Genomic DNA, 121,207 nt, shown 5'->3' with positions numbered 1-121,207 from the left:
TAGTACTCTCGCTTTCAATCTACGTGCGATACAAAAAAATTTGGATAATGATAATGATGAATTTTGATTTGATGTTAACCTAAACTAAATAGTTTAATATTGCAAGAATAATCATGCTTTAGGATAAATTATTTCTAGTATTGACTGCTACGTATACTATTGATTAATGAGATAAGGAAGAGAATTTTTTTTTTTTGATTTTTACTATTTATTTTTAACTACAAAAATAAAATTTAACAACTTTTAGAGTCTAAGACCCATACCAACAATATATTGAGAATAAGACTATGGAGGAAAATGCATCATGTACAGTGTAGATTTGTTTAGGGACGAATTGCCAGTTAGATTTCGGTTCATAGACTCCATACGCCAAGTTACATAGATGAATATAGATAATATTTGTCAAAATGTTAGATTTGTAAGAATAACTAACATATAGCAACATAAAAAAATTATCCAGCAAATAAGTCTTTCTTTTATAAACTGTTAGATTTAAATCGAGTTAATACTTGGTCTGATCAAGTTTGATTCTAATTCGAATTAAATCAAGTCGAGACAAAAATTAGATTAAGTTAATATGATAGAGTCTGAATTAGTTATACTGGGAGTTCATGCATATTGATTTTAGGTTGGTCATTTTGGATTTGCATTGACTTTAGGTTGAGTTATATTGTTATATCAATTTAAGTCTCGGGTCAAATATTAAGTGACATTCAATTAGATTTGATTTGATCTATGTCAAATGAGGGTTATTTTTTCAATTGATGTTGGGAGCAAATTGATTGTTTTTGGATTAGATGTATGCCAATTAGACAATCACAAACCTGAAGTGGTCAAGTATAGATCGTTTCACGAATCAACATCTATTTGAGCTTGGTTTGATTACATTTGTCGAATAGCATAGACATATTTCAATACGATCTAGCTCCTTGTAGGTTATTTCAAGTTCAACTTTGGGCCATTTCAGATTTGTGTTGATTGAAGAGCTAAGATCATGTCATATTGAGTTTGAGTTAAGTCCGAACTGTATAATGTCGAGTTTAAGTTATGTTCTTGTCGAGCCAATTTCATGTTGAAACGATTTAAAATCGAGTGAATGAAGCAAATCTATTTAAAAATCTGCTATCTTATTATTTCACACAAATACAAGGAGGGCAGAACCCAACGGACGAATGTAGACAAGTCTCCGGTTGCAAGCATTTGTACATCAGGAAAGCCGACTGAGATACGTTTCAGCCAAGATGGCGTGTAATCCAGCTCCGACAGGAAGAACACCTTCATCGACGAAGAAATGAGGAGAATGCGGGGAGTATACTGCACCAAGCGTCTCATTTCTTATACCTATGCCAATCATGATGCCTGGGATCCTTTCTTGGTAGAAGGCAAAGTCTTCGCTTGCCATCACCGTCTTCCCTGGAAGTACGTTCTTAGGTCCGAGTTGAACTTTGCCTGTAGCAACAACATGATGATGCAATGTTTCGTCGTTGAAAACTGCTGGAAGAAGAGGGTTGTTTTCTTCATCGAAGTCGATGTATGCTCGACTTCTGTGTAAGGCTGCTCCTTGCTCGACCACCTTCAGATGCATCAAACATTATTCTTAGAAGAGCCCACTTATTTGGATAAATTGCAATGTTATATATGTATTTGGACAAAAGGAAGGTCTTCTCTATTTTCTTAGAGAGAATAGATTTCAAAACTTTATATTAGAACTGTGGAATTTGCTCTGATAAAGACAAGAATCGATTCTCGATCAAAAACGAATGAAAAAGGCATGCTCATCAGAAATTTTCGTCAAAAAGTATAGCTAGCATTGAACCTAAAACTCTCTGTTCCATTTCCCTAACACAATAAACTGGCTCCCACGTGCATTCTCTAACTCTTACTCTATATTTTCACAATTCAATTAGAAATAGTATCTCAAAAAAACCGTCTCTCACAAGAATTTGTGTACCCTTGTTTGTGATAACAAAGAGGTCGTTTTCGATTGAGCATTGTATGCAAACATCATCTGCAACTTCACATAAATAAATAGTGCAATGATATGATAACTGATTTTAATATCATCCATTATAATCAAAAACCAAAGAACTATAAATCTGAAGGTGAACAAAATCGTTGGAAGAGAACGTGCTACGATAATCATCTTTAGAATAATCTTAAAAGAGTGGAAAGCGATAAAAGAGTTGTTAATATATGAAGATTACCTCTTTCAACCTGCGTTGAAGCCAGTGCAGTCCATCAGTGGTAAGACTCCGAAGTGTCCCTCCAAACTCAACAGACGGAGGAATTATGTTCAAAGCTGTACCACCTTTGACATATGTAACTGACATTACCTTCAGCGAAACCAAATGTTAGTTTTGATTTATACCGAACATCGCAATAAAAGAACGATATGCCAATGAATAAGAAGCAAACGGATAATCCCTTTCGAATTAAGTAAGAATGATTTATGAAGAAGAATTTATACATGGGCATCAAAGGGATCTGCTTCTCGGAAAATGATCGTCTGTAGAGCCAAAATAATGAATGATGCTGATACAATTGGATCTATGGTCTTGTGCGGATTCGCAGCGTGGCCGCCTCCTCCTTTAATTTTTACTCTAAACATGCACATTGCTGCGCAAGCTGGTCCCGAAAGAGAAGCTATGCTTCCTGTGGGTATTGTGAAATCAACATGCATCCCGAAAATTGCTTCAGCTTCTCCAAGGGCACCTTCCTTTATCATGTGTGATGCACCTGCACCTCCCTCTTCAGCTGGTTGGAAAAGCAGTCTCACGGTTCCCTTCATGACACAAATGTTAAATTAGGCTGGGCTTATTGTGCATGTCAGCATATTATCGGGAAAACATGAGGTGCACACACTTCATAAGCCAAGGATATATACCATCCCAAAACCAAAACCATATGGCAATGGGAACAAGGGCTCCAGTAACTTATAAAATGTGCACACTATCTTTAATTTGTCGATGTGGAATAAACCCATCCCAACAAGATGCAAATGTATTGAAATGAAACTTTGAAAAAGCAGCCAAACGAACATAAATATTTGGATTCCTACATACGGGAACTTCAAATAACATTTTGCAAAAATTTTCTTCGTTTATTCAAAATTAATTAAGAACGAACCTTGAGGTAGTCCTTCCTTTGATTCAACAATTTAGCAGCACCGAGGAGCATTGTAGTATGAACATCATGTCCACAACCGTGCATTCTACCATCAATTTTGCTCTTATGTTCCCAATCTACAAGTTCCTATATTCGTGCAAATATGATCAATGATGAGAATAACAAACTAATAATGCCCCAAAATGATGCACACGAAACACTCGTCTCCCAAGCATCACTTCATTTAGCAATGAAACATTGGGAAACCTAGTCTAAGCCATAACTATTATGCAAAAGGTGATTTCTTTTGCTAGAGATCAATCCTAAGCTGGAGTATATATATGGCTATTAATACCAGAACCAAGTAAATTAAGACTCAATTTGTATAGGAGCCATAATGTAAAAATGTGGCAACAGTCGCGATCGCGGTAATGGTAACGGAACGCTGATGCTGTAAGGGGAGTGATGTGGTTATCATAACACCTAAATATCGGTCGAAACCAAAAGAGATCCCTTGATATGGCCCAAAACGCGGTTTTTTTACACCTTTACAACGCGAAAAATATTGATTCGTTTATTTTGAAAACCTTTACAACGCGGCGAATGAGATGCGATGCGGCCTTGTTTTTACTCTAGTCACTATGATATAAGGTCTTCTCGAAACGAAAATTCAGACTTCAAACATGAGATATGCAGGTATCAAGTTTATTATTTCTGATAAAAACTTTTTATATTATCAAATGCCATCTGGCAAGTGCCAATCAATTCAAACAGGACCAGCTGAAAAGTAGACCTCAAGAACATGTATACATCTCTAAGTATCAAAACTATGATAAAAAGAGCACCACAATCCACATCCATACAAAAAGATAGAACATATACTAATACTCTAAATCTCTAATACTACTACAAAAGTATTCCAGGATTCATTATACTCCATTGAAACCCACCAATCAGAACCCTTGGTTAGTAGAGCCAGAAAATATCAAAATTTGAGAAACTTTTGTATCTTACATCAAAATAAAGTTTTCTACCCAAAAATTGAACAAATTCTTAAAAATTTAAATCATTGGATGCAATCGAGAGAATCAAGGGTCTCGTCAGCCAAGGCCATGATTTGGGTCATTTGATTAAAAATCCTTTCGTTGTGTAACATTCAAAATTACAAGAACAATAGCCGAGCTAGTTCAACATACATACACAACTGAGTGTTCAGCCCACTCTAAACTAGTATTATTCGGGTCATTTGATTAAAAATCCTATTAAAAATGAAAAATCTTATTAATGTTTTATTGTGTAACATTCAAAATTAATAGAACAACCGAGTTAGTTCAGCATACATACACAACTGATTGTTCAGCTTACTCTAAACTACTTATTTTAATATTTTGGATTTGGCCCTGCTTAAAATAGTACAATCATCAACTCAAAATTGAGAATTTCAATGACAAATTAATAGAAATAAATCCAAATTAGAGGTTTTTATCAAGCACAATCATAAAAATCAAATTAACAAAAAAAACACTATTAAATTATTACAAAGAAATTCCAAAGTTAGAAAACTAAATACCTGCAGAGGGAGGGCATCCATATCTGCCCTAAGAGCCACAACAGGAGAAGAACCAGACCCAATGATTGCAACAATACCAGTTTGAGCAAAAGGGTATTCATAAGAAATGCCGAGTTTGTCAAGTTCTGATCTAATAAGAGCACTTGTATTGTATTCTTGAAATTTGAGTTCTGGGTATTCATGGAGTCTTCTTCTTATGGATACCAGCCAATCTTTCTCTTTCTTTGCACTTTTTAATACTTGTTTTGCATGGCTTTCTTCCAATTTGAAGCTACTACTACCAGAACTAGAAATGGCTTCAATGGTTGTAAGCCAGAATATGAAGATAACCCAAATCGGAAACATAATTAGTGAAGATTAATTGTTAATTTAAATCCTAGATTACTTTATATGGTGTTTTTTAGGTTTATTAGTAGTCAAGAAGAAACGATTACTTTATAGTGAATTTCTTGTCTCATTAATTATTATCATCGATTAAATGGACACATAGCTATTAGCTATTACCTAACCACTTTAAATATGGATAGAGATAAATTTAGAGTTTAATGTATTTTTTTATTTTTTCAATTCAAATTTAAATTAAACTATTAGTCCGATCAAACAAAGTCAAATCAAACACAAAGTTATTATTGTAGTTTGTAAGAGGCTATGTCACAATGAAATAATCTTAAAGTAAAATTTCAATTGTTATTAATTTGTATTATTAAGCTATTTAATCGAGGCGTGTTTTACAATAAGAGCGTCTCATACAAGAATTTGTAATGTTTGTATGAGACGTGTTTTATAGCTCATATATGGCTTACATAATTTAATACTCCCTCCTATTCAGCTTAGGTGTCCCATTTCCTTTTATGGTCAAGTCACCTTAATTGTCCTATTTCTATTTTTGGTATGCATTTTTGACTATTATGCCCTTCGTAGTTCATCATATTTTCAATTATACCCTCCATTACCCATATTAATTTTCCCTCCCTTTTAATTAATCAACATACTTAAATCCTAATTAACATACCCACCCATTTAAACACTCCCTCCCTTTTAAAACCTGAAATCCTACCCATCCCCATTCCTCTTGCCGTTTTCGTATTGTGCTCATTTAAAAATCCTAATTCTGGGTTGAAGCTTCACCTTTTTCCTTAAGTTCTTTCGTGTTGTTATCTGATAACCCTAATTCTGGGTTGAAGCTTCACCTTCTTCCTTAATTTCTTTGGTGTTGTTCACTGATAACCCTAATTCTGGATTGAAGCTTCACCATCTTCTATAATTTCTTTCGTGTTGTTCTATGAAAACCCTAAATCTGGGTTGAAGCTTCACCGTCTTCCTTAATTTCTTTTGTGTTGTTCTCTAATAACCCTAGATCTGGGTTTAAGCTTCACCTTATTCCTTAATTTCTTTCGTGTTGTTCTCATGGCAAACTCTAGTTCGCCTTTTAAATCCCCCCTGAAGAACCCTAACTCGACAATCAACTCACCCATGAAAAACCCTAACTCGCGTACTTCTTTACTTCTGAGAATCCCCAAATCTCCTTACAAATCGTCTTCTAAGATAGAGTTTAAGGGGTTCGATGATGGAAACCCTAGATCTGGACTGAAATCGTTTGAGGAAGAGTCTTTTGATTACTATGATGACTCAACTTGTGTTGAGACTGATCTTAAGTGGGGAAGAGAACTTGAATCTGAAGGTTAACCCATTTACACACCTGAGCCTGATATGTATCCTGATCGTGAATATTCTTCCATTGATGCTGTTTTTTCGAATACTGATTGTGAAGAAGAAGATTGGCTTGATAAGCTAGGTCCTTTCTCAAGTGAGTTTCTGTTCCTGCTGGTGCATGTTCATTTTGACTGATGATGATTTTTAATTTAAACGTTTTTGTACGCATTTTATTTCATTGCTCTGTGATCTGTAAGTGAGTGCATTTTTTTAACCACCATAAAATCGAACAAAGGGGGTTTGGATTGTTTTCCAACGTTTAATGCACAAAGATGTTCGATTTTCTACTCAATGATTTCAAAAAAAAATAAGTTTACCTGAGTACTAAAACAACCAATCTTTTCATTAATGTATATTTGAATACAAATGTTTCATTGAAAACAACATAAAATTTTTGTTGTTTGCATCTGAAACATCCCATGTTAAAGATCCCAAAAATATGTCCAAAGTCAAAAAGAATTACATTTGAAACATGTTGCTGTGTTGGTTAAGGTTGTGTTGGCTGTTGTTCTGTGCTGTTGTTGCTTTATTGTGTGTCTCAAAAAACTTTGTTGGTTGTTGTTCAGTTGTTCATATGCTAATTTCTGTTTCTCCTGCTGAAATTCGTTGAGATTGGTTGTTGCTGTTTTCAGATAATTCTACATTCAAATCCCCTTGATCAATCCCCCTGCATAGCCAATCAGTTCCACAAGCTGATTCATTTTTTCTGTACTTAGCTTTGTGAATAAATGTTGAAGTGAATCAACAACCAGTTGTTTATCAATACTCAGGTAATCTGGTAAAGTCCCTTTCCTTGTTGCCTTTGTTTTGTTCATGTGAGGAATGTGATAGTCAAACCCCCCTTGTCTTTTCATGACCTCTATCATATAAGCTTGTAAAGTGATGAATACAAACCTTAAACATTATGGACTTAGATTCTGAAATGCATTATTCACAGCCCTAAGTAATTTTGTTACATTGTAAGCAGCTTTTTGATATTGCAAAGCTTGAATTGATCTAAAAAAATCTAGATCTAGCATGTTCATGTCAGGGAAATTTGGAGGTTGTTGCACTAATTGTATATTAAATCCATCTTTCATTGCCTCTTCTAAAAATTCTCTGTCATTGTGTGCTATATGTGGTTTGGCATTGTCTTGTTGAATATAAATTTGCTTTGACAATCCTGCAGGCCATTTTGCTCTTATGGTTGGCAGCACATTAGTGATAAGCATTGCTCTAATGTGCTCTTTTGTGATTGATTGTATTGGTTTTGTTTCCAACTCCCCCCTTTTCCTGTTCTTTGAGCTTCTTTTTGCTGGCTCCTGTGTAATAAATGGTCAAATGCCTATCTTACCATCAAAAAAAAACATCACCTTTAGTTGTAAATATTGGCTTTGTAACACCACACATAAACATGATTTTTGGAATGAACCTTTTTGATTGACACTCTCTATGTGGTTCTACTTCACCCGGAGCTAGATAATAACTCTGTGTCTCTCGGGTTAGATAGAAGTGTTTTTCATCTATGTGAACAACGTTATTATATGGCTTAAACTTGAATGCATCATTTTGTTCATCATATTCACATTTAGATAATGCAAAGCTTAATCTGTGTAACTTGTTGTTTTCATTCAAAGTCGGTTTGATTGCGTTTGTGTGCCTTCTTATGACTTTGTTCTTCTTCCACCTACACACCGTTGTTTGTGACACGTCCATCTGCTTTGCTACTGAATGCTGAGTACCCTTGAGTTCATATTTAATGGCCTTAAATTTTTCTTCATCGAATTTGATTTTGTTTGCTGCTTCTCTGCCCCTCCTCTTACTGTTGAGGTTAATCACTGTGGTGTTGTTTGTCATCTGCTTCTTCACATCATTCCACAAACATGTGATTGTTTTCCTACACACTTGAAACTCAATTGCAAGTGCATTGATTGTGCCTAGCACTGGTTTGCCCTTCTTATTTAATGCAGACAACAACTTCTGCATTATATGTTCTCTTTGTTGTGTACTTAAGTTTTTTGAAGGAGCCATTTTTTTAGATGAATGTGTAATAGATGACCATTGTCATTGTCTATTTATTGTTTCTGTTTTTTCATGTAATGATTGAATTTTTTTGCTGTTTGACAATTCATTTTTAGTGCCTAATACCCATTAATCTCAATTTATGCCCCTCCTAGTTTGATTGCTGTATGCTTTGAAATTTTGGTTGAATTAATGGCGCCCGACACCAATTTTCGTTTCTTACACTGGCGGCAGTTTCTGATTTCCTTACTTTTGGACATTTTAATTTGGGGTTTCAAATAAATTTGGGTAATGTGATGAATTTTTTCATTTTGAAAATTTGGTTGTTTATAATTTGGTGGCTATTTAAGAAATTATTAATGCGTCATTTTTAGTAATTTTGAAAATCTGAAGTCAATGATCGCAAAAAAATTCGCACTCACATGATCAGTAACGACTGCAACTACACCGAAGCTGTTGAAGAATTGAGAAGGCTATCTGAGATACCGTAACTGATGTATTTAATTTTCTTAGTACTCTTGAGAAATTTATGTAATTTCCAAAAATTATTGTAAACGTAGGACTTAATTATGTAATTCCGGACTTAATTAGATGATCGATGTAATTTTGGCGTTGTACTAAAAAAAATTTCAAACTTTTGGTGCCAAAAAAACCAGCTTTTAAATTGGGCTAGAAAGTGCTTGAAATTGGTGGGAATCATTAATTCCTTAATCCTTACAATTAAAAACACATAATACTACTCTCTCTTCTACCATTAGGGTCCCATTTTGACTTTTCTTAAAATCCGTGAAAAGTCAAATGGGACTCCTATGCTGAATAGGAGGGAGTAATATAAAGCATATTATTAATATGTGCACTTTTTATTTTGAGATTCTCAACGACCATAATTCATATTCGCAAGTTATTGCTGGTACAACAGTAAGGGGTGGTGGCGCAGTTGGCTAGCGCGTAGGTCTCATAGCTAAAGTTGAGTTATCCTGAGGTCGAGAGTTCGAGCCTCTCTCACCCCAATTTTTTTCTTCTTGCCGCTCTCAGCTGTCATGCTCATGCCTGAAGAAAACTGGGGACAATAGGTAGAAATCACCCAATGCTTTAACTTTGAATCCTAAGGTTCATCCTTCAGATTAATGTCCCAGACACAAGAAATCTAGTTTACGAATAAATATGGCACGGTTCGGGACCAATTCTCCATGTTACATAAGGTGGTTTGAAAACAATTAGTTGCTTACAAGTTACAACCAATTAATATAATTATCGGGGGCAGAGCAAAAAATATAGGAACCCTATTTAATTTTTGACGTTTAGTAAGTTAAGGCCCATTGTCAACCATAAATGATAAAATAAGGACTAATACTTTTATAAAAATTTAATTTTGGTAGGTTTAGAACCCCTAACCAACAATATCCATGTCACCAATTGAGCCCTGTTTTCTGGCGGCCCTAGACGATCGGGGACCATGAATAGGCTTAAAACCGCCCCTGACAATTGCTATGTCCAAGGGCCGCAAAATAGTAAACTAGTTTATACCAAATAATATTTTCCAGAGCCAATGATGAACTTTAAATAGAAAGTTGAAGTGAACAACGTTTGATCACGAGTCGAGTCAAGACTCGAGAGACCTTTCACAAGGCCCTCTTATAATCGTATGTAAGTAATTAGAAATTCACACTACTTCTATGACATTTACAAACTTTCAAACCAAAGTACGAACCACATTGGAGAAAGTACATCAAAGACTAAAGAAAATTTAAGCGGTTTTCTTATCTAACAATGGATCGGAGACGATCTGAGGCTGAAAATCTGGTGTGACATAACGTGCGAGCATCTCTGCATAGAGTTCATACCTTGCCGTCATTCTGAATCCCCACTTATCTTTGAGCTGTCTACAGAGGTTCAAATCCATGTCTGCAACCATTAAACCATCTCTGTAACGAGAGAGGGACGGAGTACAAGAAGCATCTGGTGCAGAAAAATGACTGGAACCATAGAAGTGACCAAAATCATTATGCTGTGGCTTTCCATCTCCAGAGGTGAATGCATTAGGGAAGCTTTCGGTTCCAACACGATTTATTGAGCCAACATAATAGCTATTTGCTATTGCAGCATTACGTGCCTGCCACACAGTTCATTAAAATTTAATACATCTCAAAAGATACAAGGGAAAAATATGCTGTATAGCTACTATTGGCAAGCCGAAACATGGTCATACAATATGTTCTAGGATAAGAGAAATCAAAGATTGTTTCTCCTTTCGTTTCATAAGATAGTTGTGTGGACGTGTCAGACTCATGTGTCTATGTGTTCACGTGATGAGAAGTTCCCATGATTTTACTTCAAAACAAAGTTTAAGTGCTCATAACCAGTAACCATGTTTAGAGGTGTACGTTCGGGTGATCGGGTGAGTTTCAGATATGATATCTTGGGTTTGGTTAGTATTGGTTTTTAAGTGTTTGTAAATATCTTGACGATTAGATTTTTTTTTATATGCGGGTTATTTCGGGTTGTATCATACTCAATTTCGATTAACTGGATCAATTTTGGACATCTCTAACCTAGTTGAAACGTCTGGGATCCAAAATGGGTAGTTGAAGGATGAGCTGAAATGAATAGTTTGAGGCATATTACTCATATAGTAGTGGATTTGAGATTCGAATACTTATCTAATTATTAGCCTAAGTCATGATAACAAGCAGTATCAAAGACAACAAATCTCAACCAGAAAGTAACCATAGGGCAAGAGAAAGGAGGTACAGTGTAACAGGCTCAATTTCTTGATCTTAATCTTCCGATTAATTATTCCAAAATTTCTTTTCGAATTCCTAATCCTTTGGTTATCTAATTCAAATCACCTTTAATTCCTAAACCTTATTCCGATTTTTGTAATTTCTTCCAAATATTAAACTTAAATATATATATATTCTTAAATTTCTTTATAAGCACTAAAATAATATTTTATTATTTTATACTACGAAAAGTAAAATTTTAATATTATATTTACGGTTTTATTAAAACGTTACGTGTAAATTTCGTTTTCTTAAACTAACTTTACTACTTATCATTTTAACTTTACAACTTTAATTTAATTATTTTATACCTAAAAATTAACTATATTTTTCTTATTAACTTTAAGTATAGTTTTAACTAAAATTTTCTAAGTAAACTATCATAATCAAACCTTAATCATACTTTCCCATTAATCTAAAACATTTCACTAGTATAAACTAGAAAAAAAAATTTGATGAACCAAAATCCTTTTTATATCAATCCATAATGTTCATCACTTACACAAGCTATCATCATTTCCTTACACAAGTTAACCTTCTTCTACACTCCAAACTCTTACACATCCACTTACACACTCCAACTCTTACACATCCACTTACACACTCCAACTCTTACACATTCACTTACACACTCTAAATCACTTACACAAGTTAACCTTCTTTTTCATACAATCTTATGAACTAAAACGTTGCCCAAAACCCATTATAAATACCCCTCCTTAGCCATGAGATCACTTGCACCCCCATCATCAAATCTTTCTACCATTCTTTCTTATATCTTCACTTCATTAACATCTTACTAACTTTATACCCTTTTTATTTGTTGAAGAATCAAATGAAGATGGAGCTTGATCTTATCACTTCTTAAGCCAATAATCATCAACTTTTGAAAAGTCAAGTATTATCTTTTGGAGCTTGGATATCATTTTCTTTTGGGTAATTGAAGATCTACTTCTTTGAAGCTTGGAACCTTGAAGACTTTCTCTTTTGGAGCTTATTTCCTTAAGTTCTTATTTTCCTATTATTATTCTCTTATTTGGTTTAGCACCACCTTCGGAGGAAAATGGTACACATTTTCTTAACTCTCTCGTTATGTGATATTTATTTATGGTTACTCGATAATATAAAAGCATGATCAACATGATTTTATTTTAGTCATTTAAACTTTATATGGTAATATTAAAGTCATATCCAGTTTAGTGATATTTTCGTCAAAACAATAATACTTTTAGGACACTCGAAAAAAAAAAGTCATATATATGGAAATTTTTGATTAATATGATAATATATATATATATATATATATATATATATATATATGAATTTTATTAGTTAAATAAACTTATGTGTTTAAAATGATTCCATATCATCTTGGTATTTTGATAAATTTTTAATCGGTTTATTGGTAAAATAGTCAAACAAATTTGTTAAAATGCTTAGCATTGTTTTTCTTGAAAACTCATTTCATATAGATTTTGGACCCTTAATAACTTGTCGGATTATGTTATTTTTATAGTGATGATAGATCTGTTTTACTATTTTACTGGTTATTTGATAAAATATGTTATTAAGTACTTAGAAATATTACCCTTGACTGTTATGATTATTTATGACACAATAATGACTTAGTTTAGCCTCAGGAATCTTAGTATAGCTACGAAAATTTGTTATTTAATTAATATTAATTTATTAGATACTAGTAATTTGTTTCTATTAAAAGGGTAGAATTGTCAAAAATTTGACTAGTGGAAGTTTGACTTATAAGAATGTAAACTATTTCGGTTTAGAGTCTTGTTTGATATTGCATGATATTGATTGTATGACTCTGATAGTAAGGTAACGTCGAACCATGGACCGGCATGTAAAATCCCGGCGTCCGTGTTAGCCGGCACGTAAAATGCGGTGTCAGACAGGGGGTCCGAGAAAAACTCATCCTGTGAAGTCTCGAGCATAACAGTATTGAGAGGAGTGACGACTCCCACTACAGTTAGGGTTTAGGACTATGGTCCTCACCTAACCAGACCCTTACATATATCAGTTGTCATTATTGTTGTGATCTTGTGATGTGTTATGATGGTAAAGCTATGAGGCTTAATTGAACTTGATTAAATAAGCATTAAGGTTACCAAGTATTTAGTAGCAGTAATGAACTTCTGCAAGTATTGAGAATGTAACTTAATGGCTTAGTAAAGGTCAATAATGAGTAATAACCTTCTATATTGTGCTTGATGATTATTTTGTAAGCATGATTTAACTATCGCATCATAAGCTTGTTGAGGAAATTGTACTCGGCTTTATCGCTGACCGATTTAATCGGCTGTCATCCGTATTATGGATGGCAGTATTTTGCAGGAAAAAAAATTAGCTCAGGTTTCGATCCAGGCCGCAACTTTAATTATTCTATCGAGGACTTAGCTTCAATGATTTTACTTGATGACTATATTGTACTTATGTTTTTTTTTATCGTATTTAAGTAAACCTTATTTTATATTTTCTCAGTTGTAAGATTTTTTTTTTTACTTATGTTTTGAACGATTTTTAGTTCAAATGGTTTTTAGCAGTTCGGCGTTTTACACTTCCGCATTATTTATCTTAAGTATAATTATTAATGTTAATTATGTATCGAGAGTGCCGCTCCTGCTACACGTGGTATCAGAGCTAAAGTTACTCGAATCTTGGAATTTTAGTTCCATGTGAAAGGCTCGATAGCCGACTAAAAAAAAATGAAAAAAAAAATTCAAATGAATTTATTTTCAAAACAAGTCTTCCTAAAATTTCTATTTATTTTCTATGTGCTTATGTGATTATGTGTAAAATTACGTGCCAGATTAATTAAGTTAATGTGAAAGTTAGTCACATGTTTAAAATTTTTTTTAAGAAATGGCGTAACTTCATCCGATCACGAAGCTAGAGTTCGAGAGCTAGAAGCACAACTAGCTCGGATGGAAAGGACAAATGAGCGACTGATCACCCTCATGGAGAATCAGGCTCAAGAGGCCAATGACGACGGGAAATACTTTAAGAATATGGCATATATTCGACCGCCGCAATACGACGGAGAAGCTGATCCGGTTCGCTTCGAGAATTGGCTCGCAGAGATGGAGAAACTTTTAGAGGTCATTAATTGTCCAGCGCACCTAAAAGTAAAGCTGGCTTCCTTCTACCTATCTGGTCCAGCAGAGTTATGGTGGCGTTCTGTCAAGGCCACTATGACTGATACCTTTTGGGATGACTTTCTTATGACTCTTCGTCAACAATTCTATCCGCCATCACTCCAACGGAAAAAGAAGAATGAGTTCTTACATCTTCGTTATGGTCTTATGACCGTGATTGAATACAGTTGTAAGTTCAATGAGCTGTCTCGATTTGCTTCTGACATTGTAAGCAAAGAAAGTGTTCGTGCATCCCGCTTCTTCGAGGGTCTTAATCTTAAGATCCAAAAGGGGATTGGGAAGTATTCTGACTTTCGAGATCTCTACGACCAAGTGCTTGAGTATGAAAGGATCCTTGACAAGGAGGACAACACCAACAAAAGAAAATTTGGTGGAGGCAACAACAACACAGGAACAAGAGGCCAACCAATTGGGATCGCAAGCCGTTCCAAACAACAACTTCAACAAGAGTCACAGTTTGGAAGTGTCGCTTATGTGGTAAGGATCACCGAGGTCGTTCATGCACTGGGAAGATCATCTGCTTCAAATGCAAAAAAGAGGGTCATGTTTCCACTAACTGCCGAGAAGGGATCCAGTTGGGAGCTAGTAGTACTGGTAATTATGGAGCTCCTAGTTCTTCAGGAAATGTTCAGAGTATTGCAGCTAGGAGGACTGCCGGTTTGCACGCTATTAGCAACCATGTAGACAATCTTCATCAGGCATTTGAGGGTAAGGTCATTTCTGGTCACTTTGTCGTAGGAGACTCTTTGGCTCATATTCTTTTTGATTCAGAAGCTGATCGATCTTTTATCTCTTCTTCTTTCCTTCATAAATCCTCTATCTCTCTTGAACCTCAAAAATTTAATTTCCAAATTCTATTACCTGACGGTTCACCATTCCTATGTGACCGTATCTTTCCTAATTTCCCTTTTAAGATTTCGGACAACCATCTACCTGCCGATTTAATAGTGTTTGAGTTAGGTACATATGATATTATTTTGGGGATGGACTGGTTGGGACGTCATCATGCGGAGATTTTGTGTAAAGAGAAGATCGTTCGGGTTAAGGCTCCAAGTGGAGAATGTTTGATTAGGAAGAATTCTGTGTTTCCCATTCAGACCATTTCTATAATTCAAGCCATTGAGATGATTAAACATGGAGATAAGGGATATTTGTGTTTTATTGCTAGTAGTGAGGAGAAAATCAAGTTAAGTCTTGAGGAAACCCCAATTGTTTGTGATTACCCTGATGTTTTCCGTGAGGATCTACCTGGTTTACCTCCAAGGAGAGAGGTTGACTTTCATATAAATCTAATTCCTGATGCTACCCCTATCTCTAGGACTCCGTACCGTTTTGCTCCAGCTGAGTTAGCCGAATTGAAAAAGCAATTAGATGAGTTATTGGAGAAAGGTTTTATCCGAGCTAGTGTGTCACCCTGGAGAGCCCCTGTTCTGTTTGTGAAGAAGAAGGATGGAACGATGAGATTGTGTATTGATTATAGGGAGATTAATAAGATCACCATTAAGAACTGTTACCCTTTGCCCAGGATAGATGATTTGTTTGATCAGATAAGAGGCGCTCAGGTGTTCTCGAAGATTGATTTAAGGTCTGGATATCATCAATTGAGGATAGCCAAGGAGGATGTTTCTAAAACAGCATTTCGGACCCGATATGGACATTATGAGTTTTTAGTGATGCCATTTGGGTTAACAAATGCACTTGCAGCATTTATGGATTTGATGCAGAGGTATCTTCGTCCTTATTTGGATAAATTCGTGGTTGTTTTTATCGATGATATTTTGGTATATTCAAGGAGTAGGGAAGAACATGAAGAACACTTGAGAATGATTCTAGAGCTTTTGAGAAAAGAGAAATTGTATGGGAAGTTTAGTAAGTGTGAGTTTTGGCTTGAGGAAATTTCTTTTCTAGGTCATATGGTGTCTAAGGGTGGAATTTCTGTAGATCCTGAGAAGATTAAAGCAATAACGGACTGGCCGATCCCTAGAAATGTGACTGAAGTTCGGAGCTTTTTAGGATTAGCTGGGTACTATAAAAAATATGTTGAAAACTTTTCTAAGGTTGCTCGTCCCATGTTTAAGCTGTTGAAGAAAGGGATACGATTTCAGTGGAATGAGAGGCACACAATTGCTTTCGAGGAATTAAAGAAAAGACTTACTACCGCCCCTGTTTTAGCAATGCCTGATTGTAGCAAGCCATTCGAGGTCTATTGTGATGCTTCATTCGAAGGTTTAGGTTGTGTACTTATGCAAGAAGGAAAGGTCATAGCTTATGCATCGAGGCAGTTAAGGCCACATGAGGTGAATTACCCCATGCATGACATTGAACTTGCTGCAGTGATCTTTGCTTTGAAGTTGTGGAGACATTATTTGTATGGGTTACCGTGTAAGATCTACACTGATCATCAAAATTTGAGGTATGTCTTCAACCAAAAAGAATTGAACATGCGCCAAAGACGGTGGCTTGAGGTTATTTAGGATTATGATCTTGAAATTGTGTACCACCCTGAAAAAGCGAATAAGGTAGCTGATGCCTTGAGTAGGAGACCGAGAGTGTCTGTGAATGCCATAATGTCTGTACCATGGGAGTTGTATCGTGAGATGCAGAGTTTGGGATTAGAGATTTGTAGTCGACACGAGGTTGGTCAGTATTTGGGAGCAATGACTATACAACCCACTTTGTTTGATCGTATAATTGAGGCACAACTTGAGGATCCAGAGATTGTTGAGTTGATCCATAGAGTTGAGAAAAATGAGACTGATGCTTTTGAGTTAGGAGAAAGAGGAGAGTTGAGGATGAACGGTAGATTGTGTGTTCCAAATCAATTTGAATTGAAGAATGAGATTCTGAAGGAAGGTCATCAAAGTTTATTTCATTTGCATCCAGGTCGAGATAAGATGATTGAGGAGATAAGAGAGATATTTTGGTGGAAAGGTCTAAGGAAAGATGTCTCTGATTTTGTGTCTAAGTGCCTAGTCTGCCAGAGGGTAAAGTTTGAGAGACAAAAGAGTTCAGGGTTGCTTCAACCGTTGCCTGTCCCAGATTGAAAATGGGACTCGATTTCTATGGACTTTGTGGTAGGGCTGCCAAGGACCCAGCGAGGGAATGATGTTATTTGGGTCATTGTTGATAGATTGACCAAGGTCGCTAGATTTGTGCCAATGAAGAATACTTGGGGGGCCAAGCAATTAGCATATGCCTATGTCCGAGAGATTGTCAGACTTCATGGTGTTCCGAGGACTATTGTTTCGGATAGGGATCCGAAGTTTTTATCGAGGTTTTGGGAAAAGTTGCAGGAAGCTTTTGGGAGTAAGTTGTGCTTGAGTACTGCTTTTCATCCTGCGACTGATGGTCAAACTGAGAGAACTATTCAGACTTTAGAGGATCTTTTGAGATGTTGTGTGTTGGACTTTGAGGGTTCTTGGGAAGATAAATTACCGATGGTGGAGTTCGCCTACAACAACAGTTTCCAATCTAGTATTAGGATGGCACCGTATGAAGCTCTTTATGGAAGGAAGTGTCGAGTACCTTTGTGTTGGGATTTGATGGATAGGACCATTCCCGAAGGTCCAGATGTGATTCAGGAATCCATTGATGCTTTGAAGATTGTTCAACAGAACATGAGAGCAGCACAGAGCCGACAAAAGAGTTATCCTGATAATCGTCGAAAGATGTTGCAATTTAAGGTTGGCGACAAGGTTTTCCTAAAGGTTTCACCTACAAGGGGTGTCCAGCGTTTTGGAGTTCGAGGAAAGTTGAGTCCAAAATTTATTGGACCTTTTGAGATCCTAAGGAGAGTCGGGGAAGTTTCTTATGAGTTGGCTTTACCTCCAAGTTTAGCAAAAGTTCATAATGTGTTCCATGTTTCACAGTTGAGGAAGTATGTTCATGATCCGTCTCATGTTCTAGCTCACGAGCCGCTTTTGATTGAGGAGTCTCTGGTGTATGAGGAACGACCAATCAGGATCTTAGATACCCGAGTAAAAGAGTTGAGAAATTCGAGGATTCCATTGGTCAAGGTTTTGTGGTCAAACCACGGGGTTGAAGAGGCAACTTGGGAAAAAGAGGTCGACATGAGAGAGCGTTATCCTAACCTTTTTGGTAAGTCCTAGTTTCGGGACGAAACTATCTAAAGGGGGAAAGAGTTGTAACAGGCTCAATTTCTTGATCTTAATCTTCCGATTAATTATTCCAAAATTTCTTTTCGAATTCCTAATCCTTTGGTTATCTAATTCAAATCACCTTTAATTCCTAAACCTTATTCCGATTTTTGTAATTTCTTCCAAATATTAAACTTAAATATATATATATTCTTAAATTTCTTTATAAGCACTAAAATAATATTTTATTATTTTATACTACGAAAAGTAAAATTTTAATATTATATTTACGGTTTTATTAAAACGTTACGTTTAAATTTCGTTTTCTTAAACTAACTTTACTACTTATCATTTTAACTTTACAACTTTAATTTAATTATTTTATACCTAAAAATTAACTATATTTTTCTTATTAACTTTAAGTATAGTTTTAACTAAAATTTTCTAAGTAAACTATCATAATCAAACCTTAATCATACTTTCCCATTAATCTAAAACATTTCACTAGTATAAACTAGAAAAAAAAATTTGATGAACCAAAATCCTTTTTATATCAATCCATAATGTTCATCACTTACACAAGCTATCATCATTTCCTTACACAAGTTAACCTTCTTCTACACTCCAAACTCTTACACATCCACTTACACACTCCAACTCTTACACATCCACTTACACACTCCAACTCTTACACATTCACTTACACACTCTAAATCACTTACACAAGTTAACCTTCTTTTTCATACAATCTTATGAACTAAAACGTTGCCCAAAACCCATTATAAATACCCCTCCTTAGCCATGAGATCACTTGCACCCCCATCATCAAATCTTTCTACCATTCTTTCTTATATCTTCACTTCATTAACATCTTACTAACTTTATACCCTTTTTATTTGTTGAAGAATCAAATGAAGATGGAGCTTGATCTTATCACTTCTTAAGCCAATAATCATCAACTTTTGAAAAGTCAAGTATTATCTTTTGGAGCTTGGATATCATTTTCTTTTGGGTAATTGAAGATCTACTTCTTTGAAGCTTGGAACCTTGAAGACTTTCTCTTTTGGAGCTTATTTCCTTAAGTTCTTATTTTCCTATTATTATTCTCTTATTTGGTTTAGCACCACCTTCGGAGGAAAATGGTACACATTTTCTTAACTCTCTCGTTATGTGATATTTATTTATGGTTACTCGATAATATAAAAGCATGATCAACATGATTTTATTTTAGTCATTTAAACTTTATATGGTAATATTAAAGTCATATCCAGTTTAGTGATATTTTCGTCAAAACAATAATACTTTTAGGACACTCGAAAAAAAAAAGTCATATATATGGAAATTTTTGATTAATATGATAATATATATATATATATATATATATATATATATATATATGAATTTTATTAGTTAAATAAACTTATGTGTTTAAAATGATTCCATATCATCTTGGTATTTTGATAAATTTTTAATCGGTTTATTGGTAAAATAGTCAAACAAATTTGTTAAAATGCTTAGCATTGTTTTTCTTGAAAACTCATTTCATATAGATTTTGGACCCTTAATAACTTGTCGGATTATGTTATTTTTATAGTGATGATAGATCTGTTTTACTATTTTACTGGTTATTTGATAAAATATGTTATTAAGTACTTAGAAATATTACCCTTGACTGTTATGATTATTTATGACACAATAATGACTTAGTTTAGCCTCAGGAATCTTAGTATAGCTACGAAAATTTGTTATTTAATTAATATTAATTTATTAGATACTAGTAATTTGTTTCTATTAAAAGGGTAGAATTGTCAAAAATTTGACTAGTGGAAGTTTGACTTATAAGAATGTAAACTATTTCGGTTTAGAGTCTTGTTTGATATTGCATGATATTGATTGTATGACTCTGATAGTAAGGTAACGTCGAACCATGGACCGGCATGTAAAATCCCGGCGTCCGTGTTAGCCGGCACGTAAAATGCGGTGTCAGACAGGGGGTCCGAGAAAAACTCATCCTGTGAAGTCTCGAGCATAACAGTATTGAGAGGAGTGACGACTCCCACTACAGTTAGGGTTTAGGACTATGGTCCTCACCTAACCAGACCCTTACATATATCAGTTGTCATTATTGTTGTGATCTTGTGATGTGTTATGATGGTAAAGCTATGAGGCTTAATTGAACTTGATTAAATAAGCATTAAGGTTACCAAGTATTTAGTAGCAGTAATGAACTTCTGCAAGTATTGAGAATGTAACTTAATGGCTTAGTAAAGGTCAATAATGAGTAATAACCTTCTATATTGTGCTTGATGATTATTTTGTAAGCATGATTTAACTATCGCATCATAAGCTTGTTGAGGAAATTGTACTCGGCTTTATCGCTGACCGATTTAATCGGCTGTCATCCGTATTATGGATGGCAGTATTTTGCAGGAAAAAAAATTAGCTCAGGTTTCGATCCAGGCCGCAACTTTAATTATTCTATCGAGGACTTAGCTTCAATGATTTTACTTGATGACTATATTGTACTTATGTTTTTTTTTATCGTATTTAAGTAAACCTTATTTTATATTTTCTCAGTTGTAAGATTTTTTTTTTTACTTATGTTTTGAACGATTTTTAGTTCAAATGGTTTTTAGCAGTTCGGCGTTTTACACTTCCGCATTATTTATCTTAAGTATAATTATTAATGTTAATTATGTATCGAGAGTGCCGCTCCTGCTACATACAGTAACCAGAAAAGACTTACGAAAATTTACCTCGATTGGCCACATAGGTTCACTGAGTTCACCGACGGTAGCGGAGGGGTTAAATACAATCTCAGCTCCATTCAAGCCAAAAGCCATCCAATTCAAAGGATGATGCCTTCCATAACAAATATTAACAGCAATTTTTCCAAATGCCGTTTCGAAAACAGGGTGTCCAGTGTTCCCTTCCATATAATACGTGCTCTCATTGAAGTCTCCGACTCTAGGAATATGGTTCTGCCCAACATAAACATGATCATGAATAATCATGCAGGGAGATTTCGGTAACCGGAACTGATAAAACATACAAGTGACTGAATTACCTTTCTGTGCTTTCCAATAATGTTGCCCCGATTTCCAATTATAACAGCGGTGTTCCATATGGTCTCTCCATGTACAACATCCCTCTCTAGTATGGGACTTACAATGACCATGTTATATTTCCTTGCAAGATCTTGCAGAAAATGTGTTGACTCTCCATCGACAGGCTCTGCAAATTCACACCAACTCTTCTCTCTGGTACAAAATGCAAATGGCATAGTCCATGCTTCCTGTATAACATACTTAAGTTACGTACTTTTAATATGTATTATAACAGCCCGTGAAGCTGATGCTGTGCAAAACCCATATAATTTTACCCACCTGTCATCCCTAATCCTATAACTTCAATACCAACTACCATACCAACTCGCACGTTATAAGTATATATACCTGAAGGCATAAAATATTGACTCCTGAAGCACCTGCAGCCTCTATGATGGGCTTCAATTTCCGAAAGATGGCCCTTCTTTGTTCAATAAAAGGTTCTGTTGTGGGGAGGGCGATAGAATTCTGAATAAGACCCACTCGCACAATCCGAGGCTCTCTTAAGGACTCCTTTTGAGCTTGAAAGCAGTATGCCTGTGAAATCATGAATAAGACCCTTGAGACTGCCATTATAGTTTAAAATCTTAAAAATGTTATTGTCCATAAAACTCTTTTATACAAGTATCTTTGTAGAAAGATAACTGATATTTAAGAAAAGGAATAATATATGGTTGACCCTTGAGACTGTCGATAGTCAAACACGTAATTGATTTTGGGATGAAGAGAATACATAGAGAGCCTAGCGGCGCATGAAAGGAGACTTGACGATGTACTAACATTACTATGACTCCAGACCCAATAACACATAGGATACTTTACCAGTTGTAGGCTTAAGTTAACTAGTTGAACCAACCTGGAAAATGACTAGAACTATCTAGAGTCACATAGGAGTTTGAGTAGTATCGTGCTAATAATATGAAGGTTAACAATACCATATAAAGTACCACTTCATGAAAAATAATTGAATTCCGCTCATCTTAATGGTTTCTCTACCCATAATACTCCGACAAGTCGAAAGTCCCAAATAAGCATATACTACCAGTTTTTGTGATCACTCAAATTATCCTTACAAACCAAACCCTTCCCCGGTAGGGGCTCAACTAGTGGTTACAACTCTTATAGGCACAAAATCGCTACTTATTTTAAACCATAACAAAGCTAAAAAAATTCAATTTTTCGGGAAAATAGCATAGGACTTCAATGTCATGCAAGTATGAGTACGAAATATTCTCTAATTAATAGAGCCTATATTTTCTTGACCAAAGAATTCCTAGGGTTTTCATGCTCAGGAGAATCTAGGCCCGAGTAAGCCATGACCCGGATTATTTAATTAAAAATACTATTAACATGGAATTGTATAAGATAGTATATAGCAATGTTTTTTTTTTTTTTTTTGAATACCAATGCTACAAATTCAACAATTTGATTACAAAACACGGGTGACAAAATACACCAGCCATAGGCCCAGAAAGTCAAACCTGAAGATCAAAATCATGATCAGAGGACAAACTGGTAGCAACTGTAGGAAGTGCTAATGCATCAAGTGATCTTTCACAATTCATCCCCAGAAGCATTCTGCTGACTTCCTGTAAATCCGTGACACTTGAACATTAAAGCTGCTTGTGATTCCTTTCATTAAGAGCCTCGGATATTAATTTACATTAGTTATTATTAATTTTAAGTTCTTGATCAATTTAGGTTATCAGTAGCGAGGCACACTGAGGCGCAAAGCACGGGGTGAAGGTGCAAGCTTTTTGTAGGCGAGACACACTTTTACGCTAAAAAGCTTAAAAATCAATCTTAAAACATATACTTCTATAATACATAAAACAACATGACATTTATATTGTAATAGCAACAAGCTTGAAAACATTCATTATCATTGCGTTATATACTACTTTAGCACAAAATCATTGAATACCCATCCCAATGAGGTGGCGTACAGATCGCACAAGGAGCGAAACGCATTGAGGCGCATCAAGGCGCACACCTCTTGTACTTGACTTTGCCTCACCTAGCTGAGGCATTTTCATTCGAGCCCGATCAAGATGAAACCAAGATGCAAAAGCGAGGCGTGCTTTTTAAACTAAACTTGCTCTTTGCCCCGTCTTGCTATTTGTTTATCATTCATGAACCAAGTGTCTCACAGACAACAACCTTTATCTCTTTTGATACGGATATGGCCTATCATGTGACCCTCTTTCAAACCTTCATCACAGCTTCTATAAGCAACATATATCGGGTATGATGATAAATATTACTTTTAAGTGAGTTTAATTGGAGTACTTGGCCTCAAAAGTGAGTTTACAATAGCAATTGAACACAAAACACTATGAATGAATCAATAATATTCAATGAAACCCAATTGTATGTATCAATAGCAAATCAACAACTAATGTCTAATGATCTAATTTCTTCATCTTCTTAAAGCTTTTGTTCAATACACAAATTCATGATTTTCTCTTCACTAATGCTACAAAATTTAGTAACAATCACCCCACCACTAAAGGTGAAATTGTTTTCGGAATCATAAATTCAACAGCAATATAAATTAATTAATACCAAGAATTCAACAAGCATATAAATAGAGAGCAGAAAAATAACCTGGAAAACATTGGGAGAAAGAGAGGATTGAAGTAGGCTATGAAGTGATTCAAACCCACAAATCGAACCATTAGAAGTGGAAGAAACATCCTTTGTTGAGTTTTCTTGTTTGTCTTCTATCTTTCCATTCTCAGTTTTACCCATCTCCGCCATTTTCTTCTTTTTTTCCCTCTTTTTGTGATCCTTGAATGGGAAGGGAGATTAAGATGAGAGTGACATGAGATGATTAGATGAATTATGACGCTTTTTAGGAGTATTTTATTGAATCATTATTGGAATCTTTTAGTTGTTGAGATTGTTTTTCATGACTTTTTGGCATTTTTTCATGTTTGAGGTTGTTTTCTTTGCTAAGGTATTGTTTTGGTTCATCAATTGGTTGCTTATGAAAGTTATGAATTTGATTTTTCCCTAAATCTCATCTTTTTTTTTTTTTTTTTTAGAATGTAAGTTATTTTTTTACTAGCTAATAAAAATACTACTCTTTAATTATTTTCGTTTATATCTCTAATCTACAACATTTAAAAAATTTATTATTATTTTTTTTTATTTTCATTTACATATTTTTCTCCATTGATTTAATTTTTTTATCTCTATCACGTTTTAAATTTTTATATTATTCATAGATATTGCAATCTAATAAATACTGAAAAATAATTGCAAGAAAAAAATTGCTTCAGAAATGTTTTTTATGTTGCAATGTTAGTTGGTAATTTGAGGGTGGAATTGAACATTTAAGGGTTATACACTTACAACAATGGTGTTTTATAACCATCAAAAGCACAAATCTATACTTTGAACAAAAAAAAACCATCCATCTCATTCATGGCTAAACAAAATCATGGAATGGACTTTTATGACAAAGAATCATCTTTATCAACAAACTATAGTGAGTAATAATTGCAAATATACAGTGGTTATCTCCCTGAGATAAATAAATAATGTTAAACATAATTAAATACTCTCTACATATCTTTAATTTTCCAACAATATCAGGAATCTTTGAAGGTATGCAAGATGATAGACTGTATAAAGCCCCCTCTTTCTTCCATATATAAAAAAGTTAATCAAAAAAAATATATTAAATTTATTAATAAAATAAATATATTTATTATAAATAAGATACAAAATAAAAGTTTTACACGGGGCCTTAATTTTTTCAAGACGGCTTTGAACAATAATGCAATGTTTTATTAGTTAGTAGGTCAGTGGGAGAATAATACTTCATAAAAAGAACAAAAATAAGAAGAAATAAGTAGAAGAAAAAAAATTTAAGTTTTGAATGAGATCTAAAGTAATTGCTCCTAAAAATAAAAATGTATAAAGAGAACTGATGAACACAACCTCCATCAAGGGTTGAAAGTTAAAAGACTAACCAAATGAAAAAGTTACTACTAATTCAACTTATGAATGATAGAGTTAGTTGCACTCAACTTTATGATGAACTCTACTTTGACAAAGGAAGACTATTCATGGCGACTGCAATCTCTGCAACAAATGGATCTCTCGTTTGAGACAAAATTCGATTCAAAATATTTTTCTTCGAACCAAATATGATGTAATGGGAATTTGCTTTACCGGCAAAACTAGCGCCTAAATAACTTCAAATGTACTCCCTTTGTTTCAAAAGTATGGGCAAGAACATATAGATGATAACACTAGTAGACATTCTAGCTATAGAAACAAAGTAGTTTTCGATGAGTTTCAACTCAAAGATCGGAAATCGTCTTGATGTGAAGACCAAAGATAGGAGAACAATCAAAATGTGAACGATCAAGAAAATCCTAATTCATAGGCTTTGAGAGAGCACATGAGAGGTTGAGGTAGAGCACATCATTTCTGATTTTTCTTTAATTTTGTCGATTTCTCGGTTCGCAACTTCACTCTAGCAGCCCCGGTTGCTTTCACAGCTTGAGAATCTTTAGGTGTGCACAGTAGAAACTTCTTGTTTGAACCAACCTGCTGGCAGACCTGCGTCAGCATCCTCTTACCTCTCATCCATTTCAGCATTATCTTAAGGTGTGTTTTGCTGTTTAATCCACTGATGCCTGCCTCCTACAACAACATAGTGTTGCCATAAAAATTCAGACAGTTAAGTTACCAAGCAGCAAGTTGAATACATTGATTGAAAATGCAGGATGGGAAATCTGTAGCCAAAGCACCATAGAGCACTGCGGTGTTGGGTTATTCCCTCCCACTTGGAGGAAGAGCCCAATTAGTATTTTTAAGTATGGGCTTTTAATATTACTTATGGGCTAATATATTAATTAAAATAAAAAAGGAAAAAACTATATAAACAAAAAAAAAGGGCAGTTATTTTTGCGTTTTACATATGACATGCAAAACATAAGAAAAAGTAAGATACAGTGAGTGAGGCGGCAGAGAAAGAGAAACGTGCGCGGGAAGTTTTCGTCGACGAAGGCTATTCGTGGTCCGTTTTTTGTCAAATTTTGACACGGTGTTCCTGCCTACCCAACCTACATATTCAACGGTTGGATTGTCGATTTGTGTATTATATAAGTGGGTAATTTGTATTTTGCACTAATTTATCCTAATTGTTATTGTACCACTTTTGAGTGATGTTTTAGGGTTGTTTGGTGTTTGTATTGCCTCTAATATTGTCTAGAGTGGATTTAGGTTGTATCCATTAATTTTATTGGTGATTTAGTGAAAGAGTTTGGTACCACTTACGGTCCCGTGGTTTTTTCCCGCATTGGGTTTCCACGTAAAATATCGTGTGTGTACTTTACTTTTCGCATTTTTACTTTATTGTGCTTGATTGTGGGATTATTATTGTTTGTTTGATTAGATTGGTCATTGTTATTCATCTAACAACACAGAGGGAAAAAGTGTGTTATATATTGTCACTTTTCTCAACATGCGGTACAATACATCCTAAGCCAACATTAATCTTAAGTCAACAATTAAAATTCCTAATTCAAAAAATTTAAATAAAAAAAATATTCCTAATTCGGTACAAGAATTTAACTGAGACTGATCAATAGGAGTGCTCGGATCACCAGTTGCTCGGATCACCAGTACAAGAAACCTTAGTTTCCAAGTATTGCATGTAAGCGGTTAACATCCCATCTTTTGTCTTTTTGGGAACTAACCTTATTCAAAAATGCTTTCATGGATGATGAAATATATCCACATGGGTGATGATTTAACTAAAAAGTGAGTATCTTTGACTCCCTACCATTTTTTTTGTCAATCTTCAACCTTCAAAAAAGTAAATAACCTAAATCTTTGAGGGCAAGGCACATTGTAGAGGGAGAGCTTTGGTAAGACGATGATGAAATTCAAGAAGACACGGAAAGCAAATACGAAGCTAAGAAAATCCACTAGACATAACAGGAAGCCAAATATTTTTCATGTTTCCGTCAAGCCTTGAAAACAAGATAACACAGCCTAAATTCTCTATAGATCTATTATGACTCTTCAATAACTAAAAACTTTTAGGTTTCGGAGTCACAAGCTTAAGACCACACTAAGTAAGATCAACTGAAAATGAATCTTCAAAAAGGTTTTGTTAAATACTGTACTGTTCTAGAAGTTTAAAAAGTCACTGGCAAAGAATCACACCCGTTATAAGTGGATATTCAAAAAGCTAGGGTAGATAACTTAATTAGTTTTCCTAGTGATGATTGATAGGCAGCCCCTGTGAAAGCTAAAAAGTTTCATGAGACATGCACAATGAGGAATCTAATTTTTTGAGCTAAACTACCCATTTTGATTCGTGTTAATCTGACTTCTGACTGAAGAATAAATACACAACAACAATGTCAGTCTTAGTTACAAAAGACAAGATCCAATACACCAACCAAAGTTAGATGCCTGAGATTGTTGACAACAATCCTCATTTTTTCAATCCTGTCCAGTACTATAATGCTAATTGCTATATGGTCATAGACCCATTTCGAGTTTTTTAATTTAAAAAGAAAACAATCACAAAAAAACAAAACTGTCCAAGTTGACAATCTCAAGGAATACATGAGAATTGTAATGGTTCCCCCTTCAACAATAATCACATCTAAAAGAAAACTTCGAAATTCATTCATGATCCAAAATCAGCAAAGTGAAATTTTCAATAAAAAATGTCCAGAAAGTAAAACAATATAACTTCGAAGATATATTTCGTAGTGATCACACAACCTGTTTCCAGGGGATTGTTCTAAATTTGGAAAATTGGGCAGAACTAAACTACAATGCAGAAATATCTCCAGGAACTCTTTGAGTGAAAAGTAAATAAACACAGGCTTAGCTTATAATTAACAGATACGCATAGTAAACATGAAGAGAAGACCAATATAAGTTTTTTAAAGGACAAGAAGACTTGTCTAGCTCTAAAATAGCCCTAAGGCCTATGGATGTCACTGTTACAGTTAAATTGATGGCCCTTCAGCAGTTAAATTATGTTCAAACTACATTTGGAAGATTCACAACAGTCCAACACTAGAAATATTTGATGTATGTCCCTTTTTCGCAATCAGCATATATCCATTTACCAGCTCAAGGTTTTATTATACTGCTTATGGACCTTCCAAATGATCACAAACCTAACAAATCCTTCCAAGTACTACTCTTGGGGATAGAGCCAATGAGTGGCGAATAAGAGGTAGTTCATGAGTTATATAGTATTTTCAGTCCTAAACCAATAATATGTGAACACATTTGTCATAATTTACTTTCTTTCATTTCATGGTTCCTCTGTCTACTCCACTTTGGCAACAAACCCCACAATCCACACCGGTTAAAGACAATTTTTTAGGATTATTAAGTACTAACAACTAAATTGCAATGAAACAAGTAGTGGAAAAGGTAGAATTACATTGATTAGTTGTTTGCGAGAACAAGCCCTAAATGTCATTAATTTCTTCCTCAACCTCAATCTGAATAGTGCCACACTCCATAATCCATACTCCATGCCACTCCATATGTCTTGGTTTGTTGGTTTCTTCCTCAACTCCATACTAAAACTCAATGTAAAGGGTATTCCTGCTTCCATTGCTGAATTTCCTCTTACAAATAAAATCATGTTTATACAGTAATTGGAATCTACCTCTAACAGACCAAGTTCAAAGGAACATTACTCTCAAAATGCTTATTGCTCTTCAATTTGTCATAAGCTTTATCAAAAGTACAAAACAACCAAGAAGTCTAGAAAAGGAAGTACTTATGTTCATAAAAGCCTTCTTATGGTAAACTAATATAGAAGTAGGTCAAAGGCCATTACTAATGCTGAACTTCTTTCCAGGTCAACAATTCGGAAAGTTTGCGATCTCAACAATGACATAGCATGTGGTTTGCTACATGAGCAAGGAATTCATCTCACGTGCCATGAATCACACAAATTCAGCTCAAATTACAATCATAGACTATTCGAGAGGCCATATTCCTGCCTAAAAATTTTCATATACCCTATCAAGAATCAAAAGGTTCTTTATGCATTTAATTTTCATTCGTCCCTTCAAGTTCTCAACATTTTCACTAAATTCCTATTTATTATAAATGTTTCCTCCACTGTCTACGTCTGAAGTGTTTATTACACTCTTTCACTGGTGAGTAGAGCTAGCAATTTAAGTAAATAAATTGCCTTTGTGTCAACTGTCAAGTATGAGGTATTGGTTTCTCTCAATAACTTCATGTTTGTGTCATCTCATGTCATGTCTCTATTGTGTTACTGGTTCAAGTCATACATTATCAGCTGCACTGTTGAGTATTTTTCCCCAGGTCTCACTTCAGTCTTCACACAATTTTTGTATATTCATTCACATTCCACTACCACTAATAAACTAAAACGAAGGGAGAAATAAACAAATATTCATTTGTCTTTTTAAATTTTCTACTTATGCAGATGAAGCGAGAGTTTTTGGATATAGAGAAGCATATTCAATTGCGCCGACGGTATCGTTATATTATTACCCGTTTCTATTATGCAAACTTGAAACTTAACAAGTTTAACAAGATAATCAAATGCATAATGTCTTTCAAAAAATAGGAATTGATCAATAAAAAGACTTAAGAGATTAAACCTGAACGTTAGTCCAAGCAGTACCAATGGTTTGAGGACCGCGATTTTGAATAAGATTGAATAGATCTTGAGCAATGATGGTAGCGTGAGAATACGGAACTTTAGGGCTTATTTTCCGTAAATTCTCAGCTCGTTTTCTGGACATATATCTCACCCAATTCATCATCATTGCACCTCCTTCTCCCCCAATTTTTCCTAACACTCCATTGTTGTTGCTCCATAATCTACTCCACATTTTTCTCTCGCCTAAATTTTCACGATAAAATTAAGATCGATCTGATTCAATTCATCCAATTAGCAAAATAGACGGATTGCGTAGTGTCGGGAACGCTGGTTTCAAATTTATGCAGGTGGTGTTAGAAGCACAATCCGGAGAAAATTAGAGCGAATAAAAGCTAGGGTTTATGACTAACTCATGAGTGTTTTAATTAATCTAATTCATTCTCATTTTAATAATTCATTTTAATAATATTTTTAGTCTATATATTTTTCACTAATTTATTTTAATATATTTATATTAATTATAATTTCACATATTTCGCACTAATTTTATTAAAATATATTTAAATAGTTGTAGCTTTGTATTTTTTCACTCACCTCATTCTAATGTGTTCGAATGTGTATGATCTCCACTTTTGTACCATTAGATTTATTATCAATAAAACAATTTATTTATCAACTCAAATTTTTATTTTCTTAATTTTTGTGAACATTACTTGTGAGAACAAGTTTAAGAAACTAATAGAGTATTTTATAGTGCATGCATCGAAATGATAATATTAGGACCCCAAATTAGGGGTGAAAGTTCGGTCTACGGTTTGGACTTTCATCTAAACCAAATCGAACCATATTTTATTCGGTCTCCATATTTTCAGACCAACACCAAACCAAATTAATTTCTAGACCGAACCGAACCGAACCGCATTTTATATGTGTAGACCGAACCGAATCGCCAGACCGAATTTTTTTGAACCGAATAACTATTATATGATAATTTGCTTTGCGTTTTCAGGAATTTGCTTTGCTGTGCCTGTGTTGGTATTATATGATAATTGTTGGTATTTGGTAATAATCATATATTATTACACGGCCTGTGTTGGTAACTTGGTATTTGGTAATAAGGGTTTTTGTTTTAGGTTTTAAAATTACGGTCTTACCCTTAATATTTCGGTGTTCGGTCTAGTAATGCGGTTTTCGGTTTTTAAAAATTCCAAACCTAATTATTTCGGTTTTTAAATTTACAAACCTAATCCAAACCATATTTGTTATTCGGTTTGGTCTGATTTGGATTGCGGTTTTAATCCGAATAAGTTTCACCTCTACCCCAAATGTTAATAGGGGGATTAGAGATCACATCTACCACACAAATGCCTGAAAGTAATTAAAATGGTTTAAAGATGTGTAAATAAAAATTGTTAGTGTAATTGTGAGTCTATGGGTAAGGTCGAAAATATCATGACTAATGGAGATAGAGATTGTAATGGGTATAAGAAATCATAAAATGAGAAAATTAGAAAAGATATCAGTAAGCTAAAAATTCATTAACAAGTTTAGAAAAGGTTTGGAGTTTGAAGTTGCATCTACCACTGCAAAGATGCATAAAATTAATTAAAATGATTTAATATATGTAAATAAATATTGCCATTATATCTGTGAGAAGGTGAATAGAAAAGTCTTAATAAACATATATAAAAAAAAAAAAAAAACTAAAATGAGCAATTTAGAAATAATATAATTGAGTAGCATCCCTCTAAAGACCTAACTACGAATAAATAATTTTTTATTTAGTGCAAATAATTTAATATTTGTTGAGATATAATGTGAAAGGTAATTAATGAATATAGTGTGAAAGGTAATTAATGTATTTACCCTAATGTGAATGCATTCAATGTAATTGTGGATGAACTTGCCTATAAATATGGAAGTTCACCATTGTAAAAACTACACCAATGAGTAAAAACATCTCTATCTTCTAACTTTTACTCATTCTACTTCCTCCTTATCTCTCTAATTAATATATTTATCTCTCTAAGTTTTAACACGTTATCAGCACCAGCTCTACCCTTAATAATCAAGAAGGTAGTATTTTTAAAAACCTAATTAAGCATTTTTTCTTCTTCGGTACCCACAAATGGACCAACAATCAAATGGTGTCAACATCATCATCCAAGGTGTTTCTAACACATTTTTATATTTTATAATTGAGCATAATTCCATGCCTTTCACAACAAACCCAGCAAGGACTGATTTAAATCAGCTCCGACATAATAATCCCAATAATACTAATGGTCCACCAGTACCACCAACTCGTAATTCACATGTACGACCAACTAATAATCCACTAGTTCCACCGACTAATATTCCACCGGTACGACCAACAAATAATTCATCAACGCAACCAACTAATAATGCCCCAACAACAACAACTGAAAATAAACCCTCACCAAGTAATAAAAGAACCAAAGATGATGAGGGAGAAACAAGTACTAAACGTTGCAAGATAAATTTAAATGACCCATAAAATAATTTATTGGATAATACGTCACCTTTACGGATGACAAGGACACTTTATTGCTTTTGTTATTGTTTTATTTTATACCGCCTATATGGCTGGTTAACTTTTTTCTTTTTTACCGCCTAAATGGACGGTTAGTACTATTTATTTCTTTTGTTATTCTTTAAACCGCCTATATGGCTGGCTAATTGTTTTTCTTTTACCGCCTAAATGGACGGTTAGTATTATTTTTATTCTCGTATATTTATATGTGCATTTTTTTTATTTGCAGTATTTGCATTTATATCCATGTGCATTTTTTATTTACCTTTTACTTTACGTATTTCTTTTAAGTATACATAAATAATACGGTATATTGTACAATTTGGGATAACCCTCTATAAAATCGGATTACCCCAATTTTTTTTACCACATACCCCTTATCCTTTCAACTTTACTCTTTACATCAAAAACCCTCCTTCTTCTTCTTCCTTCCACCGACAATGTACCACCATCACAAAAACAATCCATCTTCTTCCTCTTCCCATAATTTTAGATTTGAAGAAAATTTTGCCAAACTCAAATTATATATCTCCTTAATTATGGGTTTGGTGGTCCTTCTTGTAGCATTAGGAATTATAATAATTATAAAGAAATAATTTATTTTGAAGAAGAAGAAACAAAATGCACATGATTTTCTTTGTCATAAATTATACTAATATATTATGTAAATGCTATTTTTTTACCCTCTTTAGAATTTATTGTCTTTAATTTTTTTTTTTTTCGTTCTTCTCCTTGTTATTATTATTATCATTATTATTCCTCTTGTTCTTGATTTATTGCTTAATTTATTATCTACAACAAATTCATAACAATAAACCAAGGGGGAGAAGATTATGAAATTAAAACATCATAATTTTTCTAATGGTTTATTATTATGAAAATATAAGAATTATTGCATCGTCATATACTTACAAAATAATTATATATTATGTAGCAAGTATGGCAGAAATTACCAAAAGGCTATTCAACATATTAGACTTAACTGGACAAAAATTCTTAGAATGGAAAGAAGATGCCATCATGAACTTAGAAGCTCAAGGGCTTGAACATACTGTATTGGAAGTAAATGAAAAGGATCCAATAGATGGAACTCAAGCTACCAAAATAAAGGTAGCTACAAATCAAGAAAAGGCCAAAGCCTTAGTCCTCTTGAGGCATCATATTCATGATAGCCTTAAATCTGAATATTTATTTATAAAAGATCCCAAAACATTGTGGGACTCTCTTGTTGAGAGATTTGATCACCACAAAAGGGTGCTTCTTCCACAAGCTAGCCATGAGTGGAAGAATTTAAGATTTTCTGATTTTAAGACTCTTAGTGAGTACAATTCAACATTATACCGAATTGCATCAATGTTGAAATATTGTGAGCACCCGGTGACTGATGCAGAAATGATTGAACTCACATTATCTACTTTTCATCCATCAAACATTATTCTGCAACAACAATATAGAGAAAGAAATTTTAAAAGATATTCAGATTTGAGTGTAGTACTCTCATTGGCTGAACAGCACAATGATCTCGTCTGGAAAAATCATAATATGAGACCTATTGGATCTCAAGCTATCCGTGAGGCACACTCTACTAAAACACATGTGCCTGAAGCACATGCCGTTGAAAATAAAGGCCGTAGAAATTACTATAACCGTGGTAGAGGACGCGGAAATTTCCGAGGAAGAGGACGAGGACGAGGTCGTGGAAATTTTTATGGACATGGTAGAAAGTTTCAAGGATCCGGTAGAGGCCATTTTCCCCAAAATTATCAAAATGATCATTACAATAATAATTCTCGAAGGGGAAAACAAGTTGGCTATCACAATAGAAATAGCCATCAAGAAGGAAAAGAAAGCATTTGTTACAGATGTGGCATGACAGGGCATTGGTCACGTACATGTCGTACTGCCAAACATTTGGTTGAGCTGTATCTAGGCTCCCAAAAGAAAAAAGGAAAAGGTGTGGAAGCAAACTGTAATGAAGCAAGCACCTCAATGCCCAATGTCGATCCTTATAATAAAGCAACCACGTCGATGCCTAATCTTGACCTTTCAGACTTCTATTTAGATGGCGATGAAAATGATAAAGAATACGAAGAAGATATTTGAATTTTTTTTCTTAATAATGTTGTGGCACTTATTTAGTTATATATCTTTTTATATGCAATCTCCTTTTTTTTTTTTTATGTATTGATATCACCTTATATTAATGAAATTTTATTTTAACTATCTATTTATTTAACATGAAGATATGGATCAGTTTGAAAATGGAGTCAAATATCAATGCCTCCTAGATAGTGGAACAACTCACACTATCCTAAAGCACAAAGAATATTTTTCTGAGTTGAAAATGGTGAAAGCAGATGTCACCACAATCTCTGGAACCACTACACTAATAGAGGGATATGGAAAAGCTCAAATAATACTTCCTAATGGAACAAAGCTAGTAATTAATGATGCTTTATATTCGAGTAAATCTCGACGAAATCTCATAAGTTTCAAAGATGTACGCCAAAATGGTTATCATTTAGAAACAATGACCGAAAATCATATTGAATATTTATGTATCACATCTGAAAAATGCGGCAAGAAAAGCATTCATGAAAAATTACCAGCATACTCATCGGGATTATATCGCATTAACATAAAACCGGTTGAGATAAACATGGTGTCTAACCAGAAGTTAGATAATAAAGAAATGATAAATTTATGGCATGACCGATTGGGTCATCCTGGTGTGGGAATGATGCGAAAAATTATTGAAAATTCAATTGGGCATCCAATGAAGAAAATGAGAATTCCCCAACCAAATGAGTTATCATGTTCTGCATGCTCACAAGGAAAATTGATAATCAGACCATCTTTAAATAAAATTGCTACTGAAACTCCTAAATTTCTAGAAAGAATTCATGGAGATATATGTGGGCCAATTAATCCTGCTTCTGGGCCATTTAGATATTTTATGGTGTTGATTGATGCCTCAACACGATGGTCACATGTAAGTCTCCTACAAACTAGAAATGTGGCATTTGCGAAATTACTTGCTCAAATCATTCGATTGAGAAATCAATTTCCAGATTATACAATTAAGCGAATAAGGCTTGACAATGCCGGAGAATTTACTTCTCAAACTTTTAATGATTATTGCACATCAATTGGAATTGACGTAGAACATCCAGTAGCTCATGTTCATACTCAAAATGGTCTGGCTGAATCATTGATTAAAAGACTCCAATTAATAGCAAGACCATTATTAATGAGGTCGAAATTGCCATCATCTGCGTGGGGACATGCAATAATACATGCATCGTCATTAATAAGATTGAGACCAAGTGCTTATCATAAATATTCACCACAGCAATTAGTGCATGGTCGAGAACCAAATATATCACACTTGAAAATATTTGGATGTGCAGTATATGTCCCTATTGCACCACCCCAACGTACAAAAATGGGTCCACAAAGAAGGATGGGAATTTATGTTGGATTTGAATGCCCATCAATTATCAAATATTTAGAACCAATGACCGGTGACTTATTTAATGCTAGATTTGCAGATTGTCATTTTAATGAGACAATATTCCCATCCTTAGGGGGAGAGAAAGTGGACCCAAATAAGAAGGAAATAGATCTCACATGGAATGCAATGCATTTGAAAATATATGATCCAAAAACGAATGCTTCTGAACAAGAAGTTAGAAAAATTGTCCATAATCAATATATTGCAAACAGATTACCTGATGCATTTGTAGAAACAAAGCAAGTGACAAAATCATACATTCCTGCCGCAAATATTCCGGCACGAATTGAAATTCCCACTGATGACAAAGCCACTGAAAATGAATCTATTGCACGCCGGAAGCGTGGAAGACCACTTGGTTCAAAGGATTTGAAACAAAGAAAATCCAAAAGGTTGAATGAAATGGCAAATGTTATCAATATTACTTCTTCAATGAATTGTAAAGAAACAAGTCTTGGAGATGAGGATGAAAATCTCAGAGAAGAAGAAAATAATAATATCAAAGATAACAATGAAATTTCGATTAATTACATTTCAACTAAAAGGCAAATAAATCGAAAGAATGTTATTGTTAATGATGCACTTGCTCATTCAATCGCAAACGAAATAACACTTGATGAAAATGATATAGAACCAAGAACGATACAAGAATGTCGACGTAGGAATGATTGGCCGAAATGGAAAGATGCTATTCAAGCGGAATTAAAGTCACTTGAAAAACGAGAAGTTTTTGGACAAATTACACAAACACCAAACGGTATAAAACCGGTCGGCTATAAATGGGTGTTTGTAAGAAAAAGAAATGAAAAAGATGAAGTGGTCAGATATAAGGCACGACTTGTAGCACAAGGTTTTTCCCAAAGACCAGGGATTGATTATGAAGAAACGTATTCTCCAGTAGTAGATGCGACTACACTAAGATTCTTGATAAGTCTAACTGTCTCAAACAGTTTGCAAATGCGACTTATGGATGTTGTGACCGCATATTTATATGGTTCACTTGATACAGACATTTATATGAAAGTCCCTGAAGGACTTAAGTTGCCAGAAAACCACCAATCACGAGAAATGTTTTCCATAAAGCTGAAAAGGTCACTTTATGGACTAAAACAATCTGGAAGAATGTGGTATAATCGTCTTAGTGAATATCTCCTGAAAGAAGGATTCAAAAATGATCAAATCAGTCCTTGTGTATTTATTAAACGGACTCAATCAGGATTTTCTATAATTGCAGTTTATGTTGATGATTTAAATATCATAGGAACTCCCAAAGAGCTTGAACAAACTGCAAAATATTTGATGAAAGAATTTGAAATGAAAGATCTTGGGAAAACAAAGTTTTGCCTTGGATTACAAATGGAGCACCTAAGGGGTGGAATCTTTGTGCACCAATCCAACTATACAGAAAAAGTGCTAAAAAGATTTCATATGGACAAAGCTCATCCGCTGAGCTCTCCAATGATAGTACGATCATTAAAACCAAAAGATGATCCATTTCGACCTTGTGAAGAAGACGAGGAGATTCTTGGCCCTGAAGTGCCATATTTAAGCGCAATTGGAGCTCTGATGTATCTAGCTAATAATACAAGACCTGATATTGCTTTCGCTGTTAATTTATTAGCTAGATATAGTAATTCACCAACACAGAGACATTGGAGCGGAATAAAACATTTGTTACGCTACCTTCGAGGAACTAAAGATCTTGGACTATTTTATAGATCAAAGCAAGATGCTACACTTGTTGGATATGCGGATGCTGGATACTTATCAGATCCCCACAAGGCTAAATCACAAAATGGATATGTATTCACATATGGAGGCAACGCAATATCTTGGAGATCCACGAAACAGACACTGACAGCTACATCATCAAACCACGCAAAATTGATCGCCCTTCATGAAACAAGTAGAGAATGCGTTTGGTTAAGGTCAGTAATTGGTCACATTCAAGAAGAATGTGGGATAAACTCGATAATAAATTCTCCAACTGTAATCTTTGAAGATAATACCGGGTGTATTGAACAAGTTAGTGGAGGCTTCATAAAAGGGGATAGAACCAAACACATAGCACCAAAACTCTTCTTTGCACATGACCTCCAGAAGTACAAAATAGTAAAAGTCAAACAAATTCAATCAAGTGAAAATCTTGCAGATCTATTCACAAAGTCCCTTCCATCAAAGAGATTCGAGCAACTTGTATATAAAATTGGAATGTGTCATCTACGAGATATACGTTGAACTCAGGGGGAGAATCATATTTACTGCACTCTTTTTCCCTTCTTTCAGGTTTTTATCCCATTGGGTTTTTCCTGACAAGGTTTTTAACGAGGCAGTATTAAATAGAAATATTGTAATAATATTTTACTCTTTTTACATAATTAGAATGCATTCAAGGGGGAGTGTTGAGATATAATGTGAAAGGTAATTAATGAATATAGTGTGAAAGGTAATTAATGTATTTACCCTAATGTGAATGCATTCAATGTAATTGTGGATGAACTTGCCTATAAATATGGAAGTTCACCATTGTAAAAACTACACCAATGAGTAAAAACATCTCTATCTTCTAACTTTTACTCATTCTACTTCCTCCTTATCTCTCTAATTAATATATTTATCTCTCTAAGTTTTAACAATATTTATAATATCGCATATGTATGTCGAGTATAATTGCGCCTCTCAAATTCAGTTCAATGTTTATGTATGAAAAAGAAAAAAAAATGTGAAAAAAGAAAAAAAAAAAAAAAGCGGTTTTCTCCCTCTACAATTTCCCACCTTTTTTCTGTTGAATAACAGAAACGACAAGAAAAGGATCTTCACAAACCTCAAATCAATAATCGCCATTAACACTCAAATTCAAGCTTTGCCCGGCCACAACCATGGCGAGAAACCAAGAAATACAATCCGAAACCTTGCAGCCGCAGCCGCAGCTGGGCCGCACGACATCGTCGAACACAAACACGCCTGTGCGACGCAAGAACGCGCCTTTTTTGGTAGTTTGTAGATGTTTCAGCCTTATCACTGCGCTGTCCGCTGTTTTTTGTATCGCCGTCAATGTCCTCGCCGCTGTTCGATCTTTCAAGAACGGTTCTGATGTTCGTAATATTTGTTCTATTAGTTTGTACTATAATTTTAGGGTTTTATTCATGTTTAGGTGTTCAATTTTTTATGTTATTTCTATAAATGTAATATTGTTTTTTGTGAAATTTAGGTATTTGACGGGATTTTCCGATGCTATGCTGTGGTGTTAGCCATTTTTGTGGTTTTGGCCGAGACGGAATGGAACGTGATTTTCAAATTCTGGAAGGTAAAATTTCCGTCGTGTAATTGGCTAAAGTATTTTTTTTTAATGAAATTATTGATTTTGTAGGTTTAATTTTATGATATTAATTCAATGGAACAAATTACCATGGTTATATGATAGTTATTTTGTAATCATTTGATTAGTGAATAACAGACATTATGAAACGCATTAATAAAATACAAGGATGAAATAGATTACATTTTTAACTCCCTATTGCTTTACTCATAATCCTCATAATTGATGCACAAATTGAAATTTGGGTTTTGCAATAATGAATCAATGTTTAATGCAGCCGTTTTTTAAATCCTAACTCACACCTGTGTATAAACGGTCAACCTATTTTTTTCGTGAGTAAAAAAACCTCAAAGCCATCTGCTGTTTCCTTGTACAAATCAATGCTACCTGTATTTACCTTTGTCACATTGATATAGTTTTTCCTTTTATACTGCCATGTCGACTGTCATAGGTGACCCCGCCTTCTAAAAACTCCCCAAGTCACCCTGAAGTGTCTTGCAAGCTGTTGGTGTAGAAAAGCTTAATGCCAAATTCTATTATAATCATTATTAATTATAATGACTTCTCCAACCTGCTACTCTATTGTTGAGTGGTGTCTGATGCAGACCGTGGCATTGTGCTCAATTGATTGATTACTAGTTCTATGCATAATACATGGAATTATGTTTTGTTCATCTTCTGTTGTTGATGGTCTCTGTGTTTTACTGTAAGACCTGAAATAAAATTCTAGTGTTATGCTGCAGGTGTTGGAGTATTGGCCTGGCAGAAGCATGCTACAGATCTTGTATGTATGCTAACACCCTAGAAGGCTAGAACTGCTGAATATAACGTATTAGACCTGTATCAGTTCTTGCATTTTATCTTCATATTTTTTTTATCCTTTTTGCTTAAATATTTATCCTCCTTGTTGCTTAAATTCTGTATCGTGTATGGAAATATATTAAGACTTAACAAATCATTAGCGTTTATGTCTATTCTTATATGTATAAAAAAATTGAAGTCATGAAACGGAAGGTAAATCAGTTGAATCTGAGCACGTGTTTATTCTAACTTTCAATTGATTTGCCTTCCTAGGTCTCGCTCGAAGAATACAAAAGTAGGCTTGTGACTTTTACATGATATTCTCCGTAGACAGGCATCTTTTGATTGGTTTTATGGTGTGCAATTTGATTTACTTACAACTGTTTTAATTCCCTCTGAAAAAGCTGTTTTTTGGGCAATTGGTACTGGTAGGAAGGTTTTAGGAGCTGGGTAATTAATGAAAGAACTTGCGGCAAATAAGTCACACTGAGAAGTTAGTCTCTAGGGAATCTGAATGGTACCGTACTTAAATGGTGATCAATGTAAAAAAGAATTTCTCTGTATCCTTAGTTTAAATATGCTTAAACAAAGTAATAATGACTAAAAGGTGGATGGAAAAAAAAAAGTTTTCTATTTAATGATTGTAGTGTAAGTTACTTCTGGAGATGTCCACGAAGGATTTTTGAACTTGGAATGAGCCCAATGCCGAAGAAATGTATTTTTAATGGTTTTCCGGTGTTATAAAATAGTGCATATTAGGTAGTTTAAGATGATCTCATTCTTTAAAGAAGTTCTTCCAGGGTTTTATACTTCCAAGTTCCCAAATACACACCATAGTACACTAAATGTATCTAATAAGAAGTACACCATGGATTAGGTGGGGGTTTACTTTTTGGCAACCCTGCCACTATTTTCTATAGGTTATTTCCAGTTACTATGGTTTTCTAGGATTAATGTGGGATGAATCCAGAAGACTGAGGGTGGAATTGCTTTGTTTTTTAGAGATTATGTTATGACTTGAAGTTAAACATGGTAAATTCACATAGGAATTGTTTCTACAAGGAAACTGGTCAATTTGATTTAAGGGGGAAGGGGCTGCTTGTAAAAAGGATCCTGCTGTTGGAAAGTCCAAATATTTGAATCGGGTTCTGCTATTGACCTGCACAACGAACAGAGAATCAGTTGTCCAGGGGCTGTTTCTCGGAAAGCCCCTCCGATGCTCAAGTCAGTGGTCAGAAATGTGAAACAAGAAATAAATGTGAGTAGTTGAGAGGATTTTTGGTAGAGTAAGCTTACCTTAAATGGTAATAAATGAGGGTATTTATAGGGTAATAAATGATCTGAGATGGTTGTTCAAGGGTCATTTTAGTAATTTCACTCCTAGGAGTGGGCCTTTTGAGGCTCTGGTCAGCCTTTATGGATTTTGGGCTCGTTGACTTAGCCCATTTGGTTGGGGGCCCTTTAACCCCGTAACAGGGATATTTACTGTCAGTAAAGCCACTACTGTCTGTGTCTGGCACTTGATTGCAGATGTAGTCTCACAAGAACTTCATGTAATGTACTGTCGACAACTTTTCATTACTAACTAACATTTGTGGTCTTATGGATTGCTTTGCAGTGTTGCTGTTATGACCAGGGCTTTCTCTGACTTCATTGGAAAACAGCGTGATCTGGTTCTTCTTCAGAGCATAGCGGCTTATATGCTGCTTTCATGTGGTGTTGTGTATCTTGTATCGGTAAGAAGAGAAGAACTTTTTTCCTCCCCTGTTTGAATTGATCAGAAGTCATAAATTTTATGGCAACTAATTTGCCGACCAAACTTCGTTAGTTTATTAAAATCATAGCTTTCATATCAACAATTTTCCAATGTAATGTTGTTTATTGAATAATTGGTGTTGTTTTTAAGTCTCAGAACGTATAATTACTAATGAGTAATGACATGCCTCCTAATGTTGGTTTAACTCATTATTATTTTAGGGGATCCTTTGCATTGGCTTTCTCAAACGCTCTCTCGAACAGAAAGAAATTACGAAGGACCAAGCAGTTAAGGATCTAGAGGTATGTTATGAGATTTTAATCACTTGAGATGAAGTCCTTGTGATTGAATTAGTTTCTTCAGGAGAAGGAGGTTTTGTATTAATTGGTGTTTTGCAATGCTATATTATATGGCTCCCACTTATGAAGACCATCTTTACATGAGAATCAGATATAGGGTTTTGCTTTAGATTGTACATGTCTGATGAGTGATTTCTCTTAGAAGATAGTGATCAACTCGGTGATTGACACTCTAATGTACTCGCTGTGCTAGTTGATTTGCTCTGTTTTTCATTTTTAGATCGTTTCTTTTAATTCGTTACATTTTTATGTTTGGTTGTTGTCTGTACTAATCTCATCCACAGCCTCATTTTCTCTTTTCATCCCATCTACAAATTCACTTTCTCTCTTCAACTCGTCCTACTATTTATTTCATCCACTAATTATTTTGTCTTCTTCTCACAACAAATTAATAAAGGAATTTATAACTGTTGTAGCAAAATCAAAGGGATGGAGAGTGTAATATGTAAACTGGATTGTATAGTGATTAATACTTTCTGAAAATTGCTTTCAACCTTTGTAGCAAAATCAAAGGAATTTAGACGTACTGGTGTGTGACTGTGTATAGTCCCTGGATTCTGTCTATCTTTTCCGAAAATTGCTAGACTGGAATGTGCATATAGTATCACTGTAATGTAGGCTTATGTAGGTAAATGGCACGGTAATTTATTTGAAAACCACTGATTCTTCAGGTTATGGAAAATTACTAGAATTGAGTATGCATAGTTCCAGGAAAAATGTTGAATGGAAATCATGACACTGATTCTGTAAACTTTTGGGCCATTGCAGGAATTGGAGAGAAGGCGACATGAGCTTGAAGCTATGTTACTCGAAGAAAACGTTTGAAAGGGAATTCATAATCCCACTGATTCTAAACCCCTTTTGTACAGGTTGTAGTCATTCTTGTGATGGTTATAATTTGATGCAGTTGTATTCATTTTGATTATTCTTGACTTATGTGAATAAAGAGTGTTGCTAGAAGAAACCATCTGTAGCAGATGAATTTGCAAAACTTATAGTCATTCTATTCTTTTTTCGATTTTGTAAATCGAACTTCTTGATGGTATTTTGACGAAATTAGTGTCTTAGAAATTTGTGTGAGAAAATAATTTAGGAGCTTAGAAACATGGTACCTCGTCTCTTGACTATTAGCATGTGTTATGATATTTTTCGAGTTTTAGCTTGTTGGTCAGTCAAATAACAAAACAATATATTTGACAATGATTTTCAAGTTAGCTTTGAAGTTAACTCAAAAAGCCAAAGTGAAAATGGTAGCTTTTTCATTGTTTTTTTTGGCCTATTGTTACTCTAATTAATAATTAGTTGTCAATTAATTAATTTTATCAAACATTTTTACAAACATCTGACCTTATAACATAAAATTCAATATTACGAATTTATCAAACAAGTGAACTGAACCACAACAATAATCAATCCGATCCATCGCCCGGGTTGAACTTTGGGTCATAAGGCCCATCTGCCTTCACCCATGACAACCTTAACTCTCCCTCCCCAAAGGCATTACAACCAGTCTTCTAAGAAACCTTTCACTAAAAGACGTTTTTTAGGCTCACTTCATTAAAGCTTATTGTCTTCTTTTATTCTATAAATGGGTCGACCCAATCAGAGATGATCTCTCACAAGAATTTGTGTGAGATCGTCTAACCATGAGACGGGTCCATATAATAGCCCATTTCTTCAATTATTTTAAGATCATAAGTAATCGTTTAAAAGTTATAAGTAATTAACTTAAGATTATATAAAGTAAATATAAAAAAGTATAAGTGATCACTTTAATGTTATAAGTGATCATTTTATGACAAAAAATATATATTGAACCAGCCTAATAGGAAATTGTTTCACCATTAGACCGTCTTATTTAAAAATTACTGAAAGTAAAATGCCTTGCTTAAATTTCAAACCAAAAGCTCCCTCTCTCTCTCTCTCTTTCTTCACAACGGATTCATATTCATTGTTTCTCCAGGTAATCTTTCTTTCCCTAATTGATTAAGTTAATTAATCTTCATTGTCCCCTTCATAATTCTAACTACTGCAATTATTAGTTCGTTGTTCCCACCTTTTTTCTGGGTTCCATTTGATATTTACAGAGTTTTCATTGATTTATTCATCCTATACAATACTTCTAGCTTTGAATTATTTGATAAAATCCCTAATTTTACTGTGTTCTTTCTCCAAAAATTTTCATTCATTTTACTGAATTGTGGAATGGTTTTTTTGTATCCAGTTTGTTGTGTGGTTCTCTCAAGTAAGAGAGTGTCATTAGCCGCAACCTCCCTGATCGCCGTGTATAATGATATTGATGATGAATTTTTTGTGTGTGATATTTTAAGGTTTAACATGCTGTACTCACTTTTTTTTTTCTGGGTAAGTAAGGGTTTTTAAGATTGGGGGTGTGAAAAACGAAAAGAATTTTTTTTATTCACAAATGTTGAATACAATTATATTTTTTCCTGAAAATGGGGAGAAATTATAATTTTTGATGAATAAAACTCTAATTTTGGACAAGCTAGGGTTTTTGAGAATTTGATTTTTGGGGATAGAAATAGTGAGATTTGTTTTTTTTTTTCTCAAATAGAAAGACAATTATTTTCTGAAAATTGGGGAAATAATAATCGATAAAACTCTCATTAAGTATTAACATCTTACTTGCAACAAAAATAACATTTCCCAAATTTTCGATCTTCCACTCTCTTTTTTTCTGAAAGTTTATGCTTTTTATCATTTTTCTCAGTTTGCTAATACTCATCTTTACATATACCGAAATCATTTTAAATACTTTTCTTTATTTTGCATCTTAATATTAATGAAAACCAAATAAAAGTGCTAAAACAATAAAACGTGAATTCATGAGAATACTATGTAAGCTCCTGGAGAGAGAAAATCATTAAACAAAAAAGAGTAAAATAACTATTTATCAAGAAATTGTGAATTCATTGATAGAAAATCATTAAAAATGGTATATATTTTTTTGTTGATGTTTGTTGCCAATGGTCAATCAAAATATAATTAAAACTTGCACACTATTTAATATAGTTTATTATATTTCTATATTCATGAAATTTGCAGAATGCTTCTGGGTTCTTTCCAACCATCCTCCTCTGGATGGGGTGTTGTCATTTTGTATCCTCTTTATGTACATTGAAAATTTTTGCCCTGAACTCTTTCAGCGGTGTGTAATTAGCATAATTGTTGAGCTCTAGCACATCCAAATCTTCATTCTTACCAATTTTTTCCCTCTGTCATGCCTTTCTGCTGTAATTTTGGCTTTCTCAGAGCTCTTTCTCTTTTGTTCCCCCAGTTATAGCTTTAAAATCTTCCACATTAACATGGGACTGTGCATACTCCTTGACCTCTTTCATGGTCTTCAGGTAGGACCGCTAGTTGCTGAACTTTAACGCTTCACTCTCAGGCCTATTAGAGTTTAAGCCCTGCCTGAAAGCAAAGGTTAAAATATTCTCTTTTGGATTTAATACCTGAAAACTTTCTTTGTCGAATTTGGAGACATAATTCCTCAAGGATTCATCCTTCCCCTGCCTGATGCTCATCATCTCAATGGACTGTTTTATTCTGGCAGTCCTTGATGAAAAGTGACTTTTGAATTTCTCTGCCATCTCATCAAAACTTGAAATTGATCCATTGGGAGACTCTGAGCCCATTTCTGTGCAGTACCTGTCAGAGTCATGATGAAGTTCTTGCACTAGCTTGCATCAGTATAGCTGTCCATGTCCATTTCATTGTTGAATACTGCCAAATGAGCATTTGGACAGGTTTCCCTTTTGTAGGTCAGGTGAACAGGGAATTTTACTATTTTTGCTGAAGATGCGGCAATCTCTAGTATGAAACCACCAAAAATTCTGATCCCCTTCCAGGGCTAATGCTATCATTGGATAGAGCTTCTATTTCCTGGCGCGCCATAAATTGTGTAAAATATTTGTCACAAGTAATTCTGGTACAAAACCATCTAGGAAGATTAAATTAATGCTAATTTGGGAGGAATTATTAAGATTAGCTAGTAATCTGGCAACATTCATCTGGGATAATTGAAAAGACATTGAACATACGTTGTAGTATTAGTGCATGGCAAGGGCCCATGCATTTGGAAGACACTTGTCAATTACAGATCATTATAAGTTAGTGAGGCAGGTGTTAATAGGAGAAGCAAAGAGCACTATAAATTGTTCCCGTCTACTTTTTTCGAACGATTAATTAAGACTTAATCCACAATTTTGTAATTAATCAGAGATTAAGGGCTGGTGGAAGCCTGTTTTTACTATCTCGCCAAACTATGCAGTAAGATCGTTCGAGAAGATGGTTGTTCATGTAAAATGCAACAAGGGGTTAGCAGGGCTTGAAATATTTTTCCGGGAGACTCACTCCGACGCCCATGTCAATATCAATCTGAGACAAATTGCCTAATGTCGGTTCTTCCAAGAGCACTATGGCTACAAGGTGGATTACTACTTAAGACTTATTTTGATGTGAGGTCTTATGTGAATATCTGGCAAAATTTACTTATGACAATAATAATTACTCTCTTAGACTTTATGATTTGAGAAATTATAATGAATTCTCTGAAAATCAATGTCAGTCCTTGAAAATCAGATTTAATAACTCCTTCGCAATAAATTACTTAGAGTTTTTTGTCTCTCTCTTAGTAGTAGTTATTAGTTCCAAATTAATTACCACATTTATGAGCTCCTTGATGTGTATTTATAGTCTATCCTTGTGCATGTAGAACATTACTCTGTTATTTTAACAATTCCCAAAATCCCTTGTATGCCACTGTCGTTGTCTTAGACGTGTCAAGTTTCTCTTTATGCTGGTGATTTTTTTTCCTTTATTTTTCATGATGCTCTTTGCTTCTCTTATTAACACCTGTCTCACTAGCTTATAATGATCTTCTATAATTGACAAGTGTCTTCCAAACGCACGTGTCCTTTCCATGCACTAATACCACAAGTACGCTCAATGTCTTTTCAATCCTCCCAGACAAATGTTGCCAGATCACTAGCTAATCTTAATAATTCCTCCCAGATTAGTACTAATTTAATCTTCTCACACGGTTTTGTACTAGAATTACTTGTGACAAATATTTTACATATACAATTTCCCCCCCCCCAAACATATAAATTTCTGCTTAAAGATTACATGGGTCTGTCTTCAAAGTCAATCACATGTTTAAGCAGATTGTCTTCTTCCAGAACTTATGTAAAATCAAGCAGCCTTTCCCTTAAATATTTTTGTTGAATTTAATTCTTTGGGACGTTTGGGAGCAAATATTAATTCTTCAAATTTTCTAGAAGTATGCGAAATCTAGGTCCTTTTGTCCTTTCCCTTATTCTGGGAAAGTCCAAAATTTTCTTTCATCAATTTCTTTGATTATTTCTCACTTGATGCAATTTTCTGAAAAATTGTTTAACACGCCACAAATGCTGCAGCATATTTCATCATTATTCCTATACTTGATGGTACTAACATTAAATGCACATCCAATCATTGTTCCCTACTCCTATAATTTTTGAATTTTTGGCGGTTTCATCTTGACGGTTGATATTCTAATTCAACCTACTTTGTTTCTTGGCAGTTGATCTTCTTCTTTTAAATTTCCTAATAATTATCCTACCTATAAATATTCTTATACTTACATTTATTTCTATTTACCCTTTCTTCAAACCATAATTAGTTTCAAACATTTTCTGATTTAATTTTCAGCAAATCTTTGTTTTCTTTGACTTATTCTCGCGTTAATTTCAATCATGGTTTCCTAAAAGACTTTCCTTCGTGACTTGACTTTTGACTTCAACAAAGATTTAACTGATGCACCCGTTTTCGAATTTCCCCTCTTTATGCAACTAGAGGCATTACCAAACGAACCTTCAACTGATTGGAGCATGAAATCAAATGGTTGGATTCATCTTCGATTGACTGACCCAATCATTCCCTGGAGGGTCTTGAAGATATTCATTTTACACCTTTTGATCTTGAAGATTCATCTGACACGATGAAGAGATTACTGGCTGCTGGACTCTCTTCTCAAACTCTCAACCAGATTGTGCTGGAAGACTACTGTCATATCCCAAAAGAGAAAGTATATTGGTGCAAAATTGGTGAAGAATGAATGATGGCCCATGAATACATCGTCTTTAAAACCAATGAGGAGGACATTTTTATTCCAGTTTGTATATACCATTTCGCCTTTGGTTTACGCTTTCCTCTTCACCCATTTTTCTCCCAGATTCTATGCCATTTCTATCTATTTCTCAACCAACTTCTTCCTCAAGCTACCAGGAAGATTATGTCCTTTATCTGAACTTGTGAATATATGAAGCTTCTCCTGACTTTTAACCTTTTTAAGAGTTTTTTTAAATTAGATGAAAATAAGAACAAGCCCCTCATTACTTTTTCTTCAATAAACGGGGCCATGGTCGTCTATCCAGAACTCAACGACCTCAAAGAATATAAAGACAAATCATCTGGGTCAGAGTGCCTAAGACCCCTAGCCACCCGTTTAAATACTTGCCTCCAATCTTCTGGAGTACATTCAAAGCCAGAGAGACTCTGGGATTGGATGAAATTCTCCACCTTTCTCGAAGAGAAAGGCACACTTTTTTGTACTTTGTTAAACCAAAGGACAAGAATCTGCATTCTCAGTGGATTCCACATGCTGTAATATTCCAGCAGGACATATGTTTATCCTTAGTTAAGATATCTTCTTGTTTGACTACTGGTATGGTATCAACCTATTTTCATTTATCTGATTTTGATGATGATGATTTTTCTTTTTTACTCATGTTTCTTCTTATTTACTCTTCCAGATTAGGCAGGCGATTTGGTACCCAGGAAGACTCTGGGTATTTCTCCCCATGGGAAATATTACAGACGTGTTCCATGGTCCCTATGGGCTAATAAGCATCTGTACAAGGTGTGCACTAGTTGTCCTTCTGTCCCCATTAAAAATTATAGGCAGCGAAGAATTGTTGAGTTTTACAATGACCCTCTAGGTCCGGCTGAGGCTCGCAGATGGAGGAGGAGCGACATCTACCCAAACAACACTGCTTACTACATTAGAACAGGGTAGGGTCCTCTTCCTCTTGCCAAAAAAGAGTACAGGGATCCTGAGGCCTGGGTTGATCCTCACCCAAATGTCTTCTAGGTCTCTGAACCTTTTGTTGGAGGTGGTTTAAGAAAGGGCAAATCGAGGGGCCTTACTACTGTTCTGACCAAACTGGCTCTTCAACCAAGGGTCCAATAAAGAAGAAGAGAAGCCTAAAGAAGAAGAAAGAGGCTGATGTCTCTTCTTTCCCATCCTGGGAAGGTGATGATCTCCTTCTTTTGTTCACTCCTTGTGCTTACCTGCCTTCTGGGAGTTCACAAGTTATTGTGTTGCTCGCAGATCAAGACTTAAGTGGTTGTTTTCTTGTTGAATAAAATTTCATTGATCTCCTTTCTATTTCCATAATATCTGACTTGTCTATCATTTTACAGCAACTGCCAGCACTGCTGCTGCTAAAGTTGCTCCCGTTGAAGATGCTCCTCTTGAGCCTATCTAGGAGGAGGTGGTAGAGGAATCTGAAACCACTCTTGAGTCTCGATCTGGGGCTCAAGGAGTTGTTGAGGATGTGAACTCTTCATCTCCATCCGCTTCTCCTTGAAATTCTACCAAGTCCCATCCCCCCCCTCCCCCAACTTTTAAGTATTTTTATAAATGAAAAATACTTAAAAGATTTATGGTTGTTATGAATTACATGCATCCTCCCTCGTGTCCGATATCTTCTTCGGATACTTTTTGGGTTCCTTAGTTATGAAAAACTAGGGCTTCCCCATGAACTCAGCTGGGCTCCTTAACTATAAAAGTTAAGGCTTTCCCGCTGATTCTTTTTCATCATTCCATTATTCATAAATAAATTTTTTACATAAAATGTTACATAATTGTTCGAAAATTGACTAGATTGCATCTTTTTACTTTACTCATAAATGAATGATTACAAATATGCTTAATTTTACTCACTCAGATCCCCTGGTGATGGTAGTAGATATAGTTGATCAATCTGTGCACATGAACATATGCTTAATTCAAAGAACATATGTGTGAATCTGACAGAATTTGCCAGCTTAGTTGAAGAATATCTGGCAAGAAAGTATTGAAGAAGAAATTTGATAAAGTTATTTAGTCAGATACTTCCTCAAGTCATGAAGATGAATAATTAGAAACATCATTAACTTATGAGAAATGTATAAAATAAAAATACTATTAAGGTAGTCAGAAATATTGTTTCATTCATTGGGTAAAAATAATTATAATCAATTGGAAAACTTCAATATACAACAAAATTTTGAAATTTCCAAGAGTTTCCAAAAAAGAAAAGAAGAAAAACAAAAATCATGATTTGTTAGGTAGAGGAGTCCTTGAGGCAGAAGGAGCAGAACTACCAGTTCCCTGGCTAGATGATGCATTGAATTGGGCCCTAAGGGACGGAATGCATGGAGCTATTGGAGTGTCTGAAGCCAAGAAGGGTGCAATCTTAGACCATTCCCCGTTAGGATAAGTAGTAAAAACTGCATTCATTGAGTGCTAGAGGGTACCCTCCTTAATCCTTGCCCTATCAGCAGCCAGATGAGTTTGAAACTGGGATTGGAAGTATTAAGTAGCTTTCTTCCTTTCCTGGGCTTTAAGTTGTTTTTTCTCCATCTTCAATTTGGCAATATTTGCTTTCAAGGCTAATATCTGCTCCCTCAATCTGTTCTTATCACTCTCTGCAACGTCAATTAGGCCTCTTTGAGTCCTTGTCAGATACTTGGACTCTGAAAGCTGAGATTTGAGATACAAAAAATTTTCTCGTCCTTTTTGGCAGATGATTGCTCAACGGAAGCCAAAGTATCATGAACCTTCTTCAAATCTCTCAGAAGTCGGCTAGATTCTTCAACACCTTTAGCAGTGGTAGCTTGTTGCTCTAAAATATAAATGGACTGGGATATATGCCCAGCCTACAGCTCCTTATGCTTGGTATTAAGCTCACTCAGGCTTTTCTCAGCCTTTGTGAGCCCAATGTCTTGAGTTAAGATCCTGGCCTTCTTAGCAGTCATCAATTCAAGTTAAACGTTGAGTTCAGTTTCCAAAAATTGGGGTTTACCCTTTCAATTATTTGCTTCACTTTGGTGAGAAAGCAACTCAAACTCTAAGAATTGAATTTTCTCGTTTAAGCCCTCTAATTCAGCTGCAAGAGAGGATGAGTCGGATTCCAGTGCCAGATTCCTGGCTCTGAGACCTTTCACCTCAGCCTGAAGATAGTTAATCTCAGCTTCCTGAGTTTGATTCTTCTGGCGAAGGTTCTGAAGGTCAAAATGGTATGTCTTCTTCACCAGAGAACCTATCTCAGAGAATTTGGAGTTAATCAGTCAGATTCAAGAAAGAAACTATTAGCAGATTGAAGACAGAAAAAGTAAAATATAAAGTTTGAATATGGATTTGGCTACCTCATCAAAATTATGGTGTGGGCGTTCCAGAAACCTTCCAACAATGGTCATGATGTCCATTGACCCAGATTGTAGGGAAGTGGTCACCTCATTCAGTTTTTGTCTGGAAGAGGGTGGTTCTTCTGGATGAGGGCCTTCAGCAACCTGTTTTATGACTAAGGGAGACTGATTAAGAAATTAGGATCTCAGGAAGGATACCTGGCAATCCTAAATCCAGTATGAAAACATCATTTTAAAAGACGCCAAGAAGCAAATGCATAATCAAGTGAAGACTTCAAATGGCAAGAACCAAACCCTAATAGTCCAGTAGATTGACACCCGGCAAGTTTGTCAAATTTATAATATTGCATTTTATTAATTCTTTTATTATAATTATGAGAATGATTGGGTAGTAGTACGTATAACAAAGGTTGTAGACTCCAGACCCATCTACTATAACTCTGTAGTCTGGGGGGCAATTTGATTGTAAATAAAATATAAGCCCACTTTGATATGGGCCAAACCCACAATTAAAATAAGCTCACTAAGAACCTCCATATATATACCTCTTAAGAGGTACGTTAAAGGGCTAGAAAAATTGGTATTTGCTTACAATTTAGACAAAAGACTTTATCTCTCTTAAAATACGACTATACATCATAGTAGCTTCAAAGACCTCACGTCAAAATAAAGTCCTAAGTAGTAATCCACCTTGCTGCCACTGTGCACTCGGAAGGACCTATTAGGCAATTTTACTCATGAAAGTGCTAACTTGGGCGTCGGAGGCACCACCCCCGGGGACCACCTCGGATTGTTGGTGTTTACTTTCGGTATTCAATGATTTTCCGATCAACCACCGTTTGACCACCACATCCACTCGAAGGTACTCATTTATTAAATTGTTTCGATTTTTAAACGGAACAATTTCTAAATTAAAAAACTTATAAGCGACCTTTGGTGCACACATACTGGCTAATGCAATTTCCAAACTTGCTACTTCATGTGCTACTTACAAGGATAAAAAGTACACATAATTTTATGAGCAATTTTACTTAAGCCCATTATAATTCAAAACCAAAGAAATATAAATCTTTGGCCCCATCAAAATTCACACTCGTCCAATCCCACCCGACCTGTTTCCCTTCTACTGAACTTGTCACATAATGTATATTACTTGTAGCAAGAGCTATTCTTTTAGAAGTTTATAGATGAATGAACAACCTTTCCTTATAACGTGATTGCCTTGCTCTCTGGTCAATTTAGGTTGATGAAATATCATCATTGCTGAAGTGGTTACTTGATCAGTTCTATACAAAAAGAAGGCATGATGGAAGGAGTGTACAAGGAGTTGAATGAATTAAGGGCAGAGTTGGAGAAGCTGAAGGAAGAACATCGGATCAAAACAGAACTTTCTGAGAGTTCGAGAAGAGTCCACACAGACCAACTGGCAAAAAGTCGAGAAGTTACATTGCAGAAAGAAGAAGAGACTAAGGAACTCCATGACAAATTCGATGAGTTAGCCGAATTGAGGCATCTCTATGGAGAGGTGAAATCTAAATTGCTCGAAATGGAATTATCTCTTAAGCAAGTCAGTTCTGTGAATGAAAAAATCTGGGATGTGAAATACAAAGAGGAAGTGATATTGAATTCAGAAGAAGAAAGCATGAGGTTCCAAGATCAGCTTAAACGGGAGAAAGAACAGTTTTTACATCTCGAAGAAGCTCACACACGGCTTCAAGACTTGTTCCAGTCGAGCAAGAAGGAATGGCCATCTGAAAAATCGGATTTGTTGGAAGAGATAATAATGTTGGAGTCCAAATTGGATTCACAAATTAGAATCACTGAAAGCCTTGAATCCCGGCTAAAGATGTGTAATCAAGCTCTTGTACATGAAGGAAGCCGAAGGAAAGCATTGGAAGTTCAATTGTCAGAATCAAAACAGTGCTTTGGTGATGTTTTAGCAGAGTATGAGGAAGCGAAAGCAAAGATTGTAAGACTCAGCAATGAACATGATGAAGACATGTTGGATTTGAGGAATTCGCTTGAGATGAAAGAGACACTATTGAAGAAGATGGAATACAAGGTTACCCGCCTTGAGCAAGATAACAAGGAGCTTTATGAATCTTTGAAAGAGTTACGGGAATCTCAAATCGAGAAGAGAAACGGAGATCCTTCTGTCAACAAGCTTCGCGACAGTCTTAAAGACGTTGAGCAGGTTCACAGCACTTGTTCATTGCCTTTGAAGGAAAGAGAAGCTAAATGGAACATGAAAACGGAGAAGATGATGGGAGATATAAAATGTTATCAATTTGATTTGAAGAGACAAAGGGAACAACTAGAACAACTTAAGATGCAGTTGGATAGTTGTCACTTGGCAATGAAATTTTCGGGTGAACAGACCTCCGTACTGCTCTTGATGATAAAGTCTGAACTTTCTGATGCGTATGCCAAGCTCTTCAAGTCAGAGGATCAGATAGAAGCACTCAACAAGGATATTGGAGATTGTGCTCCATCTAAAGCTCGAGCTCATTGTGTTGAGCATGTGCATGAAGAGATTACATTGATGGCGCAAAAGCTGGGCTCAGTGAAGTTATTGGAAGAACATAGTGCCGTTTTGGAGAGTGCACTTTTGCAGCATAATAGGATACTTGAAGAGTCATCGGATTGCCAAATTCGTTTGAAAGAACAAGTTAGCCAGATGGAAGTTTTTATCAGCAATCTGTCCACTGCCCTAGAACAATCAAATTCTGAATTAGCAGCTAAGTTGAGTGAGGCTACACAGACTCAGATCGAGTTGCAAATGTGGAAATCTAAGGCAGAAATCTTTAGAACATGCCTTGAACAAAGTCAGGAGGTCTGTCGAAAAATGGAGAAAACCTTTCTTGAACAAACTGAGAGAGAACAGGTTCTTAGAACAGAGAACGAGTCTTGTCATTGCAAAATGAAAGAACAAGAGCAGAAAATTGAAGATCTTCATCTGAAGACCGCTTCTCTTAATAAAACGTTGATAGAGAAAGAAGAAGACGTAGAGGCAATGAGATTAGTGGTGGAAGGAGCAAACAAGAAAGTAGAACACTATCTCAAAACACTAAAAGAAAGGGATGCTACTGTTGAAAACCTTCAAAAACATATAAAGGTGACCGAACAATCCATGAGACAAAAATCAGAAGCAGCTGAATCTGCTAGACGAGAAGCACAGAGCAAGTTTCAGCTTGAAAAGGAAGAACTGCGTAGAACTATCACGGCACAAAAGGATGAGCAGATAAGGTGTCTTCAGGAGTTTGCATCATCATTAGAAAATGATCTCATGGATTTAGGTTGCTTTTCCCTTGCACGAGATATAGAAAATATGATCAAGATTCTTGCACTTGAAGATGCTTTAGAGAACTATGAATTGCGCGTGAAAGCAGAGGTGGAAAGTAAGAACAATGTAATCCATATACTGACAGAAGAGGTCAGTAATGTACATGAAAGAATGTTGATTCAAGGACAGTCACTACTTTACACGCAACAATCAGTTAAAGAACTTGAAGCTCAGATCAAGGCAAAGAACATAATCATCGAGAAGTTGTTAAACCAATCAAGGGAAGACCAATATAAATTGAAAGAACTGGTGTTAAGTCTCGAGCAAAAAAACGAGGTTGCAACAGCCACCATCAAAAGGCTGTCCTTTGAAAGGGACAATCTGGTTGCTTACCTTGAAGGAATCAGTGAGCAATTTGGTGTTTTTTGTACAGAAGATTCAAAGCTTGAGCAATTGTTAGGGAAAATGTTGCAGACGTCTGATATATTAATATCAGATGATGTAACAGTAATATCAGGTAAAGTTTCGAATGCTTCCCGTAAGGACGTGAAGAAGGAAGTTTTTGCAACTTCTCGTAAATTACCGTTGCGAGAGATTAACCATTGATAGCTTGTAATACTTTTGTTTTAAGTCATTTTTCCAATGCCTTTATTACTGATTGTTCAGAATGTTATCAGAAATTTAGCTTCTTTGTTCAGAATGTGCTTTCTTCTATTGCTTTGTAGTGATTGCTCATTTGAATCAACAGTTAATTAAATTGTATACAGACATACAATATTTTAGATTTTCAAAATTTATTGAAGTAGAACATTGTTATTATATATGTTGATGATCATATAGTAATTGCATTATAGAAACAGCAATGTGAAGTCACAAATCATATATTGCTAAACCGCCGATGATGTAAAGTTGGAACAGAACAAAGGTCTGAAACCTAGTTCTGATCCCCTTCCGAGGATTGGATTTAGCTCACCAAGGAACAAAAAATTGTCACTTCTGCTTGCTCTTTCCAGATGATCCTGTTTTATCAGATGCCCTTGAATTTTGTGAAAACTCCATCAATCCCTGTCGAAAAGCTTGCTGATTCACACCGTTTTCGACCAGAATGCTTGTCGCACCCATATTTTTAACCTGTAATGGGCAATAAGCCAACAGATATTTACAAAGGACCGATGAAGATTAGGTTGAAGAGACCAACTCAACCAAAAGCTTAAACTGATGATTGAAACCCCAACATATATTATATTATATGCTCTATCACGCCCCCTTTCATAAGAGCCCTTTGGGTTAGAAGTCTAGATGCAACACAAGTCTCCTTGATACTTGGCGGTAATTATTCCATTTGACAGGAGGAGTGGATTAGATTTGAAACCGTGATCTAGGCTCCTAATACAATATCCAGAGGCCAAATCAACTAAAAGCTTAAGTTGATGGATGAAGTCTCAATATATGTTATATACTCTATCAATATCATGACAAAGGGGCGAGTAAAAGAAGATATGAAGCAAGATAATTACCGCTTTAATGTTCCTATCCTCGTCATCAAAGAAAAGCATGTCGGTGTAGGGAATTCTTGTCCTCCTATGAATTCTTTGAAAGTGTTCTGTTTTGTGAGTCCAACTGGAAAAAATTTCCTAAGCGATGAAAGGCATTGTGTTAGCTGTAAATAAGAGCATAAAAATCCAAATAGTTTGGTTCAAAATTCAATGAGCCAACTACGATGAACAAAAAATTGAAGATAAAGGGGAAAATGCAAGTTTGGTCACTCACTTGCGCAACGAACATTGACCGGAGGCCTAACTTGTCAAGAAATGCATTGGCAATATCAGGAGTCGGCGATCTAGAGGCAATGGCAACATCAATACCCTTGTCCTTCAATGCATACAATATGCCTTTTACATGAGGATACAATGATGGCATTTCTTTTTTGGAACGGCATTCACTACAAGTCATTAAAAAAGTCACAAAACGATTAATAGCTTGTTTCAAAAGTTCAACGGTAAATTGAGCACGTAATCACAAAAGTTGGACTACAAGAACATATTGCAATCAAGACTTTTGATCAGACAATAGCTTTGCCAGAATGAGAAATCGGAGACATGCTCAACAAAACGTAATTCAGTAAAACCAAATAGTTTGCACTGTTGCAATCCTAATTTTACTATAAATCGCATTATGCAAACCAGGATGCAAGAATATGAACACAAAATGAACAAGCATAACAGTTCGAAGGCTTTCCCTGCACCATTCAGGTCAACAGTAAAGAGTAACGAAGTGATGAATGATTCTTCTTTATCACAACCCTCCAACTTCAGGTACGTATACCAATTATAAAGGCAGAAAATCAGTTACTCTTGTGAGAGACTGTCTCTCAGCTAGACGACTTCAAAACCAAAAATCCATATACTAATAATTTGTATTATTAGGCTATTTATCTATGTATGAGGCGCATTAGGACAATTAGTTGATTTAATGAAAATTGAAAGCCTGATTTCTTGCTAGTAAACAAAATGTATCAACTAGAGACATCTAGCTATCTCACATAATTCTAGTGTGTAGGAGTATTCGAAAGTCGAATTAGCCTAACTTGTTAACTCTCATTTGACAACTTTGAAAAAATGATTCTCGTTCACACCCACCTCCATGTCCCCGTTCAACATAAGAAACAAAGAATGTATGCACACCGAAGTATATGCCATAAAACCAAAAGTATTCTTCCTTTTTGTCTCGAGTCTTAACTTTTATTTAACCACTTAATAACATTAGGGTAATGGAATGTTGTAATGTTGAACTATTAATCAACATCTTAAGCACACATTACATCCTCCCCCTCCCCCCTCTCTCCCCAAAATATGAATATCCAAAACATCTGTAAGTGAGGCTCACCATCCAAAAACAATCCAAATTGCTCTTTTGTCTGTTCTACATCTACACCCCCGTTTCATTTGTATCTCATCCCGTAAACATGAAAAAATCAACTATAATATCAAATAAATCAAAAAGATAGCAATTTATATTAGGCATGAGCATAACAAGCTCATCTTGTTCATCAAAAGTGATCCAAGAAACAATCAAAATCGTTAACGAAAACCAGAGGCATGATAGCTTATGCTTGACTTGTCTTACATGCAAAACTACCACAAAAGCAGTTTGTGCCTTTATTGTGGTATATGTTCTTCATTTCTTGATCTCAGAACCTAAAAGTAGCATCTACCAATTCCTTCTTCTTTATAAGAAGCTCAAAATCAACTGTCCTATTATTCTTTTTAAAATGAAATTACGGAGTATGAATAATCTGACACCATGTAACATGCAATTTACAAACTACAAGATCCTCATAATCAACATTCTATTTCCAAATTATACATACCATACAAAAAAGAAAAATTAACCAGAATAATCCAATCTTTTCTCAATTTTCCTACAATAATCCCAAATATTGATTAAAATCAGAACTTTGAGTTATATTTCTCGACAATATACCATGATGACTGGTAACTTGCTGTAACAGGTAAATTTTAATTAAAAAAAGTTAAATTAAATTAAAATTAGAAAATTTAAAAAGTTAATTAATAAAACAAAAAAGAAAATAAAACATACACGCAAAACCCTCCCCCACTGCCAACCCCCTCTCCCTGCTCCTCCCCAACTTCCACCAGCTCATCCTCTCTCCCTGCCGAAATGATGGAATATCAGACGTCATTATCGAAAAGTATGGTGCATAAGTCATAGCAACTACGCAGATTCAAGAAACAATGTGAGAAATCTGCTGAGAGGGGTTACTTGGTCTCTGCAATCGGACTTGGAAACTGAAGCTTTTCATTGTCTACTTGCTGGGTTTTTAGTCGGATGACCTGGGCATGGCCTAGATTTCCCTGACTGTTCTTAATTTTCTCAAGCTCTCATTAAAAAATATTCCATAAAAATATTAAATACAGTTTACATCAACAAAAAACAGAATCAGCATTACTAAGTCAATGAAGTATCAAGTATGCAAGTTTTAATCTTAGAGAAAATTAGACAGATACAATTAAACCCATCAAAAAAACATTCAATGGATTGAAAAAAAAAAAGTTAAATTGACAATCAAAACACCCAGAAAAAGCTAGAAAACTGAGAATTTTTTAATGGGTATTAATCGAATGAAGTGAAGAAATTATTAAACCCCAAAAGGCCAAAATCTAATAAAATATTAAAAAGAAGATAAAAATAAGGGAAAGAGGAAATACCAATAAAAAGGCCAAAGAGTATAATCGAGATCAAAAACAACCAATTTGGGAAGAACTTGGAACAAACCCATAACTTGCATTGCTTCAGCTTTGACCCTTTCATCTCCCATGGCTATCTTCGATTCTTTTCTGACCCTTCTCTATGGCTTAAAGTCCCAATTTTGTGCCACCAAATGGTATTGGACTATTGGTATGGTAGGTAATCAACAAAGATAACAAGAAAGCTAAAAGTAGAACCATGAGGGTTGTTTGTAGGGGTGTGCAAAATTTGATCCGACTGGAGGTCCGGACCGAAATCAGTTGAGATCGGATAGTCATCTGACTGAATCAATTTCATTTTGGATTTTCGGTCCGGTTGGATCTAAGCCCGAGAAAATTCGAGTTGAACTGGATTAGATAGGTTATATATAAAAGTAATTTTATTGAAGAATAATATTTATGATTTTTTATGTATATACTCATCTAAAGGGCTTTATATTTTTTTTTTCTAACAAAATAATTTTTTTAACTCGAATTTTTAATTTATAATAATTAATTTGCTAACTTATTTTTAAATCTTCCATTTTTTTTATTTATTAATGGTATCATAAATTACTTTTGGTCTAACCGGTCTGAACCGGTCTGGTCTGCGGTTTTAGCATATTCAAATATTCAGTCTTCCGGTCCAACAGGTTTTAGCCGATTCGATACGGGTTTGGACCGGTGCACATCCCTAGTTGTTCGACAAACAACCTATACTTGATTATGTTGGCTAATTTGACCAACTGATTTTAAACCCGTTGTTAGAAGCAATTTGTTTAGAAATAGTTTATGCTGGGAAAAACCTTGTTTACTGTCCGGTTAAATTACCCACCTAGAACAATAGTAGGGATACAAATATTGCATGCATTTATTATTCACCAACTACATATCAAAAGCATTCTTAATTATTAATTAAACTAACCATCAATTGACACCTCATACGAATAAACTATCAAGTAGTAAATGTAGCTAAGCTCCTTTGTGCTCCCTCCGTCACCCATGAGATTGCACCATTTACAATCAACATAGGTATCAAAAAAATTACTAAAATTTACTAAATTATATGGATAAGATTAAAGTAAAAGAGAATTAACCGATAAAAATCAAAAAAAATAATAACAACATATCCTAAAGTAGAATATTGTGAAGTCACCGAACAAATTATTAAAATGGAATGTATAGTATTCTCTTAGGGATAGAGGAGTAATTATGAAGAGGTTTATTCGTCTATCTCCAATCCCCGAATTGCGAACATAAGGATTAAGAAAAATGTGTGAAAGCCCGAAAAAGTATTATTTCGAGGGTTATTAATTGTTATTTTTTAAAACTGAATTAATTATTATTATGATAGCTAGGGTTGTTCGCAAAATTAGTGATAAGCAAATTTAAATTGATCTTAATAATTTAATTTTTTGCTTATCCGTTGTGAATAATTTCACCTTTAAATTATTTTTTAATAATCTAATATTTGTTTTAATTTGCTGACAATATATCCTATTATTACCTATGATTAGTAATTTAGTATATTGTGGCCTTGTGGGCAAATATATGACAAAGGTTAGATTATAAAAAAATAATTAATAAATAAGATTATTCGCAACGGGATGAAAGGTTGAATTATTAATGTTAATTTTTCCTAAACTAAAATAGTATATTTAGATTAAATGGAGGGAGGGAGTATATATATAGATTAATTAGTCTTGTGAGAGTCTATCCTTTGATAAGGCATTTTTAATAAAAATCTATATTATCTTAACTTATATTAATTAGAATAATCATTACTTACATACTAACAATTTGAGAATTTTTATTGTACCTTTTACGATACTAATGGGCAAATGGTTTGGGCTAACCGGCTAATGAGAGAGTCCATGACTAGATGTGTTTAATGGGTTAGATCGGGTCAAAATTTAAATGGGTCGAGTTGGGGAAGTCATGTCAAATGTTAAACGGGTCGAGACGGGTCAAAGCTCGTTTAAATCCAACCCACTTTAATCCGTTTTTTAAAAGTTTATAATAGTTTTTTTTATTATATTTTATGGCCAGTTAAATCGACTCACTTATGTATAAAATAATATCAGTTTTAAAATATAAAACATGTAGTAAATTTTTTTTGCAATTAATACTCAGGATTATTCGACCCAACCCGACCCCAGCCCTTTTCAACAAGACTCATTAACGACCGGGCCTGTTATTAACCTAACCTACTAATGACCCTAATCCGACCCTTAACCGTTAGAACGACCCGCCCCATTAAACCCCTCTATCCATGACCTCAAAAACGAAACAATGATGACAGGGTTGACCCTTCAGAGAGTTGTACTGCCAATTCCCCTCACCTTTAATTATTTTAAGTTTTTAACAAATAAGTACTTCTATAAAGCTGAATCTACTTTTCATCATTTTTCAGGGTTTTCCCCACGTTGTCACGCCTTCGCTCTTAATACTCAATACTATAGTCACTTCATGTCTTGTATTTCCCTTTGTTTTATACTTCGGTTCTATAACTCTCGCTATATTTTTTAGGGTGTTCCTAAACATCGCCACCCTTTTCATTTTTTTGTCACCCCTCCAAATGAAATTACGAATTTACCCCTGATTTTTTGAAAATTACAATTTTGCCACTCATTTCAAAATTTTTATTTATAATAATAATAATAATAATAATAATAATAATAAAAACAACAATAATAAAATTAAATAATAATAATTATTATTCAAAAAAAAAAAGTTGAGTCGCCCAAAATAGGGCGACTGAACCATGGTCCAGTCGCCCAATTTTAGGCGACTCAATTTTTATTTTTTTTTTCTTTTTGGAAAATAATAATAATAATAATAATAATAATAATAATAATAATAATAATAATAATAATAATAATATTACTAATAATAATAATTTATAGATTAATGTGGTCTATTAGCTCAGTTGGTTAGAGCGTTGTACTAATAACGTGAAGGTTACAGGTTCGAGACCTGCATAAGTCATTATTTAATAATTATTAATTTTTTATCATATTTATAATAAAAAATTAATAATTATTAGTACAACACTTTAACCAACTGAGCTAATAGACCACATTAATCTATAAATTATTATTATTATTATTAATATTATTATTATTATTATTATTATTATTATTATTATTACTATTATTATTATTTTCCAAAAAGAAAAAAATAAAAATAAAAATTGAGTCGCCCAATTTTGGGCGACTCAACTTTTTTTTTTTTTTTTTGAATAATAATTATTATTATTTAATTTTATTATTGTTGTTTTATTATTATTATTATTATTATTGTTATTGTTATTATTATTATTATTACTGTTATTATTATTATTAATTTTATTTATTATTATTATTTAATTTTATTATTGTTGTTATTATTATTATTATTATTATTATTATTATTATTATTATTATTATTATTATTATTATTATAAATAAGAAATTTATAAGGAGTGGCATTTTTGTAATTTTTTAAACTATAGGGGCAAATACGTAATTTTAGAGGGGGGTGGCGAACTTTAAGGATTGGGTATTTTTTATTTTTGGCAATTTTATATTATTTACTATATTTTCCTTTTAGTAATAAAACAATTATTTAAAGTTCTACCTACCCCTATTTTTATCCTACTCTATACTCTATACTTTATAATAAAATACTATACTATACTCTATAAAGTAACCTAACAACCTATTTTTCCTTTTTCTTTTTCAATTAACAATAATAAAATGCTATAAAGTAAACAATCAGCTACAGTGTAGATCAATCACTTTTCATAATCCCCGTGCCCATGCAAATGTTGCGAACTTGCGATTAAAACGGAACGGAGGAAGTAAGATTGAAAGAAAGAGAGAGTGAATATTCTTTAAGAAAAAAGGTGGATAATGATAATAAATAAAGAAAGGAAATAAATTATGTGGATGGATTTAAAAGAGAATTAAAATGAATGGATGAAATTAAAAGAAAGTGATAGATCATTGTCCAAATTTAAAAATAATGCAAATTAATTGGAACGGGCTAAAATGGTAAATAATGCAAATTAAGTGGGACAGACTAAAATGATAAATGATGCAAATTAAATGGGACGAAGAGAATAGTGTTTATTTGTTAAATTAAGTTTGTTATATATGAAGAGTTGGTGAAAAAATTAAAGTAGTTTTTTTATAAATAAATGAGAGAAATATATAAATGTGATAAAAGATAAAGTATATGTATGTATAGATGATTAAAGATAAAACATAATTGGAAAATTTCACGTGGTAATATTAAAGTTTTGGTTTTTCATGTAGTATCAAAACTTTTAAAAAATCTACGCGGTAACCTTGAGGCTTACCAAATTGTTCATCCATAACTTTTTGCGCATAAAACGTTAACAGACGTTAATTTCGAAACTTTAAGGCTGCTATATGCTTATTTATGCGACTCACCATTTCTAGTTCTATCAATTTTAACATTTTTCCCTAAAAACATAAACTCTACCTTCACCATCTTTCATCTAAATCACATTTTTCCCAAATTCAAATATAGTACTTGAAATGGTGAGCTAGGGTTTTATGTTATGGGGAAAAAAGTTGAAATTCATGAAATTTGAAATGGTGAGTCGCATAAATAAGCGTACAACTTTAAAGCTTCGAAATTAACATTTGCTAATGTTTTATGTGGAAGAAGATCACGGTGGAACAATTTGATAAACCTCAGCGTTACCGCGTGAATTTTTTAAACGTTTTGATTACCACGTGAAAAATTTAAAACCTGAGAATTATCACGTGCAACTTTAATAAGACTGAATAGAAAATTTGGTCAAATTTCTTGGCATAGAGGGAGTAGAATCTAAGAACCAATCTAGTTGCTTTATCAATTCAGGTCAAATTTTTTAATATTAGTCTATGTTAATTTTATCAATTATTTTTATCAAATTTAACCTTTACACATAGTGCTACTAACCTCACTTTAGCCCGATTAATATTTAAAAATACTATATTTTTTTTCTTTAATATATAGTCTTATTTGACCACCTAAAAATTATAAAAAGTTAAATGAGAGACACATTGAGTGAATAGTAAGGAGTATATTGATATTTGCTATTCTCTTCTATTTGAATCATTTTTATTTTTAATTTATTCATCTCATTTGGGGGTTCTTGACTGCACGCATCTCTCTTTACTCTCTCCTTGGAGGAACGTGTATGATTTGTCTGCATCTTTTAAGAAAAACAAAAACCCCTCCACCATGACTCGGGTTTGTGCGGGATACCGGGAGAGTCCTTACCTTTATCCTTGTATTTAAACTTTCTTGTCATTTTATTTTAATTATTTGGCTGCATCCTTCTTATGAGTATAAATTACCGTCTTTCTTCCTTCCATAGATCCCGATAATAGTTTCTATGAATTAGATACTAGGTAAAGTTATGGTGATGATGATGATCCTTGTATTTAAACTATATATATATATATATATATATATATATATATATATATATATATATATATATATATATATATATATATATATATATATATATATATATATATATATATATATATATATATATATATATATATATATATATATATATATATATATATATATATATATATATATATATATATTCCATTAAATTCTTGCCAATTTCCGTTTAATTCACCATTTTGACATTTCTACACTTATTAAGTGTTGGTTCTTGTCTTTATAATTTGCCCTAAACATTTGAGAGCGTTGATAAATTAAACAGTGAAATAAACGTTAAAATGGTGAATTAAACATTTGAGAGCATAAAAATGGTTTAGAGCAAAATTATAAAGACAACAACCAACACTTAATATGGTGGAAACGTCAAAATGGTGAATTAAACAGAAATTAACAAAAATTTAATTTAATGAAAAATGCTATGGCAGTTAAATAAGGCATAAATTATATGCTACCACGTGAAAAAATCTTACAAAAATGCTACCACTAAATGAAAGTTAAATGTTATCATGTAGAAATTCTTACAATAATAATAAAATGATATAACTTGATTAAATTTAAAACAATAGTACCTTAACTAAAGTTTCAATCAATAATGTCTAATGTCTTTATTGTCAATCTAAATGCATAACCAATTGATTAAACAGGATATTATAATTATTTCTTTGTTATTGAGTAGGTCCAGAAAAAAGAGGCTAGATTCGCAACAATGTCTTTAATCTAAATGCATAATAATAAAGCCTAGATATTACATAGAAAAAATAGTATTTACTTTAACTAAAATAAAATTCGATTTATACAATATAAATATCAATTAATAGATAGATAATGATCCTAATTTCCATATTTTGGTCCATAGAATTCAAATTAGGATAATGTACCTAATTAAAATTAATTACTTTAATTAATTTTTTTTTTACAGACAAAAAAATAATTTTTTATAATTAATGGTGAGACTAAGAGCCTACGAAAGTTTAACTAAAAACAAATACTTAGAATTAATAGATAAATGTTTAACATAAAAAATAAGAGTAAAACTTTTTATTAAATTAACTAATTAAGAATTTAAGTTATATTTAAAGAAAATCATTATCTAAGGGTGTCATAGTGTTTGTAGGTAGCTTTTCCTTTTAACTTCATTGGCTCAATTCTCAAAATCTACAAAAATATTAATTTCTGATCTTCAATCTCCTATTGTTTGTGGGAAATTTAAAATTGTTAATAATCCTATAGACTTAAATACATGTTTTATTTATTACCCAAAAAAATATACTCCCTCCGTTTTTTTTTTTTTTCCATTTTAAGTTTTTCACACATATTAAGGAAGATAGAATCTTTGAATTTTAATGGGTATTATTTTAATTAAATAGTAGTGTGAACTAATGATTGTATTGAAAGTATGAGATTGTAGTGAGTATTATTTTAATTAAATAGTAGTGTGAAGTAATGATTGTATTGAAAGTATGAGAGAGAAAATAATTATAAATAAAAGAAAAGTGGTACATTAAAAGAAAATGAGGGGTTTTAAGAGGTAAAAGTGGGATAAAACTTTCTAAAAATAGAAAGTATTCTAAAGTGAAAGAATTTTTAAAACTACCCCTTGTAGTAATGTGGAAGATAAAAAAAAACGAAGGGATTAATATTTTTTAACATAAGAACATCTATTAAACTTGCATGAAAAAAACATGCATAATGAAAATAAATCATAACTTTATAATGGAGGTCGGAGAAAGTATTTTTTTATCTTCTTCAAACGCACATTAAATTACACATTATTATTTATTAATAATTACAACAAATATTCAATAAATAGTAGAGTAAATGCATTGTCAATTTAATTATTTACCTTCATTTTATTTTATCTATTAATCTAGATATTATCCAAATTTATTATACTCCAATAATTTAAAGTCAATATTGCAAACCAAAAAAAATAAAATTTCAAGTCAATTATTACTCCATAATTACACCTATATCAACAAAGTTTTCGTACCATATATGCTCATCGAATTTATAGCATTCATAACTTTTTACTTTGATTTCATTTATTCTGTTAGTCTTATTTATTTTAAATTTTTAATTTTTCACTACTCAACGCATTTCAAATTTTTTGAATTTTACATAAAAAAACTAGACTATTTTCATATTATTTTGTTTGTCTTGTTTAGAAGTAAGAACATACCACTCAAGAGGATAAAAAAATTAAAAATATGATTTCTAACAGATATATAGGAGTTGAAATATATTGTATAGAAGCTTATTAGATTTGTATTAACATATATTTTGTATTGTTTTTTTATGCGCACTCTTATATATTAAGACTCAGACATAGTCAAATATATGCCAAAACTATACAAAATGTTAATTGAAAAAATTAAAAACAGAGTAACTAAATGATGAAACTGAGAATTAGGTTTTGTCTTAGTAAAAATATTTCTCTTCTTCCTGGTAAAGTCTTAGGGTCGTTTCTTGCTACTTTCTCTTTCTCCATCGTCAGCCCAATATGTACTAAAAAATATTTAAGTTAAAGACAGTAGGAAGTATATACAAACGTATTTGTCTTACTAAATTTAATACATAACACAAATTTAAATGAAAACTTTTAGATGTTTTGTAGCAATTGTTTGACAAATGGCTGTTGGATGTTGGTTATTTGACCAACAGAAAAATATTAATTGCTTTTATTGTCTTTTAAGCTAAATGAGTTAAATAGTTATCTCGTGAGATATATAATAAGATTAAATTTTAACTATTGACTATGAAAAAGTAAACCAAGATGCTAAAAGTCATTAAAAGACTTAACAAAGTCAATTTTCTAAAAACCAACTAAAATGTCATTCATGAACACTTTTATAACATTTCCTAACCAACGAATAAAAAAAAATAAATCAACTAAAAATAAAACAAAAAACTATTTACCAAATAACCTAGTAAAATCAAAGAAACCAAATAAACAATGGCTCAATTTGTTAACTCCACTCCTTACCAACTTTTTGTAAAGTTTTCATTTATGAAATGAATTTCTATTAAAAAAATAAAAAGATAATACTTTCTTTTGTTCCTTTTTATTTTTCCACATTACTTTTTGCATGCATTTCAAAATAAATTTTAAGTTTTAATATTTCTAAGCAAACATCGTAAAAAGATTGTATATACTTATATGCTAATATTTTTTTTCAATAAAACAAATCTAATAAAATGACATATAAAAATATTTTATCATTAATATATATTTAAAAATATAATAAAATTTTGATGATGAAACAAAAAAGCAGGCAGTAAAGTATATGTGAACGGGAAGCAGAAGTAAATAGTAGTTGTATAAATTTAAAGTAGTCTGGTCCACTATGGATTAGTAGTCTACTACTACTACTCTACTCTACTAGGTTACTAGTAGCACGAGTACAAATTAAATAAACTATTAATTAAAATTGAAATTACAAAATTACCATCTTCACTAACTATCCTACCAAGTAAGAAAAGTTAAAACCTCTATAATTCCATTTCATCCCTAAACCCATTTCCTCTCTCTTTCCTCAATCCTCGCCCCCAACAAAATTAAATTTCCATCTAAAAAAGGAAAAATAAACACTTTTAGACAGATAAAGTCAAGCTTTTTTAGAGAGAAAAAGAGAAGAGCGTTGACAGAAAACGACAAAAATGGATCCGCATACCCAAAGAGCGGAGGCGGAGCGGTGGTTAGGTATAGCGGCGAAGTTACTCACGGCGCGTGACTTTTTAGGTAGCAAAACATTTGCTATCAGAGCGCGTGAAGCTGACCCTAATAACGCTGTTTCCGACCAAATCCTTGCCGTGGTTGATACTGTTCTTGCTGGTGAGAAGCGCGTTAAATCTAATCAGCAACCTGATTGGTACTCTGTTCTTCAGCTTCCAAGACTTGTTCGTGATCCTGACTTGATTGCTGACCATTACCGTCGTCTTGTTTTGTGTTTGAATCCGGAAAGAAATCGGTTTCCGTTTGCTGATTATGCTTTGCAACTTGTAATGGATGCTTGGTCTGTTCTGTCGGATCCTACTAAGAAATGGTTGTTTGATAATGAATTAGCTTTGTATTTGCAGCATGAGCAGATTTCATCTACAACCGTTGATGTGGCGGCTGGTAGTGGTTCTAATAGTGTTGTTGGTTCCGCTAGTGGTGGAAATAATCAGTTGAATACTTTTCAGTTTTTTCAACAGCAACCGCCGATGCATCAACAACAACAACAACAACAGCCGCATCAACAACCCCAGCAACAGCAGCAGCAGCAGCAACAGCCGATGTGGCAGCAACAACAGCAGCCGCAGATTAACCAGAGAGAGTTTATGCCGTTGCCGAATCAACAACAGCAGCCGCAGATTAACCAGAGAGAGTTCATGCCGTTGCCGAATCAACAACCACAGCAACCGCAGCAGCAGCAGCAGCAACAGCAACAACAACAACAGCAACAGCAAATTCCAGCGCAGTGGCAGATGAGGGATCCGATGCCATCAAAACCAGGGGAAAGGAATAAAGGGGTTATTAATGAGATTGGAGCTGCAATATCACCGACACAGACTACACCTCGACCTGTTTCTCGGGCTCCACCGCCAGTGCCTCAACCAAGACCAGCTTCGCCTAAGCGGCCTGCTGTAATGACAATGGGGGCGAATGTTGGTCATCCTGGTATTGGTACTGATAGTAATAATATTGATGTTACTGCTACTAATACTAATGATGATATAAATGGGGTTGGTGTTAATGTTGATGTTAATGATGAAGAGGGTAACGATGAAGAGGATAATGATGACGCTGTAGTAGAAGAGATAGAAAGTTTTTGGACAGCTTGTCCTTATTGTTTTTACATATTTGAGTATGAGAAAATGTATCAGGGTTGTACTCTTAGGTGTCAGAATTGTAGGAGAGGGTTTTATGCTGTACAGATTCCGAACCCACCTCCAATTAGTAATAAGAATGGTGGTGATAGTGGAGGTGGAGATGGGAAGGAGAAGGGGAGAAATAAGGATAAGGAAAACTCGTTTTGTTGTTGGGGTTTTTTCCCATTAGGGTTTTCAATGACAGCTTGGAAAAAGCATAATCAAAATGGGACTATCAATGGGTCATCAAATTGGACGCCGTTTTCACCGATGTTTGCTTCCCCGGTTGCGGAAGGAGGTGGTGGTTTCAAGTGGTTTAATAATAGTGGTGGCAATGCTTTTGTTGGACCCAAGAATCGTCAGAAGACCAATACTCCTAGGGTCTATATTGATGATGATGATGTACTTGAGTATTCTGAACCAAGTGATTTGGATTTATCTGATGGTGATTGGAGAAGTTATAAAATTGAAAAGGGCAAGAAGAAGAAACAGAAGGCGAGTATTACGGGAAGAAAAAGAGGAAGGCCTCGGAAAGTAGATGTTTTGAATCAGGTAAAACCAAGATTAGCTAGTGGGGGTGGAGTGTCTGTTGGTGGTGAGCATTTGGATGATGGATCTGATGCACAAGTTGTTGTTGGTTTGGCTGCAGGAGATGCAAGCAAGTCCATTCCAGCTACCCTGAAGAGGAAGCTTGCTAGGAGAAGTGTGAAGGATGTGGGAAGGTTGGATTTAAATGTGGAATTCAACAATGAGGGAGAAGAGCATGCTCCTAGAGTAAATGCAGTGAATGGAGAGGAGGATGGGGTCGCTTTTTTTGAAGGGCTAGATGAGTTTCTAAGCACATTGCCCATACTAAATGTTGATGGAGATGAAAAGGCTAAGCCATCTTAGTAGAACCAAGCTAATATTTCATCCCCCAATGGCCCTGATTGTTTCTTTTTGCAGTTTTTGTATGCAGGTAGCTAGTCATCATGTATGTAGAATAGCCAGGATTTTCTTAAAGCTTTTTCCAGGCTGCCAGTATCTGGAATGTAATTTGCAGGGATTTGATCGTCAGGTCTTCTTTACTTTGTCGTTGGAATTTCTTATGTAGATTATCTTGCAGTGATGAATAATATCCTAATCTTAATTCCGGTAAATTTATGACATTAGCAGGGTAAAAAGCTTTTAGACTACTATATAAATTATCATTTTGTACTTCTGATGTGCTGATTCCCTGTGATTTCCTACTTGCTTTACTTCAAAGCATTTAGGGTAAAATGAAACTGATGATGGAAAAATAATCTCAGAAATAATTGTGTTGTTGACACACGTGCCTAAAATACATAATCTGCCTTTCCGTCCAATGCTGGCGAAACTTGTGGTTTCTATTCTTGTTACAGGACTGCTTGGTAAAAGACTTGGTAGATCGATGATGTCTGTTCCTGAGTTTTGAGATTGCGTTCCTATTTGAGAAGGGAACTTTAGAGTCAGGATGGTAGCTGGACTTGACTCCGTGTCAAGTGGTAACCGGATGCTGTTTATGAATTTATGACAGCAAGCATAGCACTGAAGATAAGTTTGTTTCTATATTTGGTGCTTATAAGAATGCTTTTAATTCCTTTTATGTGTTGGGAATAATCTGTGTTTGTTATCCTCTACGATACTTTGTCCTATAGGCTATATGCTATATGCTATAATTTCAATTTGCTTTTGTTTTCTGTGAGCTCTTTTACATGTGATATGGCTTAGTTTGGCTTTCTGCTGATCATTGAGTTATACTGTAAAAAGCGTATTGAAAATTTAAAACCGGGAAACTGGAAGGCGGCAATTGAAATGACTTTGCGATGATGTTTTTAGAGACCTCAGTTTATATAGCTGTTGCATCTTTCTACTATTATGCAGTCAGTTCATATCCTCCCATATTGAATGTAGGCATGATAATCAGAAGATTGCTATATGTACTTACCTGTTTCCTTGAGAGTGAATCATTGATGTGAGGTAACTCTCTGGCTTTGGAATTCGGATTGTCACCTAATGGTGTTATATGGAGTTACTTCATTTTTATGCCTATCAAATTCCACTATTTCCCCACTTGTTTTCACCAGCTTTCTTCTATGTTCTTGCTGGTTTCTAAACTTCTTGGATGTTAGGTTTATACACCGTTTAGGTTGATTCTCATAAAATCTAATACAATACCTACTCCCTGTATATTCCATTTCAGAACCTGGAAATTGTACTGTCTTCTTTTGCATTGTGATTGACTTGAAATGTAGAGTGCGGCATTGTGGAAGCAGCAATTATTTTACAAATTCCGGGAAGCTAATATTAAGTAGTTTCTTTTCAGAAGCATCCCAAAACCTTTTTTGGTTCCACTTCTGGTTGCATATCGTTTTTTTGGAGATTAGAGTAATACTTTGACTGTGTTAGCTCCAGTGCTTTACTTGGAGGTTTTTTCTGTAGCACTTTCCAGTTTTCCTTGCACTTTTCAGTATTTTGGGTTTTTGAGTAGAGTTGTGGAGTGTCACGAAGGTTAGATGTTTTCTGATTTAACAGGAAACTTTAAGGCTATTTCTTGAGAAAGGTTAGTGAGAGCTAGAAGGAATATTTCTCATTGCAATTTGTGACATGCAGTGCCTGAGCTTCTTATTAGCTTGTCAATGCTATTCTTTTAGGTAAAATGTACACTAGTTTCCCCAATAGAACAGTAAAAACAAGAGCACATACAGCTACTGGTTTGCTGATTTAGCCCCATCATTTCTGTTCAGATAAAGAAGAGTTCATGGCTGCCATTTCAGTTGTAGTGGTGATTCACCATATGTCCAGTGTTCTTTTTTCATGGGCTGCCATCATGACAAGATTTGATGAGTTGGAAAATTTCCCCGTGATTGTTATTAAAATTAGGAACATTTAAGGATAGTTTAGATTTTATAGATTCCTTTTTTGTTTTGTGACGTAAAATTATAAAATTTATGTCAACTATAAAAATTATATCATTACATAATCTCTATTATGGTCTGATTGTTTCATGTGGCTTTTTGTTATGATATATGCCTGAAATCATTTCTCTTTGAGAAATTCTTTTGGAGGAATGGTTGATGCTGTTCTTTTTTTTGGTCAATATTTATCTTTATTATGCTGATAGAAAGCTGCTCAAACAACGTTAGAGGAGTTATAATGTGTCTTTCTCTTGTCTCTTCCCTCGTTTTGTATTTAAATTGAAAATGTTGGATGTCTGCTGTGTGTGTACTACTATTGGGTCTCTTGGATACAGCTTTTCTTTGACTGTAAGCCTCTCCAGTATGGGTACCGAGCTTTGACATTTTGATTATGAATGGCGGATTCATGTTTACGATGCTGCCTGTTTGTTGTTAGAGACTGCTACTTTAATATAAATTAAAAGGAAAATTCTTCAAAAATACGGGCTTGAATTGCCTTGTGATTATCCATGTACTGTGCCTTGTTAGAGAGTATGAGTTACAGATCACTATTTAGCTAGGTTTACTGCGTAACTTACTTACATAGGACATAATTAATTTGTTTGGTGCTTCTTCCCTCCACCATTTAGTTGTGTGCTTTTGGCTCTATATTTCTGTCTTGGACTTCATAATAATTCACCTGTAATTCATTATCAATTTGTAGACATGAGTAGGGAAGACAAGTTTAGGGTTCGTTCCTTAAATAGAAGGATGGTTTGCATGTTGCACTAAAATTCCTAGTTTTCAAATTGTGGTAGCTTGTAGAAAGATCAAATGTCAGTATTTAAGGCTACTGGTTCAAACGTTTTTCTGCTATAATCTTTTTGTAAAGTTCTACATTGTTTTCAGGGTATTTGATAGGTATTGGAGATATGTGAAATTAAAATACGCTGAGAAGCGTGGAGCCATATTCTTCTGTGACTGTTATTCTTAGGCTAAATTCATCAGAGTGGTTTGGTGATTTCTGTGTGCAATCTGAGGAGGCTCCAATGCTCGTTCAAACGTTTTTCTGCTATAATCTTTTTGTAAAGTTCTACATTGTTTTCAGGGTATTTGATAGGTATTGGAGATATGTGAAATTAAAATACGCTGAGAAGCGTGGAGCCATATTCTTCTGTGACTGTTATTCTTGGGCTAAATTCATCGGAGTGGTTTGGTGATTTCTGTGTGCAATCTGAGGAGGCTCCAATGCTCCAAAGTAGCCACAAACTTTGTAAAAATTGAGTAGTAACTACCAACCAGGGAAAAATAAACTCAGGGAGCTTTAGAGCGGGAACGATGATAAGACATAAGAGGGTACATGATCCTATTTTATATAGATACGAACAAGGAATAGTGAAGTAGAATGGTTAAGGATTTTATTTTTCTATAGCAAACCTGTCGGAGGACGGAAAAATGAATAACTATGGACATTCTATGTAGAACGGTTAAAAATTACTTAGGTTGCTCAAAAGGCTAATAATATATATGGAGGTATGAACAAAAGAATGGATGCAATAAATTAGAAATTTCATGGTTGACAATGTTATTATGGAAATTATGATTGACTGATTGCCATCTCATTGACCTTGTGAAACTTATTCTGTAGTTTATAGAAGCCTTGAAAGGAACTTTTTCGAATCCTTCCAATCAGCTCAATTCCATATCCTGCGTTTTTGTATATTGATGATAGGTAAAAGTAATGTGTTTCACTTGAAGATTGAGTTTGGCTTCCTCTAGCAAGTTGACACTTACCACACACTAGTTTCCTGGATGATGAATTTTATTAACTTCTCCAGTGGTATATCTTTGACCTTCAATACAGACAGGATTCCTACTTGGAGTTGGGTATCCAAACTTCAGCATTGAGGATTCTTGGGGCCTGGGGTTATATATGATTAAGTTTTGTTGCAAATGGCCTTAGGCTGATTGTGTAACAGCATCAGATTATCAAGAATTGAGGTCCCACCAGATATGACTCATCAGTATTTCAAAGGTTTTGAAAAAGAAAGATAAGAGCTGACGGCAGGTACCTTGGCGAATTGACGATCAAGGTTGATTGTCTTTTATTTGGAAAATGTTCATCTGGAAGAGAACTTCGAAACAGAACAATTTCCGTTTGAGTTCTAAATAGAAGTTATTCTACTTTTAGCTAAGAGGGGCTTGATTTTTGACGTTATATTTTTTGTAACTTCTGCGATTTCCGTTTAAGTTCAAAATATTTCAGATATGCGATTTCTATGCAGCGTGTGATGTAACTTCTGCTGATGGAAATTTGAACTTGTAAATATTTTTGTATTTTTCTAATTTTTGTGCGCCAATGATTTTGTTTATACTTAAGGTTTAGATGAGTTGTACTTTTTATTACTTGGTTTTGGAACTTTTGTTAGTATAAACGAGAAGAAGTTGATAATTCCTATATCACTTGAAATTGATGTGCTTGTATTTTTGATGCATTTGGAATGATTGATGCATCCATCTGCAATTTTGACATGAATTTTTAGTTTTGTGCTGAGCCACACTCATTAGTTCGTCAACACTGATCCAATTCATGTGTCTACAGTTTTTCCTGTGTTAGTGAAGCTGCAGCATGCATTTTCATCAGTTCATAGGCTCGTCTGACGGTTCTTCTGCTTCCTATCTGCCTTCATTGTAGACGTGGATTTTATTGTGTGTAATGAAGCATCTTGGTGAAGCTAACTTTATTATGGTTGTTGACTAGCAATTGGTTCTTTGCATCCCCTCAAGGAAAGTCTGGAAGATGTTGTGTGCCCATATTGGTGAAGCTTCAATCATTCTGCCTGTAAATTACATTCAGTATTTTTCATTTCGTTGCTTGAAGATCTGAAAGTTGATCCAGTAATGTCCTACTGGAGAGGGATCTGAATTGAAATGCAGAAATTTCTATCGTGGATCTAGAATGATTTACTGCAATAATATTCAGATCCTGAAATCAAAATTGTGCCATAATCTGAATCAAGAAATGCGTGAATGATCTTCCTAGTTGATTGCTGAAATTGTGCCTCTTCTTTTCGTGTCACCACCGAGGTTAGTGATGCTTGTGATTGAGATTTTTGGAGTTCTTTAGATGAAGATTGAAGATATAAATTCTCTGTGGCTCACATTTGGAAGTTGGTTTCGTAATTCGCAAGTTTCAGCTTCCTTCAACCTGGAAGCAATATGTCTACTGATGCCGTAACTCCAGGTATAGACAACAACACAGTGAAAGGTGTGGACCTGATCATGTCCTTGTTTTGTTACTTCTCTATCTCTTTAATCTTACGATTCTGGTATATCAGAAATGTGCACTTATGTAAAGTTGCACATGATAGTCACTACTAAAAGTCAATTGAAAACAATCTCTTTTTTAATGCTAACAAGGGTAAGGTTGTATACATACGACCTTTCTAATCCTTTCACTCAATGACATTGGGGTGATGCAAAGTTGGTTTATTAAGAAATGTAAAAACTTATTTACATGACAATCTTGCTTGAGACTCGACTATGATAAAGTGATTCAGCTGGGTTTATTGAGAATTGCTTAGGTTGCATTTGACAGTACATTCTCTGTTATGATTAAGAATGATCCAAGGCTCCCCCCCTACCCCCAATAGGAAAATTTATCAGATGCTCACCTGACCTGTAAAACTTTTTGGATGGATTTTAGTCGATCCAGTGTTAGACTTGAAATGGTTGGTGTTGAGACGTGACTTCAGTTGTGAACATCTTTACTTTGTTTATTTGTTGCTTATTGTCACTCTAACTGAGACTTCAGCGTTAACCGAGCTTAAGGCTGTAATCCTCCTGAGGTGGGTAGGGTTTTTGTACGTTAAGCTGAGATTTAAATTCTACTTTAGGTTAAGAAGTATGTATTTTCTCGGTTGGGGTTTGTACTACTTTTCTAGAATAAGGTCATGGTTTTAATTCTCACCGCCGCCCCCAACTCTCCTTCTAATGCCTGTTCCGGAAAATTTGAAAAAAGTAAACTCTTTTTGATGTGAAAAAATTCCAAAATAAAATTGAGACCAAAGAAATTCTCAAATTAAGCGACTTTGTGTCTGAACTTGAGGTTTGGTTTTGTTAGGTGTTAGTACAACGAACAACAGAAAATTTTGTTCATTGTGGCTGGCAATAGAAAATATTTTTGGTTTTTTGACTTGTTCCTCCCCTGATTTCTCTCTATTTTGTAGTTGGAAGTTGTTATATACTTTATATCTTTTGGTTTTGATACATGCAATTATATTAGCATCATTGTTGAAATCAACTCTTTTTTGATTTTATGTTTGATTATTCAGTTGTTTTTTTTTTATTCTTTGATTATTTGCCAGTTTGCGACTTTGCGTGATATGATGCGACTTTCATTGCTACCTTTTACCTTTTTTTCTAGAATTTGTAGTATAACTTCATTATTATGCAATGTAATTTTCAAGTTAAAATCAATCTCTGCGACTCGTTAGATTTTTATATGAATTAGATGGTTGTGAAAATGGAATATTATATAGGAAATTGGGAAGTATTAGTTGTTTTAATTAATCTCCAAGTTACTCCCTCCAATTTACTAAAAATTGTACATTTGTTTTTTTACGCTATCTAATGCACTTATTTAATGTTTAATATCTCTTATTATACATAACAAAATATTATAAAAAATAGATATTAATAATCTTTGCATTGAGATGAATCAAACAAGATTTTACTTATCATATTTTAATTTATAGTTTAAAAATAAAATATAAATTAGGAATAAGAAGTAAATAATGTTAAAAAATAAATATTTCTTTTTCAATGAATTGAAAGGAGTATATTAGAAGAAAAATTAGGAGACAGAGACAAATTAGAAGGATAAGTCCAAAAAACGAAAAAAAATTATATTCTTCCTTGTTCGTGGTTAAAATTAGCCATAATGAGTACTTGTTTACAAAAAAATATAAGTTTTTTTACCATTTTTTTATGTTACATTAAAGTCATTACCTTAGCTTTATATATACATACTTTCTCTGTTTCATAATACTTGCTACATTTTATTAGTAGTATTGTTCATCTTCGATTTTATTTTGATAATTCCGACTTATGCATAAGAAATAATATATTCATATGGGATCTTGTTTTATTCGTTTTAAAATGTAGTTTTTTATTATGTAGTTTTTATAATTTTTTATTTAATGAAAATAAAAATATTTAATATTATTATAGACATTGAATTATGTGCAAGCAAGTAAAAAAAGTGGTACCTTACAAGTGGATTCTATGTAATAGAAAGACATAAATTCCATATCACTCTATTACTAAACATGGATAAAAATGCAGGCTTCTGAGTTGTGAGTTGGAGAGTTGCACAAGAAATGGTGCAAATGATATTTAATGATAGAATAAGGTTGATATTTGTACTACTCAAACGTCGCTATGTTAATTAATTTTGTTGTCACTATTTATGTTTTACTTCTTCAAACACACTGCAACTTCAACTGTCTAAAACCTACTGTTATTGTATTGCTATCAAACAGAAAGTATATTGTTTAAAATATAAGCATTTAATAATAAATGAAGAAATTAAAAGAAAGAAAATATATAAATAATATTAAGCCAAAGTGATAAGTCTATTTTCACGTAAAATGAGTATATATCACTTAAAACTCACGATTACTCTTATTCGAAAAGATCTCGAATGATGTCAAGTGTGAAGATGTCTTCGACAATTTATTCTTCTGTCTCTTTGAAATTAGTACTAATGCGATATATTTGAAAAAAAATTATTATTTTTGATAGTAAATTTAGAAAGATACAATCCAAAACTTGTGAAAAGGAAATGATGCTCAGAGTAAAACAAACTTCGGTTACAACTATTTTAAAATATATTTTTCTTATCACTTATTGATTTTAATAAGATTTATGTGCATTCAATTTACTTATTTGTGGGTTTTATTACGTGCAAGTCCAATAACAAATCTATCACAAATGGTTTTTATTTGAAGACTTGGAGCTATTGTTTGAAACTGTTAGCTGGTTTGAATGTTTGATCACCTGCAAGTATTTATGGATACGCTAGTCGTTTAAACTAATAATGAGATGTTTGATAACATTATTTGTTGTGATTGACTACTTAATGTAGGAAAAGTAGGTAAAAATCATGAAGTCAATGAAATATGCTACGTTGAGTGATTTTTTGATTTTAACTCAAAAGCTATTTATGAATTATTTTTTTAGTTGTATAACCAATAAAAAAGACAAATAATAAACCTATAAAAAACCAATAGTCAATTTATCTAACCATGAAGAAATATGCAATTATATAAATAGTTATGTAATAATAAGAAACAATGCTAATATTTTTTAAAAAATAGGACATGTCTTATTCCATTTTTATTTGTGGATTTATTTGACCGTACATATTTCTCTTTGCCATTTCTTTAGCGGGTGTGAGGATAATCTGTCCGCAATTTTCATCTTTGGATTCGACTTTGCTTGGACTATAATTATGAGTGAATATGAGTTGAGTATATGTAAATGTTTTTATATTCATTTTTGTATTTGAGTCAACTTGAATTGAATCAAACCAAATCATAGTGGCTACCGAATGTTTAATTAATCGGATCAATTTTAATGGATTGTGTGTTGGGATTTGGGAAGCCTAATCTTAGATGAAATTGAAGTCATAAAAGTGGGCAGCGGGCTGAGGCTGAGCCTCCCTCGCAAAGGTCCCCAAATTACAATTAGTGTTTGACATTTTGCATTCAAAGTAGCATCAATTCTTGTCAGCTTTTTGGATTTTTGTTTGACTCTTTACCGTGGTCCTCTATGATTTGCCCTATTTCTCAATCATGGAAGATTAAGAAATTGAATAAAATAATTTAAATATCGAAATATTTAAGAATAAGAATGAGAATATAAAATGAAGTATAATAGTACATAAACCAAATAATTAAGATGTATAAAAATGAAAAATAAGCAAATCTAATTAATTTATTAAAAAGGAAAATTATCGTGAATAATACAATCTCTTATTGATTTTCTTACGATAATATCAATTTTAGATTAACAATAAATAAAATCAACTTATGAGGGTTTTTTTTTCTAAAATGATATCAACTTTAATTTATTAGCTAATTTATCAATTTTGTTATCATATGAATTATGATGTACTATAATTTGATTTTTGACATTTTAGGAATATTATAAGAAAACACGCCCCTAAATTAATACTCATATTATTTATGATTAATTAAAAATTAGTATTATTATAGAAAAATAAACAAAAGATAATATCATTTCTGATAATTTTTCTAATTAAATACTATACTGAATTTCGAGATTTGTAAAGTTGAAGTTTTTTTCAACCCCTCGTTATTATCACTCGTGTCTAACATTTTCACACTATTATTATAAAGTTTTAATAATATTTAAGTTGTTAAGAGGTAGGGAGAATATAAGGAGAAATATTAGTATAAGAGATAAATTTATATCGGTTTGATCTTTCTACTACTTCTCATGTGCATATATTACAATACCATGTAGGTGTATATATAGAAAAGGATGGGTGAAGGAGACAAGTGTAGCACTATTTGTGAATGACAATGCATTCACTTGTATTGTCAATCTCAACACTCCCCTTGAATGCATTACATATGTATGAAATTTTATTATGACATTCATAATCCTAAAACTGTCTCATTAAAAACCTTTATCAGGAAAAACCCTATTGGGAAAAAAAACTGATCAAAGGAAAAAAGAGTACAGTGAACATATTTCTCCCCCTGAAGTTTAACATATGTCTCGAAATCGGCACATCCCAATCTTGCGTACTAAATATTCAAATTGCTTTGACGGGAGTGACTTTGTGAATAAATCAGCAGGGTTTTCACAGGATTGAATTTCTTGGACTTTCATCTTTTTATCTCTCTGTTAGTCATGTGCGAAGAATAATTTTGGTGACAAATGTTTTGTTCTGTCTCCCTTGATGTATCCTTCTCTGACTTGGTTGATACATGCATCATTATCTTCATACACTGTAGTTGGTGCCCTAGTTGTATCGTTTAAACCACAATCCTTTTGGAGTTGGCCGATCATGGATCTCAACCATACACACTCTCGGCTGGCTTCATATAAAGCTATCAGTTCTGCATGATTTGAGGATGTAGCCGTTAGAGTTTGTTTTGTTGATTTCCAAGATATTGCGGTTCCTGCATATGTAAATACATATCCAGTTTGTGACTTGGCCGTATGTGGATCAGATAGATACCCTGCATCAGCATACCCAGTGAGTATGGTATCATTTCCTGACCTGAAAAATAATCCAAGGTCTACAGTTCCCTTTAGGTATCGAAACAGATGTTTTATCCCATTCCAATGTCTTTCTGTTGGTGCATTACTATACCTAGCTAATAAATTTACAGAAAATGCTATATCAGGTCTTGTATTATTTGCTAAGTACATTAAAGCACCAATGTCACTCAAGTATGGCACTTCCGGGCCTAAAATTTCTTCGTCTTCTTCTTGTGGACGGAATGGGTCATCTTTTATATTTAGTGATCGTATCACCATTGGAGAACTTAGTGGATGAGCCTTGTCCATGTAAAATCGTTTCAAAACTTTCTCAGTATAATTGCTCTGATGGACAAATATTCCACTTTTCAAATGTTCAATTTTTAGACCAAGACAAAATTTAGTTTTTCCCAAATCCTTCATCTCAAATTCTCTCATCAAATATTTAGCTGTTATCTCAATTTCTCTTGCGGTTTCAATCAAATTTAAGTCATCTACATACACAGCAATTATTACGAAACCTACTTGAGATCGTTTGATGAATACACATGGGCTAATTTGGTCGTTTTTAAATCCTGCTTTCATAAGATATTCACTCAAACGATTATACCACATTCGCCCAGATTGCTTTAACCCATACAATGATTTCTTTAATTTTATAGAAAACATTTCTCTGGGTACATTTTTTATTGGTAAGTTTAGCCCTTCAGGGACCTTCATATAGATGTCTGTGTCGAGTGACCCATATAAATATGCAGTTACGACATCCATCAATCTCATGTGTAGGGATTGAGAAACTGTTAAACTTACCAAAAATCTAAGTGTGGTTGCATCAACTACTGGGGAATAGGTTTCTTCATAATCAACTCCTGGCATTTGAGAAAAACCTTGAGCTACAAGTCTTGCCTTGTATCTGACAATTTCATTTTTCTCATTTCTTTTTCTTACAAATACCCATTTGAAGCCTACGGGTTTTATGCCGTTTGGAGTTTGTAAAATTTGCCCAAAAACTTCCCTTTTTTCTAATGATTTTAATTATGCCTCAATTGCTTCTTTCCATCTTGGCCAATCAGATCTTTTTCTGCATTCATTTATCGATATTGGCTCAAGATTATTTTCATCATTTATTATTTCAATAGCTACGGAATAAGCAAAGGATTCATTTGGAATGATCCTTTTTCGGTTCCATTTTTTCTTGGAGAAAATATAATTCATTGAGATTTCATAATTTTCATCCTTTTCATTATCGGAAATGTCTTGATTTTCTCCTTTATTTTCTTCTTTATTTTCATTTTCATTTTGAATATTATTTTGTGCACCTTCTAGTTTTCTCAATTTTCTTGGTTTTAAATCTTTTGAACCAAGTGGCCTTCCACGCTTTCTTTGCACAACAATTTCATCACTTTTTACCTTTTCATCAGGAATTTCTATTCGAGCTGGAGCATTTGCTGCTGGTATATGGGAATTTGTAACTCTCTTAGTATCTGTGAATGCATCAGGTAATTGGTTAGCAACACTTTGAAGGTGAACAATTCGTTGTACTTCTTGTTCACATGATTTTGTTTTTGGGTCTAAATATTCTAAATGTGTTGCTTTCCAAATAAGTTCCATATTTCTTTTCTGTAAGTCCACATTCTCTCCCCCTAAGGATGGGAATATTGTCTCATTAAAGTGGCAATCAGCAAATCTAGCTTGAAATTGATCACCAGTTAATGGTTCAAGATATCGAATAATTGATGGAGATTCGAAACCGACATATATTCCCATTCTTCTTTGTGGACCCATTTTTGTACGTTGAGGGGGAGCAATGGGTACATATACAGCGCATCCAAAGATTTTCAAATGTGAAATATTTGGTTCATGACCAGCAACTAATTGCATTGGCGAATATTTGTGATAAGCTGTAGGTCTTAGCCTAATCAATGATGCTGCATGTAATATTGCATAACCCCAGGCCAATGATGGTAAGTTTGATTTCATTAGCAGTGGTCTTGCAATTAATTGCAATCTCTTAATTAAAGATTCAGCAAGACCATTTTGTGTGTGAACATGTGGCACAGGGTGTTCTACTTTAATTCCAATTGACATGCAATAATCATTAAAAGTTTGAGATGTGAATTCGCCAGCATTGTCCAATCTAATACCTTTTATTGTATAATCAGGAAAGTGATTTTTTAATTTGATGATTTGTGCAAGTAGTTTTGCAAATGCATTGTTTCTACTTGATAGAAGGCTTACATGTGACCATCTTGTGGAAGCATCTATTAAGACCATGAAGTACTTAAAAGGTCCACATGGTGGATTAATTGGACCACATATATCTCCTTGAATTCTTTCAAGAAATATAGGAGATTCATTAACAATCTTATTTACTGATGGTCTAGTAATAAATTTTCCAAGAGAACAAGAGGTGCATAAGAGCTCATTCGATTGGGGAATCTTAATATTTCTTAGTGGGTGCCCGACTGAACTTTCTATTATTTTATACATCATCCCAGTGCCAGGATGACCTAAGCGGTCATGCTATAAAGTGAATAGCTCCTTATTGTCTAATCTTATCATATTTATTTCAATCGGGCGGATATGGGTGAGATACAACCCCGATGAATATGCTGGCATCCTTTCAAGGATAATTTTCGTTCCATTTCTTTCTACTGTAAGGCATAAGAATTCTTTTTCATTTATACTTTTGGTTTCCATATGGTAACCATTTTGCCTTATTGCCTTGAAACTGATAAGATTTCTTCGAGATTTACTCGAGTACAGTGCATCATTTATTTCTAATTTTGTCCCCATAGGGAGTATGATGCATGCCTTTCCAGTGCCTTCGATTAATTTTGCTGTTCCTGATATGGTATTGACATTTGCCTCAAGCAATGTTAGGTTTGAAAAATATTCTCGATTTTTCAATATCGTATGTGTTGCTCCACTGTCCAGGAGGCAATGAAATGTTGATCCACTTACTGACATTTCCTTTTCTAAGACAAAAGAAGAAGAGAGAGAAAAAAAAATTATATTATTAATATAAAGCTAGAATACTTAATACAAAAACATAAGTAAAGAGTTACAACTTATTAAATGAAAGACAAGTTAGATAAAAAGAAAATGCATCTAGTCATCTCAAAAGATGTAATTATCTTCTTCTTGGGGATCAAGTTTGTGGAGGTTAACATCCTCAGTAAAGAAATCGGAGACATCTAAGGTGGCTCCAGATGTACTTGCTTCATTTACAAAATTTGCTTCTGCCCCTTTTCCTTTGTTTTTCTGGGAAGCTTGATATAAATCTACTAAATGTTTGGCGGTACGACAAGTTCGCCCCCAATGTCCAGTTATGCCACATCTATTACATGTGCTTTTGTATTTCTGGACTTGTTTAAAATTATCATTTCGGGGAGGAAATATATTTCTTTCATAAACGTGGCTACGTCCGCGGCCACGACTAAATCCATGACCACGACCACGGCCACGGCCATAAAAATTTCCTTGTTCAAAAGTATTCATACTGCTCTTTTCATGATATTTTCCACGACCTCTGCCTCTTATGAAATGGTTCCCACGACCTCGATGGCGCACATTCCTCTCAATCATATTTGTTTCATTAAAGGGCATAGTCCCAACCGGTCTCCTGTTGTGATTTTTCAATAATAGTTCATTATTTTGCTCCGCAACAAGAAGTGTTTTCAGCAATTCATGATATTTCCGGAAATGCCTTTCACGATATTGTTGTTGTAACAAAATGCTATTTACGTGAAAGGTTGATAATGTTTTTTCTATCATTTCTTCATCTGTTATTATTTGTCCACAATAGACTAATTTTGATTTTATCAGATGAAGGGCTGAATTATAATCACTGATTGATTTGAAATCTTGAAATCTTAACTCTCGCCATTCATCGATGGCTTTTGGGAGAAGTACACTTTTATTATGGCCAAATCTTTCATTTAGCTCTTCCCAAAGTAATTTTGGGTCCTCATAATTGGTGTATTCATGTTTGAGACTGTCGGTTAAATGATGTCTCAAAATTGATGCAGCTTTTGCCTTATCTTCCTCAATTTTTATGGGATCTTTTTCAATACCCTTTTCTTTGTCGGTGGGATTAAGTTCAATTATTGTGCATAATAAACTTTTTGCTTTTAGATATAATTTGACATCTGAGGCCCATTGTATAAAATTGTTTCCTGTTAATTCCAGGGCATTGAATTCTCTCTTTTTGAGATCAGCCATTATTTTATACAATTGAGAAAATGACAAGGTTATTAATGATTTTGTGTATCATCAGAGATATTAAAGCATATTAGTCTTATCTCCCCCTGATTTAATATCTCAAACATAATAAGCGTAATATAATCATAAATAAAAATAAAATAGATAATATTAATAGATGATAAAACAGAGAAAAAAAATACATATTGCTAAACAAATGCAAGATTTATAATATATTTTTGGATAATTAGGTAGAGCATTAACGCTACGAGTAATACAATTAAACCCATAATGATAAGGAATGCATCTAGTATTTTACTTATATTGTCGGCGATTGGATTGATGTCGGTGTTTGAAGATGTATTGTTTGCCATGGATGGTTGAAGGAAGAAGAAGATGAAAGGAAAAAATTAAAAAAAATTATTTATTGTGTTTGGGATAAGGTGTGAGTGGTGTGTGTGTGTTTGTGAAGGTAGAAGTCCCTATTTATAGGGGGTAAAAAGGTAAAAATTTTATTTATTTATTTATTTATTTATTATTATTATTTTTTCAGAATCGAACCCTTGACGATTTACTTAAATTATAATTTTCGGACCACTTTGGCATTCATCCCAAGGTGATATTTTTACAATTAGAAAAGGATTTTATGTTGTGTAAAAAAAAATGTGGTCATATCTGCTAATAATCTGTGTTATAGGTAAATTAAGACAATTTATTATTATATTGTTAAACAAAATAGAATCAAATATTACTTAAATTATAATCGTTATTTATTATTATTTGAAGGTGAAATTAAATTTTTTGAGTTTATTAAGTGATTATATAATTTATAGACTAAAATAATCAAATGCGTATGCACATAATATGATGATATGATCAAATAAATAGAGATAAAACCGTCCATAAAGGCGATAACAATGCTAAAATTAACCAGTCCATAAAGGCGGTCATTACAAAATAATATTAGCCAGTCCATAAAGGCGGCTGCAAAAGTAAAAACGAACATAAAGATTAAATGACATTATTAAAATAAATAATTTTATGGGTCATTTAAATTTATCTTGCAACGTTTAGTACATGTTCCTCCCTCATTATCTTTGGTTCTTTTATTACTTGATGAGGGTTTATTTTCAGATGTTGTTGTTGGAGCATTATTAGTTGGTTGCGTTGATGGATTATTTGTTGGCCGTACCGGTGGAATATTAGTCGGTGGAACTGGTGGATTATTAGTTGGTCGTACATGTGAATTACGAGTTGGTGGTACAGGTGGACAATTGGTATTATTGGGATTATTATGTCGGAGCTGATTTAAATCAGTCCTTGCTGGGTTTGTAGTGAATGGTATGGAATTATGCTCAATTATAAAATATAAAAATGTGTTAGAAACACCTTGGATGATGATGTTGACACCATTTGATTGTTGGTCCATTTGTGGGTACCGATGAAGGAAAAAAATGCTTAATTAGGTTTTTTTTTTTAAAAATATTACCTTCTTGATTATTAAGGGTAGAGCTGGTGCTGATAACGTGTTAAGAGGTAGGAAGAATATAAGGAGAAATATTAGTATAAGAGATAAATTTATATCGGTTTGATCTTTCTACTACTTCTCATGTGCATATATTACAATACCATGTAGGTGTATATATAGAAAAGGATGGGTGAAGGAGACAAGTGTAGCACTATTTGTGAATGACAATGCATTCACTTGTATTGTCAATCTCAACATAAGTTACATTTTGGGTTCTTGTGACTTTTCCAATCTACGCTAGTAGACCTCATTTTCTAAAAATGTTGGTTTTGTTTCTCAACGTATATACCCAACCGTTTGCAAATACCCTGGTTTTGGGTAATTAAACTATGTAATTAGGTTTGGAGGGTTTAAGAAAAATTAAATATATTGGAGTACTTGCATGATTTTTAATAATCTTTATTATTTTCACCAATTGCCATCATGTCCTACTAATTTTGACCTGATGGCAATTGGTGAGAAAAATTGATCAAGCAGTAATTATGAGAATACGGATAAATATACAAATAAGATAAAATGATAGGTTAAATGCGTATAAGAAAGAATTAAAGATGAGGTGTAGATTATGACTAAAAATTAAAATAATATAAATTTGATAAGATGAAATAAAAAAGGTGACTAATCTGATAGGATAAAAAAAAGTAATTTATAGGGTTAAATTTTACTCTTAATAAATTGTTTAAAAGAATATATTGGACTAAACCATATTTTTATATGATAATTCGTTTGTTAGTAAAAAGTTGTTTATATCCTAAATTTCGAGGCGTTTTGTCATATTAACAACTCCAAAATAGTTTAAGTGGATAAAACTTTCCTATCAAGAAATCAGTTATTGGCAAGGAATCTACTATGTTGTACCATTTCTTAGAAATATTAAACAAAATGACTTTCGTCATTTCATTATCAATATTTTTTAATAAAACAAACAAATAAATCGTTAAAAGAGACGAAATTTGCTCAAAACGATACCCCCAACCTTATTTAGATATTTCATTAGATTTTGAATATGTAATAATTTTTATTGTGTGTTTGTATCAATCAAACAAAGGAACTTAAAAATATTGATAAAAATATTATACGACATCTACAATCGAGTAACAATCGATCGATTACATAATAATTTTAATCAAATAATTTTAATCAAATAAAATTCCATTTTTAAAAGTCGAAACTACCATAAATATAATAATAAAACCAACATATAATATGTACAAAAATTTCCAATTTAATGTTTACGATGGAGTATAGTTTATTAATTCCAAATGTGTTCAATGAACAATTCAATTCAATTCAATATATTTATTTTAAGTCAAAATAAATCATATTTTATTTTATTTTAATAAGATAATTATTTGAGTCCAGATAAAATAAATACTCTAACAACTGAATAAATTTATATTATTTATATTATAGATTGTCTCAATAAAATTGTTAATGTTTTTAATTCTCAAATTTGCAATCAAACATAATATTTTTTTAGCCTACCACATAATTACAAAAATATTTGGTACCATACTAGTATGTATACTACCAATGGAGATTAAGTACAAAGATAAAGTGAATGTAACGCCAAACGGATGCCAAATAAAATGCGTCAAGAAAAATGCGACAATAAGAACACAACCACCCATCACCTCCCTTATTCCCTTTCATCCTTTTCTTCTTCCTCCTCTTTCTGTATGGCTGCTTCTTCTTCCATCTTTCCTGATCCTAATATCCTCCTTTCTCCTTATTATCCTCCTCCTTCTTCTCCTTATTACATTGATGGTGGAGATGATAATAATAATAACCTTCCTTCAACCTCATTTTCTTCAACGCCATTTTCCAACTACTACCCCCTTACAATATCTTCACCTTATAATCTAATGTCTTCATCGTCGAATAATTTACAGAGTTCAAGCATCGACGAAACCATCACAAACAAAATGGTTAGGAAGAGAACCGCTTCAGAAATGGAGCGCTCTGATTCTCCTCCCAATGAAGTAATTGATCATCGTCTGATTACTTCAGTCAACGACTCGGAATTGTTTATTAGCTCGCCCGAATCGTTGACGGGTTGTAAAATAATTAATCTGGGTAATAATGGAAGTGATCAGCAACCACTTGTTTGTGGGTTTTCTGGGTTGCCTTTGTTTCCTCCTGTTGTAGAAAGGAATGCAATGGGTTCAAATACTAGAATTAATCTGGGTAATGTCCCCGGTTCAGGTTCGGGTTCTGGCGAGGATCCAGGTTGGATAGATGGTATTGTAAAGGATTTGATCCAGAGTTCAAATTCTGTGTTGATTTCTCAGTTAATTCAAAATGTTAGAGAGATTATTTACCCATGTAACCCTAATCTTGGTTCTGTTATCGAATTCAGGCTCCGTTCTTTGTCGGAGTCCCCCATTACTCCACCACAGTTATCACTCCCACAACCAACGACTTTATCTCTTCATAATCATCATAAGCTGCAAAATGAACTAACCGGGCTTACCCGGATTAATACCAATACCACCGGTAATTCAAATCTGCAAACCCGTTTACCTAATGAGAATTATTTGAATATGAGTGAAGTGGATTATATACAATCACTTGGATCTATTGAAGGTAGTGCAAATTTGAATTGGGGAAGCATAACCGCCGTTACGCCTCAACCGTCGCTTTCTAGACCTATACTGACGCATATTGACGACAGTTGTGTTGGTGGTAACAACCCCAATCCCTACCCGAATCCAAATCCGAATCCTTCACAGATTGAGACAAGTCAAACAGCGGCTGTGGAAAGGAACTTTGATCAGAATCATGAGATTTTGAATATTACAAATTCTAGGGATTCTGATCATGCGGTGGGGTCTACCGTAGGGACAGGTGAATCCGTATTTGTAAACCCACCGGCTCCTCCGTTCCCACTTCCACCACGGCAGAAAATTATCCCCGTGTTGAAAGCCCGAGAAAGAGAGGAGCATCAGCAACGTAAGAGGGATGAGGAGGGACTTCACCTCCTTACCCTTTTACTCCAGTGCGCCGAAGCTGTTTCGGCTGAAAAATTCGACCACGCTAACAAAACGCTGGTTGAAATCACCGAATGGGCCACCCCGTTCGGAACCTCCGCCCAACGTGTGGCGGCGTACTTCTCAGAAGCGATGTCAGCTCGCCTGATTAGCTCTCGCCTCGGGATTCACACCTTGTTACCTTATATCCCAAATTATCAAAAACTGGTTTCTGCATTCCAAGTCTTTAATGGAATAAGCCCATTTGTAAAATTCTCACATTTCACAGCCAATCAAGCAATTCAAGTAGCTTTTCAAAGAGAGGAAAGAGTTCATATTATTGATCTTGATATCATGCAAGGTCTACAATGGCCTGGACTTTTTCATATTCTAGCATCAAGGCCTGGTGGACCTCCATTTGTTAGGCTTACTGGGCTTGGGACGTCGATGGAGGATCTTGAAAAGACTGGGAAACGCTTGTCGGAGTTTGCGGAGAAGTTGGGTTTGCCGTTTGAGTTTATTCCGGTGGCGGAGAAGATAGGGAATTTGGATTTGGATAAATTGCATGTGAGTAAACGAGAAACTGTTGCTGTTCATTGGTTGCAACATTCTTTGTATGATGTTACTGGGTCTGATACCAACACTCTTTGGCTCTTGCAAAGGTAAAAACTCAAAATTTATTTTTGTCTTAGATTGTTTTGATTCATATTATTAGCCCGAATCTATCATGCCCAATTTTTTTTTTTTGATGTTTATCAATTGATCTTAATTTGTATTTTATTCTTAATTTATTAGTTAAAACATAGTTAAGTGGATATTGTTTGATTCGTCTCAATAAAAAATTATTAATATCAAATTTATGATTTTTATTATATATTTAAAGATATTAACGATTGAATTAGTGCATTGCGCAATGTAAAATAGGAAAAAATTACTTAGAATAATCCAATTTTTAGTAGATTATCAACAATAATTCTAACTATTAATAAACCATGAATGATCCAAACTATTAGGTCACATACTTAAGAATATTGTTGTGCATGTTATGACTTTGTTATTATAGGTAAATTAATTAAAAAAAGAAAAATAAAATAAAATAACAAAAATATTTTAAAAAATATTAGAATAACCTTCCTCCCTAACACATTGCCTCTGCCATGCCATCCTTCCTCCCCACTCAATAACACCTCCTCATCTTTATCACCTCAAAAGCCAACTAAACAAAGGTCGGTGTAGATGATTGGTTGTGGATGGAGCAACAAGACTGGTGGTGGTGGTGGCCGGTGAGTAAGGCTGTTGGGTTGGTGGTTGTAGGGGAGGGAGTGGTGTCAGCAGGTTGGGAGGGGCAAGGAGATGGGAAGAGTAGTGGAGGGGCATGGATATGGGTAATTAATTTTTTCTTATTTTTAGTTTTTTTCATTAAATTTTTTATTTTCTGATTTATTTTAATTTAATTTTTTTGTAAAAATGACCTACTGTACAGGTTACCGGGCTCTATAGTATACTTTTGGCAAATATCCTTTAAAGTTCGGATTACTCATAGTTAATCAATTGTTGAGATTATTGTAGAAAAATCGATTAAAAATTAGATTATTCTAGATAATTTTTTATGTAAAATATTAAATATATTGAAATGCTAGGGAAAAATGGTATATTACCCACTTCATCATTAAAAGAACTTCAAACTAATTTATTAGAATTTAGAGGCATGGCATAGGATGATTCGAGACAAATCTTAGATTTTTCTCTATGTGTAAACGACCCTTTGATCGCTTTGGATATATAAACCAATTATATTTTATGTTTTATAATTTAATATTAATAAAATTTTTTAATTAAATAATTCAAGTTAAAAAAGTAGTGATTTGTTTTTATGCTATTTAATAATGGTACGATAATATATTTAAAATTTTCTATATTTTTAAGGAAAAATGGACATTAATAATTCAGTTTTTTGCTCATTCGCTGTGAATAATTTTCAATCTTTAGATTATTTTCTAATAATTTAACATTTGCCTTTAGTTCGCCGTGAATAATTCAACTTTTATTTTAATTTGCTAGCAATATATATTATTACCTATTATTAGTATATGTTGTCGGTAAATTTATCACAAAAGTTGAATTATTAAAAAATAATCTAAAGATGATGAATAAAAAGTTAAATTATTAATATTAATTTAGATATTTGCTTTACATTCTATTTGGTATCTTGCACCGAGATTGCACCCATTTTTGGTGATTCTGGAAAAAGATTATTACTCTTTTCCCTATGGTAAAAAGACATTGGGATATGAGAAAATCAGAAAAGTCATGAGATGATAGGATTTCCTCGGTTTAGTGTGAACAATGATACAGTAGTCTTTTCATTGTTGCTCAATTTCTGGAAGAGCAGAGGGATCCCTACTCTATGTAGATTGTAGAATAAACATACCTATATGCATGAAAGTTGATTTGAATGACAACTTTGGTGTAGATGAAGACTCAAGAGATTAATGTGCACCAAGGTAATTTGTAGTAGTGGTATCATTTCGTTTGTCAATTTATATGGAGTCATGAGTATAGGTTAATGATAATGATGTTAGACCTAAGGTTGAGGTGGTTGTATCGTTAAGTAAGGCGTGCCAAATATATTGGCCGAGTTAAGTCATAGTTCATTCCGAGTTTGAATAGTATGCCTATCTTAGATTCAAATAACACCAATGTGACAAATTTAAAATCTTTAATGAGACCACGTAGTATTATATTCTCCATGCAGTCATGACTCATGAGTTTTCAATTTTTGGAGTTAAAATTTGAGTTGAATAAGTTATATTTGTGTCTAACCTTGTTTGAAGTATGATTTAGATTTTCATTACTAGTGGGGAAAAAGATCACAAGCAAAAGAGTAAGTTATGCTTTTGTGGAAGGTTCTAAGTTATAATGGTGTTACTTGATTTGGGATATGGAAGATTTGATGAGCCCAAAGCAACATGAGAAGTTAATTTTTTAAAAGATTTCAATGACAAGAGGGGTTGTACATACTATGCAATACTTCTCCAAGTACGTATGAAATAGTAGTGTGGAAAATCAGATGATTAAAATAGACAAAAGTCGTTATAAGACCTTTTAGAGTCGGCTGGGGAGAATCTAGTTTCGATGGTTGAGTCATCTGATTAAAAGCGCTGTGAATATATAATTGTGTATATATAACATAGAAAAATAGTAATAGAGTTGGTTTAGTATACATGCAGAGATTACTGTTCAGTCCATCCTATACTAGTATTTTGAAATTATTTTCGGAGTCAGGTGTTGCGTCATGTGTGGGGTATTATAATATCATACAAGCAAATGTTACAACCCAACGTATGTTTTCGGCTGTGTTACAGTGTCCAACTCGAGTAAGGTGTCTTGTCGTGTAACAGTGTAAAAGTCTTAATCACAACACGAGAGTAAAGTGATTATACAAAGTCCATATATACTGCTCAAGTACTTATTACTTGTCAAATATCTCAAAACATCGTCGCTAATCAAATTATTTATACAGATTGTTCACCATTGTTAACGCGTTTGGAGTATGTTTTCTATGCGTATTGGTTGGGGCTCCTATCGGAATTTTGTGGCCAATAGTTTTTGATTTTCAATCTCACTAGTATGATTGTTACCTTTGCTTTACAGAATCAAATCAAGAATTTTATATCTACTATTATTAGGAAAAAATAATGTAGTGTTCATTCTATTTGTTATGAATGTGCTTGCAGATTGGCACCAAAGGTTGTAACAATAGTAGAGCAAGACTTAAGCCGAACAGGCACATTTCTTGGCAGATTCGTGGAGGCAATCCATTACTACTCTGCCCTCTTCGACTCCTTAGGAGCAAACTACGGGGAAGACAGTGAAGAGAGGCACGTGGTCGAGCAACAACTCCTCGCTAGGGAGATCAGAAACGTTCTAGCAATCGGAGGATCCTTGAGGAGTGGAGATCCCAAATTCCCGAGCTGGAGAGAAAAGCTACAGCAGTCGGGTTTCAGAGGTATTTCCTTAGCAGGTAATGCAGCAGCTCAGGCGACATTGCTCCTTGGCATGTTCCCTTCCGATGGGTACACTTTGGTGGAAGATAATGGTAGTCTCAAGCTCGGATGGAAAGATCTTTGCTTGCTTACTGCTTCGGCTTGGAGGCCTTCTAATGTTCATACTATGAGCACTGTCTGTACACGAAGCCAGTAAGTCACAGCACATTGTGGTACACAACTAAGTATATTCATGAAACGGGTGCGATTGTTATCTGATTGTGTTGAACAATTTATGAATCCGCGGCTTCAAATGGGGGTTCAACGGAGCCTTAGGAGGATCTTTCTTGTATCATATTGTTATGGCTTTTTGTTTTAACCAATTTGCTAATTAGATTTGATAAACGTTACTTTAAAGAGCTTGTAGGGAGTATGTATATCGAAAATGAATAGGGGATGTTCTGAGCATGTTTAATATAATCAGCTGCACAGGATTCTGAAATTTTGATGGTGTTAATTTTAAATTATGTAGTTTATCTTACGTATTTGAAAAAACAAAATTATTAGAAAAATATTTTCTCATGAAGAATAAAGGTTACCTGCAATTTGCATAAGCCCTACCCCATTACAAATATCTTAAGTCAACTTTATCCTCCTCATTCAATTGTTTTCAAATCATTTTATTCCAATGATTAAACATTGCTTTAGTAATTGAAAACAAGAGAATATGACAAGTAAGTTAGTATGAAAAATAGTGGTTCAGTTAGTTCAATTTCCAAGTAATATTTAATAACCAATTTATCCGAACTTTTCCTAAGTTCGCCCTTAAAATAGACAATCTAAAATAAAAATATAACTAAATTAAAATACCGAAAATAGAAGTTAAACATGCAAAGATATGAATAAATCTTACAAGTGAGTTCCCACTAAAATATTTTCCATTCATATTATCCTTATGAATCGATCTTCATTTTAATATTTTAATAATATAAGTTATGATCTCCGTATATATTACACTAATTTCATTTTTTTCATTTTCATATTGGTTAGGATCTTCATATGTTTCCACTAATTTTATTAAAATATTTTTTTAATAATTATGGTTCTCATTGTTTTTCATTTTTTTTTATTTTTTTAATATTTATAGTTTGTACTTTTTCTTCTTTAAATTCGATATTTAATAAAATAATATTTCCTTCATCTTTATTAAAGAACAAAGGGAGTATTATATTTCAGTTTGATTTTAATTTAACAGTTGGTCTTGCGCAAGACGACTTAGTATTAGACGAATAACCCAATCAACCTAAAAATGATTTTTCTCATTATGCGCTTAGTACTTTATCTATTTAAAATCATAATTAATAATACCTATAAGGTCAAAATTAATACTTTCAATTAATTATTTTAAGGTCTGAATTGATCATTTTTAGATCAAAATTGAAATTGTTTAGAACAAAGCGAACTCTTGATGATTTTCAAAAGCATTCATCGAATCATTTGGCAAAATATAACTCGAAATCGACATTTCCTCCGCCTTCACATCAAGGGTAAGAAAATACTACACCTACAACGTTATTTTCAAGTCCATTATGAACGAAAATTGTTGAGAAAATAACAATGTCACTGTTATTGATCGATAATTAAAGAGTACAATTACTTTTATGTTCCATTAGAATCATCACGTTGCATTGAATAAGAGTACTTGTATTGTGCATTGTATTAACACTCTTATTGATAGTGTTATTGACCATTCATTTGTTGTTTGAAATTTATCCATAGAATGATTGAATAATACCATTTTATTGACCCCGTTTTGAAATTATGAAAACAGAACAATACTTAGGTAGAAATTGATCAGTTTAACGTTAAAATTGATCATTTATAGGTCAAAATTCAAATTTTTTTTATTTTAATTGAACTATTTAAGGTTTACTTTAAGTTGAAATTGATATCTTTAAAGTTAAAATTGATAAAAACCATATAAGACTCTTACATGTGCGAATTAAATCGGTCCAAATTAACGATCTTAAAGACCGTTTCGGCCAAGTTTTTGTGTTAATTTAATGGGAGGAAGCACTAAATGGACAGGAACATTGCCCAATTTAGGATCTAATGTAATTTAATAATCAATAAACCAGTAAAACATAGATTTCTCCGTCTTTCTTGGAGAGTAAACGTTGAGAACTGACACGTCATCAACATACATAACTCTTATTTTATCTCTCCTCCTTTTTTATTCCAGAATGAAGAAAAACAGATGAACAACTCAACCCCACCATATTTTACTCCTATTAAAGTTTCAAATACTCATTCCTTTCTCCCAGATGTCTGCTCCCATTACCACTCTTTCTCCTTCTCCTTCTATACTTTTGTTCCTTCTTTATTCCTTCCATTTCTATGGCTTCCCTTCAATCTTCTTCTCACAATTTTCCCACTCATTCCACTGTAATTTCCCTAATTTCCCCCTGATTTTTTTGTTGGGTTTTTCTTATTTGGGTTTAATCTTATTTGATTTGTATGTCTTTTGATGCAGATCTTTGGGTCTACTTTCAAATCGAGGGAAAATAAACTGACCCTTTTGAGATTACCTACTTGTTTTCCCAAGTAAGCATTTTTTTTTGTATTTACATTTGTTGTTCTGAGAATTGCTACATTGGATTGGTGTAATTATGGGATTTGATTAGATATCACTGTTTTCCTGGAAATTGGATTTGATTGGTTTGTAAGTTGAGAACTTTCTCTTCAAGATCGACTTTCCTCCCTCCTTAATTATTTGGTATGTTATGGTTATTGCACTATTCACAATTTAAACTTTTACTTTATATATTGCTACTTTATGTATTGGACTAATGTATAAGAAAAATATAATCGAGTAAAATCTTGTTTGAATTGTATAAAAGTCGAATGCAACAAGTATAATGAAACGGAGCAACTATATGTTTAAGGGAAAAAGTTGATTGAATGTATAAGAAAAGATTTTATAATAACCTTTATTTAGTAGTTTGAACTTTGAAGTTTTGAACTATCAATCTTCAAATGGGATTTTTTTTTTTGGATCAAGGCTAGTATAGGATTCTGTTATGTCATTATTGGTACTTGGAATAGGTGAATGTGTGTTAGGTGATAGACTATATATAATATATCATGGCATTTCAATCATCGGCTTAAGCTTTTAGTTGAGTTGGTTTATGTTTAGAAACTTTTCAGACTTCAGTGTTCAAAAGTATGATTTAGACTATACATAATATATTATGGCGTTTCAATCATCAGCTTAAGCTTTTAGTTGAGTTGGTTTATGTTTAGAAACTTTTCAGACTTCAGTGTTCAAAAGTATGATCTGTAGAATGTTTATAGTTTGTACACTCTTATTTTGGGAATAATATCCATATACTCACTTTCTGTATCTCCTAGAACATTTGAGAGCATCTAGGCCCTGTTTTGGTAGGCCATGACCCTGGTTATTTGATTAACAACTTTATTAATAGTGAATTAGTAACACCTAACAGAAAGATGAGAGCCGAGTTGGTGATCTACCTGTGCGGATGGGAGCAACATATGGATTTAGTATATTAGGATGTCTGATAAACTGTACATCAACTGAAATAGAAATGAATTTCTTTTGGCTTTACGAGCAACACGCCTTAAATGCAGCGGTATAGAGATGATGGGAAGAAGAAGATTACTGTGATTCTAGTTTTACCGAGTGTTGATTTTCTGATCCCCCGGTCCTGTTTTATTATGCATAGTTAGGCTTTTGTTTCTCGAATTATGGACAAATGGGTGCATTACAGCACTGATGTCGGATGTATGCAACTTTATCCTTGTTCATGATAAAAAGAGATAGTGTTTCATTTGACCCTCAGTGGCAAACATTATGCAACTTCACATTTTGCTTAACTAAAGTATGCTTAGGTTCGTTTTAGAATAACTTGCTTCGTGTTCTTGATGTAGGGTTACTTCTGCTTTGAGACTAAATGCTTCAAGGATTTCTCCACAGCTGATTACAGAGGCAGAGGACACCATACGGACAATGTCAGACGAAACTCCAAAAGGCCGTGATCCATTTATTGACATGAAACAACGATTTTTAAGCTTCAAGAGAGATAAATACTTGTAAGTGTGATGGTAGTTTAGTTGCTTCTACCTTATCTTATGAAGCAAGATGTATCTTTAACTCATTTTCCGACTTATTTTTGTTTTGAAATTGTAGGGGAAATGTAGATCACTTTCAGAACCTTGCGGAGAATCAGTTTCCCAAGGTTTGTTCTTTGTACTGCTTTTTCACTATGTGATTGTCACTCCGACTCTGAGGCGTTTTTTCTCGTCATATTTAAAATCGAGGACTATACCCTTCCCAGACCCTGCCCCTGAGCGGGATTCATTGGGATGATGACGAATATTGATTATGATGAGTAGTTTATTTCTGTTGCTATTTGGAATTCTGAAAATCGGATTGCTGACAGAGTTGTGGAAACAGTTTACTGTGATTGCTTGTGCAGATTCTAGAGTATGCCCGTCCTACATCCTTGGATTTCAACCTGGGGATGCTTTCACTGTTCGCAACGTAGCCAATCTCGTGCCTCCATTTGAGGTAGCTTCGTAACATTTCTTCATTTCACAGTAAAGAATACCGCCATATATTGAGAGCCTCCTTTCGGATCTAACTAGGTCATTTTTTGTTCGTGCAGAGCGGGCCTACTGAGACCAAAGCAGCTCTTGAATTTTCTGTTAACACTCTTGAGGTATATTGCACTGCATCTTATAAACTCGAATTTTTGATTGGACTTAGGAACTTGGGACAAAACAAGCCCTTACACCGACAGACTTTTATGGAGTTTTTATGCTCGTTTGATATACGAACCTAAGCAAGAGAAATGAAACTCGACCCTCCGAGAAAATTAGCAACGCTAAATTATTAAGCTTGGAATAGTGAACAATCAGGGATACTGAAAATGCAACATCAAGATTATAAACTAATACTTCTATATGCTTTCCTTTACATTTGGTATCCTTTGTGGAAATCATGCTAATTCTTCATGTTACCAGGTTGAGAATATTCTAGTTGTTGGTCATAGTCGCTGTGGGGGCATCCGTGCTCTCATGAGTATGCGCGATGAAGAAGAAGATTCAAGGTTACAGGTCTATCTACGCTTTTAAAATTTTTTTGTGTACACCCAGCATTGCCCCATTTATAGTGCAAAAATGCGGTAACGGTCGCAATCGCGGTTACCACACAGTGATGCACGCTAAAAATCAATCGAAAGCATTAGATATTCCTTAAAAACTGAAAATGCAGTTATTTACACCTTTATAGTGCGTGAAATTTCGAATCACTTCTTTTTTGAACCTTTTCAATGTGCCTAATGTGATGCGACCTTCTTTTTACACTATGGCCCCATTTCCTTCGCTCGAAAGAAAAACTAAGGAAAAGTTGGCAATATATTTCTAATGCTATGCTGTTAATGTTCCTAGGAGCTTCATTAGAAGTTGGGTTATTTTTGGCAAGAATGCAAGGCTTACTACCAAGTCTATAGCTTCTGACCTCAATTTTGATCAACAATGTCGACATTGTGAGAAGGTACACGACAATTGAATCTCTTAATTGCGCACATAATCACGTTCTCATACATTATTACAAAATCCCTCTCTTGTTTGCGTCTATAACAGGAATCAATCAACCATTCACTAAAGAACTTGCTCACATACCCTTGGATCAGAGAAAGAGTTGCAAAAGGTATACTTGCTCTCCATGGAGGTTACTATGATTTCATCGATGGCACGTTTGAAAAGTGGACTCTTGAGTACAACCACGAGATCGATGATGCTCATACATGCTCAATTAAGTGTCGGGAATTTTGGAGCTGATTCGCACTTCATTCCCCACTTGGCCGTTCTAAATTCTTATGTATCCATTCTTTGTATTGTTGTGTTGTACTTCAATTAGGCTTGTCTTTCAAATGGTTTGTGATTTTGGTTTTCATAAAGGGGAAAATGTGGTTTCAAAATGGGAGAAATTGGGCTCCCATTTTGCTCTCTTCCTCTGTTAGAGTTCTCTCCCCTAATAGCATCCTTTCCCAATTATTTAATTGCAATAGATAAAATACAAGATTCCATCTAATATACAACCATAAATATCATTTTCCTTTTAATTTTAATTTTGTACGTTTTTATGTAATGTTTCTATATTTAATTTCTCGGTACTTGAGTGATTCAAACCCGGTTTGTGTGGTGATTTAGGCCAATAATGTTGTGATTAGAACATGGGAAGTGACGCGTGTTTTAATTTTACATGAAATTTCATTGAATTGTCAAAAAAAATTCTTTAAATTTTGTCCATTTGTAGGTGCCCTTGGGATACGAAACCCTGGATCCACCACTGCTTTTATGCAATTAAATGTGTTATTTTGAATATTTATACATTGAACTATACTCCTCTATAAGTTATAAAAGTTAATATTTAGAAAATTTATCATTAGAAAATTTAAATAAGATCTCTCTTAACTGATTTTTTTTTACACATTAATTGCAATATATAAAATAAGCTAAAACGATGAATATTATCAATAACCGTAATATAACGAGTAATTCTGTATGGAGGAAATAGGTATGATCCTCTTTGTTAAGAGAGTGTATTACCTAATTTAATAATGCAATTGAAATTGTTTAACGGATACGAAAATTTTGAGTTTTTATTTTTTATTTTAAAATAATCGTTGAAATCTTATAAGAGTATTTTAAAAAGTAATAGGGAATACGAGAAGTGCAGTTTTCTCATTTCAGTTGGAGAATAAAGTTTTCTTTTCTGGATGAAAATATCCAATCCATTATATTAAACGCTTTTTAAAATAATTAACATAAAATATAGCTAAAAAGGCCTAATTCACATTATTATTATTATTATTATTATTATTATTATTATTATTATTATTATTATTATTATTATTATTATTATTATTAAAAGAAGAAAAATCAGCAGCTTGAATAAACGAAAAATAAACAGCAGAAATCTTCGATTTAGGATCAGCACTAACACCAAACAAACCATTAGAAAGAAAACCCACATCCAAACACAATAATTTCACACAATACTGCAATTTAAACGCTTCTCCAGTCCCATAATTATCATCCACAATCTTAAAAGAACCCTTCTTATTAATACAATCTCCATTCCCAGCAACAACAAACGAAGCATTCATCGACGACCCACCCGATTCAATCGACCAGTACAGAACCTTTGTCGAATCCTCAAATCGTAAATTAATAAGACTATCATTTTGAATCAATGGCGTATGGAAATAACTTGAGACGGTAACAGGAGATACTAAAGGACCGTGCTCTCCTTGAACACTTCTGGTTATGAAAACAGGACATGGTTGTGATTTGTTCGGGTTTATCTTCAATGTTAAGCTTCCTTCGTCGGGGTAAGCCATTACTGGGAAGATGTAATAGTTTCCTAGGTTTCGCACCGGGTTGTGGTGATCGTCGACGATGAGGCTTGCACTGGAGAGTGTTGCAGAAAGGAATAAGAGGATGAAGGTTATGAGAAAGGACGCCATTGTTCTTCTTCTCTTAATTTGTGAGAGACAAGTATTAATTAAGGAGTAATTAAGTTTTTGGTTTAAGAGATAATTAACATATATATATATATAGTACTCCCTTCATTTTCTAATGTTCTTTCCATTTGAAATATTTCACCTCAAGCAAAGAAATTTGATTAATATTTTCGACACATATTTATAAGAAAAAATATATTCATGTGAAAGTTAGTTAGATTCGTCTTAATATATACTTTTTTATTATATATTTTTTATAATTTTTTATTCTGTGTATTTAGAGATATTGAAGTTTAAAATTTGCTTTGAAAACTGGAATGAAAAGAAAAACGGAGAGAGTATTAATTTTGTTTTGAATAATTTGAAATGATCTTTGTTAAGCAACTCAATTATTAGTTGACCCTAAAATCAACTATAATTATTATATTATTAAATTTTAAAAAATACTCTTTCCCTCCCAAATAAATAGTTTCATATATAAATGAGTGAAAATAAACAAGAACAAATAAAACTAGTAAAAATACATATTTTATAAGAAAATGAGAGAAATATGTAGATAAAACGAAAAAAATTAATATGAGAATCAAAAAAAGAGGGTAAGTTATAATAAAAAATAAAAATAAAGCAAATTTAATAGGTTGAGGTAAAAAGAAAAATAAGGCTAATTTTTGGTACAAATGGAAGTAATATCAAATTTGATATTGTGTATGATTACTTCTAAGCAATTATTAAAACCTTATCCATTCAATTAGAGATATTATAGAAATATTAAAAGTTAAATTAATACATTAAATTGTGTGTAATAACAAATGAAAATTTAAAAAGTTATCAATCTTTTAATTTTAAAGTCATTTGATTATATATATATATATATATATATATATATATATATATATATATATATATATATATATATATATATATATATATAATTCTTTAGTAATTAATGGTAAATAATTAAAAGATGTGATTTTATTTAAATCGTTAGATTAACATGTTAAATTAAATAATTGTGATGATTGACTCTAAGAATCAATCATATTAAAAATTTCTATTATTATGGCATATATCTCATATTATTGGGAAATTAATATAGACATTCATTAACTAGCAAGATAGGAGAGAAATGTTATTTGATATGATATTATAATTAAATGTGATGAATATTAATAAGTGTCAATTAAGAAGATATATTTACTACTAAAGGTGATGATCTCCTTCCTATGACATTTATAATACTTTCTTAAGGACTATCATAAATTTCATATTATTATATTTATTACTCAAAATAAATAAAAAGACTACACTTTTAAAATTTTATATAGTAGTTAATAACTAATAAGTTCTCATTTATCAAATATCCTTAGGCCGAATGTCATGACATAGAAACATGAAATGTGAAATGTAGTCTAGTTTCACAACCTTTGAGCGTTCATCCAAGCTCAACAAAACAAGAAGCATCATCATCATCATATTCCGTTCAAAGAAAACTATGATCAGAGTTTGAAGAGGGAAGACAGATGGCAGCTCATATCCATAGAGGAGAATGCGGTCAAAGATTCCCTCGGCTCGAGAAAGGTCTTCAAAGAGAGAAAAACTTACAACTTACAAATAAAATAAATAGAATAGCGATAATTAAAGGCAATGAACAATAACAAATGATGGGTAAAAGGGACGGGTTTAGTAATCTAAGACGTGGATGAGGCGCCGCCAACTGCCCCTATCCCCGGTCAAGTCCTTAGAGAGGTGAAGTTCATGCAGGTCACTTTTAATTTGCTCCTCCCACGCTCTCCTAGGTCTTCCTCGACTTCTCTTGCCTTCCACTATGATGCATTCGATCCTTCTTACTGGGGCGTCATGGGTCTTTAAACCATCTCAACCTATTCTCTCGTATCTTTGCGGAGAGAGGTGCAACCCTTATCTTCTCCCTGAACTCCTGGTTTCTTATTATATTCATCATAGTATTACCACACATCCACCTCAGCATACACGTTTCTGTTATGTCCATCCTCGGAAACTTTTTATCACAAAGCACCCCGGTTGCTACTCGCCACTTAAGCCAACCCGCTTGTATACGATTAGTAACGTCTCCATCAATCTCTCCATTACTCTGAATCACCGATCCCAAATATTTGAACTTGGACGTACATGCAACAACTTCTCCCCCTATGGTCACCTCTGGTTCCCCTATCGATTTTGTCCCACTGAAATTACATCGCAAGTATTCTGTCTTTGTACGGCTTATGCGCAACCCCTTACCCTCGAAGGCTTCCCTCCGCTCTTCCAATTTACTATTAGTCTCCTCCTTGGTTTTTGCGACCAAAACTATATCGTCGGCAAAAAGCATGCACCATGGTACGGTCTCCCAGATGGACTTAAAGATTTCCTTCATAATGACCGTAAAAATGAAAAAACTTAATGTTGATCCCTGATGTAGTCCCACTTTAATTGGAAAAGACTTTTTCATGCCCACCGGTGTATGTATGTTAGTCGACACTATGTTATACATGTCCTGTATTACCTCAATGTACCTTCGTGAAATACCTCTATTCTTTAGGCTATCCCAAACGATGCTTCGTGGTATGATATCGTACGCTTTCTCCGGGTCTATGAACACCAGATGCAAATCCTTCTTTCGCTCTCTTTACTTTTCCATCAATCTCTTCAAAAGATGAATTGCCTCGGTGGTTGATCTTCTCGGCATGAATCTGAATTGGTTCTCTCTAATTATCGTCTCTCCTCTAATTCTTTTGACAATCACTCTTTCCCACAGTTTCATAGTGTGGCTTAGAAGTTTGATTCCTCTATAGTTCTCGCATACTTACGCATAACCCTTGTTTTTAAACAGTGGGATAAGTGTGATAACCCTTCATTCTTCTGGCATCTTACTAGACTTCAAGATGACATTAAAGAGGTTAGTAAGCCAATGAATTCCCTCCTCTCCTAAACCCCTCCACACCTCAATTGGATTGTTTTCAGGTCCAACTGCCTTTGATTCCCCCTTTTTTTGAGACCTTCTCCTACTTCGGTCGTGGTAATATCAATAATTGACCTATGATCCTGTGTTCTTTGGATATTCGAAGTTTGTCGAATTTCCTCCTTTAGACCCCTAGTCTTATTGAGCAATTGGGAAAAATATTGATGCCATCTCATTTTGATGTCCTCTTGTCTAAGGAGTACTCGTCTACCTTCATCCTTAATGAACTTCACTATCCCTAAGTCCTTCTGTCTAGATCTCAACAAAACAAGAAGCATGAAGCAACTAATTCCAATTAGAAAAAGTATATACTTTTTTGACATTTAAACAAATGCACAATAATACCATATAGTATAACTAGCCTTAGCAAACGATTCAATCGAGTTGATTTAGGGATCTAGCTTGCATAGGTTGGATGAGGTCGGATCCAATCAAACCAAGTAGATCTTGTTATTGTTAGTTTAACTTTAACTAAATATAATATAAATTGAAATAAAATTTAAGTTAATAACCGGAAAGACACAAAGCAATACTAAGATATTACAACAACGTAAATAAAAGTACAAGTGTATTTATGTTGTTTGGTGGTATAGTTTGGGTTGAGTGAGTCATTTAGGGTTTGAATTAGATCATTTAAGTCTAGTTTATTTTATAAGTTTCAAATAGAATTAATTTGCCTTGTACTTTGGAAAGTGGAAACAATAACTTCGATAATTATTTATTAAAAGTAAAACTGCAAAAAAAAATTATACATTATTTATTTAAAACTAAATTTAACATATACGTCAACTCATGTAGTAGTAATTAAGAAAAGGGCATTATTATTTGTCGCCACCCTTTTCATTTTATCGCCACCCCTCCTAATGAAATTACGAATTTGCCCCTGATCTTTAAAAATTTACAAGTTTGCCATTCAGTTAATAACTTTTCATTTTCATTTTTTTTAAATTATTTTTATTTATATTATTATTGTTATTATTATTATCATAGTTATTATTATTATTATTATTATTATTATTATTATTATTATTATTATTATTATTATTACGGTTATTATTATTATTATTATTATAACGATTATTATTATTACGGTTATTAATAATAATAATAATAATAATACTAAAAATAATAATAATAATAATAATAATAATAATAATAATAATAAAAATAAAATTAATAATAAAAATAATAATAATTAAAAAAAATTAAAAAAAATACCAGTCGCACAAAACGTGCGACTGACAGTCGCACAAAGCAGTCGCACGTTTTGTGCGACTAGTATTTTTTTTTTAATTATTATTAATTTTATTATTATTATTATTATTATTGTTGTTGTTATTATTATTATTATTAAATTATTATTTTTGTTTCAATTATTATTGTTATAACTGATGTAAGAAAGAAAGTGTAAAAGTTGACAAACACAAAACACACAGAAATTACGTGGTTCACCGACAATGTGTTGACTAAGTCCACAGGTAGAGAAGAGAAAAATTTTATTACTAGAGGAAACCCAAAATACAAATATTGGCTAGATTATAGAAAATAAGAGTTTATAAATTACTCCAATACATAAAACCTTAGCCAAAACAGATTTTTTTGTGATGATGCAAAACTAATGCTCAAGACTCCTTTTGTAAGGAGAAGAATAACAAGCCTTTGTTATTCTTCCGATGTGGGATAATGATAAACATTAATCTTCCAATGTGGGATAATGAATAACATTAATCTTCCAATGTGGGATAATGACAAACATCAATCTTCCAATGTAAGGTTATGTCTTGAATCCCACATTGAAAGATTGATGTTTGTCATTATCCCACATTGAAAGATTAATGTTTTTCATTATCCCACATTGGAAGATTAATGTTTATCATTATCCCACATCGGAAGAATAACAAAGGCTTGTTATTCTTTTCCTTATAAAAGGAGTCTTGGGCATTAGTTTTGCATCATCCTAAAAAAAATTGTTTTGGCTAAGGTTTTCTGTATTGGAGTAATTTATAAACTCTTAATTTCTATAATCTAGCCAATATTTGTATTTTGGGTTTCTTCTAGTAATAAAATTTTACGCATTCTTTCTTACATTAGTTATAACAATAATAATTAAAACAAAAATAATGATTTAATAATAATAATAATAACAACCACAATATTAATAATAATAATAATAATATAATTAATAATAATAAAAAAAAAAATTTTAAAAAAATACAAGTCGCACAAAACGTGCGACTGTCAGTCGCACGTTTTGTGCGACTGGTTTGTGCGACTGTCAGTCGCACATTTTGTGCGACTGTCAGTCGCACATTTTGTGCGACTGGTATTTTTTTTTTAATTTATTATTATTATTATTATTATTATTATTATTATTATTAACCGTAATAATAATAACCGTTATAATAATAATAATAACCGTAATAATAATAATAATAATAATAATAATAATAATAATAATAATAATAATAATAATAATAATAATAATAGTAACTATGATAATAATAATAACAATAATAATATAAATAAAAATAATTAAAAAAAATTAAAAAAAAATGAAAATGAAAAGTTATTAACTCAATGACAAATTTGTAAATTTTTAAAGATCAGGGGCAAATTCGTAATTTCATTAGAAAGGGGGTGGCGATAAAATGAAAAGGGTGGCGACAGATAAGAATCGGGTTAAGAAAATACAAAAAAACTCATGTCAAAAGCTAATGACTATAGACTCAAAATGATTGGATTCATGTGAACTCGTTTGAATAAGGTGACTTAAGCAGGAAGCAAAAATATTTTACTACATATTAAATCGACTTAATTTAAAATGATTTGGATCATACCATTTCAATTTATTAATTGCTTTTTAATTTAGTTGATTCGATTTATAATTTATAATTTATTTTTGTATCTATTTGAGTTTTGTAATAATTAATTTATCTCAGTTTAAATCTACGCATTACAAGATCATTTTAATTCTAAAAAAACTTAAAATTATTTTGTCGATTTAAGTCAATTTTTTTATTATTAAAAACAGTTAATTAAATCGACGAGGAACGGAGGACGACGAATACAACTGTTTCCGGATCTCGCCACTCGCTACTCGCTACTCGCTACTCTCTCCACCGCCAATTATAGATGTGTTAATTAATTAATTGAACAAAACCTAAATTGATTTTTAGGGTTTTCTACGAACCCTAATTGCTTTCTCTTTCCCTCCCAACCTATTTTTAATCTCATATTCATTTTCCCCCTTAGTTAATTAAAGATTTAGCGATTACAAAGAGATCTTACGGTTACGATTACAGGTATGTTTTAATCTTCTTCCCGTTACCTATAAGAAAACTTAATTGTTTAATCTGTATAACGATTCTTTCTGCTAGTGTTTGGTGGTAAAACCTGTGCAAATTAGCATCAATTTGTTTCAGTTCAATTTACGACCACAATTTCATGTGAGAACTGCTCAAATTAGGTTTTGTTTGAGTTTTGAGTACCCGGTATTGTTCGTTTATACATGACAGGTCAATTATCAAGTATAATTTGATGTAAAATTGATTCTAATTGGGTTTTAGTTGATTTCGGAGAATAGTTTTATGTGGAAATTGTTTTAAGTTGGTTGGAATCAAGAGTTATGCTGTTTTGATTTTCAATCATCTCCACTATCTGAACTTATACACTATTGAAACTTTTGGGTCTTCATATTTCTGGACTTGCTGTTATATGGTTTTCTTTGAGTTATGGTGTTAATTTGGCTCTTGATGGTCATAACTAGGTTTTTTAAGTGTGTGAGAGAAAAACAAGCATCTGCAAATGGATCTAATAAAACAAGAGATTATGAAAAAGAAACAGGATCTAGCTAAGGAAACAGGTGGGAAACGATTCTTCAAGCGATCTGAGATTGAGCAGAAGCGCCTTCAGAAATTCCGCGAGGAAGAGAAGCGTGAAGCTGAGGAGAAATCCCAACGCCAGCAGCAGGAATCCTCTTCCTCTTCCACTGCCTCACTCCTTGACTTGATATACTCTACCAAACCTAATGCCGATTCCTCCACTAAAACTACTACTTTAACTACGGAGGAGCAGAATAACATTGATGAACTAAACCTCTCGAAGCAAGAAGTGATTCGGCGTCTTCGACTTCTGAAGCAGCCAATTACCCTTTTTGGAGAAGATGATCAGGCTCGTTTAGATCGATTGAAATATGTCCTGAAGACGGGTATCTTTGAGGTTGACAGTGACATGACAGAGGGCCAGACAAATGATTTCTTAAGAGATATTATTGAATTGAAGAAGAGGCAGAAGACTGGGATGTTGAGTGATCGCAAGAGGAAAAGTGAAGATTTGGAGGATGGGGAGGGAGGTAAGGGTGATGATGAGTTAAGTGGGGATGGGGGCTCTGGTTTTGATGCCGATAAGGACATAGCACTAATGAAGGCAAGATTTGAGGATTTGTGCGAGGAAGATAAGATTTTGGTATTTTTCAAGAAGCTGTTGAATGAATGGAGGCAGGAGTTGGATGAGATGCAGGATTTGAACAGGCGTACTGCAAAAGGAAAGCAAATGGTTGCTACTTTTAAGCAATGTGCTAGATACTTGTCTCCTTTATTCAAATTCTGCAGAAAAAGGGCTCTACCAGACGACATCAAGGCATCTTTGATGTTCATCGTGGATTGCTGTGGCAAGAGAGACTATCGAACTGCTGTGGATCATTATATTAAGCTGGCCATTGGAAATGCTCCATGGCCCATAGGGGTTACTATGGTTGGTATCCATGAACGTTCTGCTCGGGAGAAAATTTATACCAATAGTGTTGCTCATGTCATGAATGATGAAACCACCCGCAAATACCTACAGTCTGTCAAACGGCTGGTGACTTTTTGTCAACGCAAGTATCCAACTGTGCCATCTAAATCAATTGAATTTAATAGCTTGGCAAATGGTAGCGACTTACAAGCTCTACTTATGGATGAGCATCATGCAACAGGAGGAGGGAATCAAGTACAGGAGGAAATGCTTCAGTTGCCTGCTCCAAGGTAATTGCTTCAATCATGATAGACATTCTATTTTGCTGTGGATTGCTTGTATCTCGTTTAGATTGCGATTTTAAAACTTTATGTGGGGTTCATTTCCAACATGAGATGAAACTAACGGTTATATTTGATCAGGCTTTTTGATAAAGGTGGCAAATGATGCCAAGTTTCTGAGCTTGTAAGTTCAAGGCTTCTAGCTCTTTGCCACTACCCCTCCAAGCCTGATCACTTTTGTAGTGTTGTAACTTTGTGTGAATGAATTTGTTACTTTAATTGATGCAGCCTATCGATTTGGGTGATTTTGATATATGCCTTATTGGTCGGGGTATATCAACTTATGAAAATGACTTTTTGGATACTAATTTAATTCTTTTGCTCTTCTAATCTTACAGACATGTTTTCAGTTGTTAGTTTAGAGAGCTTTGTATATAGGCATATAGCAATTTGTGAATTTGTATGAACTGATTACTGATCTTTCCGGAGTGTTCAATGAGGACTTTATAAATACGTGGAATTATATGTTTTTTAAAAAGCTCTTTTCAAACTCTTTGGATGGACAAAATTAATTGTGGTAAAATTTACTTTCTCCTCCCTTATTAATTATTCATTATGCCGTCAGCATATGGTTCTAATCTATCATGGTTGACTCCTGGTTTTATCGCTCCCCCTTTAAACCTAAGCTACACTTTTTAATCAGTTGTTTGACAACTCATGGTGAGCATCCTTTGGCTTCATCACGGCTCTATTATAAAACCATTTACTTCAAATATTTGGCTCTTTATTCCCTATGTTGAGGATATTACATTGTTCCTGATTGCTGATTGGAACTTTGTTCAGTAACTACTGTACTTGTTGGCAAGGTCTTATATATCATGTCACCTATACTGAACAATCTTATCTCTTGTCTTATCAGAGACGAGTAAAGATTTGCCCTTTTGGAGTTTTGGTGCCCCATGAGCTGTTAACATGAACCTTTTTGATCCCGAGGTTCCTTACGATTACAATGCCTTTTGGAAAGTTTCCTAGTACTATGTGAGACTGTTGATCTGTACTTGCCCTAGCCTTTTCTGTGAGTACGTCTTGGCTTAGCTGCTTGCTCGACAAGGTTGCGTAATTCAATATGTCAACTATGTAATTTTTAACATATCAGGCAGTGTGTTCATTGTTGAGCACTAAATAGAAAAATAATTTCTTATGTTCATATTGTTTTATATACCAGTTCATGTCGCCATGTTGAGGTTCTCGTGTATCATTTAAAACCTAACCCCTCTCCCTTTTTCATTACAAGTATACAGACTATCAATATGGTATAATTAACAACTTCTAGAAATTTCTTGATTGCCTGTGTAATTTTCTTGGTGGCATATAAAGGCGCTAATTTAATGTATTTAACATTTTTTGTCTGGTTAAGCTATTTTTTTTCAGGTTTACTTTTAGGCATCTCGAGTTTGATTGAGGCTTGTGTTTGTTAATTATTCTGATAAAATTATCTGGTGTTGCTATAGATTTCGTACTTGCTAACCTCCATGTCGTAATAATTTTTAAAAGTGCGCTTAGGCTCTTCTATCTGGGAAAGCGATGGGCTTGGCACCTTAATATGGTAGGCGAGGCTGGTTCATAAAGTGAGCATTTGAGAGCGCCTTATGGAGCCTAAAGGCAAGTGCCTTAAAGAGCTTATTGGTTTTGGCTTAAGTAGAAGCTCATTTGATGTGGTCACTCATAACATAAGTTTTTTTTTTTTTTGCTTCACTTCTCTTCTTACTCTTCGTCTTGAATATTTTGGGAGGTTAATGATTGTAATTTTTTTAAAACACCGAAAGGCTTAGTCTTTACGAACCCTAGCTACTTAGGGCAAAACTAAGTTGTACATGGGAGTGCTCTTTTGTTCATCTATGCTCACAAACTCTTCTGGTTATGGTTGTGATCACTTCCTCTATGTGCATGAATTATGATGTTCTAACTTCTAATGTAAGCTATATTTAAGTCGGTATAGTGGTTGGATTTTAAAGCCATTCACTATCGAATTCTTCCTATGAAAAAATCAGATATCCTTTTTTAAGGAAGATTAGTGTATAATAAGGGATTAAAACATGTTTTTACCGAGATGAGATCATATTTTCATTGCTAAATACAATTGATAACAAGTATTTTTTTTTCTATTAAGAGTTTTCTTCTTAACAGCTAGTTGCTACTTTATTCATTTGTTAGCAATAATTTTGATGTTCAACGAAGTAGATGTGATTGATGATAGTAGATTCGAAGAGTATAGACTATAGAATACCATGTTTTAAAAAATCATACATCATTTAATAAAGTATAATTTGCGATAATATTCAACCTATGCTAATTTGTTTTGATTCAGCTAGCTGATATCATACTGTTTGAAATTGGATTTTGAATGTTGAGTCTTTGCTAAATCTAGTACATACATCTTTTATTTTATTTTTTATTGTAGAGTATGCAGGGGAAGGAAAAACTTAGGTAATAATCAAACCTAGAATTTTACTTAAAAATTTAGTATTGATTCCAACTAACATAAAACTCAACTCTTGAGTCTCATAATTAAAGTCCTAGCTAATTAAAAAGACTAATGACCAAGAGTGAATCACAAGTTTAAAAATAGGTAAGACTAGAGCCCTTATTTAGCTCAACAAATGAGAGTAATTCATCACTCAAATACACCAACTCAAAACCTTTTTAATCCTATATAAACCCTAACAACGTCTCCTAATGTCACACACTAATCAACTCAAACTCCAATCTTCACACTCCCCTCTATAGGGTAAAAACATTCACTGCAAAACCAAACATGGCACAATTTCAAAACAGCATGTTCTTCACTCTCTTCAACATAACCTTATTGATCATGCTAAGCATGAATGGAAGCCATGCATCGCGCCATCTTCTCCAAACAACACCGCCACAAATCACAAACCCGAACATGCCTAACATCCCTAACTTCCCTCAGCAACCAATTATTCCAAATTTACCTCAACAACCAAGTATTCCGAATTTACCTCAGCCCTCAACACAGATACCTTCGATTTCAAATAATCCAACCGTGATTCCAGGGTTGAGTTTGCCTCCTAATTTGGTTCAAGCAGTTACTTCCTTCTTGCAAAATTTGCCAAATACTCTTCAAAATGCTCCTAATAATTATCCTTTTATCCCATACATTGCTCCTTCTCCATCCAACTAATACTTTTTATTATGACTTATGATGTACTTGTTCTATTTCTTGTTTGTAGCATATGATCTACATATTTTATTTTTACATTAATGTTTTATATGAGTGATTATCATGTATGGTTTGTTTCGAGTGAATTGTTACTATCTTAATTATGCTATGGTCTATTATTATTGATTGTATCATGTAATATTTGTACACTTTAAATTAAATCTCCTAGTTCTTATATTTGCCTAAATTAAGGTTAGCTTGCAATGGGCTTTCGGATCGAATACATGAGCATAAGTAGCAACAACACGTTACAATCATTTGCAAATTGTTGTATGAGATGGTCTCATCGAAAGATGAACCCTATACATAAATTAAATTATCTCATTGAAAGACAGTCTTTTATAAGAGTAATTCAATAATAAATTAAATGGAAAGATAATCCATGCAATAAAGGAGTAAGCGTGATGTTCATTATTGGATCCTACATATATAATCTTTATATATATCAATTTCATATAAAGAATAGTAACAAAAGTTATTAAATGTCAAATAATTAAAGTTAATACTTGTCTTAAAGTTTATGCAATAAAAATTTTATGAAATAAAATTATAGTGTACTTTGATTAGTTAAAAATGACCTTGTAAATTTGAGCAACTTTTGTAAGTGTTCAATCAAAATATGTATATAAGTTGTACTATTTAACCTATATAAAGACGCTTTTTTAATGAGAGTGAGATTGTCTCATACAACAATTTGTGTTTTAATTTTTAGGAAAAATTATCGTAAATAATACAACCTTTTACTGATTTTCCTACAATAATACGAACTATTAATTAATCATGAATAATATTAACTAACAAGTGTATTTTTCACTCGTATACAAAATGACTTCTAACATGTTTACCAAGTTATCCAAAGAAAAAATTAAAAAATATATATGAATGATTAGAAAAAAATCAAAAACAAAATCCCATCTCCAATCTCCCCACTCCACCCACCCGTCACCCTCAACTGCACCCACTGCGAGCAAACCGACGGTCGGAGATCCACCCAACCCACACACCACCGGAGACCCTTCCAACCTACCCTTTTCCGGCAAACCCAACCCACCCATATTTTCAATGCCATTGACCCTTCCTACTTCCAGTGCCTTAATCCTATTGCCTAGCACCACCCCCACCATAGCCAGCCCAACCTACGACACTAACAAAAGCTAAACACCGGCGACCAAAGCGCTACCAAAGAAGATAAAGATGAGGAAGATTAAGATGAGTGGTGGTCGAATCTGGGTATCGTGGTGGATGGCGTAACTAGGTTATGGATGGGGGAGTTGGCTGCGAAGGGAGTAGAGGAGGGGTGGGGGTGGAGGCACCGCGGTGGGGTGGAGTAGTGGTGGTTGAGAGGATGGGGGTTGGGATGGGTTAGTGAAGGGGTAGGAAGGTTGGTTTTGTTTTTTTTTTATTTTTTTTACAAATGACTGTTTGCTTGTGGAAAATAGTCAAATACATATATTAATTGGTATTATTCATGAAAAATTAATAGTTCGTATTATTGTAGAAAAATTAGTAAAAACTTGTATTATTCATGGTAATTTAATCCTAATTTTTATATAACAACGCAGAACAATAGTCCTTTTCATCTTATTCGAGATTTAAATAGTTATAAGTCATATCTAAATATATCTAGTAATATTTGAGTCAGACCCATTTATATGAAGCAGATCTGAATTTGAATTCATTGGATGAAAATTTTGGACTCAATATCAAATCCACCGAGTTCAATGGACAACTTTATTGGAAGACATTTTAAGGGAGCTAAACAGCCTAAAATAGTAGGCTTAAATGCAAACTCTTAACATTAAATTTTAAAAATGAAAATATTGAATGTGTAACCTAAAATTAAGATTGCATCAAAAAAATAATTCTATTAAAATTTGCTATTGTGAACCATAATCATCCATAGTTGGAATAACTTCGTTTAGGGGAACTTTGAAATTTGAGTTTTTTTTTTTTTTTTTTTTTAGTTTTATAGTTGTTTTTTGGCTTTTATATTTTTAGTTGATTAAATAACCAAACAAATATTTGATAAATTATTTTTAACCTTAAGTCTACATTCAAAAATTACTAATAGTAGTTTTTTTCATTAACTTTTATCTTTAAACTACTTTTTTCTGTATTAAACAATCAATAAATAATTTTGTCCAAATTTGTCCATTATTCAAAAATTTATAATCAATCATCGTGATTTGTTAATTACCACAAAAAGGCAATAATAAAAAAATAAGCAAAACAAAAAAGATAATTTGAAACAACAAAATTCTTACACTATCAAATTCTACCACATAAGTGAATGATTTATTAACATTACAAAAAACTGTTATTTACTAAAAGTAAAACCTTCTCTATCAGAGGAATTAATAAATTGTGTTAGAGATTAATGCCTCCGGAACACTACTTGTAGAGGAGAGGTGTGGCCAGTGAACCAGTGATAATAAAACCTAGCTTAAAAAACAAGTGAGAAAAACAGAGCAAAATCAAGTAATCAATATCAGAATTCAGAAGATGGGAGTTGAGAAGGAAATCATCAGACCTGGAAACGGGCCTAAACCCACACCCGGTCAAAAAGTCACCGTTCATTGCACTGGTTATGGTACTCTCTCTTTCTTTTTTTCTCGTTTTCTATTTCTCGACGAGGATTAAATATGAAGTGCGATATATTGGAGATTGGAGTTTTAGAGTAGGAATTGTACATTTACTATCTTTTTGCTTCAATGTATATGATATTTTATTAGGGTTTTAAAATGATTGGGTTTTTTTGGATGTTAATGTGTGAAATGTTGATTTATTGGAGATTTAGATTTAGGAATTGGAATAAATGTAGGAATATGTTTGATTGAGAAATGATTCTAGATTTGATTAATTTAATTATTTTTTGAGTAATTAAGAGGTTTGTTAATCATGAAAAAGAGGGGAAAAACTTGACTGTTGCAAAAATGGGTCGGTTTGGTTTAAATGAATTCAGATGAAAAGTTCCGTTCTTGAAGGCAATTCATGACGAATTATCGGCTTAAATTGTTTTGCAAACCTAGGTTTCCCTTTAGAAATCTGGTTTGATTGTTACAAAAAATAAAGAAATCAGGAGTATTATTCTCACCTTTGAACTGTTTGTGATCTTGGATTGGACTACTGATTGTATTGCTTTGTTATTCTGAAGAAATTTAGTCTGAAATTGTTATCATGCTCATCTGATTCACCTTAATGTTTCAGGGAAAAATAGGGACCTTAGTGCTAAGTTTTGGAGGTATAACTATTTCATTTGCTTAATCTAGTTTGATTTTTTGCTATGCTAATCTGATTGTGATTCCATTTTTCATTATGTTCATTTGAATTTGGTTACAGTACAAAGGATCCTGGGCAAGAACCATTTGCATTTAATGTTGGGAAGGGAAATGTGATTAAAGGTATATTAATGTAACCCCCTTGCCTTTCTCAATGCTGTAATTTTATATGCTGTGTCTTTGATGCATAGTAATTCGCTAGTCGTTTTATTTCTTTTTTGGTTTGTCTTCAATTTATGTTTCGGAGAATTGGGTTTTCATCTTCGTTGTAGTTTCCAGTTCCTGACATGATTGACGCATGTATATCATTGATTTTTCAAAGCTGTTGAAATATAGGAGTAGAATAGTTACTTAGAAACCCTATCCCTATTGATATGTCAAGATGCAAGTTTGAAAACGATATCTATAATGATTTTACTCTTGTGTAAATATTGAGTTAGATAAATTAGCCTAAACGAAGAACCACCAAATATTTGACTTGGTATATTGAAAACCCTTTGTAATATATCCTTGATGTCAAAACTAATTTTTACAATGTGGGAAGTTATTTTGTTCACTTGATATGATATTATTCAGTGCATCAGTGTTAACCGTAGAGTGCAGGCTAGACTGTTACATATTTATACGAGATCAAGCTGCCCATATTTCTTTTGTTGGAACTACGTCTTGCTGATTGTGCTTATATGGAAAGGAGAAAATGCCAAATCATTTTATTAATTTTCTTATTAATTAGATGAGAAAATTATTTTCTAGTAAAACTTTTGATCTATGAACAAGCTTCCTATACTGAGTTGTAAAGCGTAGTGAAAAAGGGTGTTGCTTAAGGATATTAAACAATAAAGGGTATAGTGCTTAAGCACAATTTAAAGATTTTAATGTCATTTAGTTACATTTAGTGAATGATTTGGTTAATGACTTCTGTTCCCAAGCTTGTATTATTTCTAATGGCGTAGATTACTGTGCGGTCTACTTGATCTGTTGTGCCAATTGCTAAGATTGCATTCTGTTCAATCAACATGTATTTCCTTTGTTTTCAGACAAAAAAAATAGTTATTATGTTATTAATTATTTCGTGTAATGATCTTGTAGGATGGGATGAAGGTGTGTTGGGGATGCAAGTTGGTGAAGTTGCTCGTTTAACAGTGAGTGTTGCTACTCTTCTATTGCTTTATCAACTGTGTACAATTCCTTTTACGTAGGGGTTATGATGAGTATAGCCTTATTGGAGCCAATCTATGTCACTTAATGTCTGAGACCAAGTAGAGTTTGTCAACAAGCCTGCAAATTTTAAATGTCGTAAAAAAGATTATTAAATCATAAATTTTGCTTCTGATTGTGTCTGTGTGCCTCCATTTCGGGCTTGAATGGAGTTTCAAGCCGAGCTATGTTTTGACATTTTGAGCATAGAACTCAATTTTGAGTTGGACCGAACTGAGCCCAAGTATTCCTAGCTCATTAACACGAGAGAACCCCTAGGTGTGTGGATTTTCTGGATCAGTGTAACATAATTTGCTAGCTAATTCACATTTTTGAATTCGTGATTCGCTCAAATTTGCCCAAGAATAAACAAAATCTACCATAATTCATTTTTTTCGATTTGCGATTCACGAGGAGATCAGCGAATCATGTGACACTGTTCTAGATTCGAGCCATTTGCTAAACCTGTGCATGGACTAGTAATCAATACAGTTTGTACCTTAAATCAGTCTGGAATCAACCTAAATTTAAACCGAGGTGGTTCACTTTGTTAATCTCATTCAGAATTTATCGATGTAGTCTAAAACTGAACTGCCTGAAGCCCTGAACCCTGACCTAAGGTGACAGTTCTAGACTGAACTGAGTCCATGTCCCTTTGCTAACCCCAATAATGTGCGAAACATCAGTCTTTTGCCCATTACTATAGAAATCTTTTTGCTATTGAGATGATCCGGTTGCTTACGTTGTCCTGTTTTGAATTTCAGTGTACTCCAGACTACGCTTATGGTGCTGGCGGATTTCCTGCATGGGGAATACAACCTAACTCCACTTTGGTATTCGAGATCGAAGTGTTGAGCGTTGGTAATTAGCTGCTTTCATTTAGAAAACTCTTTTAAAAGACCGTGAATAAAATGTAGAACTATTGTTTCCCGATTATCATTCCGACTTAAACATGTATCGGTCACGATTTCATGGTTATGTATGCTTATCTTATTGCGGATCAAGCAGATTCAAGCTTCTATGATTTCAATTGTGTGTTAACATAAGTAGGTAATTCAAGAGATATTTCATATTTGGCTATCCCTTTCGAAATCTATTTAGTAATACATGGGGTTAGTCGTTTAGATGCCTAAAATACATGTTTGCCACGGAATGTGTCATTTTTTATGGACTCTAAGACACCAAATTTTAATCTCAACTTGTGTATTAGATTGGACTTATGTTGGTTTTTATGCTTTGTTCCAAAACTTTTGAAGGTATATGTTAAAATAACTAGTCAGACAATTTAAATTGAAGATTGAATGTTCTAATTTCAAAACCATTTAATGTAAATCAACTAGTTTAAATGACTAGTTAGAATCAATTATTTATAAATTATCTACTTAAAAGTTCAACTTTAATCAACTATAGTTAAGCTATAGAGCTAGCATAAGGTGCTTTGGGGTAGTTGTTCCTTCTTCTTATATTCAAGTGGAATATTTTGAATCTTAACATGATAAGAGGTGATATGTTTAAATATCTACCACGCCTCAAATTTAAGTAGAATATTTAACCCCAGGTATGAGGAGGGCTTGTGTTGCATCATACGTCTAGTCTAAAAGATTTTTGCGTTAGGGGTTGTTAGAGCATATAAAATATCCTGGAGGAGGGTTTGTATTGCATCCATACTTTTAGTCCAAAAGGTTTTCGCTTTAGGGGCTGTTAGAGTATATAAAATATCCTGAAACTTCAACCATAAGCTTAAACTTTTGGTTGTATTGGTTTATTGACATGGGATCTGAGCTGATAGTTTGATTAATAATTAAAATAGTAGGTTTGAATAGAATAACGTTCTTACCATAATTGATTGCTCCCACATGCGAACTTGACGGGTGTTCGCATGTGAGGGAGGTGTTGGGATAGTTCATCCCACATCGATGAATTAATGATAGTGTGCGCATTTTAGAAGTCATTGAAGCACTTTTTCCAATGACTATATGATTTTGGGATAATATTTCCTTGATTTATATAATATGGTCACCTCATGTTATTCTGATATAATAAGTCCAGTCTCAATTTAACGGTCTTAGACCCAAATTTTTTTTAAACGTTCATTTGAAAAACTTTTCATTTAAAATTAAGATATATGTTATCTGAAAAAACTAGAAAAATTATTTTTTTTTCTTAGACAAACTAGAAAGTTGCTTCTTTCGGTTAGAGGTTTCATTATTTGTTTGCTTTGCCACTAATCTTTTTTTCATTTTTTTTATAACACGTTAATTTTAATTTTCACAAAAAACAAATAATTTGATACAAAAATGAATCTATTTTTAATCATAGCCAATAAACAATTTTTTAAACTTTTAAAATAACTCATGATTGTATTCTCCACGAGGTGGTTGACGAGAAAATCACTAACCCTTACAATCACGCCGAGGGCTAAAAAAGAAAAATGAAAAAAAAAAGAAAATTAAAAGTAGATTGATTAAGCTAAACTCTAGGGTATGTGTGAACATTAAACTAGGAAATTAGAGAATAATTAATCCATCTTTGACTATAAGATAATTTAATTATCATAGCATTAATGAATAATGAGAGTTCCCCTAGATTTAAGGCTTTAATTTTTTTGGGTAGTGTGCTTAAAATTGTGGGACCCCCTTGAATGTTACCAAAATGGTAGACCTCATAATGTGACAAATGAAGTTGTGAATTCTTTTTATATTTGTTTCCTCCACTTGAAGCAAATGGCTAATAAAACCAAGCATGTTATTGCTAATAATACATTTCAAAATAGATTAATGAATTTTTAAATAATTCAAATGATGAGTTGTGAATTTGCTAGATTTTTGGCATTTAAAATTATTCTAGATTTTAATAATTTTTCTTAAAAAATATGGATTTTGATAATTTAATTAAGTCCTAATTCCTAAAAATAAGTTTTTAAACCGAAGTAATATATATTGTACTCTTTTCGTTCTCATTTGATGTTTATATCTAGTTTTTGCACATTTTTCAAAACATGTACTCAAAGCTCCATATTTAAGAATGTACTTTATAAAAAATTATTTAAAAATATATATAATAAAATTTCATATGTTAAGACGAATATAACAATATCTCACATTGATATATTTTAACTTCTAAATATACATGACAAATCATGTATAAGAAATCACTTTCAAATTTTTCTCTATAAAAACATATTCTAACATTAAGTGGGAGGGAAGCAAAAAATATTAATTTTTGTGTTGTTTGAAAGTCGATTGATAATTCTTTAGTCCTTTTTGAAGAGTGTAACTGTATATGTATATTATAGAAGTATATCTTGAAAGGTTGAGTTAGTTCATTGATATGATATTAAAAGCCAACATTATAAAAAAATTATAGGATACGAATCTAAAATTGAAATTATCCTTCAAATTCACATGAAATATTTTAAACTTTTGATTCCTAAACAATAACCTTTTCAATTTTAGATAATTCATTTTTCCACTTGAAATTCTTTCGATTTATTTTTATTATAACTGTCGTGATTTCAAAATTTTTTTAGAGTTATCCGATCATTTGTTTAGACAATGTCGTACAATGTAATATGTCTATATAATGAGGTATCTAATAGTGGAAATACATTAAGCTAAACTTATTTGATAAATCATGTGTTTTTTTTACTAATATCATTCAAATTTAATACATTTTTTTGAATTATAGCCTATAGGATATGCTAAGAGAAGGAAAGAAAAGAGGCTATGTGAGATTCAAACTCAAGTAAAAAACAGGCCTCTTATATGTTTGGGGTAAAATCGATCGCTTTCCTTTAATACTCCCTGTGAACGGAAAACGAGAATTATCTGTTATTTTCTCTCATCCAGATCCTACTTCCGAATAGAACATTAAATATGATGATTATAATGATAATATTTACTCAAATAAAAACAAAATCTAATTCTCCATCAAATTCCATGCATGAAAAAATCATGCAAATTATCTTGATTATAATATAGAGCTTTGACATGGATATCTCACCCAACTTATTCATCAATCTTTCTGGACGGCTGCATACGCCCGTACTGTCTCGTTTTGTGATTGATATTAATAATGATATTTTTATTTATAATATATCGCTATTTTGGTAATCTATTAAAATGATAAAAATTTTATTTAAAATTAATTATTTTTTATTATTAGATTTGTCATTAGTGCATATTAAATCAGCATAGAATTAAGTCCATAAAACACTTTAAAGGACTACTTGTGGTG

At 33.4% G+C, this 121,207-nt stretch overlaps 15 protein-coding genes and 1 non-coding gene across 24 annotated transcripts; 10 read left to right on the top strand and 6 right to left on the bottom strand.

The window, feature by feature from the left end:
• Positions 1–1,025: 1,025 nt before the first annotated feature.
• On the bottom strand, positions 1,026–5,148 carry LOC130797350 (IAA-amino acid hydrolase ILR1-like 5). Its single transcript, XM_057659944.1, has 5 exons — positions 4,676–5,148; positions 3,127–3,252; positions 2,468–2,782; positions 2,205–2,333; positions 1,026–1,573 (listed from the first exon to the last, which is right to left on the bottom strand). The coding sequence occupies exons 1-5, from the start codon at positions 5,018–5,020 to the stop codon at positions 1,208–1,210; spliced, it is 1,281 nt and encodes a 426-aa protein (XP_057515927.1). The 5' UTR covers positions 5,021–5,148; the 3' UTR covers positions 1,026–1,207.
• A 2,142-nt stretch (positions 5,149–7,290) lies between these two features.
• On the bottom strand, positions 7,291–8,398 carry LOC130826748 (uncharacterized). The gene is made up of 2 exons (XM_057692320.1): positions 7,832–8,398; positions 7,291–7,689 (listed from the first exon to the last, which is right to left on the bottom strand). Exons 1-2 carry the CDS (start codon positions 8,396–8,398, stop codon positions 7,291–7,293), a joined length of 966 nt encoding a protein of 321 aa, XP_057548303.1.
• Positions 8,399–9,311: 913 nt separating this feature from the next.
• TRNAM-CAU (transfer RNA methionine (anticodon CAU)) lies at positions 9,312–9,399 on the top strand. Its single transcript is given in 2 exon segments — positions 9,312–9,349; positions 9,364–9,399. It is a non-coding gene; the product is annotated as a tRNA-Met (tRNA).
• A 526-nt stretch (positions 9,400–9,925) lies between these two features.
• Positions 9,926–24,559, bottom strand: LOC130797346 (beta-ureidopropionase). The gene is made up of 6 exons (XM_057659930.1): positions 24,157–24,559; positions 23,031–23,138; positions 21,898–22,086; positions 21,510–21,737; positions 21,199–21,423; positions 9,926–10,502 (listed from the first exon to the last, which is right to left on the bottom strand). The coding sequence occupies exons 1-6, from the start codon at positions 24,307–24,309 to the stop codon at positions 10,137–10,139; spliced, it is 1,269 nt and encodes a 422-aa protein (XP_057515913.1). The 5' UTR covers positions 24,310–24,559; the 3' UTR covers positions 9,926–10,136.
• Positions 24,560–25,674: 1,115 nt separating this feature from the next.
• On the bottom strand, positions 25,675–30,625 carry LOC130797336 (uncharacterized). The gene is made up of 2 exons (XM_057659918.1): positions 30,189–30,625; positions 25,675–26,208 (listed from the first exon to the last, which is right to left on the bottom strand). The coding sequence occupies exons 1-2, from the start codon at positions 30,420–30,422 to the stop codon at positions 25,987–25,989; spliced, it is 456 nt and encodes a 151-aa protein (XP_057515901.1). The 5' UTR covers positions 30,423–30,625; the 3' UTR covers positions 25,675–25,986.
• A 3,058-nt stretch (positions 30,626–33,683) lies between these two features.
• LOC130826723 (uncharacterized) lies at positions 33,684–34,806 on the top strand. The gene is made up of 4 exons (XM_057692290.1): positions 33,684–33,854; positions 33,946–33,998; positions 34,199–34,742; positions 34,795–34,806. The coding sequence occupies exons 1-4, from the start codon at positions 33,684–33,686 to the stop codon at positions 34,804–34,806; spliced, it is 780 nt and encodes a 259-aa protein (XP_057548273.1).
• Positions 34,807–38,956: 4,150 nt separating this feature from the next.
• Positions 38,957–43,761, top strand: LOC130797332 (uncharacterized). Its single transcript, XM_057659905.1, has 6 exons — positions 38,957–39,353; positions 39,470–39,565; positions 40,321–40,361; positions 41,997–42,114; positions 42,356–42,436; positions 43,262–43,761. The coding sequence occupies exons 1-6, from the start codon at positions 39,138–39,140 to the stop codon at positions 43,316–43,318; spliced, it is 609 nt and encodes a 202-aa protein (XP_057515888.1). The 5' UTR covers positions 38,957–39,137; the 3' UTR covers positions 43,319–43,761.
• Positions 43,762–44,392: 631 nt separating this feature from the next.
• Positions 44,393–55,870, top strand: LOC130797284 (uncharacterized protein At4g38062-like). Of its 6 annotated transcripts, none has more exons than XM_057659874.1 (3): positions 44,398–44,456; positions 46,785–46,942; positions 53,210–55,870. In XM_057659874.1, the coding sequence occupies exon 3, from the start codon at positions 53,271–53,273 to the stop codon at positions 55,854–55,856; it is 2,586 nt and encodes an 861-aa protein (XP_057515857.1). In that variant the 5' UTR covers positions 44,398–44,456; positions 46,785–46,942; positions 53,210–53,270; the 3' UTR covers positions 55,857–55,870. The 6 variants fall into 6 exon arrangements, with proteins under 6 accessions (XP_057515814.1, XP_057515857.1, XP_057515849.1 ...); XM_057659866.1 differs by lacking the exon at positions 46,785–46,942 and adding an exon at positions 49,309–49,415 and having other exon boundaries at positions 44,404–44,456; XM_057659856.1 differs by lacking the exon at positions 46,785–46,942 and adding an exon at positions 49,309–49,808 and having other exon boundaries at positions 44,404–44,456.
• A 155-nt stretch (positions 55,871–56,025) lies between these two features.
• LOC130797319 (uncharacterized) lies at positions 56,026–59,695 on the bottom strand. The gene is made up of 4 exons (XM_057659883.1): positions 59,480–59,695; positions 57,021–57,192; positions 56,768–56,884; positions 56,026–56,381 (listed from the first exon to the last, which is right to left on the bottom strand). Exons 1-4 carry the CDS (start codon positions 59,587–59,589, stop codon positions 56,241–56,243), a joined length of 540 nt encoding a protein of 179 aa, XP_057515866.1. The 5' UTR covers positions 59,590–59,695; the 3' UTR covers positions 56,026–56,240.
• An 8,744-nt stretch (positions 59,696–68,439) lies between these two features.
• Positions 68,440–76,299, top strand: LOC130797271 (uncharacterized). Of its 2 annotated transcripts, XM_057659820.1 has the most exons (2): positions 68,440–70,378; positions 70,476–76,299. In XM_057659820.1, the coding sequence occupies exons 1-2, from the start codon at positions 68,633–68,635 to the stop codon at positions 70,506–70,508; spliced, it is 1,779 nt and encodes a 592-aa protein (XP_057515803.1). In that variant the 5' UTR covers positions 68,440–68,632; the 3' UTR covers positions 70,509–76,299. The 2 variants fall into 2 exon arrangements, with proteins under 2 accessions (XP_057515803.1, XP_057515793.1); XM_057659810.1 differs by having other exon boundaries at positions 68,441–76,299.
• A 7,842-nt stretch (positions 76,300–84,141) lies between these two features.
• LOC130826589 (uncharacterized) lies at positions 84,142–84,609 on the bottom strand. Its single transcript, XM_057692171.1, has 2 exons — positions 84,439–84,609; positions 84,142–84,384 (listed from the first exon to the last, which is right to left on the bottom strand). Exons 1-2 carry the CDS (start codon positions 84,607–84,609, stop codon positions 84,142–84,144), a joined length of 414 nt encoding a protein of 137 aa, XP_057548154.1.
• Positions 84,610–88,320: 3,711 nt separating this feature from the next.
• LOC130797263 (protein SCARECROW 1-like) lies at positions 88,321–94,250 on the top strand. The gene is made up of 2 exons (XM_057659798.1): positions 88,321–90,383; positions 93,459–94,250. Exons 1-2 carry the CDS (start codon positions 88,330–88,332, stop codon positions 93,922–93,924), a joined length of 2,520 nt encoding a protein of 839 aa, XP_057515781.1. The 5' UTR covers positions 88,321–88,329; the 3' UTR covers positions 93,925–94,250.
• Positions 94,251–95,949: 1,699 nt separating this feature from the next.
• Positions 95,950–99,922, top strand: LOC130797255 (beta carbonic anhydrase 5, chloroplastic). 2 transcript variants are annotated; one of them, XR_009038829.1, is made up of 9 exons: positions 95,950–96,152; positions 96,241–96,311; positions 97,659–97,820; positions 97,918–97,966; positions 98,185–98,298; positions 98,396–98,449; positions 98,754–98,846; positions 99,180–99,285; positions 99,375–99,513. XR_009038829.1 is itself a non-coding variant. In XM_057659781.1 (9 exons), exons 1-9 carry the CDS (start codon positions 96,105–96,107, stop codon positions 99,570–99,572), a joined length of 888 nt encoding a protein of 295 aa, XP_057515764.1. In that variant the 5' UTR covers positions 95,950–96,104; the 3' UTR covers positions 99,573–99,922. The 2 variants fall into 2 exon arrangements, 1 of the variants encoding a protein (XP_057515764.1); XM_057659781.1 differs by having other exon boundaries at positions 98,754–98,839; positions 99,375–99,922.
• Positions 99,923–107,287: 7,365 nt separating this feature from the next.
• On the top strand, positions 107,288–111,334 carry LOC130797241 (uncharacterized). Of its 2 annotated transcripts, none has more exons than XM_057659768.1 (3): positions 107,288–107,539; positions 108,004–109,261; positions 110,172–110,739. In XM_057659768.1, the coding sequence occupies exons 2-3, from the start codon at positions 108,042–108,044 to the stop codon at positions 110,179–110,181; spliced, it is 1,230 nt and encodes a 409-aa protein (XP_057515751.1). In that variant the 5' UTR covers positions 107,288–107,539; positions 108,004–108,041; the 3' UTR covers positions 110,182–110,739. The 2 variants fall into 2 exon arrangements, with proteins under 2 accessions (XP_057515751.1, XP_057515745.1); XM_057659762.1 differs by lacking the exon at positions 110,172–110,739 and adding an exon at positions 110,807–111,334 and having other exon boundaries at positions 107,289–107,539.
• Positions 111,335–112,133: 799 nt separating this feature from the next.
• Positions 112,134–112,457, top strand: LOC130826549 (pre-mRNA polyadenylation factor FIP1-like). Its single transcript, XM_057692134.1, has one exon. It carries the CDS (start codon positions 112,134–112,136, stop codon positions 112,455–112,457), a length of 324 nt encoding a protein of 107 aa, XP_057548117.1.
• Positions 112,458–114,860: 2,403 nt separating this feature from the next.
• On the top strand, positions 114,861–118,017 carry LOC130797231 (peptidyl-prolyl cis-trans isomerase FKBP12). Its single transcript, XM_057659750.1, has 5 exons — positions 114,861–115,086; positions 115,704–115,737; positions 115,836–115,897; positions 116,864–116,916; positions 117,736–118,017. Exons 1-5 carry the CDS (start codon positions 114,999–115,001, stop codon positions 117,838–117,840), a joined length of 342 nt encoding a protein of 113 aa, XP_057515733.1. The 5' UTR covers positions 114,861–114,998; the 3' UTR covers positions 117,841–118,017.
• Positions 118,018–121,207: the final 3,190 nt, after the last annotated feature.

Source organism: Amaranthus tricolor, chromosome 1 (assembly GCF_026212465.1).
Source record: "Amaranthus tricolor cultivar Red isolate AtriRed21 chromosome 1, ASM2621246v1, whole genome shotgun sequence".
In the NCBI taxonomy this organism is placed as follows: Eukaryota; Viridiplantae; Streptophyta; class Magnoliopsida; order Caryophyllales; family Amaranthaceae; genus Amaranthus; species Amaranthus tricolor.
Note: the sequence above shows the minus strand (reverse complement) of the source record. Positions and strands in the feature narration are given on the sequence as shown.

Bases quoted from the DNA above. Each gene is read 5' to 3' on its own strand.
- LOC130797350 (XM_057659944.1), bottom strand. From the start codon at position 5,020: ATGTTTCCGATTTGGGTTATCTTCATATTCTGGCTTACAACCATTGAA. The intron at 2,783-3,126 runs GTTCGTTCTTAA...TGTGTCATGAAG, and splicing joins AAAGGAAGGACTACCTCAAG to GGAACCGTGAGACTGCTTTT. The intron at 1,574-2,204 runs GTAATCTTCATA...ATGCATCTGAAG, and splicing joins TTCAACGCAGGTTGAAAGAG to GTGGTCGAGCAAGGAGCAGC.
- LOC130826748 (XM_057692320.1), bottom strand. From the start codon at position 8,398: ATGGCTCCTTCAAAAAACTTAAGTACACAACAAAGAGAACATATAATG. The intron at 7,690-7,831 runs GTAGAACCACAT...TTTATTACACAG, and splicing joins ATTATCTAGCTCCGGGTGAA to GAGCCAGCAAAAAGAAGCTC.
- LOC130797346 (XM_057659930.1), bottom strand. From the start codon at position 24,309: ATGGCGGAGATGGGTAAAACTGAGAATGGAAAGATAGAAGACAAACAA. The intron at 22,087-23,030 runs GTTTGACTTTCT...ATGATTTCACAG, and splicing joins ATCATGATTTTGATCTTCAG to GCATACTGCTTTCAAGCTCA. The intron at 21,424-21,509 runs GTAATTCAGTCA...TATGTTGGGCAG, and splicing joins TTATTGGAAAGCACAGAAAG to AACCATATTCCTAGAGTCGG.
- LOC130797336 (XM_057659918.1), bottom strand. From the start codon at position 30,422: ATGTGGAGTAGATTATGGAGCAACAACAATGGAGTGTTAGGAAAAATT. The intron at 26,209-30,188 runs GTTTAATCTCTT...ATGTTGTTGTAG, and splicing joins CTGCTTGGACTAACGTTCAG to GAGGCAGGCATCAGTGGATT.
- LOC130826723 (XM_057692290.1), top strand. From the start codon at position 33,684: ATGGCAGAAATTACCAAAAGGCTATTCAACATATTAGACTTAACTGGA. The intron at 33,855-33,945 runs GTAGCTACAAAT...TATTTATAAAAG, and splicing joins CTCAAGCTACCAAAATAAAG to ATCCCAAAACATTGTGGGAC. The intron at 33,999-34,198 runs GTGCTTCTTCCA...ACAACAATATAG, and splicing joins GATTTGATCACCACAAAAGG to AGAAAGAAATTTTAAAAGAT.
- LOC130797332 (XM_057659905.1), top strand. From the start codon at position 39,138: ATGGCGAGAAACCAAGAAATACAATCCGAAACCTTGCAGCCGCAGCCG. The intron at 39,354-39,469 runs GTTCGTAATATT...TGTGAAATTTAG, and splicing joins CTTTCAAGAACGGTTCTGAT to GTATTTGACGGGATTTTCCG. The intron at 39,566-40,320 runs GTAAAATTTCCG...GTTATGCTGCAG, and splicing joins TGATTTTCAAATTCTGGAAG to GTGTTGGAGTATTGGCCTGG.
- LOC130797284 (XM_057659831.1), top strand. From the start codon at position 53,271: ATGATGGAAGGAGTGTACAAGGAGTTGAATGAATTAAGGGCAGAGTTG.
- LOC130797319 (XM_057659883.1), bottom strand. From the start codon at position 59,589: ATGGGAGATGAAAGGGTCAAAGCTGAAGCAATGCAAGTTATGGGTTTG. The intron at 57,193-59,479 runs GTATTTCCTCTT...AATGACTTGTAG, and splicing joins ACTCTTTGGCCTTTTTATTG to TGAATGCCGTTCCAAAAAAG. The intron at 56,885-57,020 runs GTGAGTGACCAA...TTCATCGCTTAG, and splicing joins GGTCAATGTTCGTTGCGCAA to GAAATTTTTTCCAGTTGGAC.
- LOC130797271 (XM_057659810.1), top strand. From the start codon at position 68,633: ATGGATCCGCATACCCAAAGAGCGGAGGCGGAGCGGTGGTTAGGTATA.
- LOC130826589 (XM_057692171.1), bottom strand. From the start codon at position 84,609: ATGATTGAGAGGAATGTGCGCCATCGAGGTCGTGGGAACCATTTCATA. The intron at 84,385-84,438 runs GTTTATGAAAGA...AAACAAGTCCAG, and splicing joins GTGGCCGCGGACGTAGCCAC to AAATACAAAAGCACATGTAA.
- LOC130797263 (XM_057659798.1), top strand. From the start codon at position 88,330: ATGCCAAATAAAATGCGTCAAGAAAAATGCGACAATAAGAACACAACC. The intron at 90,384-93,458 runs GTAAAAACTCAA...ATGTGCTTGCAG, and splicing joins ACTCTTTGGCTCTTGCAAAG to ATTGGCACCAAAGGTTGTAA.
- LOC130797255 (XM_057659781.1), top strand. From the start codon at position 96,105: ATGGCTTCCCTTCAATCTTCTTCTCACAATTTTCCCACTCATTCCACT. The intron at 96,312-97,658 runs GTAAGCATTTTT...TTCTTGATGTAG, and splicing joins TTACCTACTTGTTTTCCCAA to GGTTACTTCTGCTTTGAGAC. The intron at 97,821-97,917 runs GTAAGTGTGATG...TTGAAATTGTAG, and splicing joins TTCAAGAGAGATAAATACTT to GGGAAATGTAGATCACTTTC.
- LOC130797241 (XM_057659762.1), top strand. From the start codon at position 108,042: ATGGATCTAATAAAACAAGAGATTATGAAAAAGAAACAGGATCTAGCT. The intron at 109,262-110,806 runs GTAATTGCTTCA...AATTTTTAAAAG, and splicing joins CTTCAGTTGCCTGCTCCAAG to TGCGCTTAGGCTCTTCTATC.
- LOC130826549 (XM_057692134.1), top strand. From the start codon at position 112,134: ATGAATGGAAGCCATGCATCGCGCCATCTTCTCCAAACAACACCGCCA.
- LOC130797231 (XM_057659750.1), top strand. From the start codon at position 114,999: ATGGGAGTTGAGAAGGAAATCATCAGACCTGGAAACGGGCCTAAACCC. The intron at 115,898-116,863 runs GTATATTAATGT...ATGATCTTGTAG, and splicing joins GAAGGGAAATGTGATTAAAG to GATGGGATGAAGGTGTGTTG. The intron at 116,917-117,735 runs GTGAGTGTTGCT...TTTGAATTTCAG, and splicing joins GTGAAGTTGCTCGTTTAACA to TGTACTCCAGACTACGCTTA.